The sequence below is a fragment of the Nothobranchius furzeri genome, chromosome 15 (assembly GCF_043380555.1).
Source record: "Nothobranchius furzeri strain GRZ-AD chromosome 15, NfurGRZ-RIMD1, whole genome shotgun sequence".
Lineage (NCBI taxonomy): Eukaryota > Metazoa > Chordata > Actinopteri > Cyprinodontiformes > Nothobranchiidae > Nothobranchius > Nothobranchius furzeri.
Genome location: NC_091755.1, coordinates 51,041,941 through 51,179,984, shown reverse-complemented (window position 1 = coordinate 51,179,984; position 138,044 = coordinate 51,041,941). Strand labels below are relative to the sequence as shown.

General features: G+C 42.4%; 2 protein-coding genes across 5 annotated transcripts; one reads left to right on the top strand and one right to left on the bottom strand.

The window, feature by feature from the left end:
* The first annotated feature begins 37,987 nt into the window (after positions 1-37,987).
* On the top strand, positions 37,988-125,763 carry hdac7a (histone deacetylase 7a). Of its 4 annotated transcripts, none has more exons than XM_054746175.2 (27): positions 37,988-38,124; positions 60,384-60,448; positions 78,647-78,704; positions 99,719-99,926; positions 100,003-100,093; positions 100,779-100,899; positions 102,470-102,570; positions 102,818-102,940; positions 103,076-103,185; positions 103,677-103,778; positions 104,133-104,304; positions 104,806-105,011; positions 105,138-105,341; positions 105,618-105,849; positions 106,252-106,385; positions 107,703-107,823; positions 107,970-108,019; positions 108,432-108,539; positions 108,951-109,006; positions 110,611-110,698; positions 110,801-110,920; positions 111,002-111,099; positions 124,473-124,591; positions 124,883-125,016; positions 125,101-125,182; positions 125,257-125,395; positions 125,510-125,763. In XM_054746175.2, exons 4-27 carry the CDS (start codon positions 99,780-99,782, stop codon positions 125,550-125,552), a joined length of 2,901 nt encoding a protein of 966 aa, XP_054602150.2. In that variant the 5' UTR covers positions 37,988-38,124; positions 60,384-60,448; positions 78,647-78,704; positions 99,719-99,779; the 3' UTR covers positions 125,553-125,763. The 4 variants fall into 4 exon arrangements, with proteins under 4 accessions (XP_054602150.2, XP_054602151.2, XP_070401081.1 ...); XM_054746176.2 differs by lacking the exon at positions 37,988-38,124 and adding an exon at positions 59,436-59,618; XM_070544980.1 differs by lacking the exons at positions 37,988-38,124; positions 60,384-60,448; positions 78,647-78,704 and adding an exon at positions 83,820-83,840.
* A 5,042-nt stretch (positions 125,764-130,805) lies between these two features.
* LOC107391324 (twist-related protein 2) lies at positions 130,806-132,615 on the bottom strand. Its single transcript, XM_015968588.3, has one exon. It carries the CDS (start codon positions 132,299-132,301, stop codon positions 131,657-131,659), a length of 645 nt encoding a protein of 214 aa, XP_015824074.1. The 5' UTR covers positions 132,302-132,615; the 3' UTR covers positions 130,806-131,656.
* Between the last annotated feature and the right edge of the window lie 5,429 nt (positions 132,616-138,044).

Here is a 138,044-nt window from a genome sequence, read left to right as displayed (position 1 = left end):
CATTAGAACAATCTCCTCCATGTGATCCAGCAGCAGATGCAAACAAAGAAGAGGTTGTGGGAAAAAGAAAATGGAATACCAGCGAGGTTGTAGGAAGTTTGAAAACTGAGTTTGTGTAGTGAAACTGAACAGCTTCTATCCGTTTAGCTCACATTTACACATGTTTACACAGCTCCTCATGGTTGGATGAGCATGTTCTCAAGCTTGAAATAAACTACAGCAAAGCCACCATGAGTACTTCCACATTGTTGCACTCATTGTGGTTTTCATAATAACAGTTTGTCCCATATTAAGTTTTCCTCAGACCGCCAACCAGACGCTAATGGCTCAATCTGCACTGTGCTGATGGACGATTCTCACTGGCTCATATAAAGAGAATAGGAAATATGGATGAGGCCAAAAAAGGGCGTGCATCTGAATTGATTTTGCTACATTCCTGCATAATTACCAGAAAGCTTGCTGGGAAGCAGCGATGATACACAAAAGACATGCAGCAACAAGAATGCACACTTACACACACATGCAAATATACACTTGTAAAGTGTTAGTTAAGTCTTCTGGGCTGACTTAAGCCCGAGTCATGCTTCTCCGTCAGCTCCAACAGGGAGAGACATGCACGCACGGACGGAGACATTTTGCCCTCCTCTGTCTCCTGGGGAGTGTTGCAAAGCAATTCCCCGCCAGGACAGCAGAGGGCGTAGCGCTGTTCTGTGGTATCCTATTGTGTATCATCCAAGATAGTGTGTTTATATTGTGTTTTTTGTATATAAGAGACTTTTTAACACAGACAAATTTGTCTCTCATCCTCCTCCACCTCTTCATGCGCTCGCCACCTCTAAACCCACGTTTCCTGTCATTTCCGTCCACAAATAAAACGCTTGCTGTGTATTTCTTCACTCCTCCAGTGACGGGGGATTAAATGTTCATATTTTTAGAGTTTATTTGCGAGGTATTCTTCAAGTTTCTCTGTGTCTTTGGCTCCCTTTATGTGTTTGAGGGCGCAATTGCGGCGGTGTAGACGACAGCGGTGCCCTGACCAATCACAAGCTTGCGTTCTCCGTCTCGATGGACGGAGGTTTAGAAAAGAGAGCTCGACTCCGTCCATCCTTGCGGGGGCTCTCCAGCAGGCCCGCAAGGACGGATAATGGCGTTGCGTGTCTCCGCACTGACTCAGACGCAGAAGCATGACTCAGGCTTTAGTCATGTCCCGTTCGTGATGATTGCTACGATGCTCGCTACAGGAATGCAATTGTGTTGCAAGATTGCCATGAGTCAGGAATTTTTTTAAAGTAATTTCTAACTCAAGAAAACCTGTAAGTCCAGTTTATTGCCTCAAAAGACAAACAGACACACGAGAAAACTCGCTTCGGACTGTTTCAAAGATGTTGTTCTCGTTTCGTGTTTGGTGGTGCTCAATAACATGGCTATCGGGCCTTCCGGGTCCTTTTACCAAACATTTGTGGTATGCGATTGTCTCCATTTGCAGACAGGACCACTTTGCGGGTCCATTCAGGGACCAGCCGTGTACCTGTATTTGGGTATGTACCCAGAAATGGGACTCGGTAAAGTTGCTGGGCGGGACTTGGTTAACTCATGCTGACTAGATGAAATTATTTTAGCAGACATCGCCAAGCAACCAGAATTTGTAAAATTGGAAGTTGACTGTAAAGCAGAAAGGAAGAAAAAGGAAATAAACAGTGTTAATACTGCAGAAATCCCTCCGCCACACCAGAATATGTATTTTTGTGGTTGCCATAAAATAACAACATTTACGTCACAAAGCTGCTCTCGCAGATCCCCAGAACGGCATAAAATTATGGCATACTTTGACCAAGTAAAACATTCAAAATTGTATCACTGACCATAGACGCCTTTTGGTGATGACCTGTGAAACCACTCACTGCCAAAATGGTCACAGTATGTCTTATCAAAGTCTTTAAAGTGCCAATTTTGTATGGAGAAACGACTGAGAAGACCAAACCAGCGTACTTTCTCTGTCACACACCCCCCCCCCCGGAATGTACCAAAACTGCAGCAGTGCTTCCTTTAATACCCTGAATCACAGTGTTTTCTTGCATCAGACTCTCAAACACAACATTGTCATCACTTCAAACAATCTTAAGCCCTCAATGCCTCAGGTAAGTATTGATGTTCCTCAGGGACCTGTGTTTGATCCACTTCCATTCTCCGCTTAGATGTTACCTTCTGGTCAGCTTTGTCAGACCCATGGTAACCAGTCCATTTGCAGATGATGCCAAATTGTGAATGCTGTTAAAACCCATTATTAATGACAGCCTTGTTTATCTTTCAGTTATTGTTTTTGTTTTAACTCCATCCATCCATTATCGTTCACTTACCCGTGGTCAGCAACCTAAACAGATAGGCCCAAACATTCCTCTTCCCAGCCACTTAGGCCAGCTCCTTCAGTTGAATCGTTATTGATTTTTAAATAGTAGTTTTTGTATCATATGGATATCATATGGTTCTCAGTCCTGGTCCTGGAGGACTGGTGCCCAGCATGTTTTATTTCTTTCCCTGTTTCAACACACTTGATTTCAATTTGCAGGTGATTAACAGGCTTCTGTAGAGCTTGAAAAGCTGCTGGAAATGTGATTCAACACAGAATCCGATTTGTTGGAAAAGGGAAACAACTAAAACATGCTGGATACCCACCCTCCAGGATATTGGCACCTTATAGGATTCCTGGGGGCACCAGGTTGGTTACCGCTACTTTGAGGAGTCACCTCAGTAGAGGGCTTGCCTCTGTGCTTTTCCACTGATTTTCATCATGGTCATAGATGTTACATAAATGATAGATCTTTCCCCTAAAATTGTTGCTAATTTATCCCCAAACGTTTGGAACAAATCAGCAGAAAATGTGACACAGAAATGCATGCAAACAAACCATACGTCTGCTTAATGTGGGCCCTGTTTCTTGGTCTGACCCCAGGAGGGAGTAACCACCAGTATTTTGTACTTGTCTCATTTTCACAACCTTATTTCCCAGGTCTGCGCAGCTTTTCCCAGTGGAGGAGGAGTGTTTCAGTGAATAAGATTCTTGTTTCTCCAGCCAAGAGTCCGACAGCCACAGCTGCTGCCGCGGACAAATGTAGAACGGGCCGAGTCTTCTGTGTGAGTTTTATATGTACGCCCCAAGTTTCTCACCGTTAATCAGACCCGTGCCTCCTCAGCACGCCTTCTTCACACAGCCAACACACGGTTCAGCCACAACCCAGATGTTTTTTTTTTCTTTATTTCAAAATTATATTTTGATGAGGAACGCCCAAGGACGTAATCTTTATTTGAAATATAAGGGATACACACATGACCAGGGGTGGGGGTGTCAATGATACACATTTTACACTTAATGTTGTAATGTCTGCTCGATAGACCACTTAAACATCGCCTCTCAGTAAAAACGAGCAGAAATCATGAATTATATCACCATAAGGTATCTCTGAAGCATATAAACTCACATGTGTAGGCAAATGGAATATACGGATATTAAACTCAACTTTTATTAGCTAAATTTACTCTTGTTCACCTCACCTTTGAGCCACCAGCGTTTCCTCCTCCTGCCTCCTCTCCTGTGCCTCCTTCTGCAGCTTTACTTGTGGATGACGTTTACCAGACCACCCCCCGTTACCATTTTGCAGTGACAGGGTGAGCATAAGAAGAAAATTACCCATTTCAAGCATTTATTTGCCGTTTTATTTACATTAAACTTAATTTAAAAGGATCGATTAAAACAACAAGCCTGTATTTGACAGGGAACGGCTGTCTGTTGCAGAAAAGCAACCAAACAGTGAACAACAGGATCAGGACTAGTTGCAAGAATCATCATCAGACATCAGGAACAGAATAAAACAGTAAACTGTTATGTTCATGTTCTGTGTGCAGTGTTTTATAGCAATATAGGCTGATGCAATGATGTAATGCTGAGGGTGTGATACATTAAACTAAAAGACTTTACTTTGTAAGGTAAGTTAAAAAATTTGCTAAACAAATACTTCTCCAGATAAGCAGTTTTACAGATAGTCAATTACCATATTTAGATGAAATTAGAAAATAATGATAAGTAACGAAAATGAATATACAAACTGATTGCGTACGTCTTTAAAGGTGTGGTTGACTGAAAAACATTTTTGATCGTTATTAGGCCCGAGCAGCGAAAGCGCTGCGGGGCCTGATGTATCTGCTCTGTTTATTTTTCTTCCGCCAAGTAAATTGGCTTTTTGGAGGCCTTAACATACCCGAAAACTCAGGAATTTTTGCACACGTCAGGTGTGGTGTAAAATTTTGTATTTTAAAGGCCCCAAAAAAATCGCAATAAACTAGCTCCACAGCGCCCCCTAGAATGTGAAAAATACCCCCCTCCATAAACCTTAGTTTGTCGTACAGTTATGAAATTTGGTACACTTGTAGTACTCAACAGTCCGCACAGAAAAGCCTCTTGCAGCCATGGTCAACATCAAACAGGAAGTCGGCCATTTTGGGTTGAAATGGCGATTTTTACCCGTTTTGGCCGCTTTCAGGGTCCGCCTCTGATTGATTTACTCGATCATTTTTCGCACGATCGTCTCGACATTTGTGTGAAATCTATCAGAAGGGATGGCCAATCAAATAGAAAAATAAAACTGACTTTTCTTATATGCTGAGGGGGCGGGGCCAGGCCTCGAAGTTCGATTATTCGCCAAAAAATATAAATGGCTATAACTTAATAGCCAAATAGAGTAGAGTTACAAAAACTTCTGTGGTCATTCAGCACCCTGCCCTGAATAGAAATTAATGGTTGAATTATGACATCACGAAAGTCCCGCCCCCTCAGGACTAAAAAGGTCACATTTTCCTGTGATAGGTCCCAAATTGCCCCATTTCACTTAATCACCACAAATTTGTAGCTGGTAACTCAAGACAAGTGGGGGTTGCTTGGCGTCACTTAATGGGAGTTTTCAAATGAGGGCGGGGCAGTGGCGGCGCGGCAAAGTCAGGCGTGCCGCCGTGGCCATACGTTTGACTCCCATTTCGTCATTGCTAAAGCTATCGCCACAAAACTTCTGGTGAGCGATCCTAGTCCGGCCCCTCAAAAAATCTGATGTGAAAATCTGGTGGACGTGGCCTATTCTTTTAAGTAGCGCCCCCTAGGACCATTAAAACTATCAGCCCCAAGCCATGCTTTGACTGAGGATTACGAAATTTGGTACACTAATGTGGTGTCTTAGGACTAGGGTTGTCACGGTGTGAAAATTTAACCTTACGGTTATTGTGACCAAAATTACCACGGTTTTCTGTATTATCGCTGTATTTTTTTAAACGTGCTACATTTTTACACAATTAAATAAACCCTGTATGTCAGGAAACATTGTCCTCAACTTGTGTCTAAAGTTTGCCTAAAATGTGTTATTTTGTAATTATGTTGTTTATTTGTTTACATTTTTCCCCTTTAGTCTTTAAAATACCAATATGATGTCATCATTTTAAAAATATTAGATCAGATGATACTCAGTACTCAAGTAGCCTTCTAATCAGATACGTTTTTACCCTTACTTGAGTAATAAACCCTATATCAGGAAAATATTGTCCTCGGTTTGTATCCTTCCAGTGAGCTTTGCAGATTTGGGAAAACGTCATAAATTTATAATTATTCTCGGAGAGAGACCAACTCTTATCTGCCCCTGGGAGCCCTGTAATGCATAGCGTCATTTCAACATGGGGGTGTCCGCAACACGGTTTATATGCAGGTAGCTGGCGCTGCGGCTGCTTTATATAGCGATTCGTTGCATTCTCCCTCAACCCAAATCCTCGGATTACGCATTTTAGCTAAAACGCTAACGTTAGCTTGCCTTGACTGTAGAGTTGTGGGTGATGGTCACGCAGGTGTGTCATGAGATTTGAAGCGTTGCTGCCTTTCACAGACACTTTTTCTGCACGTGCTGCAAACAGGATAGCCGTCTTCTATCAACTGTCCCTCGGCATTCTTCAAATATCCAAAAGATGCCCATACTTCCCACTTTGTCTTCTTTGAGGGATAAAAAATGTCCTGAGCGCTGCTGTCTCCTCCTTTGGCCATTATTTCAGCTTTAGCTTCAAGAAAGTTTTGGTTGTAAACAACAAAGCGCGCATGTGCCGCCGGCAACTTCAGCAGATGATACGGTGGCTGATAAGGGTCACCACGCCTACACCGCAGCCACGGTATCCCACCGAGATAATATAGTTTTTTTTAAAAACAAGACGGTTATAATTATTGTCAACTTTTTTACCAGGGTTTACCGCTACACCGGTTACCGTGACAACCCTACTTAGGACCTACAAAAAAGTCTCTTGGAGCCAGAGCAAAGTTGTACAGGAGGTCGGCCATTTTGGTCCAAGTACTCGATTTAGTAGTTTTCGCACACGTTGTTTGGAGAATGATGCCCCATCGCCTTTTTCACCGATTGCCTCCAGACTTTTGCTATATACTCTTAAGCTATAGGGGGAAAATAATTCGACTGTCGGATTTTTCAAAAGTTGAAAGTTGTGGGCGTGGCTAAGCCTCAAATTTTGACCTGTCGCCACGCCACTCTTTTTTCACAGCTCCCTATTGGACTCCTTTTACCCAATCACCAGGAATCTCTGGCAAATAGCAGCAGAGAAGTTGAGGTCACTTGATCTCCAGTACTGGCAGGTTTTGCAAAAAGGCGGGGCTTTGGGAGCATGTCAAAATTTGCCATCACACCATGAAAATATGTTTGCCTCTCATTTCCTCAATTATCGTGCCCTAGTGGTGAGATGTGTAATTTATTGGTGGGCTCAGAGGAGATGCTGAGTCAGGGTGAGGTGCGGAGGAGGAGACCGTTCGCGGTTTCTGGTGTTGGGGCGGTCGACTTTTATGTTCTGTGGACGTGACCGGGTGCACCAGGCTGCTGGCCAGGCCGGAGCTGCGAGGGCCGAACGACGCTGCTTGCAGCTTTAATTTCTGATTCTAATCAGTCATTCTGAGATTTTCATGCTGAACAAGAAAACAATCTCCTACACCTATCTTCTGATAGAAAATGGACAGTGAAACACTAGGATTTGAAAATCCTCACAAATCTATGTCACACTGTGAAATTGCATTTATGGCCCCGCCCATCTTGGCTTGTGCCCATCCACAGGAAGGCTTTAAAAAATGTTTGCAGCAAGGAGAGAGAGCGGAGAGGGTCTTTGTGGTAGCGACTTTGCAACATGGCTGAATGTGTTCCGTTAGCCAATCAGAAGCAAGCAAGCAAGCATTAATTACAATGAGCAGTCCTGCTGTCTTCAGCCCACCTCTGCACCAGAAAACTCGCAGCAGCGCGGTATACATAATTTGGTATATAAGTCGCAGGACCAGCCAGACTATGAAAAAATGTGCGACTTCTAGTCTGGAAAATACGGTAACTACTGTTTACCATCAGTGAGTGTGGGGGTGCCGTGTCTCCTGCAAGCTAATACTAGAGCACCAGCGTGGGTTTTCTCCGGGTACTCCGGTTCCCCCCACAGATCACAACATGCCCTATAGGTAAAAAAAAAATTGTAAGTCGCTTTGGGTAAAAGCGTCTGCTAAGCACATAAACATAAACATAAAAAGCTCCAAATTTGTTTAAAATGGTTGCAGCAACCACATTTTACCACAGGATGTCATTTTTACTTAATTTCTACATAATGCACCTTTAAAAAACTTTTAAATGTTATAATCATATAACATGAGAACAAATAAACACGTCTAACTACAACAGTTACAGGTATAATTCAGGGGTGCCCAAAATGGGATAGGAATGCTTATAATTTAGACTTAAAATCAGGGTTTAAATCACGGGGGAGTGAAGGGAAGCCTGACTCCCTTAAAATATGATGGGTTCCCATCAACTGTGCAAGGGGGATATAAAGTATAAGATAATTTAAAGCTGCTTAATGTGACTAAAACAGAAGTTTCATTGGATAAAAATGAATTTACTGAGCTAAAATGGGAACGTGGGCAAAAAGAAGATGCTAGGAAGAGGATATGTAAGTATGACAAACATGGGGAGGCAAAACAAGCAGGTGGGGTGCTTAAAACATGGAGGGTGATGGGTTTACAACACGTTTTGGCAGGGAGGGACTCAGAGAGGCTGCGGTAGCTTTGCTGACGCACATGTTAAGCATGAAGGGAGGGAGGGATGGAAAGGAATCTCTTGCTGGAGCGGCTAAACCTCCAGACAAGTTCAGAAAGCCACTGGCGACAAAAAGAAAACCCACACCGGCAAACGCACCAGGGTAGCTCTAATACCAGGAACAATAATAGCCTAATTGGTGATAATCGATGATGGGTTTGTGATGGTTAAAGCCAAGAGCAGTGGAGCAGATTGGTTCAGAATTCACGTGGACTTTTTCCTCTCCGACATCTGGAGAGGGTTTTTATTTTCTTTTGTTTCTTGGGACATCCCTGCTTCTCTGATTCTTTCATTGTGTTGGAATGGACACGGCCACGGTTAAAGTGGGGGTTTCAGTGTAAACGGCAGATATGGACACAGTTGAACTCTTCACACATTTACTGTCAACACCTGCAGACTCCATAAAAGTGTGTGGAGGTGTTACTGTGTGCAAGGGAAGCTGAAATTCTGATAGGTAATTATAGAAGGTATGCAGCTGCTTGTGTGTGTGTGTGTGTGTGTGTGTGTGTCTGTGTGTGTGTGTGTGTGTGTGTGTGTGTGTGTGTGTGTGTTTTCTGGTCGTCCGGAGCGTGGGAATGCGGTGAGGGATTTCTGTGGTATTCTTAATGTTTGTTATTAAGTATTACCATGAGGGACCAGAACCAAACCCCAGACACTCCTCCTCAGCTTTTGCTCGTCCCTCCTCCTCCTCCTCCTCCTCCTCCTCCTCCTCCTCCTCCTCCTCCTCCTCCTCCTCCTCCTCCTCCTCCTCCTCCTCCTACCCCACACCCTCAAACACAAATGAAACCAAAAGAACTGATCCTTTTATCTAAATATGACACTTTAAGAAACAAAGCTACCATGTTTAAAGTTACAATGTGCAGAACAAGCTAGCTTAAAACTTTTTTTCATAACTCTTGACAGCGTTCTATATTATAGCCATAATTTTTTTATGTAAATAAAAATGAAAATGAATGATAAATAAAATTAATGAAGTGGTTCTCTCGCATCTCGAGAATCAGCTCCACTAAATCTGAGACCATGGTCTTGGGTCAGAAAAGGGTAGAATGCTTTTTCCAGGTCAATTGTATTAGCTCACAGGAGACATGGCAACCCCACACTCACTGATGGTAAACAGTAGTTACGTCCCTCCTTCCTTAGTTATGAAAGGAGAAAAACTGGGAATCCCTGCAGTCAGCTGGACTTGAAATATGTTTCAGTATGACCTTCCCTCCAAAATGACTCTTCTCACTTTACTCCTACATACTGCACCTTTAAAACAGGATATCTACACCAATTCCTTCGCGTGTTACTGCCATCTACCATCTAACCCTAACCCACCCTCACTGTAAAATTCTCACTATACTCTTACATGCTGCACCTTTAAAGGGTTACGGCTGTAAATTACAACACTACACTGCATTCCTCACTCCTGATCCGGTGAATCATGGTAGGAGTCAAAGTTAGCTGAGTCGCCAGACAGTTAGCGAAGACGTGTCGTGGACAGAAAACCGACAGGGGAGTATTGAGAAGAGTCAGAGCTGCTTTAATCCAGATAAGAAACATAAGCAGTGAAGGCAGCGTTGGATCCTTCCTCCTCTACACATTTTTATCTGTCAACAAAATTCAACTGAGTCACTCCAGCAGAAGAGATTATCTACTCGTGTTCCCTCCTCTGTCTGTTTTTGCCGTGTTTGCACAGATTTCGCTCACAGTAAAATACAGTCTTTTTGATTCTACTCTTAAATGCCTTATCAGCTGTAGCTCTTTAAATAGTTAAAAAACAAAAAAGATCTAGTGTCAGTGTTACTCCTGCTGCAGCTGGACTCTCCAAACATCCAGAGCAGGGAATTCCTCTCCTGTTAGAAAAGAGAAGTTTAGCTTTTGGGTGGAGCCGGCAGATGGAGAGATTCATAACAGTAAACATCTTTTCTTACTTACCAAATGCAGTTGTAATTTGACAAAAAGGCAAACAGATCCAGAGGAATTTGAAGAACCAAAGCCAGTAAACGGGAGCGACCCAGAAGTTATTTCTTGCACCCCTAAGGAGCCACGGCACTGTTTTGTTTCACTCTAATATCGAGTAAAGAAGGCTAGAGGCTAACGTTGAGCTAACAATGCTAACAGAAGCAAATAGTCGGCTCTAAAAAAATCTCAAGCTACTTTTTCAACAACCAACAACTTGATGTTACAATGAAAAGTGAATAATGAGTCAATCATGGCGTTTTACTAGTGAGTCGTTCAGAAAAGAACAGGAAGACGGCAAATAACAGAACTTCCTGGAATGCCGGAGAAATATTAGTGTGCTCTTTACCTCAAACACCCGATGTATTCATCTACGTTGACCCTAGCCTTTGCTCCCAACCACACATCCGTAATTTTAAATGGCAGACTTTCACCTTTGTAATATTGCCCGTCTCCGCCCTGTTCTACCCTTCAAGGCTGCAGAAACCCTCATCCATGCCTTCATCTCATCCAGCACTGACTAATGTAACAGTCTACTGTATGATCTTCCTCATACACACCTACAGAAACTTCAATATATTCAAAACTCAGCTGCCAGGCTTCTTTCACACACCTATAACCCGGTTTTAAAAACATTCATTGGGTTCCTAGCCTGGCAAGCCAGACTAAATAAATGTATTATTTAGTCTGGCAACGCTCCATTGACGGCTCTCGGTTGTGGGGCGGGTTCTACCGTTGTCTTTCAAATGATCTCCACATGCTACTGGACAATGAATGTGACATACTCACCGCAACAGCCATCGGTAAATGAGGCGGTCCACAGTTCAAGAAGGAGAAAACACATAAGTTTTTCTAAAAAAAAAAAATCACTTAAATACATCCATCTGCTCCTGATTCTAATGAAGCCCAAGTTCTAATAGTCCAAAATGGATGTAAAAGCCAATTCAAACGAGCTGTCGCCATCTTGTTTCACTCTGTTGCATCATCCCACCCACCAGGCATATAGAGTGCCCTGATTGGCCCACAAAGCGGATAAAGCTCTGTGATTTGTTCACTAAGCAGAGCACTATGATTGGCCCACCATTATGGACCAATCACAGCTCTTTATGTGTTTGAAACCCCTCTAGAGAGCTGTGATTGGCCAGCCAGAATGCTGTCAGAGGCTGCAGAGGTTCCAGTGGAGCGTTCCTAGACCAAACTTTGCAAAGCAAGAATTTGGTCTAGTTCACTAGGCTACTGGCTTCCGGTTCAACAGCGTGTTCAGCTCAAGACAAAGCTCTTACCAACCTTGCCCCATCATATCTCTCTGACCGTTGTCATCACCGCCCGTCCTGCCATCTCCGAACCTCTGCTTCCAACCTGCTCTCTCAGGTAGCCACATCAAAGCGCCGCGCCGTCGGAGACAGAGCTTTTTCCGTTGCCGCCCCCACCTTTTGGAATTCTCTCCTTCAACACATCCGTGCTGCGGACTCACTGCAAAAATTCGAACAAGTACTCAAAACTCACCTGTTCAACCAAGCACTCAAATCCCATTAACCTATTCTCATTTCATTCATTTGTCTTGTCTGTTGTCTGTCTCTTAGTTGTACAGTGTCTTTGAGTTGTTGTGAAAAGCGCTTTACTAAACTCAGGTAATCAGGTATTAATATTATTATTATTATTATTACTTATCGACTAACTAACTTCCAACCGTCCTGAAACGCAGACCGGGAGTGAGAGAGTGAGCTTTTGTTTCTAATAAAGGGCTGCAGTAACCACATTTTACCGCAGGATGTCAGTCTTAATGCACTAACACTAATAAAGGGACCTTTTTTGTGAAGTGTTACTGAGGGTTTTTGTGTATTTATGCTTATATTCAGGATTTATTCCTCTTCCATGTAAACAAACATGAGTCTATTTTAGGTTTTCCGGCTCATGCTGTCCTAAAAGGTTTGATTTGACCTTCCTCTGACATGACGTCATCTTTCTGTTGGTGTTGATTTATTTTAACCCAAGTCAGCCATTTGCAGCATGTTGTGCATTACGTGGAGGATGTGTCTCTGTGAGATTTTATGACGCTCAATCCAAAAATCTGAATTGTGCATCAGTTTTCTGACAGGCCACCACCCCCGGGTTTTCCTTTTTCATGTCACTCGCTTCCATCTGTTCCCAGTTTTCTCCTTTTTGCATTTTGTGCTCGATCTTTCTGCATTTTTATTCTAGTTTAATTTATTTTTTTTTTGTTTTGTTTAGTATGCGAGAGCCCAATCACGGAGACTCCAAGCTTTTCTGCACAGGCAGCCAAATTTATCCTTGTGGTTTTCCACATGTTTATTTTGGGTTCTCTTTAGGGACGACATATCTGCGGGAAAAGCTAACGGCCCGGAGCGGGTGCTTTCCCTCTGGGGATCGTCAAGGCGGGAATAAAAATAGGAAAGTCTTTTTTGGGAAATGGAATTAAGGACTGGTGAGCACCTCCCGAGGGTCCCGTTCTGTAGAAAAGGAAAAAAGGGAGCGAGATCATCACTCATTCTTCCTGTTTTTTCTTGTTTATCTTTCCTCTTCCTGTCTTTCTGTGCTGCAGAGGACGTGAAAACAACAATTTGGATCTCGTTTTAGACACAGTAGCAATGTGCCCCTTCCATCTGTTGCTCCTAATTTTTGGTGTTGCTATAAATTCTGAAAGTAATTAACACCCAAAAGAAAAACGGGGAAAAAGACCACATAATTACACAAATCTGTCAGGTTGAACAAATCCGCCTCCTCCCTTCCATCTTTTCATCTCCCTCTTTAGATGTAAATCTCCTCCAAAGGATGCATCAATCTCTGTCATCCTTTAAAAAAAACCTCTGCACTTTTCTTCGTTCTGTTTTTTCCCTAGCAAACGAACCCGCTGGCCGTCACTGTAGGATGTGTGTGTGGGTTTGGAAGAATTTTGGGATAGGGAACAAAGAATCCTCCTCCGCTCCGACTCTTTGGCTTCACCTGTGTTTAACGTGCTGTCAGCTGCAGCTATCTACTACTACTGCTGCATTCATGGAAACTGTTCCTGTGGATGGGGTGGGGGGGCTCACTCACATTACATCAACTGGGACGGTGGGTGAGCAGATTGTTTTGTTCCTTCAGATTTTTATTGCAGAAGCCTTTGTGGAAATCTCATGCTGCTGATGTTTGCCTTCACCCAGCAGCTGCCATTGACATGATGTAGGCTCCTCCCTGGATAAACTTTGACCTTTCATTCTTCACTGAAACTCTGGAAGTTGTTTTGTAGAAGCCTGCTTGGCCCTTAAAGAGCAAGTTACCCCCAAATCAACCTTTTTTTACCTGATAAACTGTATAAATGAGTGTCTAATCGTACTGTAGACATGTGCAGTCAATCATTTGGCACTTTAGTACATTTTTGTTAAATATTCTGCCTAAAACTGTCAGTGTTGATCTCCCTTCAGGTAAAAACTCTGCACTGTATTTGAATTTAAATCTGCTGTTGCTATTGGCTAAGCGGTACACTATGACATTAGCTGGTATATTATGATGTCACAACGCCATTGTGAGCCTGTTTGTGTATTTGTTAGTGGCTCCGCCCTCTCTGCCTGCCATGCAACAGCATTTGTTGCATTTTTCAAACATGACGTGGGAGCTGTGGCGGCTCCAGAAATGTTTTTCTGCAGGTGCTATGAAGGAGCTAGTCTTTTTATTGAGGGTGCTATGAAGGAAGTGGTCATGCGTACCTATTGTTCTCTAAAACACCTTCAACACTAGCAGATACACATGCGTGCACAAAACCTCAGCAACACCTGAAACAATCATTAATATACATCATAAACATATGAACAATCGCTGACTTTTCCATGAAATCATAAACACATACAGCCACACAGAAAACCATCTATAGTGTTGCAAGGTTAGCTAACGTTGGTGTTAGCATTTCCAGCGGCAAAACCCTCCACTGCTGCGGAGGTTGAGGGTTGACTCTCTTCATCCAGATCCGTAGGTTTTTGTGGGTCTGAGATCACTTCCAAACATTCATTCGTTTCTGACTGAACCCGTGGAAATTTGGGCAACAAAAACCAATCCATTTAACCACTAGCTCTACCTTTCACTCGTTCACAGGTGGAAAATGAGGTCAAAGGTTAACATCAATTTCCTGTTTTGGTTTAAGTTTTTACTATCTATACGATAATTTACTGATTATTTTAGTTTTGTATGTTATTATCACATCCACATGTTAAATTAAAATTAAATTGTAAAAAAAAAATTTAATATTACTTGGGGGTGCTATAAGGGTGCAATGACTAATTCAGGGGTAGCTATAGCGCCCTCTAGCGCCGCCACTGCGTGGGAGTGGAGTAACCCCAAAATTCCACTACCTCCGCTCCGCTCCGGCACGAACTCCGAAGTAAAATCGGTCCCGTTGTAGTCAATCAGAGCTGTTTCACTACTGCGGCCGTGCGGCGCAGTGCGCCGCCCGCCATTCCGCCATCTGGCAAAAATAGGATAGATTCTATTTTTGCCGGATGCCGGAGCACCTCCGCAGTCAATGGACAGAAATGACAACCGCCCAACAGGAAAGGGAGCAAGCACAGCTTCCGTTATTTCACAATAAATCGATAAACAAAAAGCGTTTTTGATTCATATGCACAGGTTTAACAACTTTTAATAACTATCAATGGCGGCTGAAGTTTAAATGCACAAAAGTAAGCCATAAATACAGTTTCCACTATCAAAGTAGTCACCCTTTTTTGATCCAAACACTGCTGATCTCTCAACACAAATAATGGGCAGATTTAACAGTTCATCTCGATGCTTCTCCCACACAACGGGTGTTTGGATCTAACTTCCGCGTTTATTGCTCGGACTGTATCGCAAGATCTCGAAAATCCAGCGCATGCTTGTTTGCCCACCTCAGGTCTCCGCACCAGAGTGGAGCCGTTGTAGAGCGGGTACCAGTAAAAATTGAGTTAGGAAGCGAGCGGCTGCGGAAGGCGGGGGTGGAGCGGAGCGGAGGTAGTGGAATTTTGGGGTAAGACTGTTAGAGGGTGACTTTAAGTTATCTAAAGGAGAAGGTATGCATTTTGGTCCTAGAACCCCCAAGGCACTTTTCAAAACAATGATCATTTCCGTCTTCGTGTTTATTCTCAATCTTACTCTGTCTTGCTAGCTTATTTTTTGTAACTATCTTGAAAAATGTGTTGGTTTAGTTTTAGTTTTCACATTTGTATGAAAATCCTACATTTCTCACATTTTATTGCCTCGACTGTGGACTCAGGTCTGGATGCACGGGGGGCTCATCCGGGTTTGCAAGCTTAGTTCTGCATCCTCTATCACCAGGAGCCTTTCTGACGTGACGTTAATGAGTTCACAAATGAACTCTACAGTCCGGTCCTGCTTTCTTCAACTACGTCGCATCTCACGCTTAAAGTCAATAGTCAAACGACCTCAGCTGGAGTCTGTTGTTCATGCCTTTGTAACCACACGTTTAGACTATGCCAACTCACTACTTGTTGGCGTCAGCATCTCAGCAATCGAGCGTCTACAGAGAGTGCAAAATGCGGCGGATAGGTTCCTGACAAACACCTCGAGACACTGTCACATTTCACTCGTCCTTGCACGCTCGCACTGGCTGCCTGTTAAATACCACATCCAATTTAAGGTTTTGACCTTTGTCTATAAAATTCTGAATGGTCATGCCCCGGCTTATCTTTCAGAACTGATAAAGCCTTATGCTCCAACCAGAAACCTGAGATCTGCAGATCATTTGCTTTCGTGCGTCCTGAAAATGAGGTATAAATCTCGTGGAGAGCAGGCCTTTGCGTTCACTGCTCCTAAACTCTGGAATGCTCTCCCCCTTAGTGTTCGACAGGCCCCAGAACTGGGTTGATTTAAGTCGGTACTGAAGGCCTTCTTCTATCATTTAGATTTTGTTCAATGATCTAGCTTTTAGTGCTTTTACGTTTTATTGTGACTCTGTATTTTGTTGTTTTATGTTTCTTTAACAATTTTTTAGATATCACCTCTTACCTCCTATATGTCTTTTATTTGTTTTCATCTTGGGGTTTGTCCTTTTTACCGTACAGCACTTTGGTCAGCTGTCATGCTGTTTTTAATGTGCTATATTAATGAACATGGCATGGTATGGTAATCAGTAGCAGATGCATTACATGCAGCTGGCCCCTTGAGGTCACAACATCATCATAGACTTGCAAGATCTCACGTGATTTCACAATTTCACGTGATGACAAGAAGAAAAAAAAGATGGCAGCATGTTTCCTAAAGGGTTACGGTTCATCTTCTGTTCTGTTTACCTCAGACACAGAGCTTACACGTGGCATATACGTTTTACGAGTTAAACAAGTGGAAACTGGCACGTTTTCCAATTCAAAAGTTGTCGGATGTTTTTCTCTCTCATGTTTGGCTTCCTTTCTGTTAGGATCTGAACTGCTGAGCTCGACACGTTCTGGAAGCGTAGCGCGTAAAAAACTAGACTAGAAGTGTGAATTTAGTGAACTAACACTATGCTTCTGGGCAGAGATTCAACTAAACCAGGTGATTTCAATGAGCACAGTGAATGAACCTTGTTCAGCTGCTGAGCAGAACAAAATCATGGCATGGAGATGACTTGTTGATGCCACAATTCCCATCTCTGCGTCTGGATGCAGAGTAGAATAGTCTATCGGGTAGACTCAAACAGGCCACGGCACGTACATTCTCAGGAGCATCCCAGAATCAGCTCACTGCGTCGCTGTTATTTTGAGGCTAGACAGGAAATCACGCATGATTTCAGTGTAAAACGTCTGGTAATTTTCACAGTAAAAGACTATTGCAAATTGCAAATTCTACATAATTACATCAGTACATGTGACCTGACGGTGTATTTACTCTGACTTTGTAGTTTCCCCGCTCTCATATATAATTAATTAAAGTTTGGAGCAAAGCGTATTTCCTTCACAATGGAAAAAGGCTAAAATTATTCCTCTGATTAAAAAGAATAAAAAGCCATTTTCCGGTCAAAATAGTAGACCAATCGGTCTATTACCTGCCTTGAGTAAAATCATGGAGAGGGTAGTTTATGAACAAATTATTTTCTTGGTGAATGGGTTAAATAGGATATTTCAACATGCATATAAAAGGGAACACTCTACCACCACAGCATTAACTCAGATAGATGATTGGTTACAAGGAATTGACAATAAAAACCTTGTTGGAAATGTGCTGCTTGATTCAAGGGCAGCTTTTGATGTTTTAGACCATAACATGTTTCTTAAAAAGTTGAGGTGTTATGGATTGGAACCTTCTTCTGTAAAATTGATTGGCAGATATCTCTGTGATCGAGAGTATACAGTTTATTTTAATGGCAGCTACTCTGAGACTGAAAGGATGTGTTGTGGAGTGCCCCAAGGTAGTTGCTTAGGACCTTTGTTGTTTTCCATTTTTATGAATGACTTGCCTGTGGTGTTGGATCGTGCCACAATGGCAATTTATGCAGATGATATTACATTATACGCACCAGCGAAAACAGTATTACAACTTAATACAGTTCTAAATAAGGAACTAGAATCTGTTAATAGATGGATCACAGCAAACAATTTGATAATAATCACAAATAAGACTAAATGTATGGTCATAGGATCTAGACACTCTTTAAAAACAAATCCACTCTTAAGCTTGACCTTAGATGGTACTATTATTGAACAGGTTGATGAGTTTAAGTTATTGGGTGTTATTGTTGATAATAAACTATCTTGGGTGAATCAGATTAACTACCTGTTGAAAAAAATGGGAAGAAGTACGGCTATTATCAGACGTTGTAGGAAATTCATTCCATTTCACTTAATTAAGAAGCTGGTTCAGTCATTGGTGCTTTCACACTTAGATTATGCCTCTGTGGTTCGGTCCATCACCAATGAAAATTGTCTAGACAAGTTACAAATTGCTCAAAACAAGGCAGCGCGCATGGTATTGGGAAGTCCGTACAGAACCTGTCATGAGTCGGGGTGAGTACTCCTCTCAAAAATTCCAGCTCTGAGTTGTGTTTCAGGAGAGGGAGGCTTCCAGCTGTGGCAGATCAGCGGTACCAGCTACTTAAGGAGTGGAGAACACACCTCGACGCGGGATGATTACTACAACTCAGTAGTTTTCCAGCCTTCCAGTGACTTAGTGTTTTTGTGACTCTTGGGAATTTTTGGAATTTATTGATTTTTGTAATTTTGTTATGCTCACGCTTGCCTCAGGATTTTGGATCTTCATTGGTACAGAAGACTTCTCTGGATTCTGTTACTCACCTGGATACTCACCTTCGTTACATAAACCTTCTGGACGCAGCTCTCTGGTGTTCTCCATTCCTCCATCCGCTCCGCTCACCTGCTCCGCAAACGCTCCCTCTCCTGGACCTACTCACCTGGACACCCCGACTCTAGACCTGCCCTTCCCTATAGCTCCACCTAACCAATTCCCTGTAAGTCTTTCCTCTGCACCTCCTCAGTTAAGACTCACCCCCAGGACTCACCTTTATCTGCTCTTCCCCCTCCTCAGACGCTGCGCTCTGTTCTGCCGATCTCCGCTGGAATTTCCAGTGCGCCTTTAGTTCTCGTTCTAAAAATAAACTTTTATTATTTTGTTAAATCCCGTGAGTTGTGTTGTGATTCTGCATGTCCTGGGTTAAGCGCCTTCCCCAGACCCTGACAGAACCAGCATAAATCTGTTACACAACAAGTTGTCCTGGCTAAAAGTAAGAGAGAGATGGGAGTTTTCATTAACAATGTTTATTAGAAATATCATTACGACAAGAACTCCAAATGTAATTTATTCCACCTTGTCTTTTTTCGCAGATAAACACGATTATTCCACAAGACAAAGTATGCATGGACGACGTGTGTTACCTACGTGCAGAAAAAATCAAATGCAGAAAACGGTGGTCTGTCGTGCAATGGTGCTATGGATTGCACTACCAGGATTTCTGTTGAGGGAAATTGATAAAAAATGCTTTCAGAAAAAACTCCAAATATTTTTATCTTCCCAAAGATAATGTCAAGCTAAACGTCTTCTGAAGTGAGCTGTATTTCAAATCTTAAGAATGTATTTTGTTATGTTTGGAGAATTTTATTGAGATTTTTCTACACTGCAATATTATGTTGAAATTAGGTGTGGTGTGTATGGTCATGTATGAATGATGTGCACAATATTTGTGTGTGTGTGTATATATCATCTATCTATCTATCTATCTATCTATCTATCTATCTATCTATCTATCTATCTATCTATCTATCTATCTATCTATCTATCTATCTATATCTATATATATATATATATATATATATATATATATAAAATGTAATGACTGTATGAGATGAGACCCTGGGAAGAATAGCAGCTGTATGTCAGCAGCTAATGGGGATCTTAATAAACAAACAAACAAACAAACTCCCAGTATCTTTCGAAAAGTGCAACAGTGTGGAGAGGAACAACATCATATATGATATCAAACAGGGATATCAACAGTGACCTTCTTGGTTTAATGGCAGATGACATAAGTAAACCGTGACCTTTGAAGTCTCGGGGGATTTTGGGATCTTGCGAGTCCGCTCGGTGGCTGAGACTCCCGGTGTGGATTGGAGAGCAGTGATGCACGCGAGTGAACCGTTCCGCTGCCTCCAGTGTGAAACCGGGGTAATTTCTACTGAATCATCCCCTAATCAGTATTTCTGGATTTAGTTTTGATTTCTCACAAGTTTAAATGTAACTCGGCTCCTTTTGAGTCCCGTTGGGCTTTTTTCTCATAATTTCCGCTTCATAACAAAATTTCTAAATGCGGTTGATGAAAATATGCTGTTTTCCCACCTCTTCCTGCCTCATCCTGTAATCGCCCCTCATAATTACATGTGTGTAAGTTCAGTGACTGTAATGTTTGGTTGGAAACAAATAACAGATGTGTGTGGTTTGCAGATGTTTCTCTCTTTGCATCAACAAATACTAATAATGTGATGCGAGGCAGAGAAATCCTCTGAAGAAGTGCCAGTCAGACGTGAGAAGTCATGGGAACAGATTTCAGGAGAGCAAAAACCAAAAGTGTCTCTACGTCTCTTCGAAGGTTTCCATACATTTCACTCATTTGATCTCCACTTCTTCTTTTGTAACACCGAATCACGTGTGTATGGAAGCCCATTCCTGCCACTCAGATTAAAAAAAATCTCATAATTAAGACTTAGTATCTCATTATAATGAGATACTAAGTCATAATTATGAGATACTAAGTCATAATTGAGATAGTATGAGATACTATCTCATAATTATGACTTAGTATCTCATTATAATGAGATACTAAGACATAATTATGAGATACTAAGTCATAATTATGAGATACTATCTCATAATTATGACTTAGTAGAGATACTACGTCATAATTATGAGATAATATCTCATTATAATGAGATACTAAGACATAATTATGAGATACTAAGACATATTTATGAGATACTATCTCATAATTATGTCTTAGTATTTCATTATAATGAGATACTAAGACATAATTATGAGATACTAAGTCATAATTATGAGATACTATCTCATAATTATGACTTAGTAGAGATACTACGTCATAATTATGAGATAATATCTCATTATAATGAGATACTAAGACATAATTATGAGATACTAAGTCATAATTATGAGATACTATCTCATAATTATGACTTAGTAGAGATACTAAGTCATAATTATGAGATAATAATAATTTTTTTTCTGAGTGGCGGGAATGGGCATACATGTGTTATCAACAATAGCTCCTGTTCCTTTTTCTGATGTAATGTCGTGTCGGGACCACAGCTTTCACCACTCCATCGATCATTTTGGGTAATGTTCGATCTTAGTAATAACCTTCATAATCTGCATGTTGAACTCAGATCAAGCTTGCACTCACAACGTTTGCAGGATGAATTCAGGATTTGAAATTGTACTATTTGTCAGAAGACAAGGGAAACATGAAAAGTTTGAATATGGTAAAGTCAGTTTATTTCAGTAATGCAGCTTAGACTGCAAGACCATTTAAAGGCTCGGGAACCCTTTGCCGGTGTTTTGGATTAATTAGCATCAATAATTTAAAACAAACAACTGGACTGAAAGCAACCATCGGACCATCCGGTTGTCGATCTAGCGGAACCACCACACTTGGCGGGTCTTCCATTCATTTTGCACTCTTGTATTTGGCAACAGAACACCTCTGGTGTGATCGGTTCTCCGCTCAGTAATATCAGAGAAGGAGAAACAGCCGGCTTCCGCCATTACAACTTTAGGACAAACTACAAGAGTCCCAAAAAGAAAAGCACCATTTGAAGTCAGGGACACAGAAAACGGCGACGGGTGTTTAGCAACATCTCGTTTCGTTTGAAATTTGCTCTGTTGTCTGTCCCAATATCTGGAGTTATTTTCTCTTATTTGTGTTTCCAACTTAAACTGTAAATTCTCTTGTGCAGAATGGATTTTTTTGTTGATGTCTTGAGAAACTTTTGTTGTTTTGTTGAAATTTTAATTAGTATCCACTTGACCATCTTTAAGTTTTAGAGGAGCAACAAGTTCTGGGAACTTTTGATTTGGACTTTTAATTTAATTCTCTGTTGAGCGAGTCAGAGCCTCCCAATTAAACACACACACACACACACACACACACACGCACGCACGCACACGCACGCACACACGCATGCATGAATGTTCACCACAGGTTTCAATCACAAACATGCAACTGTAAAAACACGTCAACAATGACTACTTGAAATACACAAACAGTCCGGGCCGTCACCTCCTGGGTTTGTTGCCGAGCGCCGTGTTTATTTTAGCCCGCTTGTGTGAGAGTTAAAAATGGAATGTTTCAGCTACATAAAACACTTCCTGTTTTGACGACTCCCTCGCTGAGCTCCAGCTCAGATAAATAAACCCAGAGCTCCACATAATGAAAGTCTGACACACACAAACACACACACAGAATATGTATGTGTGTCTGCGTGCATATAAAACCATGAACATGTATCATTGTACATTTCCACTCCCCCACCCCGCCTGCATGTTAGAAAGAGCATGTATGTGTTGTGAGTCTGTGCTAGCACAGGAACAGGAAGTGAACGCCATGCCTCGTTTGTACCTCGGGACAGACGCTTTAATGGTGGCTGCACTCTTGCTTTCACAACATTTACATTCAGCACATGTTCCTCCTCCTGCAGGTTTTCTTTGGACTGGAAACCAGAACCCAAATTTGGGTCACAGGTCACTTAGACCCCTGCCAGGGCAGACAAGTGGTTCACTCATTCAATCCTCAAAAACAGCTCAGCTGTCATTTACCACCCTACACATTTAGGTCACACACTCTCATTTATTTTAAACAGTAAAATGGACAAAGCCTGTACTCAGGATGTTCATTGGGTTGGGATGTGACAGCATATGGATGCATGAACGTGATGCACACCCCACCCTGAACACATCACCCAGCCCTGAGAGGCGGCTTCTAGTCGGACATTTTCTTCCCGTAAAAGCTGCATTTTAGCCCGAAGTTCACAACACGCAAGCAAGAAACCGCTGCTGTTGGCTGTCATACGTACCATCATCAGTGGAGACTTTTATCTTTGGCTCACCTGTAGTAGATGGCCTTTTGGATTGACATGCTAGTAGCTAGCAACCATAGAGCCAAGTTTGGAGTGACTTTCTGCCATCTTAAGCAGGACAAATTAGGACTTAAAAAAAGTCATAATAGGTCTATCGTCCATACGAAGAGTGTTCTTTGCGCAAAATCAGTCACTTAAAGCAATTTCTTAACATTTTCATTACCTTCCAGAATGAGCCGTTTCGTGGTTCTGTCACTGTCAAACAAGCTGTTGCTGGCCACGCCCACATATTTTCTGATTGGCTACTATGAGATGAGGAGTTTGGATATTCTGGAGCTGCTGCTGCTCCACTATATATATATATATATATATATATATATATATATATATATATATATATATATATATATATATATATATATATATATATATATATATATATGCAATCTCCTTTTATGAATGCATTTTTAAAGAAAATGATCGTCTTTGAAAAGCGTTTAGGCGTATGAACTTAAAATGGTCGTGGAACATTTTATTCTGTTTACAATCAGAAGCACAAATGTCTTCAGAGAGAAACCGCTCGCTGCAGATTACATCTCTGTGCTCCAGTGGATTAAGGTTTTGTGTGCCTGAAATTACAGGTGTTTTTTGACAACAGAGTGCAAACTTTCACTCGCGAACACATCTTCCACCCACTGGCTGCAAACCACAAGCCCACCACGGCGTAGAAGTCGACTCTGGAGCCGTGGGGTGAAAAGGGTTTGTGGTGCAGCTGCTAACTGTTTGCATTATCTGCACGTTTTAATCTGCACACACACAAAACATGACACCTTTTTAGGAAACATCTAAAGGAACAGGCTGTCAGAAGCTTTGCTTTTGCACGTTAAGCAGCATTTGTCCTTTACAATCCCAACTTATGAATCTTTTCACACACACATATATTCTCACACCTCTTCTTATAGCATTTTTCTCTGTCCACCCTCTACACCCCTGCCCACGCACCCAAATACACACACTCCCTCTTCGGTTTCCCTCCCTCACATCTAATCCCTGCAGCTGTTGCTCTTACTCACACTGCTGCCTCCTCCAGACAAAACCTCATCTGTGTGTGTGTGTGTGTGTGTGTGTGTGTGTGTGTGTGTGTGCGCAAGAGAGAGATTGGGGATAGGACAAGCTGCACCCTGAACGAAAGAGGAGGAATAAAAAGAACAAGATGTAAATGAGAGGATGGGATTTTGCCTCGTTTCCCCCCAGGAGAGCCTCGGTCTTCCCTCTCTCCAAGATCCATTGTGTTCCCACTTCACCTCCTTCCTCCATCCATCTCCACATCCTCTGCGTTCGCAGTTTGGATATCACAAATCTATCAGCCGCATCTGGCACCGCCGTGAATATCAAATTGACAGTTGGCAGGGTGAGAGTAGTGGCTAAATATAAAACAGGGACTTTACATCTCACATGAACGCGTGTGGTTTGGACAGAGATGGTTTTAGCCGTGTTGACAAAAAATTTTGTGTTTCCAAATTGAGGTTACTCTGACATGAGTAAATGCTTTCTACTCCACTTGTTCCCAGGGTCAGAGGTTGGTGAAAACAGGGAGAAAAGGTCTCCTAAAAGCTGCCCATGAGTTCCCAGGTACTGTAGATATTAGCTGCCAAATATTGTACAGTAAAAGGTTTTAAACCATCCATAACTTTCTTGTATTGTATTTAAATGATCCGAATTTCCATGCAGATGTTTGTTCAACGTTTTTCTTCGGACTTAAGCCGATTTTAAACACATTTTCATTCTGTTCCTTGAGCTGGACCAGGAATTGTCCGGAATAAAAACGGGATAAATAGATGAGTGGAGAATGGACAAAATAGTGTCAGAAAACAGGGAATGAACCCCGAGAAATATCGGAATGATGCAACAAATTTTAGTTGATCACCTGTTGTAGTTTTCAGCCAAAAGAAGTTGATGGCAAAACACTAATTGTTCTATCAAAATGTGCCGTCTTTGAAGGTTTTCACAGATTGCACGATTTTGGAAATGAGCTGCTGTTGGGAAAAATGCAAAGATATCCCTTTACTCGGCATTTCTGACTTTTATCACAATAGAACCTTACATTATAATAAAACTCTTGTGGCCTCAAATGAATAAAAGTGCAACAAAAGAAAGAAACCGAGTGCCCTTGCCGTGGTGTGGAGATCAGAAGTCCAGCTTCTCCAAAGCAAAGCATCACAAAATTATGACCTAAGAATTTTGCACAGTGCAGCTGACCATTATTTAGCTACCTCTGCAACGTCATGCTTGTGTTGCAGATTAGCCACCAAGTATTTGACTTTAGCATTTCAAAATAAAAGCTGTTCTCACAGTTCACACCAAACCATAATCTTCAGTTTGCTAAATAACACAAAACCTTTTCTAAGCCGTGTAATGGTGTTTGGTTTTGGATGTTAACGGCTGTCCTGCTGCAGTCAATCAGCTCACCTGTCCTCCATCACTAATCACCCTCCAGGTAGTTAAATACTCCTCAGTGTTGTCCTCCAGTTCAGCTTTATTGTGGACTTACACACTGTCAGATCATTCTTTACATAATTAAATCACGCCACGCCACGCCACGCAGATGTTCTCTCTGCCGGCCGGTGACCTACAAGAAATAGCATTCCCTATATTGGCTGCAAACCTTCTTAAAATATAATCATTTGTTCTTGAGCAGATGAGAGGATGAAGAACACGCCCTGGAATGCTGTGTTTAAAGTTGCTTTTGAAGGCATCTGACTGAAAACGTCCACAATCATGTTAAAGCATCTGGTTCTTTTAGCTGAAGCTTTTTTTTTGTCTAAGCAGCAAGATTGAGAAGTTGAAATCATCAAAGCAATTTCAGTATTTTTCAGATTTAGGACAATGAAAGAATACAACTCCAGTAATATAGCTTCATTAAATTATTACAATTGATGTTGAGATCAATGAGACTTTCACCAACGAACCAGGGCTTTATCTGCTGGGCACCGTTTGGTGAAAATGAGCTGAGAAGTGAATCTCTATGATGGGGTCCACTGCTATAATCATAAGGTTTGGATGGAGATGGGTATAAGGCACTAAGACCAAAGGTGAGAGGTCATTTGCTACGGTGGCCCCCAGACTCTGGACCTCTCTCTCCGAGCCTGAGATCAGTGGACTCAGTGGTCTCCTTTAAAAAGCAGCTGAAAACACCTGTTTAGGCTTTGGTGTGACCTTCATCACCACCCTCTCCCTATTCTGCTCTTTCACTTCAGCTTTTCCCGGGATCCACCGATTTTCCTCTTTCTTCTTCTTTTTCTCTTTCCCTTTCCTCACATTTTATAATCAAAATTTGTGACTTTTTCTTTGATATTTTTGACTGTTTTTGTTGAGTTTTTGTTCTTGTGAAGCGCCTTGATTTAAATCTTGAAAGGCGCTATATAATAGTTCCCTTTTCTTCTTAGACTTCCTTTTAGAGATGCTCAGCTCAGCCATGAATGTGAGGATCTCCATCATCTGAAGCTTGGTGGATGGATGGATAGGCTGAATGAATGGTTGGGTAAGTGAAAGGACAGATGGATGGGTGATTGGGTGGATGAATGGATAACAACCATCTAATTAACTCATCCTAATTCCTCTGTTGGTCAAAAGACTTTTAGTAAGTAGAATGTGTATATATATATATATATATATATATATATATATATATATATATATATATATACATTGTAAACAAGGGAAATGCATCGAAACAAAACAATAATAAAGAAAAAAGTCGTTGTCGTCGTCTTCCTCCGCTTATCCGGGTCCGGGTCGTGGGGGCAGCATCCCAACTAGGGAGCTCCAGACCGTCCTCTCCCCGGCCACCTCCACCAGCTCCTCCGGCAGGACCCCAAGGCGTTCCCGGACCAGATTGGAGATGTAACCTCTCCAACGTGTCCTGGGTCGACCCGGGGGCCTCCTTCAGGCAGGACATGCCCGAAACACCTCCCCGGGGAGGCGTCCAGGAGGCATCCTGACCAGACGCCCAAACCACCTCAACTGACTCCTTTCGATCTAGAGGAGCGGCGGTTCTACTCCGAGCCCCTCCCGAATGTCCGAGCTCCTCACCCTATCTCTAAGGCTGAGCCCGGCCACCTTACGGAGGAAACTCATTTTGGCCGCTTGTATCCGCGATCTCATTCTTTCGTTCATCACCCAAAGCTCATGACCATAGGTGAGGATTGGGACGTAGATCGACCGGTAAATCGAGAGCCTGGCTTTCTGGCTCAGCTCCCTCTTCACCACGACAGATCGGCTCAGCGTCCGCATCACTGCAGACGCCGAACCAATCCGCCTGTCGATCTCCCGATCCCTCCTACCCTCACTCGTGAACAAGACCCTGAGATACTTAAACTCCTCCACGTGAGGTAGGACCTCTCCCCGACCCGGAGTTGGCAAGCCACCATTTTCTGGAAGAAAGTACAAGTAACAAAACAAACTTCCATCTGACTTTTACTATGATTTGGAAGCCAAGTGTTCTCTGTGACAGTTCTGTGTTTAGATTTGCAAATACCATCAGTGTTTCCTTAGAGACGGCCCTTTTTTATGATGTCATCAGGAAAAAAAATGCTGCACATGCCGCATTAGAAGTGGATGAGGGAATGCATTTTAGCTTTGGAAACACCACACTGTCCAACATTTACTTTGACTGCAGCAGCTTTACATCCCTGATGATGTCATGTGTGTGTGTGTGTGTGTGTGTGTGTGTGTGTGTGTGTGTGTGTGTGTGGAAGAGAGAGCGCCCGGTGTGGTTTACTGTGAAGAAAAGACGTGACCCACTCTGCAAGGCCGCCGCCTGAGAGGCCAGAACCACAACACTTAACCTCTGTGCGACACACACCGAGTGCTCCACATTATTCACTATAAAATTCTCTAACACATGGATGCTATAAATACAAACGGACCTTTAAATTCCTGTGCAAGTCGTGTTTTTCTGCTAGGTTGAATGTTTCTGACTCCTTTGGGTTTGACACTTATTTTTACAAGACGCTAAAACCATACTTCCTTCCAAGGAGACAGCTGCCCCGTTAAAGCCGTCATGATTTCGGTGACTTTTATCCCCAGACAACAGCTTCCCTACACTTTGCTTCAGTGTTGAATAAAAACTAAACAGCACCAGCGACTTCAGCAGACATCAAAACAAACCTTCGTTAGGAAAGTGCTGAGTAGCAATACATGAAAAAATAAAACACAAACCAAATAATAAGGAGTGAGGTAGACCTTTAAATAATTAGCCCAGCTGAAGTGTTTCGGGCAGAATTTCACTTATTAAAAGCATTTTAAGGCTCCAGCAATTCAAACAATGTGGTCTTTCAGCAAGTGCTAATAAAACGAGATGACAAAACAATGTGTGTTGCTTTGTGTTGGTAGGAAGTGAGCGAGCGAGCGCTGGGAAGCCAGGGAGTATTGTGTGTCGTCTAACACTAACATTCTTTAAGTAGGTCAAGTAGAGAAGTGATTCTCAGCCTTTTCCATAAACTACTGATGTAATGCTGACCTGCAAAACAGCAGCAGCTGCTGGGATCAGTGGTCTGGACCCCATCTCATCCCCTCCCTCCTCCGCTCACTTCTCACTCCTTTCCTTTTCTTTCCTGGTTCATAGTGTTTAATGTAGGGACAGCAGCAGCTCGGGAGGTACAGCGGGTTGTCCAGTAATCGGATGGTTGCAGGTTTGATCCCAGCTCCCACCACAGAATGCTGCTGTTGTGTCCTTGGGCAAGACACTTCCCCCAACTCGCCAGCTGATGGTTGGGTGGACCGGGGGCTCATCATCACCAGCGTGTGAATGGGTGGGTGATTGTGTTGTGAAGCACCTTGTGGTGTTGTAGAGCTCTAAAGCTTGGTTTATGCTTGACGCATTTACTTTCCACTTGGTGATGCGGCTCGCGGATGGAACGCACTTCACAACTCGCAGCGTTTATGGTTCATGCGGCTTGTCTCTGCGGTGAGCCAATATTCTTCCAAACTGTAGGGGGCAGCATGGAGCTCTGCGCCATGCATCCAACACTACACCTTAGTAGAAGTAAAAATTACTGTTGTTTACAACATGGCATTTCAGCATTTTTTAACAGCGTCCTCTTCTTTTCCGACAGTGCGAGCTATTTCTTTCCAAGAATTATTATTAACATGTTGATCACGGTGATCTTTGAGAGCTGAATCATACAAATGCCTGTATTTACGAACCTCTGCCATACTAGTTCTTGCCAGTCCGCCATGTTTTTCCGCGTCCGACCGTCCGCGTGGTTAGAAAATTTCCTAGGTGCGCAGTGCGGAAACTTTGGGCCGTGCGGAGGCGCGGTGGAGGGGCGTGGTTTTTAAAATGAAGCAATTTTGCCGTGCGAACCTCGCGGACGCGTCCAGCATAAACCAACCTTAAGAAGGCGCCGTACAAATAAAGGCCACGTGTAGTTCACTTGGCAAGACAATTATGACAACTTTTGATCTGATTCTCCCTTTTCAACAATCTTAAGGATGTCCAAAGACGATCTTACCAGATATTATCAGGTACGACAGTGTGTGGTGTGTTAAGAACACTTGGCTCTGCTCCAGAGGACATCAGGACCACTTCAACATGTTTGTCGTGGCCCGATATCCCAGTGTGTGTGGAGTTCCCCGAGGACAAACAAGTGTGCAGCCTGTTGAATGTGAAGTGGCAAATCAGAGCGCAATCCTCTAAATCTTCCACCATGTTTGTTTACTCCAAAGTTGCATTTGATCTTGAGAGGCTTTCTTTGATTTCCTGTTGAATCTGAGAATGTTGGTGACTGAAAGCGGTTCGAGTTCAGTGTGCAGGTTTTGCCATGTGACCAGACACCAAACTCTAGTACCAAAACTTTTCTTTCTGTGATTTTTTTTTTTATTGTCGTGTGGGGTCTCTCTCGTTTTGCAAATCGTCCAACGGTTTTTAAATCCTGCCGTGTGAACCGGGCCTAGATCTAGGTTCTACACATCAGAATGCTGGATATTTAGTGTAATATTAGAATGTTGACGTGAGTCACTACATTTGTCTCTCAACTTCCTACCAGACTGTGGGACAAACTGTTCATTTTAATGAGGTTGGATCTGTTTGTTCACCAACAATCAGATTAGGTGTCCACACCGCCATCTTTTCGCTTAGAATGGAATTGGAAAACACCAGCCTTTCATAGATAAACTGACCCGATAGGGAAGACCAACTTGGTGAGTGGATGATGACTAGCATAGGATGTTTACTATGTTTTATGTACTGTCTTTACGTTTAGATGTTTATCACAGAGCCCTGGCCTGTTTGCTTCTCTGTACCGCTCACCTGTATTTGCTATGTAAATCACGTTAGGTTGAAACTACTGACTCACGGTTGTTATTGAACTATAATCAATAAAAAAAGTTAAAGTAACTGCAATATGGTTAAAGTGTGTGCCAGATTACCCTTCCCTGAAAAAAACACAAAAAACAGAGGACTGGGGTCCACCCCAGACTGCAGCCAATGAGGGACCAGACCCTGTGGATTGAGCAACAATTAGTGCCGAAACCAGGGAACAAACCAAGGACCTGTACATTCTGCCTCCTATGGTAATCGGATATGCACCCATGCTAGAATCACATGCAAACCTGGTCTGGACCACTCTGCGAGTTTACCACCATGCTTGTACTGCAAAAGTAAATCTGCAGATTTTACTGTTAAAAGCTGGTAATTCCTCCACAAAATTACTTGTAATACATTTTCTTCTTTCACGGTATACATTGTTATAAAAATTCTGGGTAACACGGCAACAGCAGAGGTTGCCGAAATTCCACTATAGAATTATGGGTATTGTGCCTAAATGCAGTGGGTTTCGGCCGTGGGATTGGCTGATTAGATGTTTGTGTCAACAAGAAGTTGAAGCTGAGTGGGTGTCTCTGCTGAGAGGTGGACTCCTTATTGAGTCTCAGCAGATGAAGCTGATAGCCAAAAGAGAGGAGCTGAAAATGCACAGCACACACACACCTAGAGACAAGTTTCTGTGAATGTGTGTGTGTGTGTGTGAAAGAGTCGAGTGTGTGTATAGGATATCACTTAGAAGGAGCAGTAAACGTGGTCAGAATGAACGTTAACATCTCTGTATTTTTGTTTTGTTTCTGAATATCGTGGATGCTCATAAAGTTGTCAGGTGGAATTCCAGGAGTGGCGTTAATTTAAAGAAATGCCAAGAGAATTTTGTTCCCGAGAAACCATTCAGAACCACAACAACCTCACCCTTTTATTCCTTTGAGGCCTAGTCCACACGTAGCCGTTTTTTAAAAAAAACGAATATCCGCCCCTCCAAAAACTTGCATCCACACCACCTCGTTTTAAAAAGAAACTGTCCACACTTACCCGGATAAATACGTTAAGGACATGCCAGACCTGTAGGCGGCAGTACTTCCCCCGTTTTTAACCTCGTCCTTCGTCTGTGGTCTTCCGCAAGGAGCAGTAATTCCTCTTGCAAAAACAAACAAGCAAAAAGCGCTTGGACAATTGATAAAGCGAGCGCAGCTCTGAGGGCATCCATGCTGTTGGCTAGTGTAAACACAGGTCGCACACGTGATGTCAGCATTTTTTTGTCGCGGAAAGTGATGTCGCGGACCTTAAAACTCCGGTTTTGTCTGTCCACACGCAGACACCCAAAACGGAGAAAACGCAGATCTTCACTTTGGCCGGAGTTTTTAAAAAGATCCGTTTTCGTGTGAAAAAACTCCGTTTTCGTGTGGATGACAGGCCAAAACGTAGAAAAATATCTACGTTTTGGCAGATCCCCGGCTACGTGTGGACAGGGCCTTAATGACAAACACATTATTTCTTCCTCAGCACACACACACACACACACACACACACACACACACACACACACACACGCACGCACGCACACACACACCCTCTCACTCTGCTTATGTTTGCCATGCATTTGACAGTCATGCACAGTGTTATTTTATTTGACCTGCATGAGACTCAGATATGTTGAAAGAGTCTGATAGACAACCTGCAGCCAGCCGCTGCGCCGGTGAAACACCGCAGATCTCACCCTTGGTTTCATTGAAAGTGAAGCTTTTTTTAATTTTTAAGTGAAATTATAGCATATCTGTTTCAGTGTGGGACTAGGACTACATATTGTTAGGTTGTGTTTCTAGAGAACCCGGGACGGGAACACAAAAGACCGAGGGGAAATTTAGAGTCAAACAACGGATCTGCATTTTATTAAGTTAATATCTCTGCTGTCCTCCTTGAGGACAAGGGTAAATGACCTTCTCTGGGTCAGGGATGAGGTCCTGCTCTGAGCGAAGGAGTTTGAGTATCCTTGGGTTTTCTTCACAAATGAGGAAAAAATGAACAGACGAGCTGGTGCTGCGTCCTCAGTGATGTGGGGATTGTGGCGGTTTGTGTTGGCGAAGAAGGAGATGTGCTGAAAGGACAAGCTCTCAATTTTACTGGTCGATCTGTGTTCCAACCCTCGCCTATGGTCACGGGTTTTGGGTAGTTACCGAAAGGAGGTTACGGGCGGGCTACAGGGCTCTCCCTCGGAGAAAAGGTCAGAAGCTTGTCATCTGGGAGGGGCTTGGAGTAGATCTGCTCCTCTTCCAAGGGAGCCACTTGAGGTGGCTCTTGCATCTAGTTAGGATGCCTCTCTGACGTCTCCCTGTTGAGGTTTTCTGGGCACGTCCAACCGGAAGGAGATCTAAAGAAAGCACCAGGACATGCTGGAGGGGACTTTGCTTCTTGGATGGCCAGGGAACACCTTACCGGACCTTTTCACTGGATTCGTAACATACCAGTGGATAATTACATAATGTCTGCAATAGTATGCAGCAATTAGCTGCTGTTAGAGTGGATGGGTGCCTTTCCCTTGGTTGTGAAGTGTTATATTTTTGGAAACAACCCAGAAACGTTGGGACCTGTTGCTTACGCTTCGACGCTTCCAGAACGTCTCAAGCTCCCAAGATCAGATCAGGCTTGACAGGAAGTCAAACACAAAGCAGAGTAAAACATCCAAAATCTTTCAGAATAACAGTCGCGCAGATGTGCAGTTGCTTAGCTTAACTGGCTGAAAAAAAACATCTTTCCCTGTGAAACCTTTGTAGCAGAGGCAAACAAACCAGACCTTTTTGGATGCATGCTGACGTCTTTCTCTTTATCGCTGCAACTGCTGAAATCACGGCGTGTTGAAATCTTCCCATGATTTCATTACCTCGCGGACTGCGGGTAAAACATGTCTATTTTTTTTATTTAACCTTTATTTTACCAGGATAGAGACCCATTGAGGTTAAGAACCTCTTTTACAAGGGTGTCCTGGCCAAGAGGCAGCAAAAATTACAAACAGTTACAACGTAATGACAATGATAAAACACTCAGTCATTAAAAGCAGTTACAAGTTACTAATGCAGTCTCTGAAGCTTTCAGTTTGGTTTTAAAGGCATTTAGTGAAACCTGCTCAGTCATTTTCCAGGTTTTCTGCAGCTGGTTCCGAGCAGAACGAGCAGAGCAGGTGAAGGCTTTCTTTCCTAACTGTGTGCGAGCAAAAGCAACAGAAAGTAGCAACTGATCATTCGACCTTAAAGAATAGGAATCATCATTTTTTTCGTGTGATTAAAGTGCAAATATAAGGAGGTAACAATCCAGACACTGCCTTGTAAATAAAAACATACCAATGATTTTGTCTTCTTATTGCCAATGACGGCCATTTCACTCGTGAATGTAATTCACAGTGATCTGTTATGGCTCTACAGTTTGTGATGAATCTCAGAGACGCATGGTAAACCGAGTCCAGTTTTTGTAGCACAGTTAAAGAAGCATTCATATAAATAAGATCACCATAATCTAGTACAGATAAAAAGGTAGTAGTGACAAGTTGCTTTTTTCCTTCAAAAGAAAAACACGACTTATTACGGAAGTAGAAGCCCAGCTTTAGTTTCAATTTTTTCACCAGTTTATCTATATGAGATTTAAAGGTAAGGGAGTTATCTATCCAAACACCTAGGTACTTATACTCATGGACCATCTCTATGACTTTCCCTTCCAATGTGATTAGTTTAGGAACACTATTCGGTATTTGCCTATTTGTAAAAAACATCAACTTAGTCTTCTCAGCATTAAGGGTTAGCTTTAGCTGATGCAATGAGTGCTGGACTACGTCAAATGCTTTCTGCAAGGATTCAACAACCTGAGAAAGTGATGTTCCAAAACAATAGATGATCGTATCATCTGCATAGAAATGGATATTAGCATCTTTAATATTTTGGCCCAAGTCATTGATGTACAAGATAAATAGGAGGGGCCCCAGGACTGAGCCCTGGGGCACTCCCCTCTGGACAACCCCACAATCAGAGCAAAGATCCTCACATTTAACACACTGTGTCCTGTTAGTCAGGTAATTTGAGAACCATGCTACTGAGTGTTCTGACAACCAAGGCTTAGTAATCTGTTTATTAAAATAGCATGGTCAACGGTATCAAAAGCTTTAGACTATGAACAGTGAGGCACAAAACTGTTTCCTATCAAGTGCTACTATAATATCATTTACCACCTTCATAACAGCTGTAGTAGTGCTGTACCCTTTTCTAAAACCCGATTGACATTTCGAGAGGATGTCATTAATAGACAAAAACTCTCTTAGCTGAACACTGACAAGTGACTCCATTATCTTGGAAAGCACGCTTAAATTTGATATTGGCCTTTAATTTGTCAAAACTGCTGGATCTCCTCCTTTTAATAATGGTAAAACATATGCTGACTTCCACTGTGATGGCATTTATTTGGAGTTAATTTAAAGATTTAAAAAAATTGAAAGTGGCTCTGCCACATAATCCGCTGCCATCTTTAAAAAATAAGGTTCTGTAAAATCAGGTCCAGGTGGCTTTCTGTGATCTATGTTTTTTAAAGCTTTATGAACTTCATGCACTGTAAAAGGTTTGAAGTTAGAAGGAGCTCCAGAAAAATTTTGGGGTATTATGTCAGATTTTATCAAAGGGGTTCCTACAAAATTAAACAGGGAACCCACCAAAAGAAAATGTTCGTTAAAACAATTTAAGATTTCGATTCTGTTATAAACTGGAACTGAATCTCTAAGAACAAATGTAGGAAGAGCCTGAGAGATCTTTTCCACAGCAAAAGACTTGAGCCCTGTCCACACGTAGCCGGGGATCTGCCAAAACGTAGATATTTTTCTACGTTTTGGCCTGTCATCCACACGAAAACGGAGTTTTTTCACACGAAAACGGATCTTTTAAAAAACTCCGGCCAAAGTGAAGATCTGCGTTTTCTCCGTTTTGGGTGTCTGCGTGTGGACAGACAAAACCGGAGTTTTAAGGTCCGCGACGTCACTTTCCGCTACAAAAAATGCTGACATCACGTGTGCGACCTGTGTTTACACTAGCCGACAGCATGGATGCCCTCAGAGCTGCGCTCGCTTTATCAACTGTCCAAGCGCTTTTTGCTTGTTTGTTTTTGCAAGCGGAATTACTGCTCCTTGCGGAAGACCACAGACGAAGGACGAGGTTAAGAATGGGGGAAGTACTGCCGCCTACAGGTCTGGCATGTCCTTAACAACGTATTTATCCGGGTACGTGTGGACGGAGTTTTTTTTTTAAACGCAGTGGTGTGGATGCAAGTTTTTGGAGGGGCGGATATTCGTTTTCAAAAAACCCCGGCTACGTGTGGACTAGGCCTTAATCACTTTCCAGAATCTCTGAGGATCTTTAAGATTGTCTGTGGTGACTGATAGAAAATATTCAGATTTTGATCAGGGAAGTACATTTATTTCTCAGCTGCCTGAAAACAGACAGTCAGTAGTCAACTCTGTTGTTCTTGCCTTGTCCCAAGCTCTATTTCGTTCATGTATCATGTTTGCCAATTCTGGTGAAAACCAAGGATTTTCACGGCCCTTAATCCTACATTTTTTTAATGGAGCATGTCGATTTACAATTTGCATAAAACATTCTCTAAAAAAAGTCCAAGCCAGCTCCACGTCTGGCAATAAATCTATATCTCCCCATTTAACTGCTGATAAATCACGATGAAAAGCTTGTTCATTAAAATGTTTAATGTCTATCCAGTGGAAAGGCTGGGCGAGGAGCTGGAGTGTGGGCCTCTCTGCTTAAACTGCTGCCCCTGCGACCTGACCTCGGATAAGCCGAAGAAAATGGACAGATGGATGGGCAGTCCTTATTTCTTGGGAGGTTTTAAGAGAATCTCCCAAAACCTTCAAGATCAAGTCCGGTTTTCAATAATGTTCTGTGCAATGCGATGTCTTCTGTTAGAGTATCACCGTTCACGCATGCTGAAGAAAACACTATGAGGTGGCCGCTATGCATACGAAAAGGAAAATTACACCAAAACCTTCTTGAACACCAAGTGTTCATCCTTTATCGCTCTTAAGCCCTTTTCAGACTGACATTCTGGAATATGTGTGGACAATTCAGTCCGGTTTTTAACCAGAACTGTGTTTTCAGACACACCACTTTTGTACCTGAACTTGTCCATTCGGCTGCCTTCACACAGCAGGGAAAAGTTCCAGATGTCAGAGGGGGAGGGGGTGGGAAGGCTGTACCCGGGTATTGCGTAAACATAGTGCGGCGGGCGTACTTGCGTCATTTACCCAAATAAAGCTATTCAGTCAAACATGGCCGACGAAGAGATAGAATTCCTCTCACTGATCGGACTTATGTGAAGCATAATTCTGCGCACACGAAGACGCATAAGAGACCTGGGTGATGAAGCTCAATGGTTAAAAGGAATCACGGAAGCGGTGTGAAGCGCTCCGTCGCACGTCTAGGAGACGGTACTGTAGGAGGCGAGCTGCCATGCTTCGCCGCATGCTACAGGAGCGAGCTGTCTAGGTGTGTACAGAGTCCCCCGGTCCCCTCCTCCTCCCCCTCACTGTCCGGAACTCGACCTCACCAGTCTGAAGCAGCCACCCTGCCCGTGACAAGTCCGGTCCAGTCACTAGGGGCTTCGTCCGGTTTAATTACAGAAAAGGTTATCCGGATGTTTGTATTCAGACACAAAGGTCTTACGGACAGAGTCCCGAACATTTCCGTTTTTCCTGGCCTGTCTGAAGGGGGTTTTAGGCACAAATGTTGCTAACCTTGGTTTCTTGAGCAATGTTTGGAAATTTGCTGATTTCCAGAAAAAGATTGTCCCCAAAATACTCCCATTTGTTTTTTAAATGATGATCTGAGCTAAACTTGCCTCTGCGAACAGTAGCTAAACACAGATGACCGTGTTGAGTGTTTTATTTATCACGCTGGCCCATTCCCAAGCAGTCTCCTTTACTCTCTAGCACCGAAGCATCTCGTTGAGCAGCTTTCTCCCGGTCCCAGACGGATGAAATCTCCATCTGACTTGTTGTTGAACATTGTAAACACACTTTCATTATTTCTTTCAGCTTTCCACGAAACCTTGAACATGCACAAAACTGACAGAGAAATCTGAACTAGAGGGGAGGAAATTGAATTAGCGGAGTGAAATGCAGCTCCTTGTGAGTGTAATCAGTGCAGGCCAAGAATACAGGGCGATTGTAAGTGACTGTGGTCAGAGTCAGAGCCCACAACCACTGGGGGAAGCAGCCCTTATCACCGGGGAAGGTTCCAGCTAGGAGAATGTGTGTTTGTGGGTGGTGAGGTACGTGTGGGAGTCACAGCAAACTGATTGCGTGGGGAATGTGTGTCCACATGCCTGTGAGGGCACACGACAGAAACAAGCAGCGCTGAAGACAAATCGAGAAGCACCAACAGTTGATTTCCTCTCCAGCAGACACCAAAAATGCACTTTTGCACTTGCAGTTGGAGCCGCTGGCCACTGCTCACCCATCACATCTCCCTGGAATTGGTATTTTTGTTACCAGCGGTAAATAACAACAAAAATAGCTTTGTCGTCTAGTCGATTTGACTATCATTGTCTGGCCCGGGCTGAGAGCTGTACTTTCCATCGCGGATGTCATCGTTTTTCACTGTCTGTTCATTATTTTTGTGCTGGTATTTTGCCTCCTTCTGATACAGTGTTTCCTGCTATTGTTTCTTTCTACCAGGCTGGCTGGCTCTGGACCTGTGCCAGCCAGTCCCTCCTACCTTTAAACACACACATTCATGAATAGGATCTCACACACACACACACTTTGCTCTCTCTCTCTTCTTTCTCTTCCTCCTTTTGACACAAGAAGTCAGCGATACGCTAACTCTGGATGTGAGTTTTTGCACAAGGGAGGGAGCAGCAGTCCACCAGTCAGCTCAGAGGGGTTAATCTCATTCTCCCTCTCTCTCTCTCTCCCTCTCTCTGTGCCTCGGTCTCTCCCTCCCTCCTTTGCCTTTTGTTGCGGCCCCTCACTTTCTCAACACTTGGGCAGAGGGAACTGATACTGCGCCTGGACGAGTGTTTGTGTGTGTTGGGCTTTGTGGATTGATCATGACCGGTGGGACTTTGCAACACACTCCTCAGTGCTGACCAACACAAACTGGTAAGGCAGTGCTCTGATTGTGAAAGTGGTCCACTCTCATTCGAATGTGGAAGTCTTTAGTTTCCCCGTGCGTCAGAGGAACGCCGTGTGGAATGTGGGACGGTTGTCATGTGGAGACAAGCAAAGACGTAAAATGTTCCGAGAAGGTCTCGCTGTCCCGGTCTGCCTTTCATTGCACTTCTAGTCCTTCTCTTAAATCTCTTTGACCAGCCGGAGTTTCTCAAGTTACCGGCTTCCTCCTGTTGTTATGAGTCCTGTGGTTTCTCTGCAGTGCACTGAGGGCGCTCCCACGCTCTCCCAAAGAGAAAGAAAGGAAGGAAAACAGTGATAACCATTCCACAATCACTAAAGAATTGAGAGAAGCATGCTTGGCTGCATCTTCATGCATGAATGTTTTTTGAAAATTGGGCAAGTTGCAAAAATTTGAGTCCCTTTGCATGACTCTTTGGTCACTTTTGTGGGAGTTTTTTATTTTATTTATTGATTTTTATTTTTTTGTTGTCTGGACAAAAGTTTTCTCATTTCCTCCAAGGTGGTGGAGGGCTGAGGTGGTGAGAAAATTGGAAACAGAGCCACCCACAGTGGAAGTGAGTCAGCCCAGCGTTTAGTGGTGTGTTGACTTTGGAAATGGCCGAGATTGAGGGGGGTAGTGGTGCTTGTGTTGAAGAGGGGCTGAATAAATTGTGTCACAAAAGAAAAAAAAGCACAAAGTGTCAGTTTGTCATTACTTTCTGCTCAGCGTTCCAGTTTCTTTGACTTTTGGACAACTGCAAAAAGACGAGGAGATGGACAGAAAAGAGGGGAGGAGGTGGAAGCCAGAGGCTGTTTATAAAGGGAGGGAGCGGCTTGTGTCCATCTGGGACAATCCCAAGCGCTGAAAGCTTCCCCACCCTGATCCCAAACATCTCTTTCCCCCTCTCTGACTCTGTCTTTCTCGTTTGAGCCTTCATAATAAATACATACTGATACATTTTGCTAGCAGTCTGCAAAATACATCCAACTTCTTTCATTTGTTGCTTCTGTTTTTTGTTTCTATTGCTCTGTGCTGCTGTTGCTTCTTACCTGCAGCTACTGTGCAGGTGCCTCATGCACAAATGAAATATGTCTATTCATTATGCATTTATCATTATTTATGATAATCTAATTTCTTAATAAGTTGGACTCTCAAATAGAAGGGAGCAGACTTTGGTGTGAAACACCACATCATCAATCCTCCACCACCGTGCTTTACAGTGAGAATGAAATGTTCATGAGTCTCATTCACATTTTTTAAGATAAATTAGCTCTGGGCTCTAATAGGAATGAATATTTTCAGTTTTTTTTCCTGTGTCAAACCTCGTTGAATGAGCGTGGAGTGTAGAAAACAGCATTACAAATCTTACTCGTTAATATTGATGATTTGGAAATATCTCTCCTTTGATTGGCTAACAGCAATGTGACTCTTCCGCTGACCCCGTTTGCTTTTTCTTCTTGGGTAAAAAATGCAACATTGATGTTTTATCTCCACAAATAACATACGTCCGTACGTTTCCGTTATGCTGGAGTTGGTAATGCTTAGATTCTGTGAATCCCGGTGGGGGACTAGAAGTGAGCGCTTCACAGCTGAGCTTCAGACGGCAGGCTTTGGAGTCTTATTTCCTGACGTTTGGACATCTTGTCTGTGATTGGATTACAGCAACGCGACTCTACCACTGACGTCCAACGTGGATGCTTTATCCCCAAAAATAACACAAGCCCGGAGGAATCCTGCTGTGTGGTGGAGTTGCTAACGCTAATGCTAATGCTTAGCTTATTTTAGCTGAGATGTTCTCTGCTGTTTCCTGGACACTAAAACAACAGCCTTCCCCGTCGTGAGTCCAGATGGGTGAGTCCATGAATGCTAAGTGACAGTGTGACGCAGATCTGTCAGGATTTTCTAATCCTAGAGTTTCACCGTCTGTTTTCAATCAGAAGCTAAAGCAGGAGGTAGGTGTAGGAGACTATTTCCATGTCCAGCCTGCATGAAAAACTCTGATTATATTCAGAAATAATCATTAAATGGTTTTTCAGTGTTCCACACCTTTATTTTGTTTCGGGGGTTCTGTTATTTCCTTATCTTTAGTCTCGCCTGCTCAACAGCACGGTTCCAGAAGTCGTCAGATTTGTTTTAATGGAACTCGTCAAACATAAAAGACAATAAGGCCACAGCAATGTTGGTAAACACAAACAGCTTCCACGCAGCCAAACCTTTTTTCTAATCATCGGGTAATGAACGGTAACGTTTCCCCGACGAGGCTGAGGTTGAGTTTTATCTGACCGTTGCTCTCTGAACTTGCGAGGACATTCCACTGCTGGGAAGATTGGAAACAGTGTTCGGCATTTCCCAGAGTTGTTTGGGGGAAGGACTTTAGGCAGAAAAGCTCTTGTTTCATTTCTTAGATTATTGTTTATGTTTTTGCTCCTTGTCATCATGCTAACTTGTGCCTGGGCTGCAGACGCTTCTGAACGTACGATCCAAAGTGTTTCTTTTATTATTCGTACGCTCACACCTGAAACAGAGCAAACACACGTTTCCGTGTGCATTACGCACAGCAAGGGAATGAACTCAGCTGCTTCTCAGCTTTCCCGAAGTTCTCCAGAATTCCAGTGGAGTGGTGGTATTTTCTACACTCCGGGAAGATAAATTCCTGCAGATTTGTCACTTGGACTGCATGGAGCAGGACAGTGCTGTCGGAAATATTTAACAGTTATTTATATTTGAAAGAGATTCCTACACTTTGACCTTCTGTGTTTGCATGCAGGTTAGAGGCTGATGTATAAATCCTCCCACGAGGGAAAGATGAGTTTCAATGTGCAGCCAAAATAGTCCAGATCACCAAAATGAAATAAATAAACACATAAATGACTAAAAGACACAAGCAGGTGACTTTCTGCACATTTTCTTTTACTCATCTTCATTAGATCAAACATTTTCTGCTGCTAATAAACACATTCCCCTGTTTGGTTTCAAGCAGCTCCGAAGTCCTTTCTTTGTGTCCAGCCTGCTCAACCTTCTCTCAGCTCTTTTCCTCTCCTCTGCCTTCCTCCACTCCGCCTGCGTATCCAGCGATAAGGACACATCAACGGTAGCACTTCCTCCAGCCACAGGAAGCAGGAAGTGTTGACTTCCACACAGCCCCTCCGGACCAACTCCGTGGTCCGTCTGACGGTGCACACACACGTAAACACAACGTTCTCACACATCTCCGCTCTCAGAGAAGTCGACGCTGACCTCTCGGCTCACAATGACTTCAGTGTGTCTTTGCTCTGCAGCTGGACCCACTCAGTCTGCCGTTTTGTTTTTAACGGGAAAGCACCTGGGAAGCAGAACACTTTGTGTCTCTTTGACCTCAGGCTTGGCTCACAGGTCAGAGGATGATTGGCTAATTAATTCTATAATCACATTGTGTGTTTTGTTATCTCCCTCTTTTGGCCACAGAGGTTAGGGGTGGCGCTATTGAGCTTAGAAAAACACAAGCATCCAATGCATCTGCTAATAGTTTACAGTTAGACTGGAGTTTGGGAGGGATGGGAACTAGGGAGGGATTTACTGAAGTCAGGAAAAACCAAGAAGACAAATATTTTAAAATAATGAGAAATGACAGAAAATAAATAAATAAATAAATAAATAAAAAGAAAAGTACAAAAAATAATCAACAAGATCATTTTTTTTGGAGTCTGTTGTACTTCCTTGATACTGTTTGGAACAATAAATGTAAGAATAGTAATAATATTTTACATAATGAGAAATAAACACAAATATCAACAAAAAAGCTGTTTTTTATTTTTATTAAAAATGTTTTTTAACTGAAAAATATTAATGTAGTTGTATTTGTGTATGACCTTTTGGTGAAGAAAATTCAATTTTGAATAAAAAGTCAAACATAAAGATGAATAAAGAAATCTAAAAGACATATTTTTAGATTTTTTTAAGTATTTTTTCACATTCAAAATATTGTTTATTATGCAGTTGATGTTCTGTACTTGAATAATAATGAAAAATATTAACATTTTAGCAACTCGTAACAATGTTATGTATATAACACACAAAGGGCTTCTCCTAAAACAAAAAAAAATCATAAAAAACCAAAACACTAAAACTTTAAACAAAAACATTTATTATCATACATTAAGTCTGACAAAACTACTAAACTAAAAAAAACATAACCATACCCTATATTATTATTGTTATAATAATAATAATAATAATAATAATAATAATAATAATAATAATAATAATAATGATAATAATGATAATAATGATAATAATAATAATAATAATAATTATTATTATTATTATTATTATCACAACCATTATTGGCCCACATTTTTTCACTTCTTTTGTTTTTGAAAGGACTGAAAAATGATCTTTAAATCACTTCATATGGTTTTGTAAACAGAGTTGGGATCACACAGACAAAAATAGTGAAGGGCAAATCCACAAAGGGGCAAAATATGACACCCGAGATTAAGAAGTTTGGATGAAGAGAAAGCAAAGAGGCCAGAGTGGAGCTTGAAAGGATGCTAAAAGCTTTGGGCGATTAGGAAACATTGGAGATGTGAACCCAAACGATGGTTGGGCCAGAGGTCAAGAGGGGTCAGGAGGTCAGAATGAGCCCGGCAGCTCAACTTAAAACAGGATATCCTGTGAGGGAAAAAGTCATCTGTCTCCCTTTCTTTCCCTGGATCACTCTCTAGAATTCCCACAGAGGGCATAAGGAGAAGGGAAAAGTGTGACTCAGGTTCATCATTCATCAGCGACAGAGCAAGTACAGATGTGGTTGATGCTCCGCCTCTTCTCAAACAGACGTGATTTAATGTTAGAAACACGTTTGATCCTTTGTTTCTGTTTATTCCTGATGCAGGGCCAACAGTGATCAACCTCCCTGCAGGTTTATCTTTATCTTAATGTAGCCTGACAGTCTGTGTGTGAAAATCAGCAATCGTTCCTATTTTATTTGAATGATTGACAAAAATGTAGAATTTTATTTCATATTATCTTCCCTCGGGCTGCGCAGTGGCGCAGTGGTTAGAGCTGTTGCCTTGCAGCGAGAAGGTCCTGGGTTCGCTTCCCAGCCTGGGATCTTTCTGCATGGAGTTCTCCCTGTGCATGCGTGGGTTCTCTCCGGGTACTCCGGCTTCCTCCCACAGTCCAAAAACATGACTGTTAGGTTGACTGGTCTGTATATTGTCCTTAGGTGTGTGTGTGTGTGCATGATTGTTTGTTGTGTATGTGTCTATGTTGCCCTGCGATGGACTGGCTCTCTGTCCAGGGTGTACCCCACCTGATTGCCCATTGACCGCTGGAGATAAGCACCAGCCCCCCGCGACCCTACGTGGACAAGCGGGTTCATACATTGGATGGATGGATGGATGGATTATCTTCCCTCTTTATTTGTTTTACCTTTTTGAGTTATATGGCACCCCGACATGAGGTTCCATCGTTTTATCTGACATCTGTTCGTCCATCTCCACTTGTCCAAATTTAAGCTGAGGAGGCACACCTCCCAACTGAGGCATCATCTCCCCCAGCAACCCTCTTCAGCTCCTCCTGGTGAATCCCAAAGTGCTACCAGACCAGAGAGTATCCCTCCATAAACTTTTGAGTCTCCTCCAACTGCTTGACAAACTTCCACTGGAAAGCAACCAGGAGGTATTATGTTCGGATGCCTGAACCACCTCAACCGACTTTCTTTCGATGAGGAGGGGCAGCGGCTATGCTCCAAGCTTCCTCCAATGACAAAGCTCCACCAAAACAAGATCGTGCCAGCCGCTTGCATCGAGCATCTTGTTCTATGATCCAAAACTCGCAACTATCAGGGTTGGAGTGCAGACGGACTTTTAGGTGGAGACCTTTGGCTCCTTATTTATCACCATGGACCTGAGTGGAGCCCTTATTACAGCAGATGAATCCCTGATCTGGTTCATCTTTCCCTCCAGCCTGTCGTCACTATAGAAGATCAGATGATGCAAAAGTTGAACCCCACTGGGATAACCCTAACCCTCAAGATTTCATCTGAAATCCTGAACCAGATGATCTCCTTTCTTGAGCTTCTGTCCATAAGAACCATAAACAAGAAAAAGTATCACTCTGCTGTACATCAGGGGTGTCCAAAGTACGGTCCGGGGGTCATTTATGGCCCTGAGGGTGATTCTGTGCGGACCCCATTTACATCATTTGGGGCAGCAGTAGCTCAGGTGGTAGAGCGGGTTGCCTCATGATCGGATGGTCATGGGTTTGATTCCAGTTCCCGCCAGGGGCATTCTGCTGTTGTGTCCTTGGGCAAGACACTTCACCCAAATTGCCTGTGTTAGTGGTGGTCAGAGGGGCCGACAGCGCCAAATGGCAGCCTCGCCTCAGTCAGACCTCCCCAGGGCGGCTGTGGCTAAAAGTAGCTTACAATCACTAGCAGTGTGTGAATGTGAAAGTGTGTGAAAGCATCTTTGAGTGTCCTAAATAAGCCCTATATAAGTTCAATTATTATTATTATTATTATTATTATTATTATTTATTAATAATAATAATAATAATAATTATTATTATTATTATTACTATTTATTTTTTATTAACATTATTAATTATTTGTTATTATTATTACTATTATTATTATTTATTGTTATAATTAATAATAATAATAATTATTATTATTATTATTATTTTATCTCCTCTTGACTACTGATTTATTGACACTTTCTGTCAAATTTGCATGTCTTAGATGTATTTAGAGGAATTCAAAGTTAAAACGTTTAATTTGTTTTTTAAATTTCCTCAAATAATAAACAGAAACGACATGTTTGTGGCCCGTGAATGTTTGGACACCCCCGATAGCCTCCTGCATAAACAAACTGATCACTCAAATTGTTTTAAAAACTTGACATTTTCTTAGTATTTCTGGATTTACTGAAAAAACAACGTAAGTCAAGCTAAGGTTAATATGGATGGTTTTGCTGACACAAGTCCTTGCCAACACGTTGCTTATTTAACAAAAGCTATAATTGCATTTGTTCAAACATGTGACAGCAGGATGACGGGTTGCTGAAGCGGTGCTATAAACACGCCACTTGTGAGTCTGTGTGACTGTTTATGAGTTCTGCTCCCCTCCTGGCCTAATTAGGCATCTTGAAAATAAACTGACAAAGTTGTTACCGCGGCTCGGACCAAAGATGGGACAGGACTGTAGGAACGTCGTCTGACGCGATGAAGAACTTCACGTAAGAAATAAATCAGAAGTGTTTTTATTCTAATTTTAAGAGCTTGTTTCACACACACACTCATTTTCCCACTGGTGAGATGCGCCAAACTCCTCCTGCAGTTTTGTAAAGTTTGTCACCATTCCCTCCATAAACTGAATCATATCTGATCGTCTCACATTCACTCTGGTGGGTGACGCTTTCCGTACGGGTTCGTGTTTTTTTCCTTCCATCGTAAGCAGGATGAGACGGAGAGCGAAGGACCGAAAGTGAGAGATGGTGAACGAATGTAGAGCTATTTTTGGCTGTCTGGGTGCTTCACACACACACACACACACACACACACACACACACACACACACACACACACACACACACACACACACACACACACACTCCTCAGGCTTGTTGTTGTTCAGAATGGTGGGTGTTATCAGGGTGAGCTTCGATTTGAATTTTAATACTTTGTGTGTGTGTGTGTGTGTATGTGTGTGTGTGTGTGTGTGTGTGTGTGTGTGTTTCAGATGGGATTTTTCCTGTGGTTGCTATGGCTTCTTTCTGTGCTTTGACTAACTTACAGCCCTAAATATCCTCGGGGTGTAAAGGATTCTCCAGTCTCTCATTAAGCTCTCAGCTTGTGCTGTCGCCGGGTTTGACCCGAGTTCACTCTGAATTTAGCAGCACCAAACACCCCAAAACAGGTGATAAATCCCCTGGAAATGACCGTCTTTCAAAAGCAGTCGTATTTCTTGTTGTCGGCCTCTGCACAACACCAAAGATTGGTTGGCAATCTCTGCAGAGATTTGAAACAGAATACGATTGATTGAAATCTGAGATTTAAATCAGATAAAATGAACTCCTGGATTAAAACGTGCTCTTCTGCGGTGACTGCACGCATGGCAGGGGATGCTCTGTTGTGGAAAATGTCTGTCAGCAGCTGAGAGTTTTTCTGGGGTCTGCACAAATCATCGAGGTCTCCGGTGTGGCCAGCCTTGTCAGACTAAGTCACACACCGTGGAAAACGTTCGAACATGCTGGTGTCTCTTTAAAAGAACTCCCACCACAGTGGAATTTGTGACAGGCTTGGCTTTAATTTTCACTTTTGATCACTCTCCAACTGCTTGTTGATTTGATTAATTCATATATTTAAATTTAGTATACATCCGACCACATCCCAGCACTTTGATCATTAAATCAATAGTTTCTATGATGAAGTTATACGATGCTGTAAGACTGTTATGAAGCCAAATGTTTTTATTAAAAAACGTTTGTCCAGTATCAGTTTATTCGGTAACACTTTAGTTTAGGGAACACAAATTAATCATTATTTAGCTGCCGATTAATATGCATATTAATGGACTACTAAGTCTGAACTAGTCATTATTAAGCACTTATTACTAATGCCGTAATTCTAACATTAACAGGTCATAAATGAAGAGTTTTATCAAAATAAGTCATTCATAATGGTTTGTTAACTTAAAGTAAATGATTTGTTGCTGATTAACACACGCTAATTAGCTCAATTTAATATGTGGCTTTTAACGACGTAATTCAAGGGGAACATATTCTTGCCTCAAGTGGTTAATTAATAATAAACTACTAATAATTAGGTATGAACAGAATCTGACTAGAATGGGGAACATTTTCTTGCATACAAGTGGTTGATTGTTGTTTAGGCTCTATTAACATGTGGAGTTTGGTGTTTATTTACATATCAGAACACAATATTTTTGGTTATTAATGCAGAATAACTATTCCCCTTGACTTACTTCTTTAAAAGCCGCATGTTGATCCTCTAATTTCCCTCTGGGATTAATAAAGTATTTTTTAGCTAATTAAGTATGTACATTAATCAGCAACAAATCATTTACTTTCAGTTAACAGACCATTATGAATGGCTTATTTTGATAAAACTCTTAATTTATGGTCTGTTAATGATAGAATTACGGCATTGGTAATAAGCAACCAATAATAGCTTAATAATGACTAGTTCAGACTTAGTAGTCCACTAATTGACAGCTAATTAATGGTTAATTTGTGTTCCCTAAACTAAAGTGTTACCATTTATGGATACAAACTTGGAGCTAGAAGAGGAATTTAATGACTTTACACTTATTTATTTATTACTTCTTAATGCTATTGTTTTCATTCTTTAAGCTGCTATAACATTTTTTTCATGCCTCTTAACAACCTTGCATAGCATAGCTATAAATATAACGTGGGATAAAGCAAAACAAAACAAAAAAATAAAACGGTTCTCACATTTGTCGAAAAACCTCCACCAATAACACGTTTTCGAACCGAAAGCAACCATGGGACCATCTGGTTGTTGGTCTCGCTGAGTCCCAGCACTTCCACATGTCCCTGGGTCCTCCACTCATTACACACTTTTGTATTTTGCAACAGAACACTGGTGTGTGAGGTTCTTGGCTCAATAATATCAGAAGAGTCAAAATGCAAATTGAAGTATTTTTTTACTTCATTTTTACTTTAGGAACTTTTTATTGTAGTGAAGTACAAGGAAAAAGTACGCCTCAAGAAAACTACTGCGCATTGTGCAAGAATGAAGTAAGACTGACATCTAGTGGTCTAATTTGGGTACTGCAGCCTGTTTTTAAAAACACGCGAGTGACTTTCTCACTCCCGTCATGTGAGTTTCATGGCTGCTGTAAACTACGGTTCATCACCAGATGATTGTAGATGATGAGTGAAGACGAATCATACACAACAAGGCGATAAGTAGATGAATACTTTTCACTGTAATACCCAACTGTCTGCTTCTAATTCTCCATTAGCATTGTTAGCTCAACGTTAGCTTTAGAATAAATCAGAATGATGCCGCAGCTTCATAGTAGTACAAAAAATAACTTCTGGGTCGCTCCTGTTTACTGGCTTAGGATTTTTCCGATTGGTGTTGAATTAGAAATGCTGGTGCTGCAGCGTTAGCTGGCGCAGACTCGGCAACCCCACTCGCTCACAGATTGCAAACAAAGACCAAATCCCTCTTTAGCTTTTGAAAGGAGAAAAACTGAGAACCCCCCAGCAGGCAGATCAAAATCTGTTTCAATATAACCTTCCAACTTGATTGAGATGTCAAACTTGTTTTGTGACCGTTTCATTGTGATATTATCCCATGTTGTTCCTGTAAGTAAGGCACACATGCAGTAAATGTGTATTTAAGAACAGTAACTAAGTACTTTGTTGCATACCATCGCTGCTGAAAACAGAATTCAACCACTAAATTAGGAGGAAAACGAATGAAACGTCCACGATGAGAACTCGTAAGGACTACACGAACAGTGTAAATCTAGACTGGAACTTTTAATCTTAGACTTTCTTGCTTACTTTGTCTAAAACCTGTTCGAGAATCCAGCTGCGAGCCGTGGGATAGACCGACTAACGGTGATGCAACATCAACAGTCAGAATTCAGCAGCGCAGCATCATTTGCTTTGTTTTGTCTGAAGTTAATCATAATGCTTCAGTACTCAGAAGAAGATGTTTTAGGGTGAAGCTGGCTGCACACAAGGGATGAATCAAAGGTACTTATTTATTTTCAGGGGTTATCACAATTACTGTAGAGTTTCTAAAGTTCCTCAGGTGACTAAATAGGAATGTGTTTCCATTAAGATGGTAAAAACTCACGTCTATTAGCCTAATCCTAACCCTTTTTAAACTTGTTTTGATTTGAAATTGAACCGTTTTACCGCACAACCTTTTTTTTCTGAATCAGAGCAACTTTCTCCATCCTGTGTGGAAACGGCACAAACCGCCTTTTGCACTGATTCTAGGTGTTGTTTAATTATGAATGTTCACATCAATCTGACACTTGGGCAAAGAGATCTGTCTTTGTCACCCAATTTTATGCTGCAAAAGCCTCACCAGCTATTCCCAAATCTACCTGAGTTTATTTGTAAAAATGTGCTGCAGCTGCATGACCTTTTTGATCTTCTGCTGCTATTTTTGCCAAATTCTAAACCAGAGAGCAGTTCCTGCAAATATTTTGACCTCAAAGAAATCCTGCAACCCAACGGTGCCAAAATGCAGAAGAATGTGAATCATATTCCTTCAGGAATTCCAGTTTCATGGAGGCAACACATGCAATCTTCACTTAAAGCGGTCCTGGTTTCAGGTATCGCTGAGCGTCTCGTGGTGGTAGACCGGCGGCTGCAGGTTGACGAGACAAAAGATTCTGTTGTTTTCTTCCAGGTGTGAGATTTCTAGTGCAGAGATTATCCGGCGAGGAGAACGTGGAAGTTGTGCAGCTCAGTCCTGCAGCTGAACCACACCCTGATACTTTCACACACACACACACACACACACACGCACGCACGCACGCACGCACGCGCACACACACACACACACACACACAGAGAGAAATGGTAAAAGACACTATTGGCTCTGTGCGTGCACGAGTGTCCGTGCGCTGAAAATAACAACACACAGCGCTCAGGCTTCTTTCCTTCCAAATATTTTTCTGCCTTCTGACTTTATCCTCTTTGTTCGTGTGTTTACTCAGCCTACTAACGATAATACGTCCTTTCCTCATGCTAGCTCTCTCTCCTCCATATTACTCACAGCCTTCATCATCTTCGCCTCGCTCCTCTTTCCCTTCTTCATTTTTCCTTTTCTTTCATTCTCCTCCTCAGTTGCTCCCCCTTTCCTCCGCTCCTTCCTTCTCTTCCCATCCAACATTCTTTGCATTCCTCTTGGCTTCTTAAGGGGAAGGACCCTGCTGGCAGACCGAGGCCAAACATTATTACGGGGCTTTTCTCCTCCCATCCAAACTCTTTTTTGCTTATTTTTCCTTATCGCACCTTTATTTTTGCTTTCTGCCTTTTTGCTAAACGCTGAATCTAATTGCGGTTTGGAGATGGGAGCTCTCCCAGACATTAGAAGAGTTCGCCGACCCTCCTGCTGCTCATAATTAAAAAGAAGCGAAGGTCGTATCTTTTCCTGTTGCGTGAAACAGGCTCATTCATGTTTATACAAGTCCATCTGCCGTGTTTTTTCTGACACACTGTCCACACATGTTAGCTAAAGTATCAGACTCACACGTGTTTTCAGAAAAGTCTCATAAATCAACAAGTTATCCAACATGTTGCCCAACACGCACACACACATCTGAACGGTTCCTCCCCATGTAGAAATGCACACGGACTCTCAATGTCGGGCTCATTGAGCTTCTCACGATATTTTCAGAACTTCTGCTTTGTGAAATCCGAGTGTCGTCCTGCAACAGTTCAGTGTCGTACTCTTTGGGGTGTCGTAGCAGAGGCACATCTCTGCAGGTGGGAGGCAGCTTTGTAGCACACAGCTGACCACATCCTGCCCCATACGGCGCTGAAGAAAGCACCGCGCACGTCAGACTGGCTGTTTTTAACGGTGTCATTTCATTTTAATTTACATCTAAAGGCTGACTGATCAGGTTGTTGTAAACCAGTTGTCTTTATCAGTTGAAACGGGGATCGGTTTGCAGCTTTATTCTTGTATTTGATTACAGATTCCAAAGTTTCTCCAGTCTGAAAAGGGAAAGCGAAAAATTTTTAGAAAAGTCCAACATTTTTGATGTTTTTGATGTTTCCAGAAAACTGACCTGTGTGTGTGTGTGCGTGTATGCGTGTGTGTGTGTGTGTGTGTGTGTGTGTGTGTGTGTGTGTGTGTGTGTGTGTGTGTGTGTGTGTGTGTGTGTGAGTGTGTATTCCTCTCTCCCTGTGGGCGGTTGCCTGCTGCGCTGCTTTTCTGTCACCCTGTGGTTTTGTTATTTTCGGCTTTAAACCGGATGTGAATCAGACTGCATGGTAGATTGTGTAATTGAATGGACCAACCACATACACACACACACACACACACACACACACACACACACACACACACACACACACACACACACACACACACACACACACACACACACACACACTGAGGCTTCTCTCACACACTGCTGTGTAGCTCTGTACTCCCACACACTGAGGACTTCTGGGAACGTACCCCCCCCCCCCCCCGCCACTTTCAGAGAGGCACCCGATGGTGAGCGAGCAGACGGTGCAGCACACAAACACACACTTCTCAGTTTCAGTATTGGTCTGAAGCATCAGTTGCTACCCCGGCTGATGCTGAGATCGGAAAAAATGGTAAACAGACGCAGAAGCTCGTTGCTCTGTGGAAACTGAGAAGACAGTTAAACGTGGGGAAAAACATTCAGATGTGTGAGTGAAACTTTCAAAAAAGGTCAATTTTTTCTACTTGTGCTTCAAAAGAAAACAGAACAGAGTGATGAGGATTGCATTTCCTGAGCAAATGCAAAAACAAAAATCATTAAATCATGTCTACAATGTTCAAAATAAACCAGCAGCTGGAATATTTATACTGCCACCACAAATATGTGGCATTCTGAAATATTAGATTTTTTAAAACGAGTTTAAACTGCACAATCTTGCAGAGAGCTGCTAACTGTTGGTGATTGCTGCAAGCAAACGGCCTCTAATTTCTAGGAAAGACTTGAAACGATTGCCTTGCGTCATGCAATCAGCCGCAGAAACAGACGCTTTGTGCAGCGCGTTTGAAGCAGTGACAGGATGCTCCACTTCCTCAAGCAGAGGTCGAGGAGCTGGAGGAGGATGTGGCTAACAGTGGCGGTTCTACATCGAATTATTCCCCGGGCGAGGCCCCCTTTGAGCGCCCCCCCCCCCCAACCGCCCCCCCCTCACCACCACCACCACCACCACACCACCCCACCTGCACGAACACACGCATGTTTTCTACAAACGGGCATGTTTATTAGAACGACTATTGAACATTCATTTTTCTAAGTTGCACATATTTACATTAATTACTATGAAGTTGTCAGAATGTAAAGCAATATACATTATATGCTGTATCAAAATATATAGAATCAAATATACAAAAACAAACAATAACTAAATATTAAGAATATATGAACATAATAGCTAATAAATATTCTAAATAGCAAAAATATTTCACACATAACAAACTAAAGATTATCACTACAGCATTGCACTTAGAATAGAAAACACAAACTAAAATTAAAACCTAACCTTGATGCAACGTCATCAATAATGTCATCACATGAAATCTGCTCCCCTACTGAGTGATTGATACTAATCAGAGCCAGGTTAGTGAGCCGCCCCTGAAACATAGGTGACCTCAGGTATGACTGGATCAAGTTTTGAAAAGCTCCTCTCAGCTGGAGCCACAGTGACTGGCAGAGCAGTCCAAAAGTTGGGGTAGATCTCCAATAGATCTCATGATCCATAATATTTTAGAATTGCCTCTGAAATTGTAATTTAAACTGACATAAAAAAACTGTAGACTACCAAAAATGCCAACTTTTACAGAACAAATCATGTAAAAAATAATCAGTGCAGCCATCTGCAATAAATAAACAGGATAGTTAGTGGTGACTGGGAAGTTTTCTTCTGCTTGTAGAGTTGTTTTATTTATTATTATGTGAACATGATCAACATGTGTTTGTTGTTGTTCAGGCAGGCCACAGGCTGCAGTGAGCATTTAGCAAATCCTAGTTTGAATCAGTAAAAAACGATTCAAGGACTTTTTTCGAACCATTTGAATATTCGTTTCAATATTTCAGCCCTATTAGCTCTGTTAGCAATTAGTTGACCGCATTTAACCGTTAAAATCCCAGTTAACTGGTTCAAAAAATCGAAAACATGCATCATGAGAGCTACATACATTTATCTTTCTCCTCTTTTTTCTTTTTTTCCCCCTGAATGGGGCACCTGGTGGTTTTAGCCTTTTTATGTTCATCTCTTCTGTTTGGCTCCTGACTCAGTAAGTTTCCTTTAGTCAGGACTAAACTATTTGACCTTGATGGGGGGGTGACCACAAAATCGTTTTGTTTTTCCTTTTTTTATTTGGCCATTTCACACAATTCAGAGAAACCTGAAAGAATGATAGGCCTGTGTTTATGATATTATGAATGAAATATGGAAGAACGTTAAGATGTGATTGACTTTAGCCATGTTAATACAGTTGATTCAGCCCCTGCACGCTCATTTCATTTGGGAAAGATGCAGAGGCGAATTCCCCCGCCGCACCCCTCCCCTTCCTGTTCTTCATAGACACACGGAGCACGTGAACGTTCTCAGTCAGCAGGAGCGCCTGCAGCTGCAGGGGGCGCCAACTTGCTGTTTCCAATCCAGACACTGTCATATGACAGATAATAGAAAACCTCGGTGCGGCGCAGATTTCCTTTTTTTTTTTTTTTTTACTCAGCGCTTGTGCGCCCCTTTTGTGTCATGAAAAAATGCCGCCCCGGGCAACTGCCCTGTCTGCCCGTGCCTAAAACCGCTACTGGTGGCTAACATCGGCTTAACATACTAATACTTATTGTTAGTCATAATTACAAATCAGACTCTATTAATCTGGTTCATCATGATTATAAACAAAACAGTTGACTTTTGACCTCTAGAAATGTTTGGCTGTTTTACTGATTCCTGAGCTTTATTTTGAAAGGAGATTGGATTGCTTATACCTAGCTTTCTGTGGAAAGGTCATGAACAATTAATATATATATTTTTGCAAACATAGGACAATTTTCAGTTTGGGATCTAGAAAATGAATAAACAATTGTAAAGGGTGGGTAGTTTACATCTTACTTATGAACCATAAAATGTGAGATTCCATAGAAATATGAAATATCAATCTGAGGGATCTTTGACTATTTTAACCAGAAGATCGGAACTTTTTATTGCAGGGATTAAGCGACACTTCGTATCAACCCCGAGGAAATAGAGAGAGTCAGGTTTAAAATAGTTAAGAAATTTATTTCTACACAATTTAAACAAGACTAACTTTAACTCTCTGTGTACTGATGGACTAAGGTGGAGTGAGACGTGAGATGAATGATGGTGTGTGTGTGTGGAATGTTGCTATCAGAACCAGCGGATCCGGAGAAGCATTTAGTTCTGTGAGGGAGTGAATGTTTCGATCTAAACTTTAGTAGGAGATTTATAACACACATGAGACGCCATCTGTCGGTCTACGTACCCCAGGGGAAGCCTCCGTTAGATCCAGAATGTGGAGGTCCTCTTGGACCCTCCTTGGAACCAAAGCCGGTAGAAAAGCAGCGGTGCCGACCAAACTATTCTTGGAATGCTTCCAGGTCACGACAGGTTCATTGGCGTCAGCGAGACCCTGAAGGGGTCGTGAGGTTCAGCTTTTATTCTGAAGGAACCGTTGCGGTCAGGTGTAACTTGCAACAGATTTTATCCAGCTTGTCGAGGTTCTTTTGGCTGAAGAGGAAGTCCGGATGGCCTGTCCGAGATTTCTCTAGGACGCTTTGAACTAATGAAAAGGTGGCGTGGAATAGTTTTTATAATTGTCATATTTTGGTTTACTGGCGAATCAGAATTTGACACGCAAAAGAGGGTTTATACAAACACCACAGAAAGCCACGCCCCGCACCAGAAACGAAGGTTCTGATTGGGTCAGACAAAAGGAAATGTGTCGTGTGACTTTAGCATTACGTGTCATCAGTGTCTAATGCAAATGTCCAAGTTTATAATAACTTGTAAAATACTACTGATCACAGGATTATAATATCAAGTAATAACACTGTAATTTCACAGATTGATTGAACATTGGGCTCACATTATTATTGGAAATAACAAAGTTGTTTGATTATGTGTTTACCAAGAGAGTTCTTCGTCGTCGTCTTGAGCTGTCCAGAGGTGAAGCAGTTCAGATGAGCAGAGTGCATGAAAGACCTTGGCCACTATCTCATGTAGATTTGCCTGTCAGATACTTTATGTCTCTGCTCGAGCAGACGCAGCAGAGCATGACCTTTAGGTCAACAACAGGACATTCATGATGCTACCTTAATAAAGGGATTATTTGTTTATTAATGCTTAATAACACACTAAGACACATTAATAAAAGGACCCCTATTGTGAAGTGTTTCCAAATGTTAATTTCTGGGGGAAAAGACTGAATTTAAACAGAAAATACTTTATAAAAAACACCAACATAATAACTTTTTTAATACTACTCTAAACCACAGATGACAAGAATCAGTTTTTTGTATACAACATAGTTTGGGTCAGAATACAAAATAAAAAAAAAAAGTTTATTTTTTTAAACACATCAGATGTTTTTGTTAGAGAGGATTTCATAACTGGAGATAAATGTTGAAGTTATTATTCACTCACAGCATTTCCATTTGTGGTCTCAGCCGTTTAAATTTTAAGGGTTTTGTCCCAGATGTTCAGGGAACATTGTGGCCGAAATGCGCAGATGACATTCCCAAGAAACTAATTTAATTAAAAAAATAAACAGTTTGTGTTCCCAGTTTGATTAAAGACAAAAACAAAGGAAGTCACAGACAGGCTAAACAATGTTGTGCTGAAGCTGCTAAATGACAGTCGGAGATCTTCATTTATACCTATATTTAAATGAGATGTGTTATGATTTATTTCTTTTAAGTTATAATAATTTTATGGTCAATACAAAACATGTTAATGAAGTTTTTTGCACAAAATCAGTCTCACAAAAAGCAATCTCACCAGCTCCATTTTGACATTTTCAGTGCCTTCCAGAATGAGCTGTGTCAGATCTCTTTAGGAAAAACAAGCTTTTTCTGGCCACGCCCACCCATCCCCTAATAGGCTGGGCGTTTATCACATGACAATAGGAAATAACAAATCACAATCTTATTTTCTTTACCAGCAGCATTACCTCGAATTTCCACCGAACACATAAGTAGTACGTAACGTCTGCGAAGCGAAGTATGCAGCTAATATCTGCCGTCATAATTATTGTGTTTCCACCGGCTGCCAAGCGTCGCGTTTTGGATGTGTCCCGGAAGCGTAGCGTCACATCAGTCTGCTAACTTTATGCTTTGGGTTCATTTTTTACATGTTACACTTTCAGATAATTTCAAGCTCAGCTGTTCAGTTTTAACCAGACAGGAAACAGAGTAAAGTATCTGTGAACTTTCAAAATAAAAGACAAAGATGCAGATTTCCAGTGGCTTACCTAGTAAAAAAAAATACCAAGGACCTGTGAAACTGTGGCTGGTGTAAACAGAACAGATAGTAAACCACACACCCTTTTAGATACATGCTGCCATCTTCCTCCTTCGTTATTATTGCGTGAAAAGGCTGAAATCACGCGTGATTTTGTAACCTCGCAGGACCAACAAAATGGAACGCTCCTGGTGGGAAAGAACACGCCACTGAGGTTGCAGGGAAAAGGCTTTTGTTACGTTACCTTCTGCTTACGCATCTAGTGGAAAGCCCAGGTTATAGTCAAAGGGAGACAGTTCTGGCTTGCTTTTAGCGCCCCCTTGTGTCTGTTTGTAGAACCAAAAGCAAAACTTATCTCCTCGCTGTGCGTTCGTCTTTTTAACACCTTAATCTAACAGCTGAAATGTCTCCCAGTCTGCCTTCATTAGTTTCTACAGGAGTGATTCATCACTAAATTAAGCAAACCAGCTGTGCTCATGATCTAAAACACGCTGGTGCCAGACCACAGCGCCAGGCATGTCAGCAAGTTAAACCAAAGAGGTTCAGTTGCCTTCAGTTGAACCCTTTTGGACTCGTACACACACATTTCAATAAACCATGCAGAAAGAAAACATTTTTTAAATTCATATTCAGCGTGTTTACAGAGGCAGTAGAGACCCATATGGCAGCACAAAAAGATGCAAAAGTCAAGTAAGCATAAAATGTTCCCTTTTAACAGCCGAGACCCAAAAACAGGTCCTGCATACATCCTGCAGATTAGTCAGCAGCTCGCTTACGTATGGGGACATTTCGTTCCAGTTCGTCATACCCTTTGATTCTGCACAAATTAATCCTAAACCTCAAAACCAAATTAGGTTCAAGTTTAATCTCAGACATCACGACTGCTCTGACAGTTCTGTGAATTCACGGAGCCATGCTAAGAAACGCAATTTGCACAATCAGTCGGTCTATTGTCTCACATTATTGTTACAAACAGAAACTATTTCAAGTATTTTCTCATGAAATCTTATTCAGCCATCAGTTTATTAAACTGCCCTGTCCTTGGAAGCAAAAAACACACAATTCCAAATTAGTTTTTAGACTTAAAGTGTTTCATATCTGTAATCAAATCAAGTAAAGTTCTCATGAAATAGTGTGCTAGCAGAACTTTTACACTTCTGTGGGCCTTTTTGTTTTGTTTTGCAACAGCCTTTTTCAATTCAGCTCGAACTTGAAACAGAAAGTAAAACCTTTGGGCATCACTGCCAGTGTTGCAGATTTATACAGGAAATCAAACGAGGTTGCACAGATTTTGGCTTCCTGAGAAAATATTGGCAGGAAACACATCAGCTACAGTGTGCACAGAACTCCAAATGGTTTGTTTTAGTCACAATGATGAAGACAAACAAAAAGGTGCGTGCTAAGTCCGACAGCGGATATTAGGGATTCTCCTAAAAGCTAACCATTAGCAAAAGAACCCCCCAACATGGTGGAACACTTTCAAGCTTTTTGTGGAGATAAAACATCAAAGTTGTATTTTTTACCCAAGTAGGAAGAGCTAACAATGGCAGCAGAAGAGTTGCATTGTTGTTTGCCAATCCGAAGTGACATTTTGCACATAAGACGCCAGTTCCTGCCTCCCCAACTTTCTACCCCCCAAACTGGAGCGCCAGAGCTTCATTAAGACAGAAAATGACTCACAAGGCGTTACCCACAGCCCGTTTATTGAAATAACGAAAGTTTGCCCCCTTTAAGTACAAAATCTTGCAGTTTTTGTAGAATTTGTTGTGTAAATTCCTTTTGAGTCCTCTGATTTGGAAGTGCTGGTCCTTCAGCATCCTGGTCCTCCAGGGCCACCATACTGCATATTTTAAAAGTAAACTTTACTCATAGTTTTAATACATTTGCAGCTGTCTCTAGAAGAAACGAATGCCTTGTAAGTCGTTCTCGGGGGAAAATATGCACTGGTGCACCTGTTTGAGGACATAGAAGTGAGCCAGAAGAGAAAGTATTTTCAGAATTTGAAGTCTTATTTCCTGATTTTTGGACATCTCGCCTCTCATCTGAACGCTGGTTGCTCTGCTATGTTTATGCTTTATCATCACAACTAACACAAACCTGGAGGAGTTCTGCAGTGTGGTAGAGTTGCTAATGCTAACGGTTAGCTTCTACTAGCTGAGACGTTCTCTGCTGTTTCCTAGACGGTAAAAAAAAACTTCCCGTCCAGATGCAAGATGGGTGAGTCCATGAATGTGAAACAACAGTGTGACGTAGATCTGTCAGGCTTCTCTGACCCAAGCGGTTTTCTGCTATTTTCTGTCAGAAGCTAATGCAGGAGATAGGTGTGGGAGACTATTTTCATGCTCAACATGCACGAAAGACTCTGAGTGACAGATCGTTTTCAGAGCTTACTCTTTAAAGGTTTCTTTGCTTCGACACACCTGATTTAATCACCAGGTTTTAATAGCTAAACAGGTAATTCAGGCGAGTTAGAGCAGGGATACAAATAAAACATGCTGGGTAGTGGCCCTCTCGAACCAGGATTGGACTACTGGAGCAGTTGGACACGTTTATACTCAGATTCTTACTCCCAAGCCTGTTTTGAGCAGTAAAAACAAACAGGAGCCACAATTAAATCAATTTAGACTTTTTTTAAAAAAACAAATAAAGAACAATTTTAAGGCCCAGAAGGACTTTTAATTTCAAGATGTTTGTCCCCGTCTTGACAAGTTGGTTCAGTCATAGTTTATGATGATAAAAAAAAGTGTCACCAGTTTAAAATGTGTAGAATAACTGCAGGATGAATGGGTTCACGCAGTCTGGTGGTATTTTCTTCTGTTTACAAGAAGGTTCTGGAGATGTTTTGACGGCAGGTGGAGCCACAGCGTTGGGCTCAAGACTCCATATGTGTCACAAAATCCCAAATGTAGACAAACAAAACTAAAAGTCAGCGAGTGAAGCTCGGAGCACCACATCTGCCGGAGCAGGAAAACAATAGACGAACCAGTCCGTGAGAAGCCGAGGCTATTTTTGGTGGGACCCGCCTCGCCTGCTATTTCTGTCCGCGGGAGGGAGGCGCACCTCGAGTGGGGCGGACTTTGTTTCTGCAACTTGCCTCCGTTAAGCCACTTTCCAGTTCCTCCTCTTCAGCCCGAGACCTCCAGGCACCTCCGGCGGCCTCCATCACCTCCCGTTAGGGTTTCACTCCGCTGGGATCTGATTTCAGGAGGAATTTCTGCAGAATTAGGACTTTTGAGCTGTTTTTTTAAAAAGACTGTTTCTGTTTCTGCGAGACGCACAAGGTAGGGACCTCAGTGCGCTGGTGAAAGGACTGATGGGAACACGTTCGGGTTGTCTTAAATGTGTAATATTCTGATTATATGTTATTTATGAAAGAAAACGACGTAAACACGCATAGTACTAGTTCCTACCTGCGCAGGTGTTTCGTCCTTCATTTAAGCGCACTGGCAATTACGCAAATGCGCATCCTTTTATTATTCAAATGCGTTTCAACTGCATTTAATAATCTCTCAGGATTTCGCAGCAGTTGTACTGCTGGTCAGCTTTATAACACAACGGTTATTTTTATAGAAATAAAACAGAAGCAGGTTCAAACTGAGAAAAAAAATGCCAAAGTTCGTTGTTTCCCTTCAAAATAAAATATATTCTCAAACTGTTGCAGCCACGTAACGTTTATTATTGTAATATTTCTTGTCATTTTTATTGAATATTATAGATTTAAGGGTTATTTTAGGCTCACGAATTTCATTCCAGCAAAAACACAAACTTAGAGAAATGTGCTATTTTTAGTTTTCAAACATGCAGGTGCATAAATAAGCCTACCTTTCTTGCTCTAATTCGCGAGCATGTGGTTTCTCTTTAGATCTGGGTCATTTACGTTAGAGCTGGGCCTCTTGCATCACAGGAGCAGCTCATTGTGCAAACGATCAGATCAGTTTCCACTAAGATTAATCACTCCTGCGGGATTTTAATCTGACTTTAGTGGTTGCCAATGTGTGTTTGTTAGTGCACTGCTGGTCATTCTGGGCTTTCTCTTGTCTCCGCAGATGGAATCAGCGCCTCTGGAAGCGCCGTAGAAACAGGCAGGACACCATACTTCAGGCAGCGACAGGTTGGACTTCTAACCTCTTTAGACAATGTGTTGAATACCACCTGCAGCCTAATATGCAGCCGTGTTGTGGGATTGTAAAAATGTACCCAAACCACCAAAAGGCAGGCCCTCAGCACTGGAATGTTCATGTGGAAAGGAGCTGCCGGTCCACTGTCAAGCCCTCAGGACTGCATCTCGCCTTCTCACATATTTTAAACACAAACATGACATAGTCTGGATGACTGCAGCTTTTTTCCAGCATGGCTCATAGGATGATCTAAGCTGCTTGATTGTGCAGGAGAGCACAGAACAGGTGTTACCCTAGTTGGAAACATGTGCATTTAGGTCTTCTGTGGCTTTTCTTTTTTAGCTGTCGGTTTAGAAATGAGTTTTACTGCAGGTCACGAACACTTTTAGCTTATCTTTCACGGCCCCAAATAAGTGTGGAAGCTAAATTTAATGGTAAAAGGTTACGTTCCAGTTAGATGTGAAGGACGAGTACGGACATAGTAGTGGTTGGTGCTGAAATCTAGACCAGTGGGAGTATTTAGACCAGTTTTGCTGCCTTCATGTGTTTGTTTCGAAGCGTGTAACAGGTAACTCGACTTCCAGTGAAAGAACTCCTCTGTGGTCGCGGTTAGAAGTCGGCGTGTGAACCAGAGCTATCAAGTTCTGCAACAGAATAAGAAGCGGAAATTATTTCTCTGCTTCTTTATTAGAGAACAGAAGTTAAGAGGCAGCTGCTCTGATTGGTGTGAGCTGGCGCCGTAGATCAGTGGATCAAAAATGTGATCTTAAGCTCAACCCTTAAGAAACAAGTCACATGACTGTTTCTTTGTGTCCTTCCTGTTACTTTAGATCAGCCTCTTTTTTTTGTAAAGCACGCCTGCACCATCACACTTTGTACGGTTACAATACGTGTCTCTGAATGGGAGCTGGCTCTCGCTGTGCCAGGCCTGGCTGAATGTACTCTAGCCAAGGACCCAGTGTGCAGTTTCCTTTGTGTGTGTGTGTGTGTGTCTGTGTGTGTGCGTGTGTGTGGAAAAACCCGGTGAGGTCATGGCCGTGGCTGCAGAGTCTGGTTACACGTGTGTTGTCCATGCAGAGCAACTGACACTGCCCCTCTGCCCTTTGTCTTCTTTTATTAATCTTACTCGCCCATCTCTCTTTCAGGAATAAAAAACAAAAATCTTATACGTATCTTTTTTTTTTTTTTTTGTGGGTCTATTACTGTTCCACACGTCTTTGGTTAAACCAGTTAAAAGTGGTGTGATAAACACTGTTGTTTAAGCTGCAGGAGTTCAAGTAGCTGAGTTGATACCAGTGGAGACACACTTACTAACGAATGATGATGATTTTCTAAAATATTCATTGATTTTTATGAGTGAAATTTTTATGTAAGACAGTATTAATGTGAGCTTTGTGTTATATTGTATTTCAAACTGCGGCCACTCATTTCTTTTCCAAACTGCAGTAAAAGGAGCATAAAATAAGCTTTTATTGGTTAAATATACCTTTTAGTGCATTAAAACTTTGCTTTTTGCAATTGAACTTCTCATGCCTAATGAATATTGTGCTAATGCTACAGCTCCTTAATGCACTCTTCATGGCCCCACACGAAAAAGACCCAGTTATTTCCAAAGTGTGAAGTGCATAGCTCCCTTTTATTGGCTGCATGTAAATGAGGCACCGGGCGGCGATTGTGCACATCACGAATTACATGTTGAAATAGATGGGAGTGGGTTTGGGGAAGATGCCTAATGAACGCTGCTGTGGCGGTAACTTTGAGAAGATTTTTATGGTCGCTTCGCTTGTTGTGGACTTGCTAACGGTTAGCTTCTACTAGCCGAGACATGCTCTTCTCTCTCCTGTCTACAAACTCAACACAGCCTTCCACAGGTGGGCGAGGCCATAGATGCTAGTTTTATCTGTGATGTAGAAGAAGAGAAGAAGAGAAGCGGGGGATGAAGATAATCGTGAGACCTTTAAACTAAACTGTGATTTAGATTTTGGTGGTGGCGAGGGTAGTGATCCAGTTTTCACTCCTACTTTTGGAGTCAATAGAACACAAAGTTCTACCTCATTTTGGTAAAAATAAGCAGAGATCATAAATGGACCGAGTGGCTTCTGAGCGGGTACCGCTTCCTGAAGGAGATGCTGAATCTGCCGTTGCGGCGTGACAGACAAACCGCACAAATCTGCTGAGTCCATCATCAGTCTCTGACAACGTTAGGATTTCTCCATATAAGAACAAAATGGTAACAGAATGGAACGCTCAGTCCGCTACTGACAGGAACCTCTCTTCTTACCGACTGCATGTTCAGGTGATGCTCTTTCTTTTACTGAGCTGAAAGAGCGCCTCAATCTCACCGTCACCAAAGGGTTTTCTTCTTTTTTCTTTTGGGATGAACGCAGGAATTTCCCTCATGAGCTTGGGATGTAGTGTGACCAGATTTTGTTATTGGAGGGCGTTTCCATATGTGAATGACTGAACGGACACGAGCACCTGGGAACGCATACGTGGGATTTATCAGCAGTCGACCGCGGAGGAACGTGCGCACGAGCGGCCACTGCATGCTTCATAAATCCGGATTTTGACCGTTCGTACGAGCATTCAAGATTCCATTCCTAGGATTTTAAATAAGACAGTTTCTACAGACCTTGGAGGGTCCTGGACTCTAAATGAGGTGTTTCAGGTGTTTCATTCCTTTATTATTATGTGAAATTGGAAGCTTTGAACCTTGGCAGACCTTTTTACATTCACTAAAGTGTAAACTGGAATGGAAAACCCCTGGGACTATTTATACAACCTTTTTGAATGCTTTTGTGATGCTCTCTGGTTGTTTTCCCCCTTTTCAGCATTTGCAGGTCATCCCTTTTGTTTTTCTGCTCGCTAAAGAGCAGATTTATCTTTTTTATTTCTGAAACTGATAACAACAGGGGTGACTGTAATAGCTGTCGTGGTGATCACATGTCTTCTTCCTGGTTGTGGTTTCCAAACGCTTTGGTCAGCTGGCCAGGCTTGTTCCTGCTGAAGCGCAGAGGCAAAGAGGAAGGGTTATTTACGGAGCTTTCTTTGAAACAGAGGTGACGGAAAAAGTAAATATGCAAGAAGAAGAACGCCTTTTAGCTTCTGAAGTTTCAGTGTAAGGATTATGTTTGTAAAAAAAAAAAAGAAAGAAGAAAACAGGTTAACCAAATGTTTTCATTGATAATCACGCTGGATTTAAACTAAACAGTCTGAAACGTGTTTATTGACGTCTGAAACTGTGCTTTCATAGATTTGTGGGGTTTCTGATTCCAATACTTTCTTTTTGCTCAGCTTGGAGAATCAGGTAATCTGATAATCATTAAAGATTAACTAGCTGGTGATCAGAATCAGCCAAAAGTCACCACGATTGGCTAAAAGGTAAAAGCTTTTTTTTTAATATACAAATGTCCACCGTTCTTCAGGCTTCCCCTCCAGGAACACGCAACGGTCATTCCTGGGATTCCATTTTACATTTTCCACCTGCTCTAGGTACCTTTCCTGCCATTATTCCCAACGTGTTGCATCTAACTACAGCAGTTTAGTATGCTAGCTAACATATCGTGGTGTTTTTTGGTTTATTCTTAGCTTTGAAGTCACAGCACCACTGATAATCTGGGAAATCTCCAGGAACAAAGGGTAAAAAACTTCTAGAACCCACCCTGAACGTCCTCAGACTCACCCTGTCCACCAGGTTCTCTTTTAAAATGAACTCTTAAACAACCTTTGCAAGAGAACAATCCATCCGTTACGCTTAGGGATGGGTACCTTTGACATTTGAATCGATTCAGTACTAATTCCCCGTACCTAGGAATCGATACCGGTACTTAACGGTACCAATTTTAGATACTTTTGAGTCTTTAATATTTTAATTCTTTTTTTTTTATAATTAAATATATATTTTTCTCAATTTATAACCATATTTGATAAACATCATGATAAATAACATTCAGCTGTTTGTATTTTAACATCGTCCTTGTAGTTTTAAAAGCTGATAATTAAACTGAAGCAAACATCTTTACTGTGAACTAAATTTACTGTGTATCTTCATTCCTTTTGCCGTCCTTTTTCATTTGATTTTTCCTACTGAGAAGTTAGAATTTCCGAGGAGAAAGCAAACGCACCATTAGCTGATAACAACGGTGGCAATGGAAGCTAATGTATCAAGCTAATGTTATCTTAAACAGTTTATTTAGCTGCTGGAGCAGATTAAAACGATGATGCCTCACACTTAGATCGCTGGTTTCATCTTCACCCAATCACCCGTCGCATTTAGTAAAGTGAAGCCAAACTTTAGAGTGCGTTCATGTTCTTCTAGTTGGAAATTCGGAGTTCCGAAGAGAAAGCGAACGCACCATTAGCGGAACGAAAGCTAACAAATCAAGCTAAAGTTATCTTAAACATTTTATTTACCTACCAGACCAGATTAAGATGAGAATGTCTCACTTAGATTGTTGTTGCTGGTTTCATCATCACCCAGTTACCCATCACATTTAGTGAGGTGAACCCAAGCTTTAGCGTGCGTTCTTTCTACCGTGCTGCTCTGTTTACAACTGGCTCGCAGCGACCGACGACATAACGCTCTTGCGCATGCGCAGCTGTCTAGGCAAGTTCTCGATGTGAAGGACGGGTACCGAAAGGAGGCACCGTTTCAAATGACGTGAATCGGTGCTCAGTCGGTACTATGGAATTCGGTCGGTACCTTAAAAAGTACCGAATTCGGTACCCATCGCTAATTACGCTAGGCAGTCCGGCTCTGGCTTCACATCCTGTTCACCTGGATATAGAGGGGTGTGTGCAGAAGGTTAGGGTGACATTCACAACGACTGGATTGGAGATTTTCCCTGGATTTTACAATTCTGAGGTGATAAAAATTATTCAATTCAGTGGCATGTGAAGATAAAAAATGCTCCTGACAAACATCAGCCACCTCACCTTAAATTGGTGATCAGAAGGTCCTAAACTCAAAATAATTAAAAAAAAAAGTTTTTTAGTCTAGAAATCCACTTTTCCAAACCGATTTGGATATCTCTCCTTGTTTGTGAACTCACCATAATTAAGCACTTGTTCTAACTAGTTGTAACGGAGCTGCCATGCAATTTTAATTTTAAAATGAATCACAAATTTAAAATAACTTGTAAATCATTACATTTTTCAATGAATCTGAAACTTATTCAGGTCAAAACTGTAAAGAAATCATAAATTGCATCAATCTCTGAAAACCTGGATCATTGCATTAGTTACTTATTTGATCTAAACATATAGAACTTCTGTGTTTTTATGCCGTTGCACAGACCCTTTGTGTACAAAAGTGATTTTTGTAAAACGCCAGATAATATGTTGTTATATTTCTGTGAAGTCATCTTAGATGAAGACAAATTGCTCTTCTGTTGATTGTAATACGAGTCGCTGCTCAACCCCTTCCCTAAAATTACTACAGATCCCTTCAAGAAGGAACAAGGAAAAAAATAAGAATTTTCCCATAATGCCGGTTAATCTTTCCTGTTCCGTGTTCCTTTTAGAATGGGTAACTTGACCACTCTGCAACCTTAAATAAGCAGGTTTATTCCTCATCCAGTGCACAGCTAATATGTCACCAAATGACACACCACAATGGGATTTCTGCTTCGGCGGTCTGATCAGCAATCAGTTGTCCCCCATCTAGTTTCCCGTGTGTGTGAAGAGTTTTTGTTCCCCGGCAGGATCGGCAACCACCACAATCCCAAACAGACCGACCTAATTGTAGAGATTTAAAGATCAGGTTAAGTTTTAGCAGATAGATTTATGTTGTTTATGAAAGAGGTTAAAATACAGCAGACAGTGGAGCTGTCCCACAGTTATGGTCGTAACGGTCGTAATAGTAGACGACATTGAAGGAGGGGTGTGGTGGGGGTGCGGGTGGGGGTGGCTATTTTTGCCCCGCTGAACAAATGGCTCAATTGTCCTGCCTCTAGGTGCATGAAATCACTTGATATGTCAGGGGTAATGTTATATAATACTCTCTCTGGGGCCCAACAGGACTCTGTGTGTGTGTGTGTGTGTGTGTGTGTGTGTGTGTGTGTGTGTGTGTGTGTGTGTGTGTGTGTGTGTGTGTGTGTGTGTGTGTGTGTGTGTGTGTGTGTTCACAGCATTATTGTGCAAACAGGATAGAGAGTTGCTACGATCCATGGTAAGACTGTCTGTAACACGTTTATTAGTGTATCAAATCAAGTCATGTTGTACTAACCTTTGAGCTGAAGGCTTCTTGCTGTGGTCAGCTGGGAATCTGGTCTGCTCTTGGCCTCCACCCACCTCCATCCATCTGGGATGTCTCCCTCTCTTTGTCTCTTGCTCTCCAGCTTTCAGAGACTCAATCGGGCTGGCATTGACAAAAAGTGTGATATTACTCCTGTGACAAGTTTTTACCCTCAGCCCCAACCGCTCATCCAGACCGGAATACTTGGATCTATTAAGATGTTTATTTGCATCTTTATGTGCTGCTTTTAGGTCTCTACTACCTAGTCTACATTCTAAACATAAGAAAACCCATCCATCCATTTTCTGTCAGTGTTTGTTTTGAGGATTTATGTGACTAAAACAAGCCGTGTCAAAAAGTCCCCAATTGTGACATCACAATAGGGGAAATTACTATAGAGTTGAGTCCCCATCCACCTTAAATGTTGTGACATTTTTGTTTACAGAGACAGAGCGTCTCAGTGTTGGGTTGATGGCTGCAAAGAACAACACAAACCTCAACACTTTCTCCCAGTCACAGAAAACCGTCAGAGAACTGCATGATTGTTATTATTATTGTTTTATCGTGATTATATTTGTACTTCCTATATTTACTTATCTCTTATTTGTATCTTTCTTCTTGCACCAAGTACCGCAGCAATTTCCTAATGTTGTGATTTTTCGCATATATGGCAACAAAACCCTTCTGGTTCTGGTTCTATGCAGTGTTGGAGGGCCCTTACCCGGCAACAATCAGTAAAATATAATCATAGCCAAGCTTCTGATTGATATAGCTGCACCTGTCAAGTCAGCAGACAAGGGATAAATTAGTACTTTTAATGAATGTCTTTTGCACATTTTTTTGCAATTAAATCAGAAATTGAGTTTTTTAATTTAGAGGGCACCATCTAGAGGCAAAAAAGGTATTGCACCTTTGCGCTCCTCTCACTGCTTCTGTGATTACTGCTGCTGGAAGAGCAACAGCTCTACTTTGAGCCCCTTCCTTATATCAGAGCTTCTCAGCTTATAGCAGCTTGAGTGAGGGATGGGTGGGCATGGCCAGTTTCAGCTTTTTTTTCTTAAAGTGACGGTTCAGTTCTTGTGAAATGAGGTACTATGGAAACATGAATTATTAATATTTTACCTGTTGTTGGTAGCCCTGTGAACAACCTCGAATGGTCAAAGTGGGCTCTGTGGCAAATAATTCCTCTATCAACTAAACTCCAAAATTTCCATAGAAGTACATGAAAGTACTATTTTTAAATCTTCAACATGTCATTAATTGACATATAATGGGTATTAATAGAAAATGTCATGTTTTTACAATTTGTAGCTGATTAAAGAGCAATCTACAACTGATAAGGATTTCATTGGACCCCAATTAGAGATGCCATAGCATAGGCCATATAATTTATTTCCTGTAACATACAATCACCGATATGTGAAAAATTAGCAAAAAGCCAGGTGCGTAAATAATAACAGAATACCAAAAATGACTGAAAATCTCAGTTGATGTTGACATTAATGATTAGAAATGTTTTAACATTAATCAGTCCTGATTAATTTGTAGATCCCATTCATTTTCAATGGTATAAATAAACTCACAAAAACAACATTTTATTTAATGTTGTTGATGTCTTTTTGGTTAATCACCAATCAGGCTGCAAAGAAGGGAGTCGTACATGAAATGAATCAGTGTATTGTGATGCAAGCTGTGCAGCAGACAGTGGAAACTCCTTACTAATGCAATGGTGAGTTCATGTCAAAGTGGTTGTTTAGGTCAGCAGGATGCGTGAAGTATTTAAAAATTAACAATCTCCGGTAAGAGTCTCGCCCAAGTTTTACTTATTTATTCGCTCCTAGAAGCGAACATCTATTGTACACCAACTTAAGGTGTTCACAAAACGTTTAGATTTAGACGACTAGAAAGAGGTTAGGTGCTTTATCTGAAACATCCAACGGAAATATAGTCATTTGGGCCAAAAATGATCTCATTGTGCATGTTCTTGTACAGTAGACTGACACCTGATGCTAGACGGACTAAAGACAGTCTGCTCTTAGTCACAAGTTTTCCAGAGAGGTCCCTTTGTTGTATTTTGATATCGCCTGCCTTAAAGAAAAGGCTGGAGTAATGATTCAGCTCACATTCGCTCTAGATCAGTGAGGCGACTCGACTCTGACCTCGGCTCAGATGCCTTGTTGTGAGCTCAAACGTAACCGGATCTCCTTTCATCTGGCCAGACTCCCGATTTTACATGTGATCTTGCGATCCTGAGTGCGTGTGTGATGAATTGTTCAAAGTGAGGTTTGCAGCTTCGGGCTCCTTCCAGCAGCTCTGTGTAGTTACGGTGAAAAAGACACAATCCATGCTTATTTAATGTGAGCAGGGAGTTTACTTAACGTGTGGTATGTTGTGTCAGTGATAGCAGGTATGTAAGTCCCGTGATTACGAAGTCATACATAAACTCTACTAATGTGACTCCAGAAGGTTTCTGGGTGACTTTTGTAGTTTCATATGACACTTTCAATGATGGTTCCAAAAATCATCATCATTTATCCAATAATCCATCTTCACAATACCAGTAGGGTGTCATCGGCGTAATGATCACTCCTTAAGTACTTTACTCTTCCCTTCATTGCTCTGATGATTTTTGTCATAAAAGAACATTACGCTTCTTCGTCAAGATATTCTTGAGTTTCTAATGAGAATAATTTGTGAGTTATTTACAACTTTGTCTGAAATGATGCACATGCTAGGTAGAAACAAAGAGTAATTTCAAAAATCCTGTGGTTTGCTGTTGGTGCCAGGGCTGAAGAATAATAATTCAGTAATATATATATATATATATATATATATATATATATATATATATATATATATATATATATGTATATCAGTAGATTTTATGGTGCAATAAAATTATATGGTTCAATAAAACTTCAGTATTCAGTATTTTTTTTATCATAGACTACCAGGTAACTAAATATTAGACTCATACTCCCAGAACCAGGCATGCTCTGTCACCAAGCCCTCCCCTCTCAAATCAAAACAGAAAACATGTGACCTAAACAAGATGTTGCAGCAAGGAGAGGCGGAGGAAACTGTCCTGAAAAAAGGTCACGGTAGTTCACCAGCATGGCGATATTTTGGTTTGAACAAGTCTGAAAAAAAAGAAACTGGTCGTTTAGCAGGGAATAAAGAAAAACCAAGTCCTGTAACTCAACCAACTTATTTTAATTGTAAAACAATAAAAAAGCCAGGGCTGCAATTTATATAAATAATTATATTTGATTAGTTATCAAAATTTATGGATATCGATCAATATGAATTTATGTTTTACTGATGAGATTAGTTGGTGCTCCACAGGATTTACTTTGAAAAATGAGTTCCTTTTCTCTACTGCTACTACTACTGCTACTACCACTACTACTACTACTACTACTACTACAACTACTACTACTACTAGTAGTTATTTTTTCTTTTTAAAGGGGCCATGATATGCCACACATCTTTTGCTTCCAGATGTACTGCCTCTATAAACATGAAAAAAATCCTGTCCACTTGTTTTGTGTCAGTATTTGGTTTTAGGAATTATTTCCTAGATCGAGCCGTTCTAGGTGGGAGTAGCAGCGGCTCTGCTACAAGCCCCTCCCAGCTATAAGAGTTTCTCAGCTTATATCAGCCTGAGTGGGGTTGGTTGGGCGTGGCCAATAGATGCTTTGTTTTCTTAAATCGACAGAGTCCTGAAACGTCTCATTCTGGAAGGTACTGAAACTGTCAGGATTAAATATGCTAAGATTACATAAAATCTGTCTCACTTTTAGCAAATAACTCAATAAACAAATGTTTTATAGATCATAGAAATTAAACATTTCAAAAATCACAATAGATTGATTAAGCTGCAGTTTGTCTATGAGCAGCTTTTAAAGGCAACTTCTGGTCTTTCTGCAGGAAAGATTGATGGACAATTATTAAGACTACTTCCAAAAACATAATAAAGTATTACTGCATTTATTACACTTATGTGTTACGTGCATACAAAGCTCCTCATAGATTAGCCACCAAACGGTTCACGTCTTAGTGGGGATGTGTTGGGATCAACATCAATGCAAACTCCATAGTTACAAAACCAGTTTTATATAATCTAAGATTAGCAGATCGGCCCTGAGAGTTTTTAGTAATTAAAGCTCTGTGTGTGTGTGTGCGCGTGTGTGTGTGTGTGTGTGTGTGTGTGTGTGTGTGTGTGTGTGTGTGTGTGTGTGTGTGTTTTGTGTTCATCCCTGACCAGAGGGCAGAGTGTGTGCAGGAATGTTAATATCTTCTTTCTTTGTTCTCCCTGCAGACTGCCGGATATGACGGCGCATATTCAAGAGCCTTGTTTTCCAACAACATGTTAACTTTTACCAAGAAAAGCAAACAGCAACATAGTTGAAATCCAAATTTGAAAAATGTTAAGCCACAGCGGAGATGCATACACACCTTTAGGCTTTAGTTCCCTTTTTTGTTGTACCTGATCAAGTTCTGCAGAATCAAACAGACCAGAATGTAAGTCTGAAGATTTGTGTCAACGCACCAGTTTAAGACCTTTATTCACTTCAGTTGTTTTACAACTGCAGCAGGAACTGGAGCTGTGAGCACTTATTGACACTTCAACATGTTGCCTTCACACCAGAATAATCTCAAGGTGAAAAGGTCATTCACACGCCGTCAGTGTTGCATTCTGACATTTTATCCTGAAACCACCTAAAACAGCGCTGCTCTGTTTGCATGTACGGGGGTTTCTGCACAAATTATGCATTTGGAGTAAAGTTGTGTTGCTCAAACTGCCGGTTTGTCACGACTCAAGGAAATTACTAAAGAACTGAAAGTGAAAAAGAATTGTAGAGCCTCCCTTTAGAGTGTTTTCCCTTCGGAGTATTTAGAGGCTTAAGTAGGGTCAGCAGATACCTTCTGTTTATCATTCTTATCAGCAGAAAGAAAACCCTCTGCTGCAGGTATTTTCTTTTTTAGCTACCCTTTTCCCTTTTCGGTCTCTTGTCTCAAAACAATGCCAAAGTGTCAATCACCAATGTTTTCACAACTCACTGTTTCCCCTGTTGATAACCTGCAAGATCATTCAGATTATGTGTAATAATTTCCCTTTTCAGCGTTGCAGAGTTCTTGTGAGACCGGTCTTGAGACCGAGTTTGTTTGTCTGATCCGCCTTTGTGTAACTGACGGGTATTCCACCTTTCTTTTTTGTGTGGTTTGGAATGATAAGGAGCGCTGAGATCTGAGTGAGAAGATAAAGGAGGAGATCCCTTTGACTGAGCAGCTGTGGAGTGGCCCTGTCTGTTTGGGGGAAATGTGGGGAATGTGTTTGATGTTAAATGAACAAAAGTGTGTGAAAGAGAGATAAAAAGACAGAAGCTTCTGACAGATGTGCAGCAGGATTTTGGTAGAATTGATATCTTCAGTTATTTTAAGATTTTCCTTTGTGCTCTAAGATGGCACAGTCTCCTTTTAATGGACTGTTAGTGAATGGCTCTCTGGTTAGAATGACCATTTTTAAATGATTACCTCACAATGTAAAAGCTATGGTGAGCTTTTGTCTTAAGCTTGGTTTATGCTTGATGCATTCACTTTCCGCTTGGTGATGCGGCTCGCGGATGGAACGCGCTTCACAACTTGCAGCGTTTATGGTTCATGCGGCTTGTCTCTGCGGTGAGCCAATATTCTCCCAAACTGTAGGGGGCAGCATGGAGCTCTGCGGCATGCATCCAACACTACACCATAGTAGAAGTAAACATTACTGTTGTTTACAACATGGCATTCCAGCATTTTTTAACAGCGTGCTCGTCTTTTCCGACAGTGCGAGCTATTTCTCTCCAAGAATTATTAACAACATGTTGATCACGGTGATCTTTGAGAGCTGAATCATACAAATGTCTGTATTTACGAACCTCTGCCGTACAAGTTCTTGCCAGTCCGCCATGGTTTTTCCGCGTCCGACCGTCCGCGTGGTTAGAAAATTTCCTAGGTGCGCGGTACGGAAGGTTTGGGCCGTGCGGAGGCGCGGTGGAGGGGCGTGGTTGTTAAAATGACGCAATTTTGCCGCGTGGAGCCGTGCGGACCTCGCGGACGCGTCAAGCATAAACCAACCTTTACAGATCAAGAACCCTAGATGTGAGAAGATAGCTGTCAGTGTTTACATCAGAAAACCAAACTTTTGCTCTAAATAGACTGATGTTTGTTTTTAACCCATTCACTGCCAATGATGACTAAAGGCGTCATTTGCATTTTTTTTTTACTGTGTGAGCGTCGGACGAGCCCCCACACCATGAGAACAAACATCTCAGCTCTAAAGCCGATCTTCGTCCGCATACGTCACATGTCACGTGATCAGGAAGCAGAACATCCATGTGTTAGGAGATCGTTTAGGGCCGCTGCTGTAAAAAAAAGTGAGGCGCGAACCGGAAAAGCTTCTGCCGATCACAGTTCAACAACGGATTGTGAAAGAACGGATAACGCTCGAAACACGCAGATTCTTCCTGATGTAAGAGGTGAGTCTCCGCTTTGTTTTGGTTGTTTTGGTGTCGACATCATCCTAGGGCGCAACGTTCTGTGACTCTTAAAAAAAACAGTAAAAACGGTGAGGAACGCTGGCAACGAATGAGTTAAATGCATGTAATTGTGTTAGTCTTGCTGACGGTGAACTGGTTCTAATTGTGCTGAAGCACCCAGATAATGCGGTAGGTAAACATTTGCATATGCAAGTAAACGGCTCAGTCGAGCTGATACCGGGAACCTCTGGGAGTGAGGAGTCAGAGCAGTACATGTCAAACACTCTGTGCTGCAGGGTTGTTGTGCATGTCCTGTTTTAACTTCATCTGCTTCACTCGCGCCTGCATTTCTTTGTGTTGCTATAAGCTAACCGTACTGTACCGGAGTGCAATGAACTTCATTTGATAGTTTGGCTTTCTAACATGCATGAAAACCATGATAAAGAATCCCAGTTTAGTACTTTAGATTGACCGAGATTGACTTAGATGCACAAGTAAACGCATTAAGTGAGATAAGATGGCAAATTCTGTCAAATTACTCTTTAAATGTATTAGTTTCAATGTAAATATATAACGAGCCTTTTACTTTGAAATTGCGTATATGTTTATTCCGCTAGCCACCGAAGCTGCAACTACTAAGCAACTAACCAACCATAGATAACTTCTTTGGATCTAAAAAAACATTTTAAATTAGCTGACTTACTTTTAAACTTGAAAACTGTCCCCGAAGTAGCTGCCGTCCTTTTGAAAATACCGTGGTGTAATGTGGGTAATTTTCTACCAAGGCTAGGCTAAAAGGCACCTCCCGTGTATCCTCGCTCAGCTAGCTAAACGGCTAACAAACGGAGAACACACACCTCGGTAGAACATGAACACTGGAACACGTCTTGGCGGCTCCCGATGACGTATCTCCTAGGCAACCGTGGCGGGGCCAAGACATCAAGGCAAGGTTCCTTGGCATTGAGAAACACCCTTTGACTAAAGTCCCAGATATTGTAACTTCTTGGCTAATAGCATCTTGAGTAGGGAATTGGTGGGCATGGCCAGCTCCGGCATATTTTTCTTAAAGTGACAAGAGTCCTGAATCGGCTCATTCTGGAAGGATTATGTTCAGAAATCTCCATGAACATGTTTTCTATCGACCTTAGATCTTTAAAAAAAAGTCATATGTCCCCTTTAACTACCCTTTCATCATTAAATACATATATTAGCCACTTGATCAGTTTTTCATCTGGAACGAGAGAAAATACATAAAAATAACACACATTTAAAATGCTACATAGGTATAAATGAGATAAAATCCCATGAAATCTATCAGTTTTCTAATCCCTTGCTCTTTTGAGGAGCTACAAAAACTAAAGCTTTCTATGAAGCAAGTTGTCCATTCTTTCAGCGAGCTGAGTTCAGTGGTTACATTCAGCAGGCGTCTGTGTGGCATCACGACCTTCCCCGATGATCAACAGAAGCGCCTCAAAGCTGTTACCATACCCAGACCCGACCACTACAACACACTTTATTCTGCTATCAGGAAAGAAAATAAACAGGCAGCTGCAGCTACAAAGACAAGTGTCTCACTGCCTTTCACTGGCTGCCTCTGACCATTTAAGACGTTTTACTGCTTGTTTTTTTCCCTGAAGCTTTAAATAGCCAGCCCCCCTGCCCGTTTACGTGGCCTTTTGACCTTTCATGTACCAACTCGCTGTCTGAGATCGTCTGGTGAGGCCCTTTGGCTCCTAAATCAAACCTTGTCACAATCGCTGATCTGGTCTTTGCTGGTTTGGGAACTTTCTAGCAGATCGGTAGTCCTTGATATGACCATGAGGTCAATTACATTTATGTAATTCAATGATTATAAATAAATATTTTGTACTTTATTATCTGTACTTCATTAAAAATTGTGAACATTCTAGCTTTTTCAAAATCTTCTTTGTGCGCATTTTCAGCAGTTTCTAAGAATTTATGCATTAATCCCCCCCCCCCCCCCGTCGTTTTAGCTGATTTATTTCATTGTAACACTTGATGTGCCTCCTAACTACATTCATCTCTTTTATTTTGTATGTAATTTTTTTTGTCATTCAGATATCTTTCACTCCTTTAGTTTCACCTCAGACTCACTTTACTTGTTTTTCATCTTCTTCGCTCTGTGAGGGAACACACGTGACTACAAACCACTCAAAGATGGTGTATGTTTATTTAAAGGCTTATCCAATAGGAAGAAAAAGCACATACACTAAAATATTATAAATAGTAATTTATTTTCCAACAGCTGCTCATAAAGCCATGGTTTAAAAAAAGGCATATTGAAAGCAATCATGAATTGTGTTTATTTTATGCTTTGTGTTTAAATGGCTCATTAAACTGTGTTAATTGTACTAAATCAATAACCTTTTAATGATAAAAGTTGACGATAAACGATTTTTATTGGAAAATATAATACATCAGGGCTAACACCCCTCAAACATCCCTAAATCACCCAAAAATACATAAAAACACAAACAAAACTAATGAGTAAATATATTGATGTTGTTGTTTCTTTGTGCTTATTGTCTACAGTTTCTCCTTTTTCTGTAGAATCCCAAAAATGTTCTAACACCACACGAGTTCACTTCTGTCAGGTGAAGAGAGACTGCTACTCTCGTCAGGTGTTTGCACCCACTAGCTAGACGGTACTGTTTCCACCTCTTTGCTTGCCTTTTTATTGAGATTTAAAACTTAAAATTAATATCCAGTTTCTCACTGGATTTGTTGAGAAAATCAACCTTGAGGTAGTTCTCTAAATGGGTCCATGTTTGCGAGGGTTCTTAACTTCCCTGCACGAGTCGCTTTTATGTTGGTTACATTTGAGGATTTAATAAAAAAGAATTACAAAGCAAATTTTCCAACAAAATTATTATCAAGCAAGAAAAAGTAGGCAAATTTGAAAATGGTTAGCGCAGGCTGCAGTAGCTAGCACTAACATTGAGCTAACACTAACATGAGGCCACTAATACGACAATAAACCATCCATCCATCCATCTTCATCCGTTTATCCGGAGTCGGGTCGCGGGGGCAGTAGCCTAAGTCGAGAGGCCCAGACTTCCCTCTCCCCAGCCACTTGGGCCAGTTCTTCTGGGGGAATCCCAAGGCGTTCCCTGGACAGGTGAGAGACATAGTCCCTCCAAACGTGTCTTGGGTCTCCCTTTAGGCCTCCTCCCGGTTGGACGTGCCCGGAAATCCTCACCAGGGAGGCGTCCAGGTGGCATCTTGACCAGATGCCCGAGCCACCTCAACTGGCTCCTCTCGATGTGGAGGAGCAGCGAATCTACTCCGAGCCCCTCCCGGATGACTTCATTGTCTTTGAATGCTGCTTTTGTATGTGACACAAACAGCTTTCCCAGTCCCCTAAATGGATTAGATGACAGCGTACTTTGACCAAAAAAAGCTTTTTTAATGTTATAAATGTTCGTGGACGCCTTTTGGCGCTCGTCGGTGATGTCACTCACTGCCCTAACCGCCTCAATATGCTAATGCCTTAGCAAAGTCCTGAAAGGGCAGAGCGAACCAAACCAGCAAATTTCCCCAGTCATTTCCCCCCTCCCAAAATGTACTATAGTAATGGTGAAATTGTGAAAAATTGATTTATGACAATCATGACCTCTCGCTCACATATTTTACGTCTCAAGTTAGGTTTATTACTTCCCAGCCAGCCACTAAATTCACAGCCCAGTCAGATACTGACTTTACAACCTATTGTTCAGCCGCTGTGCTGAATCAGCTGAAGGAGGTAATTATACGCTAATGGTGTTTTCAACAGAATCCTTCTGTTCCTTGGGTTTCTCCACTCCTTTACAAATTGAGATTCAACAAAGATACATTCTTCTGTCAGTCAGACTCGTAGCTGTCACTGTTTCAACCACCAAACCACCGACAGCAGTGATGAGCGTGATGGGTTGATCGCTTAGAAGAGTGCTGAGCGTGCTGCAGATAAAAGACCAGCTGTCATTGGTCAAAAGCACGGCTGCACACCTAGTGTCTCCTCTAGGAGTGGCAGAAGACAATGAAGACGTTGTTTTAAGGCTTTCAGCTTCAGGCGGGTTGCTGCTCAGAGTTGAGAGAGAATGACGACATTCCATTCCATTTATTTGATAAAGCACATTTAAAAACAGCATGTGAGCTGACCAAAGTGCTGTACAGGGGTAAAAACATGTAAGGTTAAACAAATAATAATATAAAAGAATAAAACAGCTAGAGCATTGCACAAAGAACCAAACAAGAGAAGTCAATAAAATCGGTAAAAGAACAGTGTAAATAAATATAAATCAATAGAATAGCTAGGCAGTAAAAGCAAGGGAATAGAAGTAAGTCTTTAAGTGAGACGTAAAAACCCCAGTGGAGGAGGAGAGTCTGATATTCAGCGGGAGATTATTCCAGAGTTTCAGAGCGCAGACAGAAAAAGTTTTTTCACCACGGGTTTTGCAACGTAGACGGGGAATCTGTAGTAGGTGTAGGTCACCTGAACGGAATTTTTAAAACGTATACGGTAGTGCACAGGAAGCCAGTGAAGTCTTGCTAAAATTGGAGCGATGTGCTGCCGACGGCCAGTATTGGTCAGAAATCTTGCTGTCGCATTTTGTATCAGCTGAAGGCGAGATAATACGGCTTTAGAAATGCCAAACAGAACTGCATTGGAGTAATCCAACCTTGAAGTCATGAAGGCGTGAATGGTTGTCTCGAGGTGGCGCCAATTCAGAATGGGTTTTAGTTTGTAAAGACGTCTCAGCTGATAAAAACCTGATTTAACCATGTGATTAACGCGAGGGTCCATTTTTAGAGCCACATCCATTTTAATTCCAAGATTAACAATTGTTTGACTAATTTTAAAAGGAAGAGTCGAATAATCAGGAGCGGCGGAAGACGAGCCATTAGGAGTAAAAACAATAAACTCGGTCTTAAAATCATTCAGCAGCCAGTCTTTAACCTCACTCAGGCAATCAAGGAGCGGCTGGATGGAGGTAAAAGTCTTCAGTGGAACATAAATCTGACAGTCGTCCATGTTTGTTGATGCAGTGTGTGTGTGTGTGTGTGTGTGTGTGTGTGTGTGTGTGTGTGTGTGTGTGTGCGTGCGTAAAACTAATGTAAATACGTCCATCACTGACATGTTGACCTGGTGGAATCCAGAAACACCTGATATGTAGCAGACCAGGAAGCAGCAATTTATGCTTTCTTTTTCATTCTTTCCTATGAGCGATTAAACGCTTACTGACTTTATAATTCAAGGCTTGTATATTATCCCCTTTGTGAGACTCATTATTTCAGTTTATTATGACCCTCTGACACGGCCCTGGTGGTTTTGCACGAGCTCTTATCTTAATTTATGTTCTTTTCACTCTAAATATTTTTTGTTATGTTCCTAAAAGGAGAACAATCCTTCTAAATGTTTATTTCTGTCTCCTCAGATAAAGAAGTTGTCATTCCCGATTCCCCATTTGTGCTTGCATCAGCCACCAGAAGAAGGTAAATGAAAACTTAAATTACAGCAGCTACTTTAGTCACTGTAGACTTGTTATCTGGCAGCCAGGCCACTCTGCAGACCACAGTTTAGTCCTTGTAGGCTCTTGAATAGCGTTAAAGTTACCTAAAAGGAACCACTAAAATAAAAAGAAATTCTTTGAAGTCTGAGGATGTTTGAGTAAATTTTTACAACTAGATTATTTGCTTTTTTCATTATAATCATTTTTGCATCAAGTTAAAAAATGCTGAGAGTAAAAATCATTGCTGGGTCATTTCATTAGTGAAAAAAACTAAACTGAACTGTTGATATTTTATCACAACGTCAATCAAGGCACATGTTTTATAATCAGCTGTGGATTGACGTGCACTGTGGTAAAAATTTCAACCTGCATTCAAGAACACCATCTTGCAACTTTGTTGAGGTACTAACTGCCATCTCTTGAATCAGTCAGCTGTGTGTGTGTTTACAATCATGATAAATGTGCTCCTTGTAAGACCTACTTTAGCATCAAAAACCACAAAAGATGTCAAGGCAGTAGAGTGCAGTTGCAGCTATTTACAGAGCCATGCACAAGTATCGATACCTGCGCTGAATCTGAAAACCATCCAAACCAGGGGTCAGGGGAGCCATGAGCTGACTGGAAAGGGAGGAGAATTAGGCTCCTTATTGCAGAACTAAGAAAAGTTCATTACAATATTTATAAGAAATCACATGCAAACATTTACGGTATTTCTTTTTTGTGGCGCAATTCAAACTCCGACCACTAGGTGGCAGCGGTTTTTACCACCTTCTTTCTGATTGAGCACCACAGTTTCACAAAAACACTGGGTCTGTTTTAGAAACGTCTGGCCTATCTATCTATCTATCTATCTATCTATCTATCTATCTATCTATCTATCTATCTATCTATCTATCTATCATCTATCTATCTATCTATCTATCTATCTATCTATCTATCTATCTATCTATCTATCTATCTATCTATCTATCTATCTATCTATCTATCTATCTATCTATCTATCTATCTATCTATCTATCTATCTATCTATCTATCTATCTATCTATCTATCTATCTATCTATCTATCTATCTATCTATCTATCTATCATATGACCAGATTCTTACTATCTATCTATCATATGACCAGATTCTGACCAGATTCTTACTATCTATCTATCATATGACCAGATTCTTACCAATACACACCTCTAACCAATACACACCTCTAACCTCTATACTCACTGATGATCTCTGCTGAGTTCAGTACAGTTAAATTTTCCAGCTCTGCAGAAAACCCATGTTTTGAGTCATTTTCATATTCTAGATAAATCTTTATCTTGCCTAATTCATCACTCATATGCTTTTAAAGTGTATACATGTGTTTGTTGAGCATGAAAGATGCTTTTAAAGGGGGTGAGAGGATTTTCGTGCGGGAGCATTTCTTAAGAAAACAGCCTTGCTTACCCACTCAGAGCCAGATATTACTCAGAGACACTTGGATGATTTAAGATCTTCTGGTGTCCTCACTTAACACGGTGTTGTGTTTTCACTTAAGAGGGTTTTCTTCATCTATCTACCCCTCTAACACACACTCACACATGTATACACGCAAAGCATGAAGTAGTCCTTAAACCTGTTGACAGTCTCACACACTCTACCATTCACACTTGAGTAGTTGACTCTACCAGCGGAGATATGGTGTGTATATATAGAAATATTTTGGTGACAGTTGTAGGCAGGCAGATCCACATGCATGTCTGTATACACACAGACCACAGTTCGGCCAGCTGCTGAAGGATGACAAGGGGGCTTGAATGGGAGTGACAGCTGTGGATTCCTCTGGATGAGGGAGGAAAAGAGGGAGAGGAGATGGTAAAATAATCTAGATGTTAACTGTTATTACAAGAGCTTGCTAGGAAAGCACAGAAACATGGAGTAACAAACATGTGATCCTAACCGTCAGCGTCAGACTATTCATGGAGATCCTGTGTTGCACAAGGCTGATTTAGCAACTCTGCGCAGTTTTCCCCAGAATACACCCTTAACCCTTTTATGCTGTTGCAGGAATCAGAACATTTCTGATTAGTATTTCATGGGAACACAATTTGTCTGGATGTCTGGGTCTAGAGACTTACCTTAAGGAACATCTGGGTATAATTTGGAGATGTTATTGTTTTTGATGCAGTGGACCTGGCCTTGACGGTTTTCCTGCAGGTGGTGGGCCCACTTAAATGTTGCTTCCTGTAGCCTTAGCCTGGCTGAACCGCCCAGCGCTCGCTGACGAGCTCCCTCCCACAAGGCCTGGCTCCAGAAGAGTGCCCAAGGCCCCCCTTATAAGGGTGGGGTATCCTGTTTGTCACGGTCAATCTACATCAAGGTGTTGAATCAGTCTCAGGGTCTTCCATGGCAAACCATCCGCAAAGGGCTGGGACTACCTCAGAACACGGGTACTCGATCAGTTTGAAACTCGAGGCTCATTTCGGTGGCCGGGGGAATCCGGGCAATGCTCTCAATTTGTTAAAGAGATTTTATGTAATAGTAAAAACAAAGACCCGCTCAAAAACGAGATGGCTCATCTCAAGCGGTTTATTCTCATAAAATATAAGTCAGTAAATAAATAAAATAAAATACGTCCCCCTGGGTCTGGGCATGTCTTAGAATCACCAGGAGATGCTGGAGAGTTGGGTTGTTTGGGACTGGCTAATATCACCACCAGACCATGGATAAGCAGAAGAAGAAGAAGATGGCTGGATGAAAATCCATCCATCCATCCGTTATCTTTATCTGCGTATCCACACCCATCTCCAGCGGTCTCTGGGCAATCAGGTGGGGTACACCCTGGACAGGTTACCAGTCCATCACAGGGCAACACAGAGACACACAGGACAAACAATCAAACACAGACACACCTAAGGACAATTTAGAGAAACCAATCAACCTGAAATTCATGGTTTTGGACTGTGGGAGGAAGCCAGAGCATCCGGAGAGAACCCACGCATGCACAGGGAGAACATGCAAACTCCATGCAGAGAGACCCCAGGCTGGGCTGTGAACCCAGGACCTCCTTGCTCTAACCACTGTTCCACTGTGCAGCCCTTAATCACATCAGATATTTTATTGTTACGGCACTTTACAAAAACAAATGTTGGTCAATCCATCATAAAGCACAAGTGCAACCAAAGTGCTGTACAGTAATGAAATGTAAAACGAACCCAAAAACGAGACTACATTGAAAAGACCAAGGAACAAGACAGACGTAGAGAAGAAAAACCACACACAAAACAGAAACTGAGCCATAATCAGTAAAAGGAACATAGAAATGGACAGCACCAAAGGCCATTTTTAAATGTTTCAAAAGAGATTCAAATAAAGATGCCTGTTTAAAATTGGAAGCCAATTTATTCTGAGGTTTAGGAGCTGTGACTGAGAAGCCAATCACCTCTGAGCTTCAGCCTAGTTTTTGAGAAAATAAAAAAAACAGGAGGTCAGCTGATCTAAAAGCACAAGGTCAACGAGATAAGAAAGAAAAAGAAAACAATCATGCGCCTCTCAAGATTAAAATCATGAGGTGCTTTACAAAAACAAACATTAAAACATAAAAAAGATTTAAAAAAATGATTAAAAACATGTTTGAAATGAGAAAAAAAAACGATACAGCGGGATCAAGACCATTTAGGCATTTCTAACTTCTCAGAAGGCCAATGTAAAGAGGGCAGTGTGAGTGAGATTTGTGTCAGCCTTTTTTCAGAGCTGGACGTGGCGTGAAGGATTGTGAAGAAATTGCAGATTTTTCTCATAAGGGACCCCAAATGACACAGGTTCAGAAAAAAAGATATGGGGGCCGAGAATCAAACCCTGAGGAACTCCTCAGAAAAGAGACCACAGTGGATAGACATGTTTCTTTAACACATAAACCAATAAATTCAAACAAAACCAATAGTTGAGTGGTTGAACAGAAAAACAAGAAGCAGCATTAAAAGACTGTCTTCAGTTCTGCAGCCGTGGCTAATTTCTACAGAACTAAGAAACCACACCACGTCCCTAAAGATGAAAGCACGCATAATCAGTAACAATCAGTTACATGACCTCTCCTCCCACAGCTTATTTTAAAAGATGTTGAGAAATAATTGCGACTTGTTTAACTTCTACGGCTGTGCTGTACTTAATTTCCTGCCTTTACGTAATAACATCTTAAAGGTTGTTTGTTTATTTCAGGAAAAATCAGCTTGAAATCACGTGAGAAATGGTGACACGGCATTTAAAAAGCCCAGCTGTAGCGTTGCCTGAGCCCGTTTCGTCCTACGTGTGTTTGACAACTGGGTTGTCAATAACTGACTTAGTAGTTTTCCATGTTCCTATAAAGGGTGTGTTTGTAATCAAGTGTGTGTTCATTGCATTAGTGTGTTTCCATCGGGCAACGTTTAGTCATTAGTCAGTCATTTAATGATGTCAGAGGCCTTTGCTTTTCAGTAACACCTTCAGTGTTGGGGCAGTGATTTGAAAGTGTGTGTGTGATTGTGTACATGTGTATGTGTGTGTGTGATGGCTCTGGTTATGTTGTTCTCATGTCTTCGCTGCAGCAGGGCTCAAAGGCACTGTGGCAGCAGAGCTGCAACAGCAAGGAAAGGAGAAGGGAGGAAATGTGAGTCTAAATTGAGCTCTCAAACAGGAAGCTACCCGGGTTCTTGCATTGTTGTGCTTTTATAGACTACTTCCTGTCGACTGGCCCGCCTCCGTTTCCATGGTTACCTTCACTGTTGTTATTATGATTGACTTTAAAGATCATTTAGTGAAAGACAACAGAAATATAACAGTTTTTGTTGTTCGTCCATCGAGCATCTTCTGGGGATTAAAGTAGAGTTCAGTCTGCAGCTGCGACGCGGCTGCTCTGGATCCGTTAAGCGTTCATTAAACGACCCGAGATCCAGCAGTTTGGTGTCAGACAGAAGTTTTAGGAAAGAGCGATGGTGGTGGGGAGGATAAGAAAGAGAAAGAGTTCAAGTGAAAAAGAGGATGTGGCCAACAGTAAAAGATGACTGCAGCGGAGTGGAGCTCTCGTCTAATTATAGATCCTGCTGGCTGAGGCAGACGCGCTACTGGGGGGGTTTCACGCTGCCGGATATTTACATGACAAACGGGGTATGCGCCTTTGACTTTGCTTTGTAGTTCACTTCATGTGTGCGTGTGTCTGTGCATGCATGTGTGTGTCTGTTTGTGTCTTGTTTGCAACAAACTCCCAGAATTCATTGCACAAAAAAGCCAGCTGCCACTTCTTTAGGACCGGGATGATGGTGCACCCGTAAATATGAGTGAATTCCAGGTTTTATTTGTGGGATTTGTTCCATCGCTGTATCTCACTTGTTCTGTGGTAACTTTTCTTCTTCAGTTGTCTGCATGTGTGTGTGTGTGTGTGTGTGTGTGTGTGTGTGTGTGTGTGTGTGTGTGTGTGTGTGTGAGTGACTTAAGGAACAGCAGCACTGAATGTTTATGGAAACTCAGCGTGAGGACTTTGGAAACTGGACCCATACTATTCATCAAGTGCTCTGTGTCACTGTCTTTTTCGCTTGTACACACGCGCACACACACACACACACACACACACACACACACACACACACACACACACACACACACACACACACACACACACACACACACACACACACACACACACACACACAGGCACACACACTTTGTATCTTATGCATACACTCACTTGTTCACGTAGTAACATAAATGGTTCGTTTTGATTGTTTATGTTTTCGTGTATTCACTCATTCACATTTCATACAAAGTGAAATAGGTTACCACTTATACAGAGCAGTGTCCGTCTCCTCTCCCCTACTGGTTAAAAATGAAATTACAACTGCTGTAGCTAGTGCTAACAAGCTAACACTAACACGAGCCAGCTAACATTTAAATAAACCACAAGGTGAAAAGAGCCACACTGTTGGACAAAAACACAAATGAATTCAGTAGCAACAAAGCCAGGTCACCATCAGTCCGTGATTTTGTAGCCTCCTATAGCTACCTCAAACTAGTGTAGGCCACTCTGATGTTCCTTCAGGTTTCAGCTGTTTGCTTCGCCTCCAAAGACGTTTCTCTGTGTCAAATATTAACCTGGTCAAGTTTCTAAGCCAACAATCACTGAGATCAGTGTTGGATCTAGCTTAAAGTTTAAAAACCTGTTTAGTGTTACTTTAAAGGAAAGAAAGAAAACAATCTTTTAAATAGCACCCCTCAGGATAAAAATCATGAGGCGCTTCACATAAACAAAAAACGACTGAAGAATAAAAATAAACAAAAATGAGATCAAAACTATGTTCAAAAGGAAAAAAATTAATTTAAGTTGTAATAAAAAATAATAATAAAGCAGGAGAGAGGCTGGTGATGTGTGTGTGTGTGTGTGTTTGTGTGTGTGTGTTCATTTGCTTGTTAGTAAAATGTCCCGAAAACCCTGAATAATAAAACCTTCACAACAGGTGATTAACGTTAGAGCTAACAGCTATTTAGTCATATAAATGACAAAAACTGCTACATTTTTTAATTTTTATTTATTTTAAGGATAATGGGCTCAAATATCTTTATTATTTTCCTTTATTATTTTCAAGATTTGAGCAACACGGCTAAAAATTCCCAACGTAAGCAGATCTTAGCGTAATACTCTTACATGATGCAGTTAATTTGTCTTTCTTCAATGAATGATTGCCACTTAATTTACAAAAAATTCATAGATTACGTCTGTAGAATAGGCTTTTTCGTGTCTGTACTTGTAAAAGTAAATGTAAGAAAATCTTTTTAGAGAGAGAATTGTCACTTTGGTGCTTTTTTTACCATTTTATTTCCTTTTTATATTCTCCTAGCAACATAAAATAGACTGTTGCATCAGCTTTACACTGTTCTGATTTTAGTTTGCTAAATAAGGAAGTGAGAAATAGTAAAAAATGTGTTGACATGAAGTTTTTGGCGTCGGTTCTTCTCTGCGTTTTGACCAGAGGCGTCTGTTCCGTTTCAGCGCTGCGGTTAGATACTTTCATAGATTATTTAACTGACAAAAGTTTGAGAAAATAGTTTGGAGTTATTTTTATCTTCTTCCTTCTGGAAAGTTGCGCAATCAATGTTTTTATTTCATTTCAAATATTCGCCCGTTATCAGGTCTTTCTGCTTGCGTAAGATGAACCATACCCATTAGCTTGTTTTTGATGAAGCAGCAGCAGTTTTTGTTGGCAGAGTTTAAAAGACGAGTCGCTGACTTGGATCGGTGTTTCTGCACAGCAAATAACGTTTGATACCAGAGGAGAAGTTGCATTAATGACTTTAATTGGAGTTGGATCAGTTTTCCTGCATTTCATTTTTTAGACTCACAAACAAGTTGAGATTATTTCATTTTTGGTTCTTTTTAAAACACAGGAAAGGTTTTTCTTTACCTTGCTGACGTACATTTCGTTTGCCGACTGCCAAACATCCTCAGAGCTATGGCGCGGTATGGGGGCCAAAATTAAGACTACTGCCCAGCAGCAGGAGGCTAAATAAATTCCGAAGCAAACTGCTGATCTGATTAATAATAAGCTGGCGCCGGTAACTGAGAGGCTGGCGCTGCTTGCTGAGAAATAGCACCTTAACCGGCGTTATTACTAGATACTCTAGGGACTAGCAGCCCTCGGCTGGTCATTGACTGGTTCAAACACTCCCTCTGCTGTCTATTAGCATGGATAGGCTAGCGTTACCCTGGACAGGCTGGTGTTAGCATTGGAGAGGCTTGCCATTAGCATGCCTAGGCTGGCCACTAGCTGGATTTCCTACCCCCTCAACGGACCATTAGCATGGATAGGCTGGCGTTAGCATTGGAGAGGCTAGCCATTAGCGTGCCTAGGTATGCCACTAGCTGGATTTCCTACCTCCTTGATGGACCATTAGCATGGATAGGCTCACATTAGCATCGGAGAGGCTAGCCGATAGCATGTCTTGGAGAGTCACTAGTCAGCTAGTGGCATCAGCGTGCATCTCTGAGGATGTGTTGCAGTCGGCAAACGAAACGTACGTCAGCATGGGAAAGAAAAACCTTTCCTGTGTTTTAAAAAGAACCAAAAATGGAATTAGAGACTAAACACAGTAAGAACACACCAAACAAGTTCAGATTATAATGGATTAGATGCACGCTGCATTTGAAATGATGGAAGGGTCAAGATGCCCCTAACAAGTTCCCCTTGCGCTTTATTTCTTTAAATTTCCGTCTCAGTTTTCGTTTATCAGTCATGTTTCCTCTCTTTTTATCAGATTTGTCCTTAAGTGGATTTCCCCTCACCTGAAAAGGTTTGACTTAAAGTTTCTCTGTCTGTAGACTCGAACACTCTGGGGAAATGACATCGTAATCTCCTGAAAGGAGCTTTCCTCTGAAATGTGCAGACTGTTTGAGACTTATTTAGGCGGTGCAGGCGGAAAAAAAGAAGTTGGTGTAACTGTATTTGGACACAAGGTGTTGTCTGTGGAGTGTGGCTGTCGTCTCTCTGTCTGAAATGCGGGTTATGACTGCTCAGCAACTTGCTTCTCTTGTATTTTGACTTCCTCTTGTCAGAAAGAGTTTGTAGTTTTCTTAAATTTTCACGTTGTCAACAACTTCCCCCAGCGAGGTGAGAACACGATGAGACGGAGAGATTAAGACGTGCTGTCTTGTGTTCTTGCCTTACCTGTAAAACCAGCCCTGATTAGGCTTTTTATACACATTCACATAAAAACATGCAGCTGGGAGGAATTGGATAGAAGGTGTTGCCTATGTTTACAAGCTTTGGAAGTGACTATCCCTCATTGTCACTTACACACACACACTTATTCCGTTTAGCCTGTGTGTCTATTTGACCTAATCTGCCTGATAAATCAGCAGATTCCCAACCGTCCGCTTTAGCATTCAAACGGTATCACGCTGCTGCAGTGGTCATTTCCATAATGACGCACCTGATGGTCCCACACAGCCACTCTTGCACATTTAAACTCACCCAGATGCCTCAGACAGCTGGGAAACTCCACGTTGCTTTAGTAAATACAATAGTGGCATCAGGATTCAGGCAGGTTGCATTTATGTTCTGTTTTTACCTTAAAAGCTTGGATTTTAAAATGTTTTTGGCCAAGTGTGTTACTGTTTGGAAATTATGGATCATTCCATCAATCAGTGGGTTTAGATAGAGTTAGAGAAAGCCAAAAAGTTGCCTCTAAGGTTCAACCAAACTGGACAACTCCTATTCGAGTTAAGTTACCCACAAAATGCAGTTTTAACAGAAGTTCTCTCCACTTTGAAGACATCCCAACTTAACCAAGCTATGATCAGCCTGGGCACCCCTCTTCTGGAAGTGATGAGACCACAGAAGCGGTCTTTTGACAATACAATCGCCTCAAAACTCTGCATGCATCTGACACGTAAAGCCTAGTTTGTGCTTCGGCATCGGTACAGACACGCAACGCCATGACCCGTCCTTGCGAGGGCTCTCCAGCAGGCTCACAAGGATGGACCGAGCTGATCTCCCTTTTCTAAACATCTGACCAACAAGACAGAGAATGCAAGCTTGTGATTGGTCAGGTAGCTGCTGTCGTCAACAGCGCCACCATTATGCCCTCAAAAACAAGAGACACGGAGCAGCTTGACGAATTCCTAGCAGAAAAACTCTAAAAATATGAAAATTTTATTCACCCGTGACTGGAGGAGTAAAAAGATACTCATCAAGTGTTTTATTTGTGGATGGAAATGATGGGAAATGTGGTTTTGGAGGTGGCGAGTGCATGAAGAGGTGAAGGAGGATGAGGGATGCATTTTATCCATGTTAAAAAGTGTCTGAAACACAGAAACACAATATAAACACAATAGTAAACAAACTTTCTCAGACCGGACATGACAGGATACAACAGAACAGCGCTACGCCCTCTGTTGTCCTGGCGGGGAATTTGCAACACTCCCCAGCAAACGGAGAAGTCCGCGAGCAAAACGTCTCTCCTTTGTGAAGCTGATGCGGAAGCATAAAGTAGATTTAACACCATCAAACTGTATAGTACGTAGGGATGGGTACCTTTGACATTTGAATCGATTCGGTACTAATTACCGGTACCAAGGAATCGATACCGGTACTTAACGGTACCAATTTTAGATATTTTTGAGTGTTTATTATTTTAATTCTCTTTTATAATTAAATATATATTTTTCTCAATATATAACCATATTTGATAAATATCACGATAAATAACATACAACTGTTTGTATTTTAACATTGCCCTTGTAGTTTTATAAGCTGATAATTAAACTGAAGCAAACATCTTCACTGTGAACTAAATTTACTGTGTATCTTCATTCCTTTTGCCGTCCTTTTTCATTTGATTTTTCCTACTGGGAAGTTAGAATTTCCATGGAGAAAGCGAACGCACCATTAGCTGATCACAATGGTGGCAATGGAAGCTAACATATCAAGCTAACGTTATCTTAAACAGTTTATTTAGCTGCTGGAGCAGATTAAAACGATGATGCCTCACACTTAGATCGTTGTCACTGGTTTCATCTTCACCCAATCACCCGTCGCATTTAGTAAAGTGAAGCCAAACTTTAGAGCGCGTTCATGTTCTTCTAGTCGGAAATTCGGAGTTCCGAAGAGAAAGCGAACACACCATTAGCGGAACGGAAGCTAACAAATCAAGCAAACTTTATCTTAAACATTTTATTTACCTACGGAGCAGATTAAGATGAGGATGTCTCACTTAGATCATTGTCGCTGGTTTCATCATCACCCAGTTACCCATCACATTTAGTGAAGTGGACCCAAGCTTTAGCGTGCGTTCTTTCTACCGTGCTGCTCTGTTTACAACTCGCTCACAGGGACTGACGACATTACGCTCTTGCGCATGCGCAGCTGTCTAGGCAAGTTCTCGTTATGAAGGACGGGTACCGAAACGAGGCACCGTTTCAAATGACGTGAATCGTTGCTCAGTCGGTACTATGGAATTCGGTCGGTACCTTAAAAAGTACCGAATTCGGTACCCATCGCTAATAGTACGTAACAAAGGTAGGTTTTCATTGTTGTCGTCCATTTAGCATATCATGCTTTTACTTTGTCTGCCTTACTTCCACCACCGTTTTTTTTTTTTTTACTGATTGTGTTACGTCGTAGGCTAACCAGAAGAATGCCACACAGAATGGTGGATGAAAGTACTAATTGTTAAGGCTTCAAACCCACTTAAAGTGTATTATCATTTATTATTGCCTGCATCAACGGGCCATATTGACTTGGATACTGAGCTTGAATGCGCCTGACAGCAAACCCATATGGCCCGTTTGCTGCACACTTTATTAAAACATCGAGTCATCTGCAAACATACACACTCAGAAGAAAGCTAGCTCCGTGCTTCTTTTGTGAAAACAGGTTGGAAACATTTCTTGCGTCTTGATCGATCTTAGTAAGAATATTCTTCTAATCTTAAATGCAGGAGACCCTTTCAGAGTTTTTTTTTTTGTTTTCCTTTTCTAATGAGATGGAAATGATAGTTTATTTTAGCATGCTGGATCAAGATATATCACCAGTCTCTCAGCATATTAAACACGTTATTTTTAAAGCTATGCTAGATTTTAGTCATTATCACAATATTCTTCTTTATTTTTGTTTCTGTCTCTGCAACTTTCGACCTTTTAAAAACTGAAAAAGTCAGTTTTGTCTTTAAACCATGAAAAGCGTTCTCTACTGTCAACTTGCAACAGTACAGACCTTGTTCCATGTATTTTTCCTACATGGCAATCCTTTTTTCATTCACATTGTTTCGGGCAGCGGTAGGCAGTCCTGGTCTTCAAGTGCTCATGCCCAGCATGTTTGGCTCCAACACATCTAAATGAATGGTTGATTCACCGGTTCACCAAGTTATCAGGCTCTGCAGATGCCTGTTAAGCTTGGTTTATGCTTGACGCATTTACTTTCCACTTGGTGATGCGGCTCGCGGATGGAACGCACTTCACAACTTGCAGCGTTTATGGTTCATGCGGCTTGTCTCTGCAGTGAGCCGATATTCTCCCAAACTGTAGGGGGCAGCATGGAGCTCTACGGCATGCATCCAACACTACACCATAGTAGAAGTAAAAATTACTGTTGTTTACAACATGGCATTCCAGCATTTTTTTAACAGCATCCTCGTCTTTTCCGACAATGCGAGCTATTTCTCTCCAAGAATTATTATTAACATGTTGATCACGGTGATCTTTGAGAGCTGAATCATACAAATGTCTGTATTTATGAACCTCTGCCATACTAGTTCTTGCCAGTCAGCCATGTTTTTCCGTGTCCGGCCGTCGGCCTTGTTAGAAAATTTCCTAGGTGCACGGTACGGAAAGTTTGGGCCATGCGGAGGCGCGGTGGAGGGGTGTGGTTGTTAAAATGACGCAATTTTGCCGTGCGAACCTCGCGGACGCGTCAAGAGTAGACCAAGCTTCAATCACCTCCTGATTTAAATCAGGTGTGTTGGAACAGGGAAACAACTAAAATATGCTGGATAGCGGCACTCCAGGACCAGGATTGCCCACCCCTGGTTTAGGGGTTACATCTAGCCTTTGGACTTTATTTTTCCCACGTGTGAACGAATGGCTCCTAAATCCTAAAATGTCTCCAACCTCTAAATGTTATTTTTCAAACTTTAAACCTCTATCGATTTCACGTTATTATATCTGCAGAAATTTAGGAAATGTATGCTGCATTTGACCCCTGGATGCTTCATTTTTCTGCTGATTTTTACACTTGAAAATCGCCAGAAAGTTTCATACAAATTACAGTGTAATGCCGCATTTGATGGTAAGTTAAAGCATTGTGAAGTAGCGTTGCATGGACCATTGTGAAATTTGAATACCGTAGTTTAAAGAAAGCAATGACAGATTTTGGAGCCTGTTGTGCTCAAACTGGCAGTTAGCTCATCAGTCCTGTCAGAACTAAACAATTTATCTGAATGAAGGCCATTCTACAGCAGGTTGGATGGCTATTATCATATGTTTTTAACACAGAATTAGTTCAAAGTTGTAAAATACCATTTTAATTTTCTTATCACTGACCAACCATAAAAATTAAATTAGAAAACGGGAACAAAACTTTCCATTCAAAGCAGTTTAAAGCTGACAATCAGCTCCACATTCCCCTCAATCCTGCAGGCATTTGGCCCAGATCAAGAAATGTGTTTTAGCTGTAAGATCCTGGCGAATCTAATCCAAATATAAACTCGGTTCCAGTAGCTGAGAAGGAACCACTCAGTGGAGATTTACAAGTAATTCCTGCAGCAGAACAGTACCCCCCCCCCCCCCCCACACACACACACACACACACACTGATACATTTCTAAACATTTTATTTCTATTTTATTTCTTCTCTAAACGAGTAATTAAACTTTCATGGCCGTTGGTTTTCTAAATGCAATCATATCAGGTTAAGCAGAGTTGTTTGCTTTGTATGTTTTTCTAGCACACGTCTTTTCAGCTCTGCTTAAAAAACAACTGTTATTTTAGGAAAAACAACAGAATCACGGTCACAAGGTCGGGATTTTTTTAGCAACACCATTTAGAGGCATTGAACTGTCACATAATATTCTTTTGGAGAACTGTTAAGACCAGAGCATCATGTTACACAGAAAGTCCCAAAAGAGAAAACTGCTGAGGGATTAGATGTGGTTACTGAAGTTCAGGACTAAACCAGTTTGTTGTTTCTCCACTAAAAGTCATGTTGGATTCCTGGGAACTTTTTTATTATTTATAAACTCCTCAGTCGTTCTGCAAGACGAAGATTAGTCCAGACACCAAGTGGCAGGGAAACCAAAAGTATCATTAAAAATAAAGCAAAGCATGCAGATTAATCCTGAAACGGCCGTAAGGATGATGCCAGCTCTGAAACCACCGAGTCATTTTGAGTAATTTTGCTCCAAACTCAGGTGGTGATACATAACAGCTTTAGAGGTCTTTAAAGAGATTATCAGTGAATGGAAAAATTAACAATAACAGCCTGAAAACTTTAATTTAATGTCTCGCCATTTTACACCAGTAACTGATCTTCTCACATCCGCTGCATCCTCCCATCGTCCATAACTGAAGACATATAAACTGTTTGACTCATCAAATTAATGTGTTTTCCATCTAAACTGATTTTCAGAACTGATTTTTGCAGCTCTTTGGTAGCCACTTCCTGCAAGCATTCTCTCTCTCTCTCTCTCTCTCTCTCTCTCTCTCTCTCTCTCTCTCTCTCTCTCTCTCTATCTCTCTATCTATCTATCTATCTATCTATCTATCTATCTATCTATCTATCTATCTATCTATCTATCTATCTATGTGTGTGTGTGTGTGTGTGTGTATATATGTATATGTATATGTATATATATATATATATATATATATATATATATATATATATATATATATATATATATTAGTGGTGGGCATAGATTAATTTTTTCAATCTAGATTAATCTCACTGTAATCTTGGAATTAATCTAGATTAATCTAGATTAAAATGGCTCATTCAAATTCTGCCAAAGGCATATGTGTGTGCTACCTAGATAATGACTAAAAGCAAGTCTTTGAGAATGGAGGCGTATTTCTTGTTTCAATAATGCATCACAGACTGATAAAGCAGTTTTACTACAATAACTGATGATGAAAATAAATAATGATCAATAAGTATTCGTGTTTAATAGCTGTTTATTCTGTTCAACAAATTCTGCACTGTAGGTCTACAGAATAGGTCATGATTAACTATTTACAGTCAGTAGCATTTGGTCAATCAGTCCAAGCTGGTGCCTATCTCCAGCGGTCAACGGGCAATCAGGCGGGGTACACCCTGGACAGAGAGCCGGTCCATCGCAGGGCAACACAGAGACACACAGGACAAACAATCACACACACACACTCACACTCAAGGACAATTTAGACAGACCAATCAACCTAACAGTCATGTTTTTGGACTGTGGGAGGAAGCCGGAGTACCCGGAGAGAACCCACGCATGCACAGGGAGAACATGCAAACTCCATGCAGAAAGATCCCAGGCTGGGAAGCGAACCCAGGACCTTCTTCCTGTAAGGCAACAGCTCTAACCACTGCGCCACTGTGCAGCCCGTTATATATACAATATTTATTAATTTTTAATCAGATCGGCAGCAACAGGCTTCCATAGAGGTGTGATTGTTCTTTTCATAGAAACTTAAAGAATCGCTTAAAACAGCGTTAATGCACAAGTGTGTGTGTGTGTGTGTGTGTGTGTGTGTGTGTGTGTGCTCTTAGAATTTCCCCATAACAAAAACACCTTGTGAAGGCAAATGTCTAACCAGTGTGTGCGTTCCATGGAAGTGAGAAAAAGCAGGAGGCACTGGTATTCCCAAGTGAATGTGTGTGTGTGTGTGTGTGTGTGTGTGTGTGTGCTGTAGCAGCCTTTTTTTCCTTGTATAAGCATGTTCTCTCCTCGTTTTCCCAAGAATAATAACCTTATTATTCCGTGCTGTCATGTTGGAGAATGCAAGCGTGTAGCAGTGTGCGATTGTGAGTCTTTGCCAATCGGGACTTCTGTCATTCCAGCCACAGTCGGCATCCGGACTGCCTTTCTGTGTTTGAGCCTCCTAATATAGAAGACCGGCACACGATGGACACTCTCTCTCTCTCTCTCTCTCTCTCTCTCTCTCTCTCTCTCTCTCTCTCTCTCTCTCTCTCTCTCTCTCTCTCTCTCTCTCTCTCTCTCTCTCTCTCTCTCTCTCTCTCACACACACACACACACACACACACACACACACACACACACACACACACACACACACACACACACACACACACACACACACACACACACACACACACACATGTAGCTGCAGAATAACCCCAACAGAGATTTCTGAGACAACTTATCAGTCACTTCACATTTTGTCGTATTTCCTTCCAAGCCGGCGCTCCTGTTGGGATCGGACCGAGCTCCTGCCTGAGTGACATTTACTTCTCATGCTGCTACGTGACAGTGGAACACCACCAGTGCCAGCACAGAGATGATGTCAGATGGTTATTTAAAGGTGTGTGCGTGTGTGTACATGTCTGTGTGTGTATGCGAGTGTATGCTTTAAACTTTGGTTTGGCAGGTTTGTGCAATAGTTTTCTGCTCCAGCCTGTTTTGTGTGCACAGCTGGGGTTTAGTGTGGAAATGGAGCCTACCTGCGTAGGTGGAGGTTTGGAACCTTAACCAGGGTTTGTGCCTGCAGGGAGGTTTGTTTACGTTTATGAAAAGAAATAAACACATAAACAAAAATGTGTTCATGCAGAGTTTGCTGCACTTTTTCCGTGTTTTCTCAGCAGCTGTCTCATCTGACGCCCTAATGTTCTGAAAATGTCGCCTCTGCGTTGGTGTAAGTGTGTGTTTTTGCAGATGGGAGCATCTGTGTGTTTGGGTCACGGGCAGAAACCACCCCCAGCCTTTTCCCTTCCTTGATCCTGCATTTAGCACTGGATGAGGCCATGATATGCAAATAGCTCGGACAGCATGCAAAGAGCAAAAAAATGTGTTTATGTGACATAAATAGACAGACAGGAGGACAGTGTTTGCAAAAAAGACTTAAATGTTAATCTTTTATTTGTTGTAGAGCAATTCTTTGGTTTCTTTCACGCAGTGTTAAAATGAAATGCGTTTGCCTCGGAGATAGGAACTCGCATCTGGGAATGACATCACTTTTAACTTCCAGTTCCAAGTCCAAAAACCAGTGAGTTTCATATTTTTGCTCAAAACTTAAACTAATGTTGGTAAGACAATCCAATAACGATGCATTTGCTAAACGATGGGACACACTCACCAGGTTTTATGCAAAGCGCTCTATGTCTGCGTCCCCAGTTGAAAACCTCAGACTTTCCAAGCTGAGATTCCGGCGTCAGGGCATTCTTGATTTTATTTGATTGGGAAACTTGGAAATTCCGACATCCGGGTTTATTTTTATGCTCCTTTTTAGGCCAAATGTTTGTGCCAATTACAGTAAATAGATGTCTAGATGTCAGCTATGATAAAGCACAGTTTCTTTTTGTCATTCTGGAAATGCATCATGGGTAGTTTGGATCCAGTTTGTGTTTCTAGTGCAGAAAAAAAAACTTGCACTATTTCTTCTTGGGAAAAAAAAGATAAAAAATAAAATAAAAAAGTTAAAGAACTTGATTTGCTTTTAGAAAAGAGTTTTTCCTTTCTTTTCTGCTCAATCCTGTTTGGTCAGTGCTTCTTCTTCTTCTTCTAACTGCAAGAAGGAAAAGAAACCACAAAACTTCCGTTAGCCAAAATCTTACAGATGTCTATTTTTAGACCGATAGTAAACAGTGCTTCCTCTCATGCTTTAGTTAAAAGGCCAAAAATTTTACAGTTTTTCCGTGTAATGAAAGGCAGTTTACTGTCACGGTAGGAAGGAAACCATAAACCTTTAGCTTGAAGGTTTTGTGTTCAGACATGAAAAAAAATCTTCTGGTTCTTAACTTTCATTGAAGTTTAAAAAGCAAGAAATTTTTCAGAAACATGATGAATTTATTGGAATAAAGCAAAAATGTGGTTGAAATGATTTAGTGTTTAAAATGTACGCTTCTTCTTTACAATGTTGCTTAGTTTATTAGATGTTGCGGATAATTTTAATTTTGCATGCCGCTCTTAAAGAACAAGTTCACTTAGAAACTGTTTTTACGTGAAACACTTTCTAAGGAAGCTTAGAGCTGCCACCCACGCAAAATTGAATGAGAGTGATATCACGTTACAACATCCAACACATTCTCACACCCAAGGCGTCAAAATATGACGCGTGTGACCAAGCCTCAATATATGACGATTTGGGGCGTGCCAGCGCGCTAGGAGACGACGATCAGGGACACGCTGGTTCACGTGGCTCCGCTGGCGTCACTGTTTGACGCGCGCGGTCACACGGACGTTATTCGACTATTTAACCTTCCCCTCACCCCAATCCTAACTTTCAGGTCCATAAACTGTGAGTTTAAGGTTAGGATTGGGGTGACGGGAAGGTAAAGTAGTTCACAGGTCGTTCTAATGTCCGTCTCACCACCGGCGTCGGATACCGACGCTCTGGGACGCTGCGCCAGCTGTTTGTCCCTGATCGTCGTCTCCTGACGCGCTGGGGCGTCCCAAATGGTCATATATTGAGACTTGGTCACACACGTCATATTTTGACGCCTTGGGTGTGAGAATGTGTTGCAACATTATAACTTTATTGATCCAACAATTTCACGTTCTTACAAGATAAGTATTTGGCTGTACGGACGTGATGTTTAAACCTAAAAATTATATTGTTAGAACTTGATAATAAAATCTTCTACAAACATATTGGAAGAATATGAAAATTATATTGTTAGAACAATAAATTTAGGATGTTATGAAGTTATATTGCTTCTATGTAATTTTGTGTGGGTGGCAGCTCTATGCTTCCGTAGAATCCCGCATGAGCTTCTGATGGAAAATAGACGGGGAAAGGCTCGGATTAGAAAAGCCTGACAGATGTACGTTACACTGAGAATTAGCATTCATGGACTCACCCATCATGAACAGGGTGAGACTTTCACCTTTACAGATTTATGAAAAAAATTTAAGCAATTTCTGAAAAGGAAAACTTCATTTTGCTTCTTTAAGAAATAATTTGAATTTTGTCTTTTCTTTTTTAAAGTGCAAGTCACCCCCCTACCAGTTCCACTTCCTGTTTGAAAAATGCCACAAATGCTGTTGCCTAGCACACCGAGAGGGTGGAGTCACTAACAAACACACACACACACACACACACACACACACACACACACACACACACACACACACACACACACTCACACATGCTGTGTCTCAATTCAGGGTCTGCATCCTTCGAAGGACCCAGTCTACTCGGCCGACGTGGGCTGGGTCCTCCGTCGGCTGAGTAGACCGGATGCTAACGGCTGTGAATTTGGACAGGCCTAGCCTTCATGAACTTCCTCGGCGAACGTTCTGTCACCTAGCAACCGTGGAACCGCTGAGCAGAAGGGAGAAGGAACTTTAAATGATGGAGCTCGAAGATTTATTTAGCTATTTAATCATTTCCTTGACTGTTGGAGAGCTAATTCAGAGAAAATACTTTCAGCAAGCTGAGCCTGAGCAAAGATGTGATAATAGTTTTTAATACTTTCTAAGGGTCTTAATCTGACCAAAACCGATTTATCACCTTTAAGACTTTTCAGACCCAGCGGATACCCTGTAATATTAAACAATTCACATTTGTAAACAAAAATAAAAATCAAGAGTTTAATGCAGAACTGATTTTATTTAGATATTTCTTTTATTTCTACATGTTTAACCTTTATTAAACATTTTTTTCTAGCAAAGTAAAAAGCTGTCAAAATTCTCCCTTCTCTCCTGTGCCCTCTGCTGCTCTGCCTGCCTCTGCAGCCTCATGTCCTCCCTGATCAGCTCCAGGAGCTGGTCATCGCTGGCACCTTCCCCTGGATGCCCATTTTCTCCAGAATAGTCTTAACAAACATGTAAGAAAAGAAACAGATAGAGAAAAGAGGACAACGGGTTATTCCTTTCATGTTTTCGCAGAAAAAAATAAACTCAAACGAGTTTTTAAAATATGAGATGTTATTGTACCTCCATGCCACAGCCGCCGAATACTTTGCTCCAGTGATCATGTGGTCCATCTCCGCCCTAAGCTTAATAAATTCCCTGGTTTTCTCTTTTGTCCCTAAAATACAAACTCCTATTAAAATCAGGGGAAAACGTAGCGGGAGAAGTACGACACCGAGCGGCCGAACATACGAGCCGAGACCGCAATACAAGCACTGTTACTGTAACATTTCTAACTAAAATAACGTTCATGTATCACAAAAAGCCCTTAACCTAACAATTTAAGTTTATACTGACATTTATGTGCGCATTCCTCTCCGACAGCTCCCGCTTCACTGTCCACCATTGTTTTTAAAAGTTCTGCCGTCCGACCCGCAAGGCATCTTGGGAAATGTAAACCGTTGAAGGATACACCGGACCCAGTTTTTACCTGACAACGGCACAACACTTGACAGTTTTAGGCAGAAAATTAGATTTTTTACTAAAATGCACTAAAGTGCAAAACTCTGCAGCACGATTAGACATGCATTTATATAGTTTATCAGAAAAAAGTTGATTTGGGGGTGACTTGCTCTTTAAACATTCCTTAAGTCTAAGCTAATTCTGTTGTTCACGAGTGAGGCGTGAGATGGATAGGCGGATTGGTGCTGCATCTGCAGTGATGCGGGCGTTGTACCGGTCTGTCATGATGAAGAGAGAGCTGAGTCAGAAAGCAAAGCTCTCAATTTACCGGTCTATCTACGTTCCTACCCTCACCTATGGTCATGAGCTTTGGGTAGTGACCGAAAGAACGAGAATGCGGATACAAGCGGCCGAAATGAGTTTTCTCTAAAGAGTGGCTGGGCTCTCCCTTAGAGATAGGGTGAGAAGATCGGTCATTCGGGAGGGACTCGGAGTAGACCTGCTGCTACTCCACATCGAGAGGAGCCAGTCGAGGTGGCTCGGGCATCGTCAGGATGCCTCCTGGATGCCTCCTTGGTGAGGTTTTCCGGGCACGTCCAACCAGGAGGAGACCTAAAGGTAGACCCAGGACACGGTGGAGGGACTATGTCTCTCACCTGGCCAGGGAACGCCTTGGGATTCCCCCGGAGGAGCTGGCTCAAGTGGCTGGGGAGAGGGAAGTCTGGGCCTCTTGCCTACTGCCCCCGTGACCCGACTCCGGATAAGCGGATGAAAATGGATGGATGGATAATTCTGTCGTAGTCTCCAACTAAACGTGTGTAGGAAATTATGAAAAACTATTTAGCAATTTTTATTAATTTGATGTAGTCAGTGGCAACCCCTAGGGGTGGCAAAGGGGGGACCAAGGCCACCCCTAGAAAATTGCAATGAAAATAATCTGGGAGCGCCACTGGATGTATTTATCTCATCGTCATCTGTTGAGTGGAAGACAAAATGACCTTTTTGACCTTTTTGTCTCCTCCCAGATTCAGCGGTGATCCTTGTGTCTCGAGCATCATTCCTGTGTGATTATTTTTGTTTTCCACCATGGACCTCCGGGTGGGAGAGCGGGGAATGCGTCCCGGTTCGGACACGGCGCTCCTCACACCTCTGCACCCCCCTTTACTCCTCACCTCTTTTTCCCCTCAAGCCCGCACCTCCTTCTCCCAGCAGCAACTGCATCAACAAATCCGGGTAACAGACACACACACGGAGGAATTCAAAGGCAGTGTTGGCTGGATGTAATAAACGTGTGTGTTTGCGGTTGTAGTTTAACATGGAACAGAGGCGGCGGGAGCAGGAGCACCACGAGAAACAGCAGGAGCTACAGCAACTGAAGCACAAAGACAAAAGTCAGCAGAGTGAGTCCAGACACACACACACACACACACACACACACACACACACACACACACACACACACACACACACACACACACACACACACACACACACACACACACACACACACACACACACACACACACACACACTGCTTCAGACCCTTTAACATGTTCCTGCAGGTTTTCTTCTTTGTGTGTCGCCTCTAAAGATAATCGTTGCTCAGCGCGGTAATCATGGCCCAAGAGGAAAGTCCCTACAGGAGATCCGACTGAGCTTTGAGCAGAACTTTACTCTCAAAGCTGTTTAAGCTCTAAATATAACCTCACAAGTGCAGCTATATCACCAGGGTTAAATATAGTCTGTGGTCTCGGTAAATAAAGGCACTCGGTCAATATTGACTCGATCACTTCTAACACCCGCTGGCTCCTCTTTGTCACACATCCACATTCACCAAAAACACTAGAACATCAGCAAACATCACCTTGCAGTGCAGCACACACATTTAACGATGCTAGTGCGAGAACTACGATGCCCACATGCTCAAGTGCTTTTATTTTCTTGATCACATTTTAGTGATTTTCACTTTGTCGTGCAAGATGTGCAACACCTGCAGGTTGCCTGCACAGTGGGGCTTCTTTTTGCACCTTTCATTCTGCTGATTTCTTCTCTTTTTGGGGGGTTTGCTGTGCCGATAATCGACAGGTGCTGTGGCGAGTTCGCTGGTGAAACAGAAACTCCAGGAGGTGATTCTCAAGAAGCAGAAACAGGCGGCGCTGGAAAGAACGAACTCCAACACCCTGACGCCACATCCTGTAGTGTACAGGTATGACAGCATGCAACAACACCAACACTTTCAATGCTCATGGTAAAGTTATAAATCATAGTGTTTGTCTTTAGAGTGCTTAAAAATGTAAGATTAGACCCGGGGTCTGCAGCCTGTAGCTCTGGAGCCATCAGTGGCTCTTTAGAGCTACCACAATGATTCCCAACCCCTTTTGGAAGCAAACTCATGTTTTCAAATATAGACGTCAGAAAAATGGGAGTTGAAGCTGCTTTTCGGGTTTTCTAAATGGAGTTATTGCATTGAGTTTGCATGCAATGCTTTTTAGATCTACTTGGGTCTTTTTTAACGTCATTTTCCACGGATATCATCAACCAATTCTCTATTAGCAAAACGTTGTTCCTCCTCTTTTACAACTTAACTATAGAGATGGTGTTTTTTTTTTAAATGTCAACACGTTTCTTGGGGTGACGGTGGCACAGGAGTTAAGCGCACGCCCCGCAATCGGAAGGTTGCAGGTTCGAGCCCCGCTCAGTCTGTCTTGTTGTGTTCTTGGGCAAGACACTTAACCCACGTTGCCTGCTGGTGGTGGTCGGAGGGACCGGTGGCGCCAGTGCTCGGCAGCCTCTCCTCTGTCAGTGCGCCCCAGGGCAGCTGTGGCTACATCGTAGCTCATCCCCACCAGTGTGTAAATGTGTGTGTGAATGGGTGAATGACTGATTGTGTTGTAAAGCGCCTTGGGGGGTTCCAGGACTCTAGAAGGCGCTATATCAAATACAGGCCATTTACCATTTATGGAAAAGGAAGAAAAAATATTACTGACGTTGGTCTCAGAATGTCAGAATCCGGATTTAATCGCATTTTCATCACTTTTTCTAAGAATTCTAATTTCACTTTCACCATCCATCCATTTTCATCCGCTTATCCAGAGTCGGGTCGCGGGGGCAGTAGCCTGAGTCGAGAGGCCCAGACTTCCCTCTCCCCAGCCACTTGAGCCAGCTCCTCCGGGGGAATCCCAAGTTGTTCCCTGGCCAGGTGAGAGACATAGTCCCTCCACCGTGTCCTGGGTCTACCTTTAGGTCTCCTCCCGGTTGGAGGTGCCCAGTAAACCTCACCAGGGAGGCGTCCAGGAGACATCCTGACCAGAAGCCCTAACCACCTCGACTGGCTCCTCTCGATCTGGAGGAGCAGCGAATCTACTCCGAGCCCCCCCCCCCCCTCCCCCCCCCCCCCCCCCCCCCGAATGACCGAGCTTCATACCCTATCTCTAAGGGAGAGCCCAGCCACTCTTCAGAGAATACTCATTTCGGCCGCTTGTATCAGTGGTCTCGTTGTTTCGGTCACTACCCAAAGCTCATGACCACAAGTGAGGGCGAACGTAGATCGACCGGTAAATTGAATAAATTTCATTTTCAGAATTCCAAAAATAAAAGGACTGCCTTTTAGTGGCACTAATCTTCTTCCATAGAATAAGTCAAAAATTTAAATGATTTTTTTTCCCTAAAAGGTCTTGTAGCGGTTGAGGCTCCAAACAAATGTTATTCTGGTGGACTGAGGGCAGTGGCAGACCCCTTTCAATTTATTTAGAATAAATAAGGTGTGTGTTTTCCAGAAAACTCGGTCCAGATCCCAGCGTGGCCTCCCAGCCTCTGGTCTCACCTCCATCACACTCCCTACCTGACGGATCAGAGGGCACGCCGCTCCGCCGAGCAGGTGAAACGTCTTCATTTCAAACCAGAAAACAATTTCTTCACTAATCTGTTGAAACTCCAGATTAAAGAACCCAAGAAAATTTGTCCTTTTGCATTTTAAATGTAACAAATCCAAAGAATATTGATGCAACATGTATTGTTTTATTAGACTGCAGTTCACATACCAACATTTTCACTTGCAGTGAGCTTTAGTGTTGAGCTTAAGTAGCTGATTTAGTAACATTTCCCATTTTGCTTTCATTTGTCAGCATCTGAGCCCAACCTGAAGGTGAAACACAAGCTGAAGAAACACCTCAACACCCGAAAGAGTCCTCTAACCCGCAAAGAAAGTGCCCCGCCCTCCATCAAACACAGAGCACCAGATGCACTCGGTTAGCTCGCACACTCACACAGGCGGTCACTTTTGTTGATTTTATTTGCACATCATTTAATATTTGCAGATATGATTGCAAAATCGCATTCATGCATAGTTGTGTCCCAAAATGAAGTCATCACTCTTTGTTCAGATTCCTCCCCCAGCAGCAGCAGCACCCCGGTGTCCGGCTGCAGCTCTCCTAATGACAGCGTCCCCAATGAGAATGGACTGCTGCCATCTGCAGGCGGACTCTCGCACGAGGTCGGCCAAGAAAAACACACAAACATTAAAACCGTTCGTAGTTTCAAACACAATGTGGAAAAAGATGAAGATAGATGTCTTTTTAGTTTGCCACACCTGCATGTTCTCGTCTTGGATTCTGCAAAAAAGCTGCTTTGCAAACATTGATTTTGTGGCGGCAAATGAAATGTTTAAAGCAGCGACACAAGAGCTTGTTCATCAGCTGTTTGTGCGTAATTCATTTAATCAGGAAGTCAGATCAGAGCGACCTCGGTTACACCTGCTGTGATCTCTGACTCGTCAGTGTCAGGAAATAAAAACACATGCGTGGGTTTCATGCAGCTTCACGACCTTCCAGTTTCTGACATTTTAGTAGGAAACTTTAGAAAATGCGTTGATCTAGATTTAGAGGTTTCGGTTTTGTGAATGCAGCATTTTTAATCCTGCCTAAAACCACGTTTTAAGGTGATCTCGGTTTATGATTTTTAACAATGACTGTTTGACGTTTCCAGGCCCAGAAGCTGCTGCTAAGAGACGGCACCCTGGCTAACTTCACCGTCCAGAGCCCGTCCACCCTGCCCACCATCACACTCGGCCTGCCAGCCAACTCCAGGGTAAAAACTTACTCCAGCACATGAATTAATCAATAATTTTGTTTTATTCGTCTTTCTAATGATAAAAGAAAGATGCAATTTTTTTTAAAAAGCCCAATAAAATAAACATTCTGATGCTGTGACTCCAGAGAGTAAACGTTGTCTTCACTTTTATTTTATCATGGCATAAAACTGTCGAATAATTTTATTAATTTGATTTTTTTTTAAAACGAGAGAGGATATTTAATTAATTAAGGAAATCGCCATGTTTGTAAAACGCCGTCAGCCTGATGATGGCAAAAGATCCCTGATCAGTTTTATTGTCAGATCTTTTGTTTTCAGCTTTTGTAAAAAGTTGTTGACGTGTGTTTCCAGGCCGAAGGAGAACTGTCGTCTCTGAAGGTCAGTCGGGTTCCCATGGTTACCGCCGGGGGCTCTCCGGTCTTCCTCCCTCTCAGAGGAGAAGACCAGGTGGGGCAGATGAATCGTCACTTACCTGTCATCATCCTGGAGCCTTCTGGCCTTGTCCACCCTCCCATTCTCACCGGTGAGACACACACACACACGCACGCACGCACGCACGCACACACACACACACAAGCTGTTGATACAGACGGAGGCTTTCTATCACTTTTGTGTTCAGATTTTTACTAACACACATTTTTCGGATCAATTTTGAGTTTTTCTTTGCAGTTTTACATAAATAAAATCAACCTTTTGTGACCCGTGAGGATTGTTCACTTGACAATTTGGGCCCTCATCTTGAAACGTTTGGAAACCCCTGAAATAAATAAATAAATAAATAAATAAATAACAGCTAAATATTTCCAAAACTTTTATCTAACTTCCCATTTATGGCAGCAACTTCATAATTCCTGTCTGAAATGGTAGAGCGCCACCTAGTGGTCACTTTTAGATAACATGTCCTAATTCTTTCATCCAATGTGTCAAAAATCCCTAATTTCACAATATTCTCGTGACTTCCTTGTGCTTCTGTTCTGCTCACATTTAAAAGCTCTCTGCTCTGTTCCCACCCGCCTGCCAACAGTTCCAGGTCTAGACTCCGTCCCGTTGCAGTTCGCACCGCAGCTGGACCACCTGTCTCCGGGAGGCGTTCAGCCCCACAAGCCCCTGAGCCGGGCACATTCAGAACCGCTTCCCCAGAGCCCGCATGCCCTTCACACGCATCTCCTCCAGCAGCAACACAACGCACAACTCCTGGAGCGACTCAAGCAGCAGACTCACCTGGGCAAGGTGAGAAAGAACGCTGAAACCTCTTAAGTCATGGTGAAATCTTTCTGTGTTTTGAGGTAAATCGAATATATATTGTGTGTGTGTGTGTTTGTGTGTGTGTGTGTGTGTGTGTGTGTGTGTGTGCAGTTGATGTCCAAGTCCAGCGAGAAGCCCAGACTGCATCAGATCCCATCTGAGGACATGGACTCAGAGGATGGAGAAGGGTCACCCCCGACTGACCGAACCTTTCACAGCAGATTGAGGGCGGAGTCACTCAGGGAGGCGGAGCCAACAGGATCCAAAACCCACGAAGAGCAAATCAACCTGCAGCATGCCCTCATACTCAACCAGGTGTGGAGCAGCAGACATTTTTACTCACAGAAAGCTGCTTTCTCTTTTCGTCCTGTAGATGGCGGCCTAACTCTTCATGTGACCGGTTTCTCCCTTTTACTTTAAAGTTTTATTAATATCAGCCTAGAATAGAAAAACGTCTCCATTAATGCAAACAAACATAAAAGTAGAACAAAATGTTTACTTTTCTATGTCAATAGTTTTAATTTTATTGTCGCTAATGTATTATTTAATTAAAATGCAACAAGAAATCTATCTGTGTTTCTACCTGGATAGTCGTTGCTATGGGAACAGCAGAAGCAGCTGCAGCAGCTGCATCGGCAGATGGAGACCCTGACTGTGCCCGTGTTACACAGCAGCGGCGGTGGTGGCGCTGCCTGCGGCTTGGGTGTCCACCGCCCGTTGTCCCGTGCGCAGTCGTCCCCGGCGTCCACCTCTCTCACCCTGCCTGAGAAACCGCTGAGTCTGACCGCTCAGGATCCCAGCAGCAAGCCACATTTTACCACTGGTTAGTCGGCCATGTCGAACATGTTTCTGTAACACCAGCCCAAATGCAGTTTGATTCTTTTGAGGGTCAAAAGAAGTAAACTGGGACAAAGACATTTTGAGGCATACCTTTCACTTCAAAATTGCATCTGCAGAGCTGAACTTGTAATTCAGCCACTGAATCATGGTTTTTAGAGCAGGGAAGCAACTAAAACCTGGTTGGACACCACTGGGTCAGGTACAATAGGTGATACTGGTTTTGATGGGAGCCTAAATTCCCACCTGAGGAATCTCAGCATTTGTCCCGATTGGCTTTTTCACTTTAGATCTCAACATTTGTCTGAAAATTCAAAGATTTCTCACTGTGTTTAAGTTTTTATGCATTTCTTTTTATAAATGTAGTTTTTGACCTTTATGCTTGCAGGTTTGGTGTACGACTCCCAAATGCTAAAGCACCAGTGTGCATGTGGAGATAACAGCAGTCACCCAGAGCATGCTGGGAGAATACAGAGCATCTGGTCCCGACTACAGGAGAGAGGCCTGAGAGGACAGTGTGAGGTACAACACACACAGACGCAGGCACACGCACACACACACATTCCTGTCTTGCTAGTAGGTGTCAGGGCGTCAGACTTCCATTTATTCTAGTGACTGCATGATGCCTAACCCTAACCATTACTAACCCTGACCTTAACTAAAACTTAACTCGCACCAGCCCTCTAACTAGTAGAGCCCAGTAGCATTGTAACAAAAGTTGGGACCAGGAAAAATGTTTTAACCTTTTAGGTTAAAAATGTGAGTTGGTCCTCGTGCAGTGTAGACAAGTAAACACACAACACGCTCGGGAATTCGGGGTCAAGCAGGTGTGAACGCTGATAGATCATTACCTGACTTTTATGGCTTTCCTTTAAAGGCCAAGTTCACCTAGAAACAGTTTCTTACTAAATGTGAAAATAGTCTTCTACCCCTATTATCTGCGTTAGCCGCCAATAGAAAGTAGACGGTAAAAGCCAGTGACATTTAACTCATTCACTGCCATTGAGTTTTTTACTGCGTGGACGTCGGACGAGCCCCCACACTGTGAGAAAAAACATCTCAGCTCTAAAGCCAATCTTCATCCACATACATCACACGTCACGTGATCAGGAAGCAGAAAATCCATGTGTTAGGAGATCATTTTGGGCCGCTGCTGTAAAAAAAAAGTGAGGCGCGAACCGGAAAAGCTTCTGCCGATCACAATTCAACAACGGATTATGAAAGAACAAATAACGCTCGATACGCGTGGATTCTTCCTGACGTGAGAGGTGAGTCTCCTCTCTGTTTTGGTAGTTTTGGCGTCGACATCATCCTATCGCGCAACGTTCTGTGACTCTTCAAAAACAGTAAAAACGCTGGCAGCGAAGGGCTTTTCTGATCAGGAAGCAGCCGGCAGTTAATGAGTTAAATGTCACATTGTCAAATTAGCATTTGAGGATTCACTCGACGCGGAAGGCTGTTGTTTATTTAGCATCCAGGAGAGAGCAGAGCATGTCACCGCTAGTAGAAGCTAACTGTTAGCATTAGCAACTCCACAACATGGCAGAACTCCAGGCTTGTGTTATTTTTAAGAGATAAAACATCAACGTTGCAAAGTAGAGTCGGTGGTAGTGTCGTGTTGCTGTTAGCCAATCAGAGGCGAGATGTCCGTATATCAGGAAATAAGACTCCATACCCCGCCGTCTTCTCACCTCTCCTCTGGCTCACTTCCAGTTCCTGAAACAGAAGCTTTATACTAGAGACCACCGCAAACATGTTGATAAAACAAGTGACCTTGATATTTAAAATAAATGATTAAGGTTTTTAGAAAACGTAAATGCATTTCCTTGGTTCATGTAGAGTATTCGTGGTCGTAAGGCCACTCTGGAGGAGCTGCAGTCAGTTCATACGGAACGCCACGTGTTGCTATATGGAACAAACCCGCTCAACAGGCTCAAACTGGACAACCGTAAGCTGGCTGGTAGGTTAAAGATGACTTCATGATGAATTAGATATAAAACAATCAGTGTGCCTCGTTTGTTCATGTTGTGTGTGTGTGTGTGTGTGTGTGTGTGTGTGTGTGTGTGTGTGTGTGTGTGTGTGTGTGTGTGTGTGTGTCCGTCCCAGGAATGCTGTCTCAGAGGTTCTTTGTGATGTTACCGTGTGGCGGTGTAGGGGTAAGGAAGAACTTTTATTCCACAGTTGGTGTTTTCATGATAGGTTGTATATCATTTCACCGTAGAGCGACAAAATTTAAAAAATGATAAGAAAGTCCGGATATCAGAGACAGCCGGTGTTGAACCCATGAGAAGTTAGACTGATGAGAACAACATGCTGACAGTTTCACTGTAAAAGCCAGATGGACATTTGTGCCAAATTGTGCAAAAATTAAAAAAAGAATAAAAAAAGCAGAATAGGATGGAAAATAAAAGAGAAATAAATGGCAACACTGAGTCACTTCAGGGCATGAATGGGTTTCTATTCTTATTTTAGTGTAAGAATTCATTAAATGTTACAAACTGATCATAATTACACACAGGAGATGTAGTTTTGTTACTGAAATTCAGTCAGTTTTCCTTTGATTGGCAGGTGGATAATGACACCATCTGGAATGAATCGCACACGTCTACGGCGTCACGCATGGCGGCAGGCAGCGTGGTCGAGCTGTCGTTTCGGGTGGCCAAAGGAGAGCTCAAGGTTAGAAACTAAACCCTCCTGTCTTAATATCAGACCCGGGTACCCCTTTACAACAAGGCTCCCGTTATAAATGGCTAATAACTTGTAATACAAACAGTTAACAGGTTATATTATTAATTAAGAACTTAATTAATGCATATTAAAGATTTATTAAAGATTTATAACTATAACTTATTGGTTAGCCATTTATATTGAGGGACTTCACTCTAAAGTGGTTCCCAGACCAGACACTGGTTTTACAAAAACTCCTCCACACCGTAGTTTAAGTTGTTGCAATAAGCGGAACCGGTGCAAACAGGATAGTTTAGTTGGCCTTTTACAGATATGACTTTCATAATGCTTGTTTTGCAGGAGCTTTAAGCAACATTTGTAAAAATATTCCTGTTAATAATTTCTCCATTTTCTGTCCAGAACGGCTTTGCTGTGGTCAGACCACCAGGACATCATGCCGAATCTTCTAATCCAATGTAAGTGTGTGTGATGCATGTGTGTGTGTGTGTGTGTGTGTGTGTGTGTGTGTGTGTGTGTGTGTGTCATACATGTACAGGTACATTTCATGAAGTCAGAATATCATAAAAAATCTATCCAATATGAGTTTCACTCTCTGAACCAAGTGACAGTGTGCTTTATTATATTATGATTTTTATTTAAAAAAAAAGGGTGGCTTGCCAACTCCGGGTCGGGGGAGAGGTCCTACCTCAAGTGGAGGGTCTTGTTCACGAGTGAGGGTAGGAGGGATCGGGAGATCGACAGGCGGATTGGTTCGGCGTCTGCAGTGATGCGGACGCTGAGCCGATCTGTCGTGAAGAGGGAGCTGAGCCAGAAAGCCAGGCTCTCGATTTACCGGTCGATCTACGTCCCAATCCTCACCTATGGTCATGAGCTTTGGGTAATGACCGAAAGAACGAGATTGCGGACACAAGCGGCCGAAATGAGTTTCCTCTGTAGGGTGGCCGGGCTCAGCCTTAGAGATAGGGTGAGGAGCTCGGACATTCAGGAGGGACTCGGAGTAGAACCGCCGCTCCTCTAGATCGAAAGGAGTCAGTTGAGGTGGTTTGGGCGTCTGGTCAGGATGCCTCCTGGACGCCTCCCCGGGGAGGTGTTTCGGGCATGTCCTGCCTGAAGGAGGCCCCCGGGTCGACCCAGGACACGTTGGAGAGGTTACATCTCCAATCTGGTCCGGGAACGCCTTGGGGTCCTGCCGGAGGAGCTGGTGGAGAAGGCCGGGGAGAGGACGGTCTGGAGCTCCCTAGTTGGGATGCTGCCCCCACGACCCGGACCCGGATAAGCGGAGGAAGACGACGACGACGATTTTTATAAAAGTGCCTGAACAAGGTCCAGTCGCCCAAACTTTTGCTTCTCTGTGGATAATTTTCATAAAACAATAGATGCTTTTTATTTTTAGTGATTTGTTCTGCACAAAGTTAAACTTTTCCTATTTTTGTTCGCTATGCATTCCCCCAAACTTTGCTGTTCAGGTGTTCTGCCTGCTGTTGCACATTGAAACGAGTCACACGAAGCCATGGCGGTATCTCCAGAAAGGTTCATATTTCGCTACAGCAGATTCACGCTGCAGCCACCGTGTCTTTTAAATGAACCCGTGACATTTCTGATCTGGGTCATTAAAAGAGATGATTTATTTGACCTGAAACCAGATCTGTTTGCGACCCACACCTGTGGCTGAGCGACTTTTCCTCCTGGTACTGAACTCTGTTATGAATATTTCAGGTTATTCTGAAATGATCCCGAACACAGATTTACATTTGACATTTACTGTGCCTTAGATATCTGCACGCTTCTGATCAACACAGTAAACCTTCACCTAGAGGCAATCATGTTCTATTCTGTTCTATTCAGCATGTTTTAGTTGTTTCCCTTCTTCAACACCTGACCCAATGGTTGAGCTACCAGTTCAGCCTCTCATCAAGCTCTGCTGAAGCCTGTAAGGCCTTCGGAGGCAGAGAAACTTCTAGAAAATGCAGGATTAAAAACATGTAGATGTAAATTTCAATAAAATAGGAAGCGCAGGAAAAGGCTTATCTTGCATCTTTCTGTCATCTTTGTTTATTAGGGGTTTCTGTTACTTCAACTCTGTGGCCATAGCTGCCAGGCAGCTCCAACAGAAGCTCAGCGTCAGCAAGATCCTCATTGTTGACTGGGTAAGACCTCCTCTTAGCCCGGGCCTCTTGTCACACTGGATACAAGCTTGATGCTAGTGTGTCATTGCTAATTATTTTGTTTCACGTCATTTAAATAATTAGGACGTTCACCACGGTAATGGCACCCAGGAAGTGTTTTACAGTGACGCCAGCGTTCTCTATATTTCACTTCATCGCTACGACGATGGAAATTTCTTCCCCGGAAGCGGATCACCGACTGAGGTGGGTGAAGTCTGGAAACATCTGGTTTTATTAGGTTTTTGCGGGAATAAAGAGCGACCTTTACCCAACTGCTGTGTTTAGGTTGGTTCTGGAGCCGGTGAGGGGTTTAACGTGAACGTGGCCTGGACAGGAGGACTAGACCCGCCCATGGGGGATGCAGAATATCTCGCTGCATTCAGGTAGGATCAAGTTTGATTTCTGCTATTACTTCATCACAGAATATGAATGTCATCCATCCATTCTCTCTCGCGAATCCAGGCTCGGGTCGCGGGGGCAGCAGCTTAAGGTTGGTTTATGCTTGACGCGTACGCGAGGTTCGCACGGTTCCGCACGGCAAAATTGCATCATTTTAACAACCACACCCCTCCGCCTCCGCACGGCCCAAACTTTCCGCACCGCGCACCTAGGAAATTTTCTAACAACGCCGACGGTCGGACACGGAAAAACATGGCGGACTGGCAAGAACTAGCATGGTAGAGGTTCGTAAATACAGACATTTGTATGATTCAGCTCTCAGAGATCACAGTGATCAACATGTTGTTAATAATTCTTGGAGAGAAATAGCTCGCACTGTCGGAAAAGACGAGGACGCTGTTAAAAAAATGCTGGAATACCATGTTGTAAACAACAGTAATTTTTACTTCTACTATGGTGTAGTGTTGGATGCATGCCGTAGAGCTCCATGCTGCCCCCTACAGTTTGGGAGAATATTGGCTCACCGCAGAGACGAGCCGCATGAACCATAAACGCTGCAAGTTGTGAAGCGCGTTCCATCCGCGAGCCGCATCACCAAGCGGAAAGTGAATGCGTCAAGCATAAACCAAGCTGTAGGCAGAGAGGCCCAGCATGTCTGGACTTTCACCGGATGCGTAAGCATCGTGTTACGTTCGTGAAGCATAGTAAGCAGCTATGTTTCCATGGGGCGAGATGCATCCCATCCCGATATGGTAAGCCTAAGGGATCTGTGAAACGCCACTTTCTTACATGCCCAGTTAAAAAAGGCATTAAAATTTATCTTTATTAACTTCTAATGCTGAAAGATATGGCAGAAAAATCTCCACAACACTGTAATTTACGCAGCTTTTTTGGTGAGAACGCTGTAAAAATCAGCATATTTTTGGGTTATTGAATGCAACTTTATACATCACACTGCCCTTTTCTCAATGCGTTCCCAAGCACATACAAAATGACACTCTGACAGCACAAAACGTTGTGTCTTTAATCTATAATTATAGATTTAAACGCCTTGGACATGTTCAAATGTGGCCATTCACTGAGCCCTTAGGCTTGCCCTATTCCAGAAGAGTAGGTGTTGCATCGCACAACTAATTTTGTGCTTTAGGTCTATTCTTTTTCATGCTACGCTTTCACAATGTGTCAGCTATTCTGATCGGGCCAGACAGGAAATCAAACACTGGATGTAAAACTTTCAAAGATAAAAGATGTGCTGATTTTCATTTGCTAGACTAGTGAAAAAAAAGCACCATTACCTCTGCAACCTTCATAGTAGGGGTGTAACAATATCTAAATCTCACGATACGATAATGTCGCGATATGAACCTCATGATACGACATGTATTGTGATACTGTGGGTATGCTCACAATAATAAGACTCGCAACATAAAATACTTAGACTGGTCATTGGTACATTTGTCATTAACTTTATCATCATTATGACATTTTGAATAGCCTGAAAAGCCATAAAGTGCAAAATTCAAGTAACAACTCAATACACATTTACAAAAGAAATGGCAACACAGGTACAGAATAAACAGTAAATATAAAGGCATTATTAATCAGCCCATTCAATAAATAAAAATACCCAGGCACTAAAACTACCGGGCTGTGTGGACTGCACTTGGTGAACTGGCCAATGACGCGGAAGCAAAGGATCATGGTCTATGTAGTTTACTTTGCTATGCTCCTGTGGAGCAGACTGAAAAGTGTTATTTTTACCTTAAAGGGACTTTACGGACTTTTGAATTTTTATGCTCGTGATCGCCCCCTCAGGCCAAAAGCGTAACGGCAGCTTCAATAGTAGGCTCGTGCACGAGGCGCGCATGCTGTACGTGCACACTCCTTAATGAAAATAACACCTGAGACAGTCCCTTGTGTGTGTGTGTGTGTGTGTGTGTGTGTGTGTGTGTGTGTGTGTGTGTGGGGCCCGGAAGACAGAGGACAGGAGAACGCGCAGCTAATTAATTAAATAATTTGGTTCTGTAGCTTTCTCTTCAGCACAGCCGACAAAGGTTTATGATGGGTCAGTCCTCCTGCATGCTCAGATCATTCCCTTCCCTTGCTTGAAAAATTGTTCCAAAATGAAAGTTGAACCCACATCTTTTTTATCTGTGAATTCAATGCCGTTCGGCGAGTCTCAAATAAAAATTTGGGCATCTTACTGTAAAAAAAATATACCATTAATGTAAAAAAGAAACTCTAAATAAACTATGTTCACATCCAGAATCAAACCCAGGTCTTCTGCATGGGAGTCAGACGTTTTACTAGGTGAGCTACAGTGCCAGTGATGTCATTTGTATCTGTAATATTTATATCCTTGATGACAGCTGAAACAACGTTCAAAGAACGGTTCGAAGCGAAAATGGCTATTTTGTTGCTAATTTGCAGGAAATATCTAGAAGAAAGTTCTACAGAAAGTAGCTAAGGGTCCTCAGAAATGTAGCTAGCTTTGTCACTAGGCGTTAGGAACAGCTACAAAGTGGCACTACCTCTCTCTCTGCTGCTAAATCTACTGATAGCAAAAGCTACGAGCGATGCCTGAGCGTGAACGCGCATGAAGCAGCCTGCTCGACCCGAGCATCTCTCTTTTTCGGTGATTTTACAGAAAAACAGGCAATCACAGTAAAAATGCCAGGGCTCATTCTACAGGACCAGGGTATTACAGGAGAATGTATGAAGAAGACATTTATTATTTCTATACATGTTTTGGCTGTCAAACTTCCATAATGCCCCTTTAAGACGTGCTGTACAATATTGTGACAAGACCACGATGATATTGTCGCCCTTTTACTACGGCGATATCGCGATATTGCCAATATTGTTACAGCCCTACTTTGTAGTAAAAACACAGAAAATAAACCACAGTCCTTTTGGGACACATGCAGCCATCTTTCTCCTTGATTCTGATCACACAAACTGACAAAATCATGTGTGATCTCGCATTTCTCTGGCTTTTGCATCTGAAACCCTCCCAAGGGCCACACTACTGATGTCGCAGGAAAATGTATCTATCACATTAGAGCCGCTTACACATCCTATGGAAATCCCAGGTGACTTTTTCGTCATTTTTCAGATAATTTGCATCTGATTATCTCACAGAACCCTCCCTACACACTGAGATAAAGAGCAAAATAAGCTACTTGATGTATTTCGTGTTTAGATATCCTTCGGAGTGCCTCATTTCTGCGGTATTAATTGAGAGCAGCTGGTGATTTAGAATGAGGTATGTAAAATCTGGTGAATCAAAATCAACCAAGTTTAGAGCAAAGTTTATTTTGCTCATTCTTCCATTATAGTTTTCACAATCCGTGTCCAGGTTTTATTGATCAGCACAACAAAATGAGCAGATCTTTAATCAGGCAATTTCCTCCATTTCCTGCATGTCGAGCCACAACAAACACGCTGGAGCTGATCACAGGCTCGGCTCCTCTCTCCCTCTGACGTACTTCTTGCGCAATTAATAATCTTTGTCATTTGGAGCGCATGTGTCTGGCGTTCCCTGTTTCCATTAACCTCAGAGGTTTTACAGTAAATGCTCTCTGGGTTTTGTGTTTGACAGACTGCGCACTGTTACTTCCTGATGGTGGGTTGGATAATTGTTATTGGTGGGTGTTTAGCACCAATAAAGTTTCAGTCGTGTGGGCTTTCTGGTCGTCTGCTGCATCAAACCTCAAAGAAAGTACTTGTTTTTATGGAAAAAGGCTGCAGACGTCAGGAGGGGAAACTGCACACGTGCATGCTTATTTTCTTGTGCACAAATACAAATAAAAACATGGGCAATAATCCTCACAAAACAAGCTGTGAGTTTCTGTATTCACTTATCCTCTGGTGTTGCATCAGTGACCTTATCTACTTTTAGATTATTTCTGCTGTGTGCTTTTGGTAAAAAAACTGATTCTCTGTTCTGGAGGGATCAGCTCTACGAGTATGACTTTGACCTTTGAACTTTCCTTAGAGCAAAACAGCAGAATAGAGATTTCCTTGTGATAAGAACAAGCGTGTGCACGTGTGTCTAAGGCTGAGCAGATCACTATTGCAGCAGTGACATGCACAATTTTAGGACCTGGTAAAAAAAAAGAATGACCCCAGCTCGTTGGGATTGATACGTTCTTTAGCATTTTGTATACAAGCAGGGAAAAAGTCAATAGTATTTCTGTAGTATGTAATAAATTATTGTGTTTAGAGGAAATTTGAGTTAATTTATTTTCTACTTGTTCAGTTTTGGCTGGTTTGTCCAAAGTACATAGTACTCAGTTAGAAGTTTATTAAAGGGACTTTACGGACTTTTGAATTTTTATGCTTGTGATTGCCCCCTCAGGCCAAAAGCGTAACGGCAGCTTCAATAGTAGGCTCGTGCACGAGGCGCGCATGCTGTATGTGCACACTCCTTAACGAAAATAACAGCTGAGACAGTCCTGTGTGTGTGTGTGTGTGTGTGTGTGTGTGTGTGTGTGTGTGTGTGTGTGTGTGTGTTTGTGTGTGTGTGTGGCCCGGAGGACAGAGGACAGGAGAACGCGCAGCTAATTAATTAAATAATTTGGTTCTGTATCTTTCTCTTGAGCACAGCCGACAAAGGTTTATGATGGGTCAGTCCTCCTGCATGCTCAGATCATTCCCTTCCCTTGCTTGAAAAATTGTTCCAAAATGAAAGTTGAACCCACATCTTTTTCATCTGTGAATTCAATGCTGTTCGGCGAGTCTCAAATAAAAATTTGGATATCTTACTGTAAAAAAATATACCATTAATGTAAAAAATAAACTCTAACAAAACCATATTAACTCAGAGAATCAAACCCAGGTCTTCTGTACGGGAGTCTGTCGTCTTACTAAGTGAGCTAAAGCACCTGTAACGTCTTTTGTATCTGTAACATTTATATCCTTGATGACAGCTGCAACAACATTCAAAGAATGGTTCGGGGCGAAAATGGCTATTTTGTTACTAATTTGCAGGAAATATCTAGAAGAAAGTAGCTAAGGGTCCTCAGAAATGTAGCTAGGTTCATCACTAGGTGTTAGGAACAGTGACAAAGTCGCTGAGTTGGTACTACCTCTCTCGCTGCTGCTAAAGCTACGGATAGCAAACGCTACGGGCTATGCCTGAGCGTGAACGCGCATGAAGCATTCTGCTCGACCCGAGCATCTCTCTTTTTCTGTGATTTTACAGAAAAACAGGCAATCACAGTAAAAATGCCAGGGCTCATTCTACAGGACCAGGACATTGCAGGAGAATGTATGAAGAAGACATTTATTATTTCTATACACGTTTTGGCTGTCAAAATTCCATAATGCCCCTTTAAATGAGAAATGAAAAATAATTGCACAGAAAATATCTAGGAAGTAATATTATAATTAAAACTGGTTGACTTTAAGAAAACGAGCTTGATCTGGCCACGCCCACCCATCCCTACTCAGGCTGCTATAGGCTGAGAAGCTCTGATATCTGGGAGGGGCTCATAGTAGAGATGCTGGAAGAGCAGCTTGTAAATAGCTTGTTTTTCACACAGTCACACTCTGACAGAAATGGATGGATGGTTTTTTTTCATGTTTTGAGTGTTTATAGAGGCAGTAGAGACCCACATAGCAGCATAAAAAGCCAAGCCACCTTTATTTGTATAGGGCCTTACAACAGTATAAAACCGACCAAAGTGCTTTACAGAACTTAAAACATTAAAAACAATACACAACATAAAAAGCATAACAACTAAAGCTTAAGAGCTAACACTCATGCTGAGTTAAAAGCCAAATCATAAAAATGGGTTTTCGAAAGAGATTTAAAACCAGACGGTGAAGAGGCCGACCTAATGCTCAGAGGCAGTGCATTCCAGATCCTAGGGGCCACTTCAGGAAAAGCCCTGTCACCTCTGAGCTTGCGTTTTGATTTTGGGACTTCCAGGAGCATCCTATGAGCCAACCTCAGATACCATGCAGTGGAGTAAAATACCAGAAGCTCGGGGAGGTAATCTGGAGCAAGGCCATGCAAAGATTTAAAAGCCCATAAAAGTACCTTGTACTGGATTCTAAAACGATCAGGCAACCAGTGCAGTGAGGGCAAGACAGGAGCAACGTCCTCCATCTTTTTCATCCCAGTGAGCAGACGTGCAGCAGCATTCTGCACTAACATAAGACGCGAGAAGTGGGATTGCGAAACACAGAATTTACAAGATCCTTCGAACCGTTCTTCTTCTCACCCTTCACCTAAGACCAATTTGCCATGGGAGACCCTACCAGGGGCACTAAGTGCCCCAGACAACATAGCTCCTAGGATCATTAGGGCACTCAAACTCCTCCACCACGATAAGGTGACGGTTCGAAGGATCTTTCATGGCGGTTAAAACGAAGAGTCGGAGTACCCGGCCCGGAGGGTTACCGGGGTCCCACCCTGGAGCCAGGCCTGGGGTTGGGGCCCGTGAGCGAGCGCCTGGTGGCCGGGCTTTCGCCCATGGGGCCCGGCCGGGCCCAGCCCGAACCGGATACATGGGCTCGTCCAACTGTGGACCCACCACCCGCAGGAGGAACATGAAGGGTCCGGTGCAATGCGAATCGGGTGGCAGACCAAGGCGGGAGCCTTGGCGGTCCAATCCCCGGACAAGAAAACTAGTTTTTGGGACATGGAACGTCACCTCGCTGGCGGGGAAGGAGCCGGAGCTTGTGGCAGAGGTTGAGCGGTACCGGCTAGATATAGTCGGACTCACCTCGACACATTGCATTGGCTCTGGAACCCGAGACCTGGAGAGGGGTTGGACACTCTACTTTGCTGGAGTTGCTCCGGGTGAGAGGCGGAGGGCTGGGGTTGGCTTTTTGTTAGCCCCGAGACTCTCTGCCTGTGTGTTGGGGTTTACCCCGGGGGACAAGAGGGTAGCTTCCTTGCGCCTTCGGGTCGGGGAACGGGTCCTGACTGTTGTTTGTGCTTATGGGCCAAATATCAGTTCAGAGTACCCACCCTTTTTGGAGTCCCTGGGACGAGTGCTAGATAGTGCTCCATCAGGGGACTCCATTGTCCTGCTGGGGGACTTCAATGCTCACGTGGGCAATGACAGCTTGACCTGGAGGGGTGTGATTGGGAGGAACGGCCCACCTAATCTGAACTCGAGCGGTGTTTTGTTATTGGACTTCTGTGCAAGCCGCAGTTTGGCCATAACGAACACCATGTTCGAACATAAGGATGCCCACCGGTACACTTGGTACCAGGGCAGCCTAGGTCACAGGTCGATGATAGATTTTGTAGTCGTATCATCTGACCTGCGGCCGTATGTTTTGGACACCCGAGTGAAGAGAGGGGCGGAGCTGTCAACTGATCACCACCTGGTGGTGAGTTGGATCAGATGGCAAGGGAACATGCCGCGTAGACCTGGCAGACCCAAACGCATAGTGAGGGTCTGCTGGGAACGCCTGGCAGAAGAACCTGTCAAGACGGTCTTCAACTCCCACCTCCGGCAGAGCTTTGACCACGTCCCGAGAGCAGTGGGGGACATTGAGTCCGAGTGGGCCTTGTTCCACTCTGCGATTGTCGAGGCGGCTGTTGCTAGCTGTGGTCGTAAGGTGGCCGGTGCCAGTCGTGGTGGCAACCCCCGTACCCGCTGGTGGACACCAGAGGTTCGGGGAGCCGTCAGGCTGAAGAAGGAGGCCTACAGGGCGTGGCTGGTCTGTGGGTCTCCGGAGGCAGCAGACAGGTACCGGATAGCCAAGCGGGGTGCAGCAGTGGCAGTTGCCGAGGCAAAATCTCGGGCGTGGGAGGAGTTTGGTGAGGCCATGGAGAAAGACTATCGATCGGCTCCAAAGAGGTTCTGGCAAACTGTCCGGCGCCTCAGGAGAGGAAGGCAGCAACTCGCTCACACTGTTTACAGTGGGGATGGGGAGCTGCTGACGTCAACTGAGGCTATAGTCGGACGGTGGAAGGAATACTTTGAGGAGCTCCTCAATCCCACCAATGCGCATTCCGAGGAGGAACCAGAGCTGGGAGGCCTGGGGATGGACTGTCCGATCTCGGGGGCAGAAGTTGCTGAGGTAGTCAAACAACTACACAGCGGCGGAGCCCCGGGGGCAGATGAGGTTCGTCCTGGGTATCTCAAGGCTATGGATGTTGTAGGGCTGTCATGGTTGACACGTCTCTACAACATTGCGTGGTCATCGGGGGCAGTTCCTAGGGAGTGGCAGACCGGGGTGGTGGTCCCCATCTTTAAGAAGGGTGACCTGAGGGTGTGTTCCAACTATAGGGGGATCACACTCCTCAGCCTCCCTGGAAAGGTCTACGCCAAGGTACTGGAGAGGAGGGTCCGATCGATAGTTGAATCTCAGATAGAGGAGGAGCAATGTGGTTTTCGTCCTGGCCGTGGAACTGTGGACCAGCTCTATACCCTTGCAAGGGTGATGGAGGGGGCATGGGAGTTTGCCCAACCAATCCACATGTGCTTTGTGGATTTGGAGAAGGCTTATGACCGTGTCCCCAGGGGCACCCTGTGGGGGACGCTCCAGGAGTATGGGGTGGGTGGCTTTCTGTTAAGGGCCATTCAGTCCCTTTACCAGAGGAGCGTGAGTTTGGTCCGCATAGCCGGTAGTAAGTCGGACCTGTTCCCAGTGAGGGTTGGACTCCGCCAGGGCTGCCCTTTGTCACCGGTTCTGTTCATCACTTTTATGGACAGAATTTCTAGACGCAGCCGTGGTGTGGAGTGTGTCGAGTTTGGTAGCAGGAGAATCTCGTCTCTGCTTTTTGCGGATGATGTGGTCCTCCTAGCTTCATCCAGCTCTGACCTTCAGCTCTTGCTGGGTAGGTTCGCGGCCGAATGTGAAGCGGCTGGGATGAGGATCAGCACCTCCAAATCTGAGACCATGGTTCTCGACCGGAAAAGGGTGGCTTGCCACCTCCGGGTCGGGGGAGAGGTCCTACCTCAAGTGAAGGAGTTTAAGTATCTCGGGGTCTTGTTCACGAGTGAGGGTAGGAGGGATCGGGAGATCGACAGGCGGATTGGTTCGGCGTCTGCAGTGATGCGGACGCTGAGCCGATCTGTCGTGGGGAAGAGGGAGCTGAGCCAGAAAGCCAGGCTCTCGATTTACCGGTCGATCTACGTCCCAATCCTCACCTATGGTCATGAGCTTTGGGTAATGACCGAAAGAACGAGATCGCGGATACAAGCGGCCGAAATGAGTTTCCTCCGTAGGGTGGCCGGGCTCAGCCTTAGAGATAGGGTGAGGAGCTCGGACATTCGGGAGGGACTCGGAGTAGAACCGCTGCTCCTCCGGATCGAAAGGAGCCAGTTGAGGTGGTTTGGGCATCTGGTCAGGATGCCTCCTGGACGCCTCCCCGGGGAGGTGTTTCGGGCATGTCCTGCCGGCAGAAGGCCCCCAGGTCGACCCAGGACACGTTGGAGAGGTTACATCTCCAATCTGGTCCGGGAACGCCTTGGGGTCCTGCCGGAGGAGCTGGTGGATAAGGCCGGGGAGAGAACGGCCTGGAGCTCCCTAATTGGTATGCTGCCCCCGCGACCCGGACCCGGATAAGCGGAGGAAGACGACGAAGACGAAGAATTTACAAGGAATTACAGTAATCAAGCCTTGATGTAATAAAAGCACGAATTACCTTTTCAAAAGAATTTTTTGACTGCAAGTAATTTACCTTGGCAACCCTTTATTAAAAACTAGATTTAGTCACCGCACTGATCTGCCTGTCCAAGGCAAGATCCCCATTCAGTACAACACCCAGGGAAGTCTCACCCAGTTTCAAGAATGGGACGAGCTGACCGAGGTCTACTGTGCCCACCCTAGACAAAGTACTTGGACCAAAAACTACAACCTCTGTTTTTTTATCCTTAAAAAGAAAGCAGTGAGATAACATCCATTTCCTAACCTAAACAAGACAATCTAAAAGAGACTGCAAAGCATGATTGTGGCCCCTCTTAAAAGGCACGTATACCTGGGTATCATCTGCATAGCAGCAAAAATGACACCCATGTTTCTTAAAAATCGAACCAAGAGGTAGCAGATACAAAGAAAACAACAGTGGGCCCAACACAGAACCCTGGGGAACCCCACAAGAGAATGAAGCATTAGAGGAAGTAAAATCCCCCAATGAAACGCGGAAGGTTCTGTCAGCCAGGTACGACACAAACCAATCCCGCGCGACCCCAAAGCAACAGCAAAAAGCAAAGCAAAAGGTTCACAAACAAATGCTACCTACATTTATTATATTTGGCCACATATTGTCATTCTTTTATCTTAGGTGTGGATGCATTTAAAAATGTCACTGTTCTGCTAGGAGGTTCCAGGGTTTTAGGTCTGAATGTTTTTTTCTTATGTCGTCTTCTGCTTATCTGTGTTTTGCGGGGGCCACATCCCTACCTGGAAGACTCGGATCATCCAGTTACCAGCCACCTTCACCAGCACCTCTGGTGTTCCCTGATCAGCCTAGAGAACTAGTTCCTGCAGCATGACCTGGGTCTACCAGGAGGCTTCTTACTTTCAGGACATTCCCAAAACATCCCCTCTTGGGAGGTGTACTTATAAAATGCTTGTAATTGTTTGAATTGGAGGAGCGACAGCTCTTCTCCAAGCCTCTCCCAGATATCCGAGTTCCATATCTCTAAGGGTTGACCCAGCCACCTCGCGGAATAAGCAAAGTTCTCAGCTGAAGATGAATGGTAGTAGGAAGACTCCTTATCTAGTAACTTTCCTGCTTTTTCAGTTTCCAGACTTATTTTTTATTTTTTAGACCAACCCACTTGCCACATCAGACTAACAGGAGCTAATTTATCTGATGCAACAATGAAACCAATCTGCACAGAAGATGGATTGAAATAGAGAGACAGGAGTATAGATGGTGGGAGGTTAGCATCGATCAAAGCCAGACTGTCAATAAAACGACTTTATGGTTACATGGTAAGCATCTTGGCCACCTGGAAGCCTGATTTGTTTCAGTTTCAGTCGTGAAGATGATTTATAAAAGCCAAATTTTTTCATAAGGAAAAAGAAGGTGGAGAAAAGACTTTGAGTCTCGAGTCCTGAAGTCCCCCCACCATCTCACCACCCTAGTTTGAGCAATGCCCGCCGGCTTTGTAGCCAATAAAGTTTTCAAACATTTTGTGGTCTGCCTGAAAAACAAGATCTACAGGCTGTTTAATAGAATGTATTTTATGGGTAAAAGTTTAAGCTTTTGAGAGGGTGCTTTGTTGCTTTTTCACCTTATCCTTCAAACCCCCCCCCCCCCCCCTTCTTATTTTCCATCACCCCAAGCCTCACCACAATCCAGCACACGCACATTCCCTCTCTTCCTGTCCTCCCCTGATTGATCTTTAATAAGCTTCTTCTTTCCATTAGGATGGGATGGGGGGGCTGTGGTAATTTTTATGGGCCTACAGGGGAGGTGGGGTTTGATTTAGCAGCTAAATGCTGTTTGTGGGGATTAGAAAGGTGCACGCATGCTCTTTTTTGACCATCGGATACTTTTTGTAATCATTCAAAACTTATCTTTTTTTTTACCCAAATGGATTTTTTTCCCATTTTTATGCCTTTGCATTGATGCGTGGATAAAGCAATTTTTAATATTTTTATGCTAATTCATGAATTTTCCATCCCTGTGTGTCCTCATTCTTGTCTGCAAGCTCATGTTGTCGTTTTGCATGTGGTCCCAATAGCAGAATGTGTGTGTGTGCCTTTATGAGGGGGAGGTCGGTCTCTAAAGTCCCAAGGCAGAATAATGAAAGTAAATGGATCCCAGATGGAGTGTTTTTCCTCTTTTCTCTGCATTCTGTGACGTGAGGAGAGTGACAAGCCTCTAATTGGAAACAGGCCGGCACGCCACGGCTTTGAACTCCGCCGACGGCTCGGAGTTCCATATTCAGTCCACTCCCCACCCCTGAACGGCAAATCTCTCCTCCTAACAATAAGAGCATTAAGGAAATATGCATTTGCTTGGAGTCCAACAACAGTGTGCATGACTTTGTCAGGCAGACCTGTCTCGTTTGAGACGCAGCAGCCCCTCCGACAGAGAAACAATAGTCCTTTGTCAACGCAGTTGGAGCTGCTGAGTGTCGGATCTGCTAAAGCTTGGTTTCACTTGTCAACTTAATGACTTTTTTGGGGGATTGGATCGTAAATATTTTTGTATTTGTCCATTTCATAAACGCTCAGCTTTGTTTCAAAAGAGCCATTTTTCACAGAAAATATGGACAACTAGAAGAAAAAAAGTTTATAATGAAGCTTATTTTTCAAGTTTATGCTGACCTTTGAATCTAGTTTGTTAAGGATAGCTTGAAACCAGGGGTGGTTCAAGGAGGGGTGGCAGGGTGGGCAAGTGCCACCCTGCCACCCCCCAGAACCACCCTGGCTTAAAACAAACTATTGTGTTTTCTTTAGGTTAGGCTTTGGAGAAGCCAGTAAAATATCTTATTTGTCTTTAAACAGGTTCATTCTGGAATGTTTGGCCTTTCCATTCAGCTTTGTTAAGAGGCAAATTCTCTTTTAATTGCAAACTTTATACTTTTGAAGAGGGTCTAGTCTGCTTCTTTTTTCAGTGAGGTGAGCTAGCTTATTTCTTACAACACACGCACACAAATTTTCAGTTAATTAAACTGTATGTAAACCAAGGTCACGTGGGACTTATAGTTTGTCAAGAATACAAACAAACTGGGACAAAACTGCAAACATGTTTTATTTGTGTCTCATTTTGTTTGCATTTTGACTGCCAGCCCCTGCCAATGATGCCCCACATTTCACAAACTTTCTGATTTCCAGGAAATTGAAATTTGAAGTACTTAGAATAGGTTGGAAACAAATTTCTTATGTGACAGCCCTGTCACTTTTTTGCCAAGAAATTTGAGTTGAGAAGTTGAGAAGCATGCTCAACATATCCAGGACCTAAGACCAAGGCTTTGAGACCAATAGGATGTAGTTACTTTCTTTAATTAGACTTTTGTCTATGTGAGATGACGGAAGTTCAGAGGCCTCATATAACACACCCTAAATTTGCATATCAGGGTGAAAACAAAAGTCTTGTGGTTGTTCCTATACATGAGAGGTTTTCTGTAACATTAACAGACTTGAAAATGTCTTTTTTAACCCTTCCAACCCGAGCGCCCCCCAGTTGGGGGGCAAATAGTTTCACAAGAGCTGTCATGCCACAAAACTCCCCCAAAAATCAATTAAATATTGTCAACCAGACAAAATGAGACCAAAAGTAATCAAATAGACCTTGTGGTTCCAGAAATATTCTCATTTAATTATGAATCTGTCATTTTCGAGAATATTGCTCAAAAAGAGGCCTAGGGCCTTAAAAGGTGCATTCTTGCAGTGACAGTGACAATGGTATTTGCGTGTGTCCCTGCAGGTCTGTGGTGATGCCCATTGCTCAGGAGTTCTCCCCAGATGTGGTTCTGGTGTCAGCTGGCTTCGATGCAGCTGAGGGGAACCCCGCCCCTCTGGGAGGTTATAAGGTCTCCGCCAAATGTAAGTACACTTCTCTAATGGAAGCTTTTCTTGTTCAGCTAGAGACACAAAGAAACATTGATGTGGTCCTAAACTGAGACAAGAACTTTCTGGAGAATATGTCAAGCATGAGCCAAAGAGCGGGACTGTGTGTTCGTAGTGCCTTTGTTGATGTGAGATGATATAAAATGTAGTTTTTTACAGTTTATTGTACATTATTGTGGTGTAACTTTTGCAATAAATAATTTGTAAAACATTATTTTTACTGCTTTCATCGTGAGTCCTTAATATTTCTGTGCATTTGCGCCGCAGGTTTTGGTTTCCTCACCCGCCAGCTGATGTCTCTAGCTGGAGGTCGCCTGGTTTTGGCTCTCGAGGGAGGTCATGACCTTACGGCAATCTGCGATGCATCCGAAGCCTGTGTCAGCGCCCTTCTAGGCATACAGGTATTATCATCTTTTTATCCAACGATTATCTCTTCAACAAGGGAAAAATGTGAGACTTTTTCCTTTGCTGTTTGTGACTCGAAGGACCAAATGTCAGAAGATGCCCTGCTCCAAAAACCCAACGCCAACGCAGTCCGCTCTCTGCAGACCGTCATACAGATCCAGAGTGAGTAAAAGTACATCGTCTTTGGATCTTCTCTGTCTTTTGTTTGTTTTTTATCATATGTACATGTGTTGTAGGTCAGTACTGGCAGAGTGTGAAGGCCAACAGGGCAGCAGTGGAACTGCCCTACCTGTCAGATCCAAGTAAAGACTGTGAGGAAACAGACGCTGTCAATGCGCTGGCCTCTCTGTCTGTAGGAGTCATGTCCAACAAGAGGTACACACACACCTTCATGAATGAAGGCTCTCTTCCACACACACAGCCAGAAAAGCTTTCTGATTATTCTAACAAAACCCTAACCCTAAAAGTGTTTGGTTTTTTTCCCTTCAGTGTCGCTGAAGAGCAAATGGATCTCGACAGCGACTCCATGTAGGAAAATCCAGCCAATCACCTCACAGAGTTCAGGAAGCGTTCCCCCACCAGCCTCGGGTGTCTGCGCTGTTCGAATGCACGCAAAGGGGACTTTTTTTGCGTCGCCATTGAGCCTCACCCACTTGCCTTATTTACACACAGCTCACCAGCCAATGCCGACACAAGCGCCTCCTTTCTGGTAACCACTTGGCTGAAGAAGCCAGCAGCTGGGAAACCTCCGGAAAACCTCACCAAAGAGACATAGACAAGTTTCTTTTGAGTGACTTTTCACGTCTTTGGACAGACATGCAAATACAGCGGTGTTTGTTTGTTCCATTGTTCATTTGCAAGTTCAAGCAGTCAATCGTTCATCTGTTTGTTCATTTGATCACTCAGTTGTTCAACGGTCATAAGTTCAATCAATCAGTCATTCCTTCATAAGTTCAATTAGTCATTTATTTGTTCAATCGATCGTTTGTAAGATTCATCAGCCATTTGTTAATTCGCTCGAATAGATCATTCGTTCTTTCTGAAGTTTGAGTGACTGATCGAGTGTTAGTTCGTTCATAAGTTGTATTCATTTGTTAGTTTCTTCATTAGATCAGTTTGAGCTTGAACTTTTGATCGTTCATTTGCTCGATCAGTCGTTCGAAAGAAATCCATTCTTCGTTGGATTTGTCATTTGCTTCTTTGTTCGATATTTTGAGTTTGATTGACTGATCATTCATAAGTTCAGTCAGTGATTTGATTTTTAGTTCAAGCAACCGCTCATTTGTAAGTTCAATCGATCGATCGTTTGTAAGTTCGACTGTTTGGTCATTCGTTCATTCGTTTGTGCTCCAACTCTGATTCTCTCTCTCTGTTCCAGCAGCCTTAACTTTGCCTTACTTAATGTTTTAGGGAGATGAAACTGTGGAAAAAGTCATTTTTTTTACTTTTGCGATATATGAAGCAAACTTTGACCAAACAAGATTTAAACCTGGTTTACTGTGTAACATCAAATGAGAGCTTAATGTATAAAATGCAATAATACCGCCAAGTGGAACTGACCACGTCTTAAAGGAAGTAACGAGAGATCGTCTGCTTTGATGCTGCGTAACCACTAGAAGACAACAAAGAACTTTTTTTTGGGGGGGGGGGGGGACTAAATGAAGACACAAAACAGACAAACTGTGGTTTTGTACAAACAAAAGACAATTGTCTTTTCTTTATTGCACTGTTCGTTCCATAATGTGAACCATAAGAAATTCCAAACCTCTGGGATGAGACAATTCCTCTTAGTAGACCATTCAACAGGTTTTCACAGAGCTGGATTAAGTCGTGTTGACTGTGTTTTTACCAGGTTTGATCGGAGACATTTTATTAAATCTGCCTTGTTCTTCACACGTAAGCTGACATACTGTAGCATCGAATTTCCTACAGATGACACCTGAAAAGTAGTCGTGATTCATGTCACGTTTGGTTTTTCTCTGCTGTTTTTTACTTTTGAGGATTTCACACACAGCAAAAACATTTTTTATACATGTACAAAGCTATAATGAACCTTTCTTTTACCACTAGTATTGAAGACTGTGTATTAACGTTTGTTTTTATGACTAAAGGAGTGATTGTTCCACCCTGACGCCACTGAGGACCATCGTATTGTTTACTAGCAATACTGTTATGCACTTATTAGACACCACCCAAAGAAATCTGCCTTATATGAGCAAGGAAAGTGGAGTTTTACTGAATAGACACGAGAACAGGAACTTGGAACTCTAACCTGTGGATTTACTTGATGACATCACTCATCAGACTGTTTTTGCGTGAGTACAATGACCTGATTTGGTCTGAATGTTGTTGTTTTTTTTTTTCCAGCATCTTAAAAATAAACTCAGAGGTGTTTTGATTGATCTTTTGGTAATTTTTGAGAACATTTGCTGGATTTATTTCTTTAACTACGTGAGGTGATTTTACAGAATTTTTACTTTCTGGCGACTCTACTTTGTGATCTTTTACTTCCATCCTTTTGAGGCGTGATCTCACTGCATCGGGGCATTTCAGAGCTCTGCATTCCAGAAGTACCTTTTTTTTAGTTATTTTGATTGTTGTGTGGCAGAATAGAGATTGTCGGTCTTTGTTTTACGTGTTTGACCACTTTTGAATGACCATTGCTAAGATTCCTGTGCATGAGTTTGAAAAATAAAAAGCAAGAAAAGTACAAACCTCTTTTACTGTAGGATTCAGGACACTAAACACACCTGAAACAAACTAAAACTTTGATTTTACTGGTTTATTTTACTCCTTTCATGAGTTTCCTCTGAAAAAAAAGACCTCCCTTCAGTTCTTCATAGATTTTCTGAATGATAATCAACTTTTTAGTATTTTTTTTTACTTTTCTTATTATAAAGCAATATTTTTTTTTGATCTGAGGCAACTGCAGAAGCAAAAGACATTTCATATTTCAGCTCTTATGTTTTTGCAGAGCAGATGTGTCTGAGAAGAATAAACAAGTTAGTTTTCTGTGATGTAATTCTCATTTGCATTTTTTGAGTAGAATAGAAAAAACCTGCTGCATTTGTCTTATCCAGCGTGATCCATGAAGTAAAGTAAGACTGGATGTGTGCGGGAGAGCATCGGTGGTTGCACGTGCACTTCCTGTCCTATTCATGCATGCATTTACAAGTATTAAGGTGTCCATCGAGTGCTGTAAATGACCTTTGTATTACACGTTTCTGTCTTAATGAGAGGCCAGTACTGCCTCGGCTCTTAATTCCTTTTATTACTAATGTAATTTGTACATTCTTCTTAAAGAAAGACGCTGTAAATAGAAACTCCGAGACCAAAATACACGTCACACGTGTGCCTTGATGCATTCTGTAGCATGTGTATTGGTTTAATTAACTGGACTTGCTCTAATTCTTTATCTAAGAAAACAAAACTTAAAATCTTTGTTTCATTCAGCTCTTCGTTACTTATTTTTATTCCCATTTCCTACCATGTGTATGTATAGAAAGATTGTCTATTTTATACTTTTTGTCCTTTTTTTCTTGATTAAAGAAATCTGTAAAACCAAATATTTGTGTCATTTTCTTATTTTATTATATTCCACAGCAGGACACATTTATTAGGAGATTTAATTTTGTTTATTAGATTAGTAATTTTCTCTTTTACTTGCTCAAAATGGACATTTTTAAAAATTTAATTATATTTATTTATTTAATTCCAGTAATCAGAAGGTTGTAGGTTTGATGCCGGCTCTGACCAGAGAATGCTGCTGTTGTGTCCTTGGACAAGACATTTAACCCACCTTTCCTGATGGTGGTGGTCGGAGGGACAGGTGGTGCCAGTGTTTGGCAGTCTCGCTTCTGTCAGTGCGCCCCGGAACAGCTGTGGCTACAATGTAGCTCATCATCCCCAGCGTGTGAATGGGTGATTGACTGATTATGTTGTGAAGCGTCTTGGGGGGTTGTAGAACCTTAAGACAGCTCTGTACAACTACAGGCTATTTACCGTTTAGTAAAAGCTAACCGTTAGTATTAGCAACTCCACCACACAGCAGAACTCCTCCAGGCTTGTGTTATTCATGGAGATAAAACATCAACGTTGTAGAGCCAGCAGAGTCAGTGGTAGAGTCACGTTGTGTTGTCCAATCAGAGGTGAGATGTCCAAATATCAGCAAACAAGACTCCAAATCTGAAGCTCAGCTCCTAGAAATGGTGCACTGCTGTTTTTTGGCCCCTGAGGATGATTTTCAAGGTGTTCATTCCTACTAGAGACCACAGCAAGCCTATGATTAAACAAGTCTTCCACACTTTTAAAAGCTTTTCTACATTTAAAATTTGGAAAATTTCAAAAAAAAAAAAAAAATCTACAAACACTTTAGAAAAGACCCCCCCCCCCCACCCCCCCCCCCCCCCCACACACACACACACACTCTTTTACTGTAAAACCTCATTTAGGTTCATCGTTGTGTGTCTCAAGTTCATGTATGACTTATACTTGAGCTCGAAGTGCCCAGGGAGCTCTTTAATTGCACATTAACTGTTGCTGATCGAGCCGGCGAAGGAACACAGACCTCGTTAAAAAACACAGACTGGAGGAAGGAAAGGCCAAGGAGACAGTTTAATGAGAGAGACGGGAGACAAAGAGGGTGTGGTTGAAGGATTAATCTTTGCACTGTTGAGTAAAAACAAAAGCTTCAGGAAATTTACTCAAATGTGTGAACTTAATCTGTGCACGTAATAATCTTAAAAAAACTTTCTCTGGGCTGTTTTAGTTGGCAGAAATCGCGTTTGTTAAACATCTGGACAAAAGAAAATGAAAAACTGGATAGTTGCTTTGCTAACTTAATGTTGCGGTGACTTAAGTAACTTTAAAAACATTATTTAGAAAATGAAATCATCTGGGCTGCACAGTGGTGCAGTGGTTAGAGCTGTTGCCTTGCAGTAAGAAGCTCCTGGGTTTGCTTCCCAGGCTGGGATCTTTCTGCATGGAGTTTGCATGTTCTCCCTGTGCATGCGTGGGTTCTCTCCGGGTACTCCGGCTTCCTCCCACAGTCCAAAAACATGACTGTTAGGTTGATTGGTCTGTCTAAATTGTCCTTAGGTGTGTGTGTGTGTGTGTGTGTTTGTCCTGTGTGTCTCTGTGTTGCCCTGTGATGGACCGGCTCTCTGTCCAGGGTGTACCCCGCCTGATTGCCTATTGACTGCTGGAGATAGGCACCAGCCCCCGCGACCCTACGTGGACAAAGCGGGTTCAGACAGTGGATGGATGGATGGATGAAATCATCCATTTTTGGAAACAGGCCTTAAATTGAAAACACTTTTTAACAGAACAGCATATTTTAGTTTTATTGTAATATCCTTTGCATTATAAATAATTGTAACCAAAATTATTTTAAGCAAAGGTTTTTATTTGCATCATTATTAAATTTCAACATTCATCAGCTGGAAACATAAAAACACAAACAGGCTGCTACTGCTGCAGCGGCGCTCATGCATTCTGGAGCTTGTGGAGGTGACGGTGGGCACGTTTTTACACATTCCCACCTGGATGTCCTAAAAAGGTTTTTACTTTCTTACTGTTTAAGTAAAACAGAATTAACAAGAACAGGAGCTTAAATGTGCATCAACCCGTCATCGTCCACGTGTGCAGCTTTAGAAGTGTTCAGTAAAGTTAGTGACCCTCCAAGTGACAAACCTATAATGGATTTCTGGCCTTTTTGCAGCAAAGAAGAAATCAAATTAAAAATGCATTTTAAAAGGAGAATAAGAAATGTTTGCAATGACCCAAAAAGTGATGAATATTTTATTTATGATATCAGTTTTAAACAAATAAACAACAAATTTTGAAAGCATGTAAACAATTGTTGTGAATGTGTGCATAAGCTCCGCCTTCACGTCTGCGTTTGTGTGCACAACTCAGCTCTCACCTTCTCCATCACTCCCAGTGGTTGTGGAAGCCCAGTGGGGAGCCGCATCAGCCTCCCCTTTGATGATGGCGTGTGTGATTGATGGCTTCTAGAGACCGTTTGTTTTCATTACGCCTCCCCGTCAGCTAGCCGGATCCCAGTTTCATGCAACCCAAGCAAGTTTAGGGCCGGGACGAGAGGAAAAGAAAGAATCGGCTTGGTTTGGTCTTAAAGTCTCAAATGCACGTGGCTACTTCTTCCCCCGACGATTAGGTGGGTTTAAAGGTGGTGAGGGATTCATGTAATATAGATTTTTGTCAAGTTAAAGGTTTCAAGTTAGATGGTCTTGTTTTCTTGTTCTTTCCTCAAGCTCCTTGTTTGGTTTCCAGCTCATACTTGCCTTCTGGACGCATGAATAGAACAACTGTGGATCGGTGTCACCTGAGAAAAAAAAATGGGTCCAAGGAAACATTTTTTACTAATCGGAAAGTTCAAAAACTCAAAAGTTGATTTTATTTTCTGCCCTCCTCTATGACACGTAAACAAGGCACAAAAATATTTAAAAACTACCCTATAATCCACCGTCACCAATAAATCAGTGGAATAGCAACAATCCATGCCTACATCTGACTTAGAAGATTAAAAAAACACCAAAAGGGCTTAAGACGACCTCCTGACGAGTTCTGTATGTACAAAAGCCTCCCTGACACTTAAGAAGAATGTTTTTGACCCTGCTAGTGACCAGTTGACATGGATGACCAGGCTCCTTCCATCCTCCAGATAGAAAAGGCGTAGCTTAGCCTCTCATGAGCCAAATAGTTACATCCTGAGAGCTTGCTGTCCATCTCGTTGCTCTGCAGCACCTGGTAGAGGAAGTCGATGTAGCGGGACGCCAGCTTCAGGGTCTGGATCTTGCTCAGTTTGTCGGAGGGAAGAGTTGGGATGATCTTGCGTAGCGAGGCAAACGCTTCGTTCAGGGACTGCGTCCTTTGGCGCTCGCGGATGTTGGCGATGACTCGCTGAGCGTGTGGGTCCTCGAGGGCTGGGAGTCCACCGGGACTGAGACCAGGTAGAGGAGACAGGGACGGACCAGACGAAGGCGGTCGGTGCTGAGGGCTCCTCTTCAGTCTTTTTGGACCGGCTAGAGAATAAATCTGGAAGTCATCCCCAGGTTTGCATTTGTCATCGTCCGGTGTTGTAGGGATGATCGTGGTGAGGTGGTCCTCCATGTGTGAGCCCATCGGACGCTTACGCCTGGAGATCCCAGGTGTTGCTACGACAACAGGACAGGCATTAGACAGAGGTTTCCTCGTGCTCTCTCTGCTGGAAACCCCTCTTCCCTCGGGTTGATTATCATTAGACAACTCCTCCTCTCTCATGCTTCACCACGTTTTTCCTCTCTTGGACAAAACAGTGTCCCTCTTGTCCAGATGTCTCCTCCTCAGGGGACTTCCCTTGCTGTTCTTCAAGAGCTCCCTCCAAATTTATGTCCTCTGACCTTCTGCTGCACCGTGCTTCCTCCAACTTCTCATTGTGCCATCTTCAAACCAGCCAAAGTGGAAGAGACGTGGACACGTGGACCCCCGTCAGGTGCCTTCCCGTCTCTGTGTGTCCACGCCACATTGGAGAACATGACTGTTTTCACATCTCGCTCCCGTGGCAGCATGTGTAACAGCAGCAGAAGGAGTGGGAAGTTTTAAAGGCAGGAAACTGTGGAGCTGCAGCTTCCCTCCCACCTGATGCAACGATTGGCTCAAAGGAGCGTTTTGGACAGTTGAGCAAAAAAAAAGAAAAAAAAAGAAAGAAAGAATAAGGAATTCTGAGGGATTGGTCCAACTGAAGTGGCGAGGCGGAGACAACGACTTTCTGCACGGCCAACCATATTTAACCACTTTGATGCTTCTTGTTCCAGAAGTTGCTCAAGTTTATACGTTCCAGGTTTCTTGTTTTTTACTTAATATAAATACTGTGTCTAATGAGACATTGTTGGAGTTAAAACAGGATGTTTTTGCTCCCACAAACACATTCTGTTTTTGTTTTACTGACTCTGCATTGGCTTTAGTTCCCAAGTACAGACCTGGAGGGAGGAAAAAGCTACACTCAGCTCTGATGTTTCATGTCTGCGTTGAGATGACAGAGTCCAGCGAGCCAGAGGGAGACCTGTGGGACGTTGAGTCCAGGTCCAACATGACCCACAGCCAAACCTCTACAAGAAATGGTTATCAATGCCTCATGATGTCTCCCACATAGCCACATGTTTGTTTGTCCTACCAAACAGCTGTTCTTTCATTTTCATTTGATTCAGAAATGAACTGAGAAGAGAACAGGTCCAGGAGGGAAACTATCACTCTAGTCTCTCCAACAACACACTTCAGCTCCTCTTGGAGGATCAAAAGGCTCTCCAGTGGGCGGTCCCTGAAAATTCTCAGGAGAGAAGCCACTAGGATGCATGGACCATCAGCCAAGTCCTTTTGATGCAGAGGAGCAGCAGCGCTGCTCTCAGCATCCTCCAGATGATGGCGCTCCCGTCCTTATCTTAAAGAGCAAGTCACCCCCAAATCAACAATTTTTTTCTGACAAACTATATAAATGCGTGTCTAATTGTGCTGCATACACGTGTAGTCAATAGTTTTGCACTTTAGAGCATTTTAGTTAAAATTTAAATTTTCTGCCTGAAACTGTCAGTGTTGTGCCGTTGTCAGGTAAAAACTCTTCACTGCATTTGAATTTAAATCTGCCACCACTATTGGCTAAGAGGTATGCTATGATGTAAACTGGTACATTATGATGTCACAATGTCGTGAGTGTGTGTATTTGTTAGTGGCTCCACCCTCTCGGTCTGCTAGGCAACAGCATTTGTTGCATTTTTCAAACATGAAGTGGGAGTGAAGTACGCTTCTTGTACGGGGTGACTTGCTCTTTAAGAAGGTCAGTCATTTTGGTTAAACATGTACGCCCTGGGATCATCCCACTGGAATAGTGGATGTTTTCCTGCTCTGATGGAGACAATAACAAGGAAATCTGTAAAATGATAGAGAATCGTTTACTTGGATATGAATGAGACGTTTACGTGCATTTGAGTTCATTTTTTCCGCATCTTCTTTACCTTCTATTTACACATTTTGATTATTACATTTTTTTCCTGTATTTTACATGCTCAACATAAATGTTCTAAACTAAACTAACCATTTTAAAGCAGCGATTGCGTGAAGCTGTGCATACTCCATGTTTTATAGGTCACAAACCTACTTGGTGTAAGTACTTTTTATTTTATTTTATTTTTATTTTTTTGCTGAGCTTAAGTACGGTTTTAGTAAGGATTCAACGCAGTGTTTTATAAATGAGACCCCTGGCTTGTCCACAAGCAAATGTCACCATTAATAGTGATGAGCGAGGCTTCAGGCTAGCCTTGTTCTTGGAACCGGATTTGGGGAATTTGAGCCGGGATAGTCAGAGTGAGCCTAGTTTATGGGATTAGCTTACTTTATGGAACAGCCCCCTGGTCAGGTCCAGCAGCATGGGGGTTATGTAGGGTTCAGAAGAGCCTAGGCAAACCACAAACACGTCATAAGCGAGGAAACCCCCCCCCCCCCCCCCCCCCCAAGAAACAGAAATAGAAGCAGGTAAAAAATGACCAGATTAAAAACACCATAAAACAAAAACACACCTTAAGCTGCCATCCTCTTTTGTGTTTGATCACAGAAATAATCTGCTGTGTGGGATCAAGTTCAGGAGTGATCACACTTGCGCAGAAGCACATGAACATTGTGGACAACCCATTGTAGGAATGTGAGAGTAAAAACGTTCCTACAACAGCTCCGACTGCCAGCCCCAACCTTCCATAATAACACTCAGCTGCTTCTTGTGTAAACGTATCAGTCAGAGCCCGCCATGCACCCAGAGACACTCCTGCTGCCCCAGAAACCCCCACAAGAGCTCCTATAGTAGGACCTGGACCCAGAACCCGAGACTGAAGAGCAGCTATAGCGGCTCCACCGAAAGCTGCAGAAGTGCCACAGATTTTAAACGCTCCACCAGTTCGCCGAGTTTCAAACAAAAATATTCCTATAAAAATCATCAGAATCTGAACAGTTAACGCTCCAACAAAAAGTCCCCCCAGTACAGCGTCCTTCATGATATCTGAGTGTGTGGTAACGATGGGTAGCTTTGCAATGTTAAACACATCTGTTAGAAATAACGGTAATGCTAAAGGTGCGAAGAACCGCTGGAACAGATGCTCTTCGTTCAACAGAATTATGAAATTCACTGAAAATAACGAAAATAAAAGGATCATTTTTGATTTTAGTACAATTAAAAAACATAAAATGGACAAAATTACTGGGAATTTAAATAGAGTAAAACAGAAACAAGTCATCCAGTCCTTCCAATCAAAACCAATCCACTTGTGTAAACAGTTTAGGTAAAATGATAATGCAAAAACTAAAAGGACAGTGGAGACGACAACAATGGAAACGGAAATAGAAATAAAAGTTAGGATTTCAACAGAAGTGATCAATGATAGAACCCGCTCTAAAGCTAGACCCAGGAAGCCTCCAGTTGCAGTAACACCCGTCAGACACACTGGTCCAGCCAAAGCCAGAGCTTTCCTCTCCGCCGTCGCTTCGCATGTTTTAATCACCAACTGATACGTCAAAAATCCCATGAAGACGCCAACAGCCAATGAAATCACCAGGGAATATGAGCTGAACTCCTCAATCACCAGATATAAGAAAACATTATACATGTTGTTTTTCGTTTGCCGGCCGGTGAAATAAGCGTAGATGTCAAATGCCCCCACGTGATATTGTTTTACATAGTTTTCTAGCTGGTTCATGAGCGTATTGTTGCCAGTCAGAAGCTCCAGAGACTGAAGCAGAGTGACAGATGTTTGTCCCAGCAGCAGACCTCCCGGAAATCCTCCCACCAGTCCAACGAAGAAGATGGAAACCACCGATGCCGGTCCTGAGGATGGATGGAGAGATGTTAAAGCACATCTGCGCATTCTTTAGATTCATATGGCACGTGTGTTTCAATAGGTTTAATGTTTATTGTGACAAACGTGCACACACTTTTAACTCACTTGGGGAAAAGCAAGGATGTTGCAGATTTCTGACAAAAACAAAAATATTTCAGAAAGTCTGTTTATGTTGATGTGGCAGGCAGGACTTCATTCATAGCCACTTAAAGAGGATAAAGTTTACTCTGCAGTTCATTTACGTCACACAAGTTAACCAAAGTTTAATTACATTTAGTAAATCTAAATAAAAAGGCTTTTTCATGTTGTTGCTGATAGAACCTGTTTAAGTTTCACCTGTTGGTTCCTGTGTTCTCCATTGTAGCAGGTGGCATGAGAGCAGCTGCAAAACAACAAAAGTAAACAAAAGTTCATGCAGCACTTATCGCAGAACTATGAGCTCTGCTCCACAGAGATCAGCAGAAAAAAACCATGAAGTCATAAAATTATCTTCGCTACAAAAATATCATAAAAAAAGATTATCGGGCTCTTCAGCTGTTTCTTAAAGGTGGTAGGGTAAAGGAAATTCATTCCAAAGAGAGGATGCAACACCCTGACAAGAGTGATCACCTCCACTTTTATATCTGGTCTTTGAAAGTTCTGGAAGGTTGTGGTTGGTGGACCTGGAGGCTCCATGCGGCAAAATTTGTGTCATTTTAACAGCCACGCCCCTCCACCGCGCCTCCGCACGGCCCAAACTTTCCGCACCGCGCACCTAGGAAATTTTCTAACCACGCGGACGGTCGGACACGTAAAAACATGGCGGACCTGCAAGAACTAGTATGGCAGAGGTTCGTAAATACAGACATTTGTATGATTCAGCTCTCAGAGATCACCGTGATCAACATGTTGTTAATAATTCTTGGAGAGAAATAGCTCGCACTGTCGGAAAAGACGAGGACGCTGTTAAAAAATGCTGGAATGCCATGTTGTAAACAACAGTCATTTCTACTTCTACTACGGTGTAGTGTTGGATGCGTGCCGTAGAGCTCCATGCTGCCCCCTACAGTTTGGGAGAATATTGGCTCACCGCAGAGACAAGCCGCATGAACCATAAACGCTGCGAGTTGTGAAGCGCGTTCCATCCGCGAGCCGCATCACCAAGCGGAAAGTAAATGCGTCAAGCATAAACCAAGCTGTAGGCTATAAGGAGGGGCTTGTCCATGCAGAGCTCTGAAAGTTCTAGTCAGGATTCTATAATGACATCACTGCTGACTGATTAATGATGGGCCTCTCTGATTTCAGTTTGTGAGGGATAGGATCAATGTTAGATTGGACATAAAGTCCCTCACGTGAACCTCTTCAACATGTAAACGGTTGATGTTTTGTCCCAAAGAAAAAATTAGATCTAACAAGCCCATTTTAGGTATGGCGCCGTGCTGTTTGAAGGTAAAAGGCTCCGTAACTGATTACTGCTGTGCAACAAGCGGGGTCATCGATGGATAAGTTAAAGTCACCAAGAATTAAATCTTTCTCTAGTTTGAGCATTGGTGATAAAAATTCTGCAAATTCAGAGAGAAGGAGTCCCGCCGGACTAGGAGGCTGATTAATTGAAACACAGTGAAATGCATTTCGTAACCCTGCGGGACACCTTTCAACAAACAACAGACGTTTAACATGATTCATTTTCTAATCTGCACGTTTTTTATAAATGACTGACAGATACATGCTCCCATCATGATGCCTTAGTTAGGAAAACTAAAACACTTTAACACAACAGAAAGAAACACACATTTGTGTATTTTACCCTCACCTTGCTGTTACACACATCAGTACAGTTTTTTTGTTTTGTTTCAATCAAATAATTTTATTAAGAAAATCTGATACAACAGTGCAAAAGGATATTTGCTGAGTAACAAACTCACCACCAGCGAATTGGTTTATTACGAAGCAGCTCTGAGAAGATAGTGGCCACTGGCCTGCAATGAGACTCTAACAAACCACGGCGACGCAGCGAGAGGATTTAGCTTCTGACTTCTCTGATATGAAGCGTCACGTTTCCGAACGTCACTGCAAAAGCAGAACTTCAACATTCTTTCTGAATACAAGAAAGGAAGTCAGAAAAGTCGAACACCTTATGCTGAACCAACTTTTGAAGATGTGAAAAA

Bases quoted from the DNA above. Each gene is read 5' to 3' on its own strand.
- hdac7a (XM_054746175.2), top strand. From the start codon at position 99,780: ATGGACCTCCGGGTGGGAGAGCGGGGAATGCGTCCCGGTTCGGACACG. The intron at 100,900-102,469 runs GTATGACAGCAT...TGTGTTTTCCAG, and splicing joins CCACATCCTGTAGTGTACAG to AAAACTCGGTCCAGATCCCA. The intron at 108,540-108,950 runs GTTAGAAACTAA...TTTTCTGTCCAG, and splicing joins TGGCCAAAGGAGAGCTCAAG to AACGGCTTTGCTGTGGTCAG.
- LOC107391324 (XM_015968588.3), bottom strand. From the start codon at position 132,301: ATGAGAGAGGAGGAGTTGTCTAATGATAATCAACCCGAGGGAAGAGGG.